General features: G+C 29.1%; 5 protein-coding genes across 5 annotated transcripts; 4 read left to right on the forward strand and 1 right to left on the reverse strand.

Annotated features, from left to right (window-relative positions):
- Positions 1-6,402: 6,402 nt before the first annotated feature.
- On the forward strand, positions 6,403-7,391 carry LOC113385162 (LDLR chaperone boca-like). The gene is made up of 3 exons (XM_026622983.1): positions 6,403-6,629; positions 6,924-7,159; positions 7,228-7,391. The coding sequence occupies exons 1-3, from the start codon at positions 6,474-6,476 to the stop codon at positions 7,385-7,387; spliced, it is 552 nt and encodes a 183-aa protein (XP_026478768.1). The 5' UTR covers positions 6,403-6,473; the 3' UTR covers positions 7,388-7,391.
- Positions 7,392-28,298: 20,907 nt separating this feature from the next.
- Positions 28,299-35,866, forward strand: LOC113386616 (phospholipase A1-like). Its single transcript, XM_026624385.1, has 6 exons — positions 28,299-28,374; positions 33,487-33,780; positions 33,841-34,089; positions 34,563-34,745; positions 34,962-35,133; positions 35,692-35,866. Exons 1-6 carry the CDS (start codon positions 28,299-28,301, stop codon positions 35,864-35,866), a joined length of 1,149 nt encoding a protein of 382 aa, XP_026480170.1.
- A 5,370-nt stretch (positions 35,867-41,236) lies between these two features.
- LOC113386617 lies at positions 41,237-51,734 on the forward strand. The gene is made up of 12 exons (XM_026624386.1): positions 41,237-41,354; positions 43,051-43,147; positions 43,211-43,474; positions 44,804-44,989; positions 45,333-45,504; positions 45,829-45,881; positions 49,384-49,701; positions 49,758-50,000; positions 50,235-50,423; positions 50,955-51,091; positions 51,152-51,308; positions 51,427-51,734. The coding sequence occupies exons 2-12, from the start codon at positions 43,081-43,083 to the stop codon at positions 51,732-51,734; spliced, it is 2,094 nt and encodes a 697-aa protein (XP_026480171.1). The 5' UTR covers positions 41,237-41,354; positions 43,051-43,080.
- A 382-nt stretch (positions 51,735-52,116) lies between these two features.
- LOC113385166 (pterin-4-alpha-carbinolamine dehydratase) lies at positions 52,117-53,543 on the reverse strand. The gene is made up of 3 exons (XM_026622987.1): positions 53,149-53,543; positions 52,524-52,640; positions 52,117-52,467 (listed from the first exon to the last, which is right to left on the reverse strand). The coding sequence occupies exons 1-3, from the start codon at positions 53,278-53,280 to the stop codon at positions 52,288-52,290; spliced, it is 429 nt and encodes a 142-aa protein (XP_026478772.1). The 5' UTR covers positions 53,281-53,543; the 3' UTR covers positions 52,117-52,287.
- A 12,699-nt stretch (positions 53,544-66,242) lies between these two features.
- On the forward strand, positions 66,243-101,440 carry LOC113386619 (tolloid-like protein 1). Its single transcript, XM_026624387.1, has 21 exons — positions 66,243-66,504; positions 84,687-84,919; positions 85,102-85,447; positions 85,565-85,748; positions 87,338-87,744; positions 87,819-88,134; positions 91,519-91,697; positions 92,121-92,357; positions 94,190-94,394; positions 94,650-94,798; positions 94,877-94,998; positions 95,076-95,215; positions 95,639-95,741; positions 95,846-95,948; positions 97,135-97,307; positions 98,066-98,249; positions 98,317-98,488; positions 98,661-98,775; positions 98,964-99,144; positions 100,713-100,966; positions 101,087-101,440. Exons 1-21 carry the CDS (start codon positions 66,243-66,245, stop codon positions 101,438-101,440), a joined length of 4,419 nt encoding a protein of 1,472 aa, XP_026480172.1.
- Positions 101,441-105,993: the final 4,553 nt, after the last annotated feature.

Raw genomic sequence — 105,993 nt, forward strand, 5'->3', positions numbered from 1 at the left:
AAAAAATTTTGGCCTAAAAAATTTTGGTCAAAAAAATTTTGGCCCTAAAAAATTTTGACCCAAAAAATTTTGACCCAAAAAATTTTGGTCAAAAAAATTTTGACCTAAAAAATTTTGGCCTAAAAAATTTTGGCCTAAAAAATTTTGGTCAAAAAAAATTTTGACCCAAAAAAATCTTGGTCAAAAAAATTTTGGTCAAAAAAATTTTGACCCAAAAAAATTTTGGTCAAAAAAATTTTGACCCAAAAAAATCTTGGTCAAAAAAATTTTGGTCAAAAAAATTTTGGCCCAAAAAAATCTTGGTCAAAAAAATTTTGGTCAAAAAAATTTTGACCCAAAAAATTTTTTTGACCAAAAATTTTTGAAAAAAAAATTATGGAAAAAAAAATTTTGGTCAAAAAAATTTTGGGAAAAAAAAATTTGGTCAAAAAAATTTTTGGACAAAAAAATTTTGGGGAAAAAATTTTGGGGAAAAAATTTTGGTCAAAAAAATTTTTGGACAAAAAAATTTTGGGGAAAAAAAATTTTGGTCAAAAAAATTTTGACCCAAAAAATTTTGGTCAAAAAAATTTTGACCAAAAAAATCTTGATCAAAAAATTTTGGTCAAAAAATTTTGGCCCAAAAAATTTTGACCCAAAAAAATCTTGGTCAAAAAAATTTTGACCCAAAAAAATCTTGGTCAAAAAAATTTTGGTCAAAAAAATTTTGGTCAAAAAAATTTTGGCCCAAAAAAATCTTGGTCAAAAAAATTTTGGTCAAAAAAATTTTGACCCAAAAAATTTTTTGACCAAAAATTTTTGAAAAAAAAATTATGGAAAAAAAAATTTTGGTCAAAAAAATTTTGGGAAAAAAAAATTTGGTCAAAAAAATTTTTGGACAAAAAAATTTTGGGGAAAAAATTTTGGGGAAAAAATTTTGGTCAAAAAATTTTTGGACAAAAAAATTTTGGGGAAAAAAAATTTTGGTCAAAAAAATTTTGACCCAAAAAAATTTTGGTCAAAAAAATTTTGACTCAAAAAAATCTTGATCAAAAAAATTTTGGTCAAAAAAATTTTGGCCCAAAAAAATTTTGACCCAAAAAAATCTTGGTCAAAAAAATTTTGACCCAAAAATATTTTGACCCAAAAAAATTTTGGTCAAAAAAATTCTGACCCAAAAAAATTTTGGTCAAAAAAACTTTGCTCAAAAAATTTTAGTCAAAAAAATTTTTGGAAAAAAATTTTTGGTCAAAAAAATTTTGGAAAAAATTTTTGGCCAAAAAAATATTGTCAAAAAATTTTGGTAAAAAAAATTTTTGGTCAAAAAAATTTTGGAAAAATAATTTTGGTCAAAAAAATTTTTGGTCAAAAAATTTTTTGGAAAAAAATTTTTGGTCAAAAAAATTTTTGGAAAAAAATTTTTGGTCAAAAATTTTTGGTCAAAAATTTTTGGAAAAAAAATTTTGGTCAAAAAAATTTTTGGAAAAAAGTTTTTGGTCAAACAAATTTTTGGAAAAAAATTTTTGGCCGAAAAAATTTTGGAAAAAAAAATTTGGTCAAAAAAATTTTTGGTCAAAAAATTTTGGGCCCAAAAAATTTTGATCAAAAAATTTTTCAATTCTTCTTTCAATCTTTCAATTTTCATTTTGGGAAATAAAAATTTTGGTCAAAAAATTTTTGGGCCAAAAAAATTTAGGTCAAAAAAATTTGGTCAAAAAAATTTTGACCCAAAAAAATTTTGGTCAAAAAAATTTTGACTCAAAAAAATCTTGATCAAAAAAATTTTGGTCAAAAAAATTTTGGCCCAAAAAAATTTTGATCAAAAAATTTTTCAATTCTTCTTTCAATCTTTCAATTTTCATTTTGGGAAATAAAAATTTTGGTCAAAAAATTTTTGGGCCAAAAAAATTTAGGTCAAAAAAATTTGGTCAAAAAAATTTTGACCCAAAAAAATTTTGGTCAAAAAAATTTTGACTCAAAAAAATCTTGATCAAAAAAATTTTGGTCAAAAAAATTTTGGCCCAAAAAAATTTTGACCCAAAAAAATCTTGGTCAAAAAAATTTTGACCCAAAAATATTTTGACCCAAAAAATTTTGGTCAAAAAAATTCTGACCCAAAAAAATTTTGGTCAAAAAAACTTTGCTCAAAAAAATTTTAGTCAAAAAAATTTTTGGTCAAAAAAATTTTGGAAAAAATTTTTGGCCAAAAAAATATTGTCAAAAAATTTTGGAAAAAAAATTTTTGGTCAAAAAAATTTTGGTCAAAAAAATTTTGGTCAAAAAAATTTTTGGTCAAAAAATTTTTTGGAAAAAAATTTTGGTCAAAAAAATTTTTGGAAAAAAATTTTGGTCAAAAATTTTTGGTCAAAAAATTTTTGGAAAAAAATTTTGGTCAAAAAAATTTTTGGAAAAAAGTTTTTGGTCAAACAAATTTTTGGAAAAAAATTTTTGGCCGAAAAAATTTTGGAAAAAAAAATTTGGTCAAAAAAATTTTTGGTCAAAAAATTTTGGGCCCAAAAAATTTTGATCAAAAAATTTTTCAATTCTCCTTTCAATCTTTCAATTTTCATTTTGGGAAATAAAAATTTTGGTCAAAAAATTTTTGGGCCAAAAAAATTTAGGTCAAAAAAATTTGGTCAAGAAATTTTTGGCCCAAAAAATTTTGGTACAAAAAATTTTGATCAAAAAAATTTTGGGAAAAAATTTTGGTACAAAAAATTTTTGGAAAAAAAATTTTGATCAAAAAATTTTTGGCCCAAAAAATTTTGGTCCAAAAAAATTTGGGAAAAAAAATTTTGGTCAAACAATTTTTTGGAAGAAAATTTTTGGTCAGAAAAATTTTGGGAAACAAATTTGGTCAAAAAAATTATGGCCCAAAAAATTTTGGTCAAAAAAATTTTGGCCCAAAAAAAGTTTGGTCAAAAAAATTTTTGGAAAATAATTTGGGAGAAAAAATGTTTGGGACATCTGTGGCATATTTAGTAAACTTTAGAAAATAAGATGCAGTTTCGACATTTTCACTTATACTGTGCTTAGCTTGGCAGCATTTTCACATTTTTCAATAGTTTTCACAAAATTGGAAAATCGCTCCAGTACATAAACAGTCTAAACGCAGAAAGTTCTTTGAATCATTTAAATCGGGCGCTTAGTTCTCTCAAAAATTGCCATTTTTTTCAACATTTAGCTCTATCTCCGAAACCGCTGGGCCTACCTTTGCCAAAAACTAATAACCACTTTTCCCTGTCATTGCGAACTGAGTGTTTTTTGGATCATACAAATCGGATGATCCGTTCTCTCAAAAACTCGATTTCTATTTTCTGCACTCTTTGATTCATATCTCTATAACGGCTGGACCTGCCTTTGCCAAAAACTAATCAGCACATCTCCCTATCAATAGGAATCGAATGTTTTTTTTAACCATTCAAATGGGTTGATCCGTGCGCCCGAAAACGTGTACGAAAAAATGCGGACATACAAAACACACACACATCCATTTTTTCTGAGGTATGCCAGTAAAAAGTTCAGAAACTTTCAAAAGGACGAGAAATGCAAAAATTTTCATTTTCGATTTTCGGCCCATTACTATAACTACCCTACGGGAAGTTAACAAATAAAGAAAGTGTTTGAAGAAAGAAATCAACTGAGCATGATTCTGAAAAGAAAAGGAAACTGGATTGGACTCATTCTGCAAAATGAATGCCTTCTACTACACGACGTCGTCGAGGGTAAAATAAGACTGAAAGGTTTGGGAAGAAGAAGAATGCACATAATTGACGTCTTAGGCATGAAGAAAAAATGCAGGAAAAAAATGTGCAAATAAAAAAAATATGGAGCCGCCTTCGGGCAGACTACCATTTATTATCACTATAATAATTGTTGAAATTGCATTATCATATACATGTATTATAATAACAATTTTATTTAAGAAAGTGATTAATTTATAACATATATAATAATATAGTATAGGCAGCTTACAGGCAACGTGTTCTACGACTCTAGTTATTATTGCTCTTGTAGCCTGTGAACAAAAACATGAAGCTAGTGAGGATCAGGATTATTTCAATACATTATAATATATCAACTCACTTGATCTAGCAGCTTATTCCAAATAAGTATTCGCCCTCGAAAGAACAAGTGATCGATTTTTTTTAGGATTTTCAAAAATATCACAACTAGCTGTAAGTGGAATTCTATCTTAAGGCAATTAAGGCATCGTGCCTTAAAGCAAATTGCTGGAACTTCCCGTACCAAAAAATATTATTTTTTTAAAAACGATTAACATTTTGGAAAAAAATTTACTTCGAAAAAATAAGATTTTTGAGAAACTATAAATTGTACAAAAAATTACTTTTTTTTGAAAAAAAAAATTTTTTTTTAAATTTTTTTTTTGAAAAATAATTTTTTTTAAAAATTTTTTTTTGACATATTTTGGAAGATCTGAACTTTTTTTCAAAGCAATCGTACTGCTTTAACTGCATAGAGACAAAGTATAAAGCGCGTAAGCGCCGCGTAGCTGTCTAACGGATAAACATTGATACGGAACCCATAGGAATGTAAACAAAATTTATACTTATTGTTAAAATCTCTATAAAATATCTGATAATTTGATGTGCATATGTCTGATGATCATTTTTGACCGCCAAATGCCGTTTTTTTTAGTTTTTTCGTTAGATCTCCGAAACCGCTAGACCTGCCCTTATAAAAATTTGATTAATTCTTCATCTTGTCAATACAAGTATAATGTTTTTTGAATTATTAAAATCGGACGCTCCGTTCTCTTAAAAACTGAGGTACCGTTTTTGGCACTTTTTGCCCCATATCTTTGAAACGGCTAGACCTGCTTTTGCCAAAAACTAATCAGCACGTCTCCTTATCAATACAATTCGAATGTTTTTTGAATTATTCAAATCGCTTCATCCGTGTTCCCGAAATCGTCGACAAAAATTTATATCCGCACACGCACACATACACACACACACATACATCAATTTTTTCTAAGGTATGCCAAAATGTTCAAAAGGTTTTGAAACGTGAAGATATAAAACTTTTCATTTTCGATTTTTTTGCTATTACTATAACTTGCCCTACGAGAAGTTAAAAATGCCATTTGGCGGTCAAAAATGTTCATTAGACATAAGTTCCGTACCAACATTTTTAATTTTAAAATATACGTAGATGGTTCAAGCAAATGCCCTCATGATTCGGGTCGTACTCGATCACGAGGCGTTTTTGCAAAAGGCAATTTTGCCGTTTCAGAGGTATGGAGCGGTCAAAAAATTTTGGTCAAAAAATTTTTGGCCCAAAAAATTTAGGTCAAATAAATTTTGGTCAAAAAAATTTTTGGTCAAAAAAAATTTTTGGTCAAAAAAATTTAGTCAAAAAAATTCGGGAAAAAAAATTTGGTCCAAAAATTTTTGGTCCAAAAAATTTTGGTCCAAAAAATTTGTGGCCCAAAAATTTTGATCCAAAAAATTTGGAAAAAAAAATTTGGTCAAAAAAATTTTGGCCAAAAAATTTTCGAAAAAAAATTTTAGGAAAAAAAATTTTGGTCAAAAAATTTGGGAAAAAAAATTTTAGTCAAAAAAATGTTTGTCAATAAAATTTTGGTCAAAAAAATTTTGGTCAAAAAAATTTTGGCCCAAAAGATTTTGGTCAAAAAAATTTTGGGAATAAAAATTTTGGTCAAAAAAATTTTTGGAAAAAAAATTTTGGTCAAAAAATTTTCGGCTCAAAAAATTTTGGGAATAAAAATTTTGGTCAAAAAATATTTGGTCAAAAAAATTTTTGGAGAAAAATTTTGGGAAAAAAATTTTGGATCGCGAGGCGTTTTTGCAAAAGGCAATTTTGCCGTTTCAGAGGTATGGAGCGCAAAGGGTGTAAAAATGGTTATGCAGTTTTTGAGAGAACGGATAATCCGATTAGATTAATTCAAGAAACCTTTTGCTTGAGAAGACGGTGTGCAAAAAATGCTTTTACAGAAAATTTGAAAATTTTTTTAAAAAAATTCAAAGTGTTTCAAATATTAAAATTTTCGAAATTTTTCATTTCCAAAAAAAACTAAATTTTCAAAAAGTATCTAAGTTATCAAAAAAAAATTGAATTAAAATGAACAAATTTCTTATAAACATACACAAAGTTGTTTGTTAAATACGCTCGTCCTCTAATTTTAAAAGCACATATAAATTTGCAGTATGTTTTTATAATAAATAATCTATTTGAAATTATTCAAAACAATTATTGATTACTTTCATTTCTCGAATGTTTAATTACGGTACGGAAAGTTCCAGCAATTTATCTTTAGGTACGATGCCCAACTAGTTATTATTAATATTTATGAGAATACATTTGAGTACTCTATGGAGGCCATGGCGAAAACACGCCAGGTTGCGCATCTATACAAAAAACATTCTGTGGTCTGTGGCCGGTATAATGTCAAACACAACTCACGAACAGTTCTAACCTATTTGACATTTGAAATTAAACTTACAGTTATCATGCATTTGTACAAGGTATTATTAATTTATGGATTATTAATTCTGTGTGGAGTACACAGTAAAAAATCGAAAGAAGGCGAAAAACCAAAATGGGCACAGAAGGATATTCGGGATTTTAGTGATGCCGACATGGAGAGGTTACTGGATCAATGGGAAGTAAGGATAATAGATTTGTTTTTAGTAATGTATTATTTTTGCTCAGTTTATAATAAGCAAACCATTGAGAGCACAATGTAGTAAGAATACATTGAAATTTCCTTACAATGGCTCATTGAACCCAAAAGATACCTCACTTGATATTAGTCGATTAAGTCTGTACATTTTATTGGACAAAAAGTCTAGGCTTGCCCAAACAGTTAGTCATAGTTCTCAAATGAAGATTCTACAAATAAAAGAAGCACTTTTTTTCTTACATTAATTTCTGTTATCATAAGTCTACTTCCCCTTTAGGAAGATGAAGAACCCCTTCCAGAAGACGAATTGCCCGAACATCTCAGACCTGATCCAAAGATCGACATAAGCAACATCGATATGAGCAACCCCGAAAACATACTAAAGGCTTCCAAAAAAGGCAAGACTTTGATGGCATTCGTACAAGTCAGTGGAAATCCAACACAAGAAGAAGCCGAAACCATCACTAAATTGTGGCAGGGCAGTCTATGGAATAGTCATATACAAGCAGAAAGGTGAAAATAATAATTGAAAATTATTATTGAGATAGTTAATAATACAAATTCTTTTTCTTTTGTTGCAGATATATGGTTAGCGATGACAGGGCTATATTTATGTTTAAAGATGGTTCTCAAGCTTGGCCTGCAAAAGACTTTTTAGTGGAACAAGAAAGATGTAAAGATGTTACAATTGAAAATAAAGTATATCCTGGTAAATATTCTTCAGCTAAAGAAGAATTATAATATAATATATTATAATTATAATCTATAAAATGGATTTGAAATTCTATCTTTATGATCTATTATGTATGATATTAATTTATTAAAAATAATGTTTTTTCAAGTATCTCAGAGATTAGTTGATTTTTTACTTTTATAGAACCATTTATTTGTAGATATACTTCTTTATAAGAAAATAGAAATGATGTATTTATTTATAATGAAAAAAATTTGCTATTTTTATATATATATATCTTTATCTTGAATGAAAACAGATTTGCATTTAATATAATATGTAAATAAAATAGTTTTCTTAATTTCTGTTTCTTATTTACTTCCCAAAGTTTGCTTTCCTCCAAAAAATTCAATTTGATAATTTTAAGTTTTCTCGACGTTTGAAGCCATTCTGAGCCAAAACTCACCAAATTTGGAGAAATTATGTGTGAACCAATTTTTGACCTTTTTACCAATTTAAAAACCATTTTTTTATCTGAGTCGTTTTTCTAAAATAAACTAGTCGTGCCTTAAGGCAAATTGCTAGAACTTTCCGTACCGAAAACTTAATTATTAAAAAAAAAAACTTTGCAAAACCTTGAAAAAATCAAATTTCTAAGAAATTTTTGAAAAAATTTGACTTTTCTGAAAATTTTGAACTTTTTTAAGCAATCGCTGCATAGCTGATTTGGAGTCGAATTATCAAAGCGCGTAAGCGCCGCGTAGTCGTCTAAAACGTGTAAACATTGGTACGGAACCCATATAAATGTACACATTTGTACTTATTATTATAATCTTTATAAAATACCTGATAATACCATATACATATGTCTACTGCTCATTTTTGACCACCAAATGACATTATTTTTCACTTTTTTTCATTGGATCTCCGGAAACGCTGGACCTACCTTTACAAAAATTTTACCAGTTGTTCATTTCGTCAATACAAGTAAAATGTTTTTTGAATCATTCTAATCGAATGCTCCGATCTCTCAAAAACTGAAATGCCATTTTTGGCACTTTCTGCCCCGTATCTCCGAAAGGGCTAGACCTGTCTTTGTCAAAAACTAATCAGCATGTCTCCTTATCAGTAGGAATCGAATGTTTTTTGAATTACTCAAATTGGTTAATCCGTGTTGACAAAATCGTCGACGAAAATTTGTAACACACACACACATATACACATACATACATCAATTTTTTTTAAGGTATGCTAAAATGTTCAGAAACTTCTAAAACGTAAAGATATATAAACAATTTCATTTTCGATTTTTTGGCCATTACTAAATAAGAAACCGCTTTTTAGCAAAAAATTCTAAATCTATTTTATAAATTAGTTTCGAACCAGGATCGGCCAACCCGTTTGAAAAGAAAACCCCCCAAGAAAATATTTTAGGTCCTTATAATTATTATAGAAAAGTGATTCCGTTATGAAACATGAAAGCACAAACAAAAAAATAACAACTATAAACATGAATATATATTTTGTATACAGAAAAACTGTTTTAAAAAATTAAAAACAATGATTGTTAAAAAGTCTTCAACTCGGATTGTTGTTACTCTCAGTTACGTCTTTTATTCTCAATTGATACTTGAGATGATTTATTTCTCTTCGCTGAAAAATATTGAGTATCAGCCCTTACACTTTATATTATATAATAATTATCAAAGGGTAAGGATGCTTAGGAGGCGTCCATTAATCACGTGATCGATTTTTTAAGGATTTTGGGACTCCCGCCCCCTGCTTTCCCTTGGTGATACGTAGTGATATTTAAAATTAGCCCCCCTCCCCTTTTTAGCCATAAAAAATTTTTCGTAAAAAATTTTCGAATTCACGAAAAAATCGGAAAATTTTTGATTTTTTTTAGAAAAATCAGGTAAAAAATAAAAACACCTAATATCCTCTTACTAGATCCCCCCTTCCCACGTGATATTTTGTGATTTTTTGTCAACTCCCCCTGCCCCTAAAAATCTCATGTGATTAATGGGCGCCTCCTTAAGTCGTACTATTAGATAGGGCCTAGGACGGCAGTAAGCTTAATCCGCCACTGGACATGAAAAATTGACCATTTCCTTATTAAATTGAAATGTTTGAAACAAACAAAATATATAAGAAGCAATGACTAGATACAATGAGTAGTTGTAAGTAGAATTATTACCTGAAGGCAAGTTGCATGAACATTTTATACTATTTATTTTGTAAATAGTTTGCTTTTTATTAAACACTTTTTCGAATATCAACAAGGTTGAGTGGAATATTCAGATGTATAAAATTTTATTGAATTCAATCCGTTTTTAGTTATCAACCTATTACAAAAAAGTAAAATGTAGTAATAACATTTTTCAATATTGTAAAATAAACCCATGCCTTACCAGTGCAAACTACCCTATGCTTGACGAATATATTCATCATGACCTCTATTCGGATATCACAAATTTAACATTTAACATGTACATTTATCTGGTTAAATCGATTTCTTTACACAACTGAATAGTTTCATTTAATGGGACTAAATATATCTGAGGTACGACTTAAGCAACCACCTTACCCCTGATCTTAGACTACGCATATAAAAAATTTCCAAATAATTTCTAACCTGTTGTTCGATTTCTTCTTCCGATTGAACTCTCAACTCCTGCAAAAATTGACGATATTTATCTTGCAACTCTTTTGTGATTCGTTCAATTTCTGACTGGTGAGCAGCTTTTAGTTCAAATACAATTTCGGCCTACGAAAATATTAAACCGAATATAAAAATCAACTAGGTGTAAGAGAAATATTTCCCTAAAGGGAATAAAATATATAGACTCAATGGGTATTAACTTGTTAAAGAACTAGTGGTGCATGGCAATCATGGCATCGTGCCTTAAGTCAAATTGCTGCTGACACTTCCCGTACTAACTTTTTTCTTAAAACATTAAAAAAAATTTAAACTTTGAAAAAATTCCATTTTTGAAAAATTTTAAATTTTTGAAAAAAAGACTTTGAAAAAATAAAGATTTGATTTTTATATTTTGAATTATTTTGGAGATTTTTTACATTTTTTACTGTATCTCCAGAACCGCTAGATCTGCCTTGCCAAAACTTGAACAGTTCTTCATCTTGTCAATACAAGTAAACTGTTTTCTAAATTATTAAAATCGGTTGCTCCGGTTTCTTAAAAACTGAGTTACCGCTTTTGGCACTTTTTGCCCCGTATCTTCGAAACTGTTGGACCTGTCTTTGCCAAAAACTAATGAGCACGTCTTCTTATCAATAGAAATCGAATGTTTTTTTAATCATTGAAATCGGTTGAACCGTGTTTCCGAAAACGTCGACGAAAATTTGTATCTGAACACACACACACACATACATCCATATTTTCTTAATGTTCAGAAACCTCTAAAACATAAAGTTTTATTTTTTTGGTGACTACTATAACTTACCCTACGCAAAGTTAAAGTTTGCTAAAAAAAATTCGTCTTGTTAATTTTGTGTTTTCTCGACGTTTTAAGTCATTCTGGATCTTATGAGACTTAAATAATCTAGTATAAATTTAATAGCAATCTATCTTGTAACAATCCAATATGAATCTAACAATTATTCAGTTCAAATCTGATAAAAGCCTAGTCATCAACTGAATTATATTTATAAGTTAGACCATTTGTCGACGTTTCCTCAAAAATGGCTGAACCGATTTTAAAAATTTAAGAGCCATCAAGTATCAAGATCAGGAATAGCATCGGTTAATTTTGCACGATTATCAGGGAAGCCGGTTTCTTAAGATTAACAGAAAAGTATAAAAAATGAAATGTAAACAAATCAAGACATCAATTGGAAATACCATTGATTATTTTTTAGTAAAGCAAAAATTTTATTTTCGAAATGGACAGATAAACACTTTTCCTAATTGGCTAAATATCTTATTGATTAACGTATCGCAAAGTTCATGCAACTTGCCTTAATGCAGAATGCCACTTACAACTAGTATGTATTATATTTTTAAAATTGACTCACCCGTTGCATTGTCAAATGCACATCAATGGCGTGACTTTTGGCCTGCAATTGTTCCATAAGACGAGAAATTCTCCTTTCACTTTTCCTTGAATTCCGCTCTCTTGTCCTCTCCATTTCCTAAAAAAATAATAATATTCATTATTAATAGTAATATAAATATTAAATTAGCTATATTAGGAGTACCTTCACGTATGACTGCAAGCTTAATAATTTCTCTGTTAGTTCTGTACTGATGTTCTCTGAAAAGATAAAAGTATAATCAAAGATTATATATACTAGATGACCCGACAGACGTTGTCCTGTACCCATGACTACATTTTTTTAATATAATATACTAATATTTACCGTTTACCTAAAAATAATAATTATTGTTTTTTAAATTATTCTTCACGCGAAAATGCATATACATTTATAATATGAGTAAACTCTATTGGAAATAGAAGTCTTTTAAACGGTATAACACAACCATAACCAGAACATAACACTGGTACTTCATGTTGGATCAAATTAATTTAATTTTTTATTATTTAAGATATCCAAAATTGCATCTTAAACTTCTCCTAATCGATATCGTGAGGGCCGAATTGTATGTATTCATCTCTATTTTCCCATTTGTTGTTCTAAGTAAACTTTTTATGAATTTTAAAAATATTGTGGAAAGATTAGTAAAAGATGCAAAGAAATTATATATTGAAAAAAAAAACTATATAGAAAATTTAATATCCGAATCTTGTGTTGGCGCCCCCTAAGGCACGCGCTCGCATTTTTCGTATGCATCGCATTAAAGGTAGGCTGATTAATACTAAATTTCATATTTTAAGTGAATTAATTTGCCATATTTGTTCATATGTGTATAATTCAATCTGCCATACATATACTGTATTTTGTATTATTTTAATTTTTGGCACATCTCAGCTGCTTTTCGGCAATAATAATGTAGACATTTTTCATATTCAGAATCATAAAGTTATCATACATATTCTAATATTCTCTAGGTTCATAAGTAAATTGAAATTTTTGGCAGATGATAGTTTACATTTATTTTCAATGCAAACACTGACATGTCGTTTTTTGCAATTTTTTCCATTTATTTCTACAATATTGCACATACATTCCAGTACTTTATAATCACATACATCCTAAAAAATTTCCATAAACTTCAGAAAGATTCATCAATCGTTTAATATCAATATTAAAATAATCGTTTAGAAGGAGTATACAGTGAGTGCTTGTAATTTAATATGAACTTCAATAACAATAAAGCTCAAATTGAAAGTTTTAGTTAGAAAACGTTTTTATGAGAAGAAGAAAAGGGCTGTTTTTAGGATTTTTTCTCGCCGTAAGAACCATCCTTGGACTTCAATGAACATTTTAAAAAAAGAATTGGCCAAATTGGTCCAGGCGTTGTTGCGTTATGCGCTTACCAACACATTTTGCGATTCATTTTTAAATTATAGATTAAGGCAATACTATATTGTATGTTAATAATTATTAATGGGTTACCATTTTCCTTCTCCTGTTTTGTCATTTCGTCAGCTGATCGTACCAAAGCTGCATTATCACCAGCTGCACCACCTTCACCATCTTCTACAGTTAACCCTTGGGTGTCTCTTGTTTCTGTACTTTGACTTGGTTGAACTATTTGACTTTGCTGACTTAGTTGACTTGGTCCACTGGTTTGGCTCTGCTGACTTTTTGATTCAGTCTCTTGCAGTGGACCCAAACCAAACGCTATGCGGGTTTGCTGAAGGCATTCTATCAAACTGTCGCAACGGTTTCGAATTAAGCTAATGTCCTCCTCCTTGTTATCCATTACTTTCCTAAAATAGATAAAGTGATATAATAACAAACTAGTTGGTATTGGTATTTTGCCTTGAGGCAAGTTACATGGACTTCCCGATATGTGTAAATAATCGACTTTATCAATAAAATATAAATCAATTTATGAGTGATTAAAAGTATTTCGAGTGGATTTACAATATTACACATAATTGAAAACGAACGAACATGTTAACTCGGAGTATTTTCTGAAAGCAAATTTTCAAAATTCAATATTTTTTTTAATTGAACCAGTTGCCGTAGGATTTTAATGGTTTAGTATCGTTAAACCAAGTAAATCGTCTACTTTTAATTTTAACAAACGTCAAAAAAACTACTCATTTTCTCAAAGTTTGATGTATTTTTAAAATTAAACTACATGTCGTAAGGCCGTAATATTTCAATAATTTGTATAAGACCATGATATATATCATCAAAAAAAGTTTCATAAAAATCGGCTCAATTTTTTTTCAATAACGAATTACAAAAAAACGGCTCGGTAGATTTTCACCTAAAACTGATCAGTATCATTCCCAACTAATATCTTTCGAAAAGTTTTTGATTTTTTAAAATCGGTTCAGTAGTATGAGCTTAAATGTGGACGAAAAGTTTAACACTTTTTTCCAAATTTCAAAGAAACGGCTCGGCCGATTGTCGCACAAAACTGACAAGCGATAGTCCTCATTAAGACACATCAAATGGTTTTTAAATTCCTGAAATCGGTTCAGGCGTTTTTGAGCATTCGTCGATAAAAGGTCTAGTTTTGTCAAATGCCAAAAAACGATACTAATTTTTGCAAACTTTGACGAATTTTTAAAGCTAAACGAGTCGTCGTAGGGCTGTAATATTTTAGTATGATCTGGAAGACTATGATATCTACTGTCAAAAAAATAATAATAAAAATCGTGGAATTTTTTTAAACACTTTATTACAAGAAAACGGCCCGGCCGATCTCTACCAAAAACTCATCAGCACGATTCCCAATTAATATCTTTCGAACGGTTTTTAAATTTTCAAAATCGATTCAGAACTGCGGGCTAAAACGTGGACGAAATTTTTTTCACTTTTCTGCTATTTACAAAAAAAAAACGACTTGGCTGATAGTCGCGCAAAATTGATAAACGCTAGTCCTCATCGTGATACATTGAATGGCTTTCAAATTTTTGAAATAGGCCAAGCCGTTTTTGAGAAATCGTCGATTTACGGCAAAAAATCTGTTCACATACACGCACACACACACATACACACACACACACATACTTTTTCCAAATTTGGTCTCATTCGATTCAGAATGGCTTGAAACGTCGAGAAAACATAAAATTAGCGAATCGGATTTTTGATGAAAACAAACTTCTCCTTCGGGAAGTTAATAAATAATGGCTGAGAATAGTACTATTTATTATTATTACTTGTAAGCCTCCATCGTCCTGCCCATTCTGTCCTCGAATGTCCTTCCCATCATCCTCAAATCATTGCCCAATCGCTTGAAATCCTCCAAAATGGCTCGAATTCTTCTAATGTCCCTCTCCTTCATGACGTCTTCCCTTACAGCTCTTTCCATAATTGCACTTCTTCCAACTGAACGTGGATTTGTGGCTGCTGCAGCAGCAGAACTCAGGCGGACTGGTTCATCTTCCGAAGTTTCATCTTGATGATATTTATACGAGACGGAGCGGGTGCATGCCTAAAGAAGACAATTATAGAAAAAATAGATAAAAGTCAGTATTTACTAGGGTTTATACAAAAACCGACATTCCAGAAAACCGGTTTTCGAATTTTGATTTTACTAAAAAACCGGTCTTAGTCGGTTTTCGAATTTTATATAGTAAATAAATTTTTGCTCGAATATTCTGTAATTTATCCGCAAATTTATTGTGATTTAGAGCAGTATTTGACTGAATTTATTTATTATTCAAGTTTAAGGATAGTAAACAAAATTATTTTAATTTTAATTAGTAGAACTAAAAATAATAGTTTATTTTGATAAATAATTTTGAAAATAATTATTCGTTATTTATGCATCATTTTCACACATAAGAATGAAAATATTTTTATGATAGTGAAAGGGAAGTTTTCGAATAGATGAAAATATTACATTTTTAAATAAAAAACATTCATTAAGGGGGTATTCTAGTGTAGAGCGATGAATTTTAGGTCATTTTTAAAGTGTCGTAAAAGAAAACAATGAATGTTTTTACTATCCATTTTTTTACCATTTTTTTACCACTTGTTTATTAATATTATTAAAATACAAAACAAAAATTAATTGGCACCTCAGTCTTGACATGATTTCAGCCCTCCTAGCCATCGAAAATGCAAAAAATAAAAAGATTATTAATCTACAATGTTGTCGCAATCGGCTGAACTAGCGATGAGTAAAAAAAAATTTTTTTCACAAATTGGCGACTGTTTGAAAAAAAAAGGTTTTTTTTTAGTTTTTTTGAGTTTCTCGAATTTTTTAAAAATAGTAAAAATAGGAATTTCGGGATGATTCTAGTTCAGACTATAGATAGATCTATAAACAAGACTCTCTGAAAATTTCAAATAAATTGGTCGAGTAGAACTCCAAAAATCGTGACAAGAGTACTGAAAAAGTAAGTTCTGAGAAAAACGCATTTAAAATTTTGCGTGAAGCCAAACCAGTATGGAGACCAAGTCAGTAAAATGCCTATATCTCCGAAAATAATTCAAATTTTCAAAAACCTTCTCGTACCCATATTCTTAGATAGTTGAACTTTGAAAATATGAAAAAAAAATCGATTTTTTTGAATTTCTACACTAGAATACCCCCTTAACTTAAAAAAAATTAAAAAATATTAGATTCATGTTTACTTACAAAATTTCCTGAAATAGAAAATACTCTCATACTTGCGACCAAATTATGCTTAATTGTTTTCAAAGCCTGATATAATAATTCTAAGTTTTTTGTTCTTTTACTTATGGCTTCTAGGGTTTAAAGCTCTGTTTTTAAGTTTGAGTAGAGGAAGTTACTTCTTCAAGAAGAAGTCACACTGGTTCAAATTAATATATACGCTGGTACAAAAACTTAAATTAATATATACAAAGCCTTTCTGGGAACCATTGCAGACTGATAAGATTCCAAATGCTAATGAACCGATATGATTTCAAGAATCAAAACGCTTTCATCTATCTTTTATATTTGGCTATATTTATTTTCCTTTATACAGTGAAAACCGTTTTTTGAAACGGTTTTTGAATTCCATAATTTTCGCCAAAAAAACGGTTTTTGAAAACCGACAAACCCTAGTATTTACCCCTAGTGATTGAAATTGACAAACCCTAGTGGATTGAAATCTTTGTAATCCTAGTAATAAAAATATATCAAGTATATAGTACGTGTCACGATGTTGGTCCTTAATGCACTCCTAAACTGCTGAATCAATTTCAAATTTTTTTAGCTCACACTATGTACTTTTATCCACCTTAGATTATAAGCAACATTAAAAATCTCAGCTTATATTTAAAATATTAAAGTTTTAAAATTTTCAATATATTTTAACAGGTATGAATTTTATTGAAGTTTTTATTGAAGTTTTAAAATTTTCAATATATTTTAACAGGTATGAATTTTATATATATACATTACCTCTCTCCTATTGGACATCTCTATTCTGGTAACCAGATCGATCATACTGTGCACTAATCGTGATCCTTCACGCTGTATAACTTCCAGTTTTTCAACAATTTGGTGCAGAGAAAATGTCCATTGACTGGCGATTTCCGAGTGACAACGCTGTTATATGAAAAAATGCAACTAGTAGGAAATTGTTGGAACTTCTAGTACCGCAATTGAATATTCGAGCTATACATACCAGCAAAGAGTCTTTCAAAATCATCACACCCTCTGTTAGTTGATCCATGTTTTGTCCGGTTTCGGTTACTTTTCTCAACACATCATCATTGGTTGTCTTCAACTCACATCTGTGAAAAATTAAATTAATGTGATAGTCCTAATTTGGCATACACAAATTTTATTTATAACTAGTGGTGTATGGCATCGTGCCTTAAGGCAAATTGCTGCAACTTCCCGTACCGTAATGAAATATTCGAGATATTTTAAACGTTTTCAAATATATTATTACAAATACTGTAACTTTCATTATTTTTGTTATCTTGTTATATCTGAGCGAAACAAATGTAAATCATAAATCAATTTATCCCCAGAACATCAACAATCGTCATTGCATTTCGAATTCAATTTCAAAAAAATAGTTGCCTAATTTACACAAAATTTAAAAAGTGCTCCCGTATAGTCACAGTCTAAACATGCATTTGCAAATAATTCTGTGCGACATTTTCACTTATACTGTGCTTAGCTTGGCGGCATTTTTACATTTTTCAATGGTTTTTTCACAAAATTGGAAAATTAAAACAGTCTAAACGCACTTGGGTAAACATTTGCACCAGAGTGGCGCTTAGACTCTGCTTAGCCTGGGTAATTTTTTGAATTTTTAATCCAAAATTACAAAAATATTTTATGGAAAATAAAAATAAATTTAATAATTTTTTATCCTCAAAAGCAATTGTTTTGTCAATACAAGCAGAAAGTTTTTAGATCATTCAAATCGGACGCTTAGTTCACTCGAAAACTGCCATTTTTTGCACATCTAGCTCTGTATCTTCGAAATGACGAGACCTGTCTTTGCCAAAAACTAATCACCTCTTCTCCCAATCATTACAAATTGAATGTTTTATAGATCATTCAGATCCGATACTCTGTTCTCTCAAAAACTCGATTTATATTTTCTGCACTCTTTGCTCCGTATCTCCTTAATGGCTGGACCTGCCTTTGCCAAGAACTAATCAGCCCTATCAATAGGGATCGAATGTTTTGTAAACCATTCAAGTCGGTTGATCCATGCGCCCGAAAACGTGGCCAAAAAAATGCGGACACACAAAACACACACCACACACACATTAATTTTTTCTGGGGTATGCCAAAATGTTTAGAAACCTTCAAAATGCCGAGAAATGCAAAAATTTTCATTTTTCATTTTCGGCCCATTACTATAACTACCTTAAGTGAAGTTAAAAAGATACACAGTTTACTGAAATAGCAACTGAAAAAAATACTACTGCTTACCGTAGTTCACTATTTTCGGCGGTCAATCTTGCGACTTCTTGCTTCAGGTGAATCATACGTTTTTCATATTGCTCCTGCAGCAGAGAGCAGGTATCACAGACTCCTCCTCCTCCTGCCTAGATAAAAAAATACATTTAAATAATCACACGTTCAGAAATTTTTGTTACGAAAAACAAACTTTGGTAGAAACAAGAAGGTAAAGGTTTCAGAAAGATGACTTGAATGAACCAGTAACTACAAATGTGAAGCAATTCTTAATTGATTTTTGAAGTAGAACTTTTTAAGCTCGGGAGTAACTGGGTAACTTGGGTAACTCTACGATATGAAATTGATAATAGGAAAGAAGGTTATTACGTCTGACTTTCTTACATTCTGATTCCCCATTGGCTGATGATAATATTTGAATAGAGTTGGAGCAATTGATCGTACAAGAAAATCGATATTTTTTATTTTTTTGAATAGCAAAAAATTTTACTTCAGTCACTTGTGCTGTTTTTTGTGTAGAAAAATATTCGAGATAAAGAGTAAATTCAAAAGCAAACTTTGAAAGAATCTAAAAACTGTTTTTGAAAGAATCAGTTTACAAAAAACAAATTTTGGGAAAAACCAGAAGGTAAAAGTTTTAAACACTTGAATGAACCAGTGACTACCAGCTTGAAGCAATTCTGAAACGAACTGGAAGTTAACTCTGGTCTTGATTTTTTAAGTAGAACTTCTTTAGGCTTGACCAGAGGGTTACTCTACGATATGAAACTGACAATAGAAATGAATTTGGTTACGTCTGACTTACTTAAATTCTAATTCATCAGGAAAAACTGTATTTATTTTTCTTTTGAATAGCAAAAAAGTTCTACTTCAATCTCTTGTGAACCTTATGAACACTCTTTTATGTGTAAGAAAAGATTTAGATTTGAGATAAGGAGCAAATTCAAAAGCAAACTTTGGATAAATCTAGACTGTTTTTGAAAAATACTAGTTTCAAAAAAAAGCTTTTTTAAAAAAAACGGGGACAACAAGCTCGAAGTGGTCTGAAGCAAGTTAGGGGTTAGCTCTGGTCTAGAACATTTTTTTGTATAAACAAAGTCTGACAATTGTAGATTTTGGTAAATTGTACTAGCAGAAAAAAGCAAAATTAATGATATTACAATTAAAAATATTTTACCAGTCTACTTTGACGATAACAAAATCGTTCTTGATCATTTATCGCAGGAAAACAGCTATTGCTGCGCACGTGAGAAGAACTCGTGTAAACTTCATCTTTGGGCTAACAAAACAAAAAATGAAATTACAAATTTGAAAAAAGTTAAATTATTAATACTACTTACTTTTACTGGTGCCGAAGTTCTAGATTTTTTAGATGATCTGGTTCCCTTGGGAACCAATATCGGTATCACCTCATTGGAAGAAAATGATAGATCGTCACCGTCTACACTAACATCGGACCAAGAACTTGTTTGCTGAAAAAAATAATGTGAGTATCTCCTAAACGGCTGGACCTGCCTTTGGTAAAAAGTAATTGACATGTATTCCTAACTAGAGACATTGATCATTAAAATCCGATTGGTCCGAAATACGTAAAGAAACGCAAAAAATTCATTTTTGATTTTTGGAGGATTGTTGTAACTTACCCCATGAAACGCTAAAAAAATATGAATACCATAAGTTTTAAAATTAAGAAATTTAACATACCCCTTTCATAAACAGTATTTCTGTTCGTTTTGACATGTCATAATAGTTGTGAATTTATTAAAGTCGAAAAAAGTACCGAACAATTTTTATTTATATTTTTTAGAATTTTGAATTTGTGTTATTTTAACGTAATTGATTCGTTAAACAAAACTTACCAAGAAACACAAGGCTACTAGTTTAAACAAAATTTTTGTTAAAAAAATAATGAATTCTTACTTCTATCTCTATAATATGCAGCGTTCTACTCATGATTTGTAATTTTAAATACTAGTATTAAATTAAAGTAAACTTGGTAATAAATTAAAATAAAATAATTAAAATAATATTAACAATATTCATTTGTAAATGTCAATTCTCTTGTTTTGGTTGACGTTTGAAAATGACAAAAATTTTCCAACCAAAAATTGCAAAGAATTTTTGAAAATTTGGTTATAAAATTGCACACACACACACACGTTTTCCAAATTTGGTCGCATGACATAAAACGTCGAGAAAACATAAAATTAGCGAATGGAATTTTCCCTCGAAAACAAACTTCTCCTAAAAATTATCTATTGAATTAAATAGAAAATTGTTTAGTACAACTTTTGCGTCATGAGTGTTCTTTCATCAATTCCTCAATTTTCTCTTGGAATTAAATTTTATATAAATGCATTTGCTTCATTTCCACATCAATGCCTTTTAGGTTTTAATATCACCATAGGCCTTTGTTGATGACACGTGCAATGCCTTAGGTCCGTTATAAGTTTATTAAACAGTTAACGGATCATCATAAAATCCAATCACGTTTCTATACATAATCGTAAAATAATTCTTAGGAATAATAATAAGTCACTAGCCCATTTAACGGTATGAATGTATGGCACTAATGCTTGAATAAAAGAATTTTTGTTTAAGACAAGATGCCTGTTGCGCCTAATAATTTAAAGATAAATCGTCCACTTTCATGATTCGAAAGCACCAATACTTTTATGAGCAATTTTCGAAATATATATTCATGGAACGTGAGAATGTTGCAAAAAAATTTTTAACTTCCCGAAGGAGAAGTTGGTTTTCCTCGACGTTTCAAGTCAAGTCTCAAGTTTTCAAGAGATCAAATTTGAAAGAAAGATATGTATAAGTATGTGGGGACTGATTTTTTCTATCTTTCGTTGACGTTTATTTTTTCAAACTAGTTGAAAGTGGCATCTAGGCTTAAGTCAAGTTTCTTCCCAAAATGTATAAGAATTGACTTAATCAATCGAATTTAAAATTCAGATATTTCGTAAACATTTTCAACTATTTATTTCAAAAATAAAGTTATCGCTTTCAATTAAACATTGCGATTTATAATAGAATTTTCTCAAACACATTTAAATTAACTGAAATTATATTGGTTATATTGCACAGACACTAGTGCTTGCATGCCCTAAGATTGTAGCTTATTATTTTAAATTTTAATGAATTGAAAATGTTTGTCTCATCACATCACATAAGCAACTTGATACAAATTTTGACTATATTTTCTCAAACTTTGATTAATTTTTAACATTAAACTATTTGTCGTAGGGCCTTATTATTTTAGTATGTTATATAAGACCATGATATCTATTGTCAAAAAATGTTCATAAGATTGGCAAATATTTTCTTTCAACAGTTAATTTCAAGAAAACGGCTCGGAACATTTTAACCTAAAACTAATCAGTATCATTCCCAACCGTTGCAAGCAGTTTTTAATTTTTTTAAATCAGTTCAGAGTTGAGAGCTAAAACTTTTGTGCTTTTATGCTATTTACAAAGAAACGGCTTAGCCGAAATAAAAATACATCGATTGGCTTTTAAACTTTTGAAATTTGAAAGTTTTAATTTTGACAAACGCCAAAAAAACGATACTAATTTTTGCAAACTTTGACGAATTTTTAAAATTAAACGACTTGTGGTAGAGCCGTAATATTTTAGTATGATCTATAAGACTAAGGCATCTACCGTCAAACAAATATTCATGAAAATCGTCGAAATACATTTTTTTAACATTTTATTACAAGAAACGGCTCGGCCGATCTTTACCAAAAGCTAATCAGGTCGATTCCCAACCTGTGTCTTTCGAACGGTTTTAGAATTTTCAAAATCGATTCAGAATTGCGGGCTAAAACGTGGACTAAAAATGTTCCACTTTTCTGCGATTGACAAAGAAACGGCTTGGCTGATCGTCGCGCAAAACTGACAAACGATAGTCCTCATCGAGATACATCGAATGGCTTTTAAATTTTTGAAATAGGTCTGGCGGTTTTTTTGAGCCGTAATCTTTGTCATTAGCAGAAAAGTGAACATTTTATCATTTACATTTGAGTGATTTGTCAACAAGTGCGATACCGTGCATCAGTTACACGTGAATCACATTTCAACTTAAGCTTTCACTTCTTTACTTTGCACATCACATATCACAAACGAACAAAGAAAACTGCAATCCGACAACAACATCTTGGTATGTGCAGATGATGACAAAATTGCCCACTGTGAACGATAAATGATAAATATGATCTTGACATTATTTAGAGACTCATGAGACTTCATTGGTTTATTTGGACAAGACTGATGGTTGAAAAGTGAATATTCTAGAATCGCAGCATCCGATTTGAATGATTCAAAAGCATTTCACTTGTATTAACAAAATGAAAAATTGATAAAATATTTGGTAAAACAAGTCTATAGCTGTTTTAAAGATGTAATGAAAAAACTAAAAAAAAGTGCCATTTTACGGTCAAAAATTATCATTGAACATCAAATTATCAAATATTTTATTACATCTCTATGGGTTTCATGCCAAGATTTATAATGTTTAATTGCTAGATTGCGACGCAGCGCTCACGAACTTCCATATTTAAATTTGTCTTTAAAATAGCTACGGAGTGCGATTGCTTAAAAAAAAACAAGTGGTGTATGGCATCGTGCCTTAAGGCAAATTGCTGGAACTTCCCGTACCGTAATGAAATGTTCGAGGAATATTAAATGTTTTCAAATAGATTATTATAAATACTGTGACATTGCCTATTATTTATAAGAATTGTATAAACTGATTTGCAAGGCTTTAGAATTTTAGCGTAAATTTAAATTATAATCTGAATTATTTTCGATATACAAAAAGAATTTTTTTTTTGAAAAATAAAATTGAGATATTTTTTTTCAAAACCAATTGTTTGTCAACACCAGCAGAAAGTTTTTTAAATCATTCAGATCGGATGCTTAATTCTCTCAAAAACTGCCATTTTTGTACATTTAGCTCTGTAACTTCGAAATGGCTAAACGTGCCACTGCCAAAAAATAATCACCTCTTTTCCCAATCATTACGAATTGAATGATTGAATGTTTTTTGAACCATCCAATCGATTGATCCTTGCGCCAAAAAACGTGTACAAAAAAAAAAACACACACACGCATCCATTTTTTCTAAGGTATGCCAAAATGTTCAAAAATCTCTGAAACGTTAAGATATGCAAAAATGTTCATTTTCGATTTTCGGCCCTTTACTATAATTTACCCTACGGAAAGTTAAGAAAATCAACATTTTCAAGGAAGTTCAAAACATACAAAAAAATCAAATTTTTTAAAAGAGAATTTTTCTCAAATAATTAAAAATTCTATTTTTTCAATTTTCAAAAAATTTAAAGCTTTTAAAAATTTTACTAATTTTACTACTAAATTTTATTTCTTTAAACTTAAGGCACGATACCATGCACCACTAATTTATATTATCTCTTATAAACTTTTTTGTACTTTTGTCTAATGAAAAAAGTCAAAATGGGACTCGAAACGCGAGGAAATCAATAACACATATTCTTAGAAACATAATTTCCTCTTTCCACTAATTTGCATCACTAATTTATATTATTTCTTATAATTTTCTTTATGATTTTGTTCTCTGAAACAGGCAAATTACATTATTTTTAGAAACTTAATTTCGTTTTCATTCTATTATCATTATCAAGTGGCACCCCGACTTATGAGTCACCTGACCTACGAGTGTTTCGAGATGCAAACCACTTCGACATATGAGCAAAATTTAAAACACAAGGTTTTTCTCGAAAAATGTTATTGGCAAAATGAAAAAATAAAAAAAATCGTCAGCTGTAACAATGCTTTTCCTATCATAGAAATAATTTGGCTATATAATAATAGTGAATTGTTTTATTTGTTAGTTATCTCAATTATATATCATTATTAATTTTATAGTAACGATGTACTGTGTTTAAACAAAAGGAGTTGAAAAATGGTTTAAGATCCTTGCAATAATTTTTAAGCCTTCTAAGCTCTAAAAGTTTGTGAATACAAATCTTCACGAAAAAGTTGCAACAAAACGAGCATCGGAGTTGTTCAGCAAAACATGTCTAACTTTGCTCCACAATATCACCAAGGCTCAGGAACGAATTAAATTAATAAATAATAAATTTTTTATTAATATCCAAAAAAAACTTAACAAAAACCACAGTGCTAGAACGAACTAATGGCATTTCAATGTATAGGGTAAAAATTGTTTCAACATACGAGCAATTCGACAAATTAAACTCGTATCTTCGGAAAGTCAATAAAATTTACAACTCCCAGTCGACCACCTATTACCAGCAAGTTTTCCTTTCCGCAGTTCCGTACTACTGTACCCTTTCACCCAGCCAATATATTAGACAACAATGTTATTCCGTTCTAAATGTAGGAAATTCACACAAACATATCTAACCACACAAACTAACACTTTACTCTACTGAGTCGGTAGCACTTTTTCCGTTCATTCATTCTTTGGAATATTATTAGCCGCCGATTTATTAACAGACAACATGCCTACACTTCAGTGTTCGTTTGAAAGTCGATACGAAATGGTTGAATATCTAACTATTTCGAATATTAGTTTATTTATTTGCACTTGTTAGATCGAAAAGTTTTTGTTGTGATGTGATCTATGATGACCAGGATTTTGTAATCTGATTGGATTAACATTATTAAAAATATTCCTGAGTATTGCATTTTTATATTTTATTTTTATGATTAAAAATTATAGTTATTGATATCATTTTCAGTTTTTTTTTACTCATAAACATTATCAGTAGCGCAGTGTTAGTTAAAATATTGTATCATAAACCGTATTTTGCAAAAATTTAAATGATTTATTTAAATAATTAAATTTCACACTCCTACTTTATTTGAAAAACGAAAAAACTTATTTTTTTAAATTTTTTCTTCATTCTGCAATCTATAAAAATAATTACATTTAGCAGAGAATGCTGACAAATTGTTTACAATTGATTGTTTAATGTTAAATGTTTTAAATTTTTAGTTCATGATAAATGTAATGAACGTAAGTTAAAATGCATTTCATAATTAATTCATAAAAATCATCAATTTAATTTTTGTTATTTACTTTTTAAAAAATTACTTATTTAATTAAAAATAGTAAATGTTACTGGCACTAGTAAATACGATGTGGGCAATTCGTAGTAAAATCAATTGTCTCTAAAAATTAAATGAAAAAACATTAATATTTATTTATTTATTTCAATTAGCTGTAATATATCTCCCCAAACTGAATAAAATAAATTATATTCGAAATTAAAATAAATAATTTTTTCATGTATTATTTTGTCATATAATTTTTTCATGTATTTTTTTCAGAAATAATTATCACTTTAAAAGGTCCACCGTGTATAACATTACCAGTAACAATTTATTAAGTACATCAATTTTATTAGTATTATTAGTGCTATTAACTCATTATTATATCTATTTATATATGCAATCAAGTATTTTTATTGAGCAAACGCAAATAAATTTTTTTTATTGAGAAAGATGTGCTGACTATTAAGTAGCCAATAAAAATTTATTGAGTGTAACATTTCATTTTGGTTATGTATATTATGATTTTATAATACCCGTTGGAAATACTATAAAAATTCAAAAGAACATTTGTCCACCTATAACAATTCATTTTTAATTTCTATACTATCTTTAAAAATCCTATTTTCCTTCTTTTTTGATTTTACAACTGATTTCTTCATTCGTCATCATTCATTCATCTTTTTCGTTTAAATCTAAAAAATCTAAATCTTCTACAATTCTAATCAGGCTTTTGTTCTTACTTCCATTTTTTAAATTTAAATTCAAATTCAACTCAACAAATCAAATCATATTTAATTTCAAATTAATAATTTTTTAAATTCAACTTCTTACTTATATTTCTATGCAATTTCCAATCAACAATTCAAATTCTATTTAATTTTAACTCAGCATTTCAAATTCTATGTCATTGCCAGGAATCGAACCGAGGATCGCTGGCTTGCAAATCGGGCACGCTACTGACTGAGATAATTGACACAAAAATCAGATTTTTTTTAACACGTTCGCGGATGTGAATGCTATAGCATTCATTTTCATTAAGATGCAAAATGTCATGTATGCAATAGCATTTAAGTCCATTATTTTGAATTTAATTTTATATAACCTAATCACCGATTCTTTAAGTACTTTCCCGTAGTCACTAATTACCATGGGCGTAAAATAGTAGAGTAATACTTGACGTGGATGATATAGCATTCATCTAGTATATAACGATTAAAATATGATAATAGTATTTTCGTATTATCTTATCCTTTCCCGTAGTCAGTAATTACCTTGGCCTTTCGTAAAATAGAAGCGTAATACTCGATGTGGATGCTATAGCATTCATCTAGTATATAACGATTAAAATATGATAATAGTATTTTCGTATCATCTTATCTTTTTCCGTAGACACTTATTATTTTGGACAAACAAATTGCGTAAAATAGAACTTCAATACTTGACGTGGATGCTATAGCATTCATCTAGTATATGACGATTAAAATATAATTTGACTACCCTTATAAACGGTGATTAATCAAATTTCGGATATAACAAACAATTTTGCCTTTGCTGGAACTACCCGTAGCGTAATTTAAAACTTGCAAAAGTTCAGAAAAGTAAACTAGATTTTTTTGAGAATTTTTAATGTAATTATTTTTATAGATTGCAGAATAAAAATAAAATTAAAAAAAATTTGAAAGTTGTGAAAACATTTGAAAAATTTGAAAATAGAGAAAAAATGACTTCTCTGAAAATACTAACTTAAAAAAATACCACTTTGAAAACCAAAGTTTTTAAAAAATTTTAAAAACTGAATTTTTAAAAAAAATTTTATTCAATTTTTAAATTTATTTTTTGATATCTATTTTGATATTAATAGGTTCAAATTACAAAATAACCCATCTTTGCAAAAATATGATTATTTCTTTAATTTTATATAACCTTAACTGATTCTGTAGGAATTTTTGTATTATCTTTTCCCGTATCTTTGGCTAGCGCGTAAAATAGAAGCGTAAAACTTGACGTGGATGCTATAGCATTCATAACAATTAAAATATGATAATAGTATTTTCGTACTATCTTATCTTTTCCCGTAGTCACTAATTACCTTGTTCAAGCACATTGCGTAAAATACAAGCGTAATATTTGACGTGGATGCTATAGCATTAATAACGATTAAAATATGATAATAGTATTTTCGTATTATCTTATCTATTACCATAGTTACCTTGGGTAAGCACATTGCGTTAAATAGTAGAGTAATACTTGACGTGTATGCTATAGCATTCATCTATAACGATTAATATAGTAATGATAATAGTATTTTTGTACTATGTTATCTTTTGCCGTAGTCACTAATTACCTTGGTCAATAACGTTGCGTAAAATAGTAGAGTAAAACTTGACGTGGATGCTATAGCATTCATCTAGTATATAACGATTAAAATATGATAATAGTATTTTTGTACTATTTTATCTTTTCCCGTAGTCACTAATTACCTTGGGTAAGCGCATTGCGAAAATAGAAGCGTAAAACTTGACGTGTATGCTATAGCATCCATCTAGTATATAACGAATAAAATATGATAATAGTATTTTTGTATTCTCTTATCTTTTCCCGTAGTCACTAATTATCTTGGGCAATCACATTGCGTAAAATAGAAGCGTAAAACTTGACGTGGATGCTATAGCATTCATCCAGTATGTAACAATTAAAATATGATAATCCGACTAACCTTATAAACGGTGTAACTGGGTTAATTTTGGGGTGTAGGAATTTTCCAATACAATTTCTCAATGCTTGATCGCTAATTGTTCCATAACACTTTGTTTCAACAGGTTTCACACAGCATCAAGTAAACGCAAGTGCAACATTGAATGAAACCAATCGACTTGTTTCGTTCATATCTTATTATTATTATTATTAAAGACTATTTCTAAATAGTTTTCCTAATGTTTTATAATAATTAATTATCAAATCAAGTGCAAAATGAATTCAGTGAGAGCCCGTCCCCATTATGTGTTCTTATTGGTGCTGGTGCTCCATAGCTGTCACGTTGCGAAAGGTTAGTGAAGTGATATAACGTACTAGTAGTATAGTAATAAGAAGTAGTCGAAGCGCTTGGGAATTCTTTTTTCAAATTCACTTCGAATTCTCGTTACCGGTTTAAAACATTTTTATTGATTGGGAAATACATACTGGCTTCCTGTTTATAGACAAACAAATTATGTAACTAGTGGTGGGTTAAGAAGATAGGTTTGTACTTTCCTGCATGACATCGTGCCTGAACGCAAATTGCTGGAAATTCCCGGAAATTAATATTTTTGAAAAAGCTTTGAAGTTTTTTGTGAACTGAAAAAATTAGATTTGAGAACTTTGAACTTATGAAGATTTTTGAAATTTTTGAAAAAATTGTCTTTTTTGTATTTGTCGAAAAAAATAGTTTTTTTGTAATTTGGATTTTTTTTTAGAAAATTTGGAACTTTTTTTCAAAATAATCTCGCTGCGTAGCTGTTTTAGAGACAAAATAGCAAAGCGCGTAGGCGCTATGTCGCAGTCTAACAAATAAACATCGGTATGAAATAAACAAAATTTGTTATTATTAAGATATCTATAAAATCTCTGATAATTTGATGTGCTTTTGTCTAATAATCAATTTTGACCGCCAAATGTCATTTTTTAACTTCCCGTAAGGTAAGTTATTGCTGTAATCGTCGCAAAATCGGATATAACTTTGTTTATATATCTTCACGTTTCTAAGGTTTCTGAATATTTTGGCATACTTTACAAAAAATGGATATGTGTGTGTATGTGCGGATACAATTACAACCGATTTAAATTACTCAAAAAAACATTCGTTTAGTATTGATGGGGAGACGTGCTGATTAGTTTTTGGCAAAGGCAGATCCAGCCGTTTCAAAGATACGGGGCAAAAAGTGTCCAAAGATAGTAATTCCGTTTTTGAGATAACGGATCGTCCGATTTGAACAATTCAAAACACATTTTATTTGTATTGACAAAATGAAGTACTATTTGTGAAGGCAATTCTAATGATTTTGGAGATCGAGTAGAAAAAGTAATAAAAATGACATTTGGCGGTCAAAAATCATCATTAAACATATATGTACACGAAATTATCAAATATTTATAGAGATTTTAATAATACGTACAATTTTTGTTTACATTTCTTGCTGATTCAATATTTCGTCACTAAAACAGCTACGCAGTATGATCGCTTTGAAAAAAATGTCAAAATTAAAAAAAAAATTAAAAATTCAATTTTTTAGTATGATTTTTAGACCACGATCTCTATCATCATAAAAAGTATGATAAAACTCCATTACTGCAAATGTTTTGTTAGAATGAATCTAGTAAGACTTCGTTCTTCGTTTATTAAACCAATGACATTTTTGAAAAATATTAGACTTTCCATCAGAAAGGTGATAATTTTATAAGATTATATAAAGAACTAATTTTAAAACACAAAACGGTGATTTTTAGCGCTTTTCTGGCGTAACTGAGAAAGACCAGCCTTTACTAAAGACCAAAAACTATGCACATTGTCAATACGAAGCGAATGTTTTTTGATCAAGCCATCAAAATTGGGTCAGCCGTCCTTCCGTAAACTTAAAAAAGTACTAACATACGAACACACAATTTACACCCACATGTGAACAAACGTATATTTTTTCTAGCATATGTCAAAATAAATCAAAGATCCTAGAACGTAATGAAAAGTTTCGATTTTCCAGATCAAATAAAATATGGATAATTTAAAAAAAATGACATGATATACGAGCAAAAATTTAATCATGTAGTTGCTTGATAAACTTCCGGAAGTTTAAATACAATAATTTTAACGTTATAACAATGAATTATATGCATTCCCCACATTTTTTACAAGACTGATTAGTACATTTCACTTTTACTTTTTTCATTCATTTCATTAACTTTTGACCTTACATCATAAACAACAATAGAAATAAATAGGAATAACAATTGTTAAAAAATTAAAAAATCGCAATTTCTTACTTAATTGAAATATTATTTCTAAAGTGTAAAGTCTCTAAAAAAACGTATTTCCATACTAAGAAAGTCAAATACACATAAGGTAATAAGTTATCGTATTTGCAAAAAAAATCGAAAATGAAATTTGTTACATATTTTTACGCTTCAAACGTTTCTGAACATTTTGGCATACATTAGAAAGAATGGATGTATATGTATGTGTACGGATACAAATATTCAATGATTTCGGGAACACGGATTAAACGATTTGAGTAATTCAAAAAACATTGATGGGGAAACGTACTGATTAGTTTTAGGCAAAAAAATTCTCCACAAAATCTAATTATACAAAAATTTTAAAAAAAAATTAAATTTATAACCAATTTAAATCACAGACTAGTTATATCAAAATTTAAAAAAAAATAAGTTTTTAAATTAATGGAAAATGGAAAACAAATTTAAATTAAAAAATGGGAATTTCTAGCAATTTGCCTCAATGTACAATGCCATACACCACTAGTTATGATTTCAAATTTAAAAATGACTAATGGGTTTGATTATTGCATGCGAATTCAGGGAAAATTTCTCAACTCCTAATGATAATCGACTTCTAATACGCGAAATATTTTCAAAGAATCTCTTATTATTAATTTTATTGTTTTGTAACGAGAGAGAAGAAATCTTAAAGATCGCTCGTGTTGTATTACATAAGAGCAGTCGTGGGTCCATTCGGCGGAATCGTTTTGTAACTTGTGAGTGTGATATAATGAGAGAGCTCGAATATTATTGAAACATAAAAAATTTGTTAAAATTTGGTAAGTCCTTAATACTTGATTTCAATCTCCGTTGGTACAAAATTTTCAAAATTATGATTCCTTTATCATCGTAATGTATGTACCTGCATGTGTTCCCGCGTTATTTCAAGTGAAAGTTCTTTGGGAACACTATCTATTTACCTACAACTGCATATACGATGATGGTTCAACAAAATTTGCATTATATATAAATATAAACCAGAAACAATATAGTAAGATAATTAATAACAAAATTAAAGAAACGCGGAAGTGAGTCCCCATGCTAAAATAGCGACAAGTTTCCAAACATCTAAACCCAAAAATTAGAACATGGTAATAGTCAAAATATGCTGTAACGATATAAAAAGTTGTTTATGAAGTATAAATCTAAACCAATATATTATATCTAAGTGTCGTTGTCGACAAGAAAAAATGCAAAATTATGTTTTAATTTCAAAAATTTGATCAACAGGTGACGTTTTCCAAAGAATTAAGAATTTGAGAAGACTTGGCTTTGAAGGTATTTATAAAATTTATAGATCACTCTTAATGAAATTTTACAGGCATTTTGGCAAGTATGGTAAGATAAGTCTACAAGAATGGCCCAGCAGATGTAAATGTAAAATTACAGGAATAAATATAAGATGTAGGATCCAATTTTTGGATAAAATAATTTTTTTTATTAAAATTTTATGTTTTGGGTGTATATTCTTATGAATCGGTACTAAAAAACTGTCAAAAAGCTACGATTTGCTGCGCTATCAGGCGTTTTACACATAGAACCTAACTTAATGCATGTGTTATCGATGTGACGTCAGAAAGATGCACTTATAATAAAATTGTTATTTGATGTTTGTACGTTTTGTAGGTTAGGTTCTACGTGCAAAAAACTTGATCGCACAGCAAATACATAACTTTTTGACATGATACGAATATAGACCCGTAACATAGCATTGGCATAACATTTCTATTTTATTGGAAAGTTGGCTCCGCAATTATATTATTTGAATAAGATAGGATATTCTGAAGCTCAAATGCAAATTGTTTTTACCCTCAAAAGCCTCCCAAGCATTTGTTATACATCATATTTTAAAATTTTCCTATCATTATTGATAAGAATGTATTTAAAAATTAAAAATTACACTCCTAAAGAACTAAAAATCATATAATAATCATATCATTTTAAGTCAGAATAAAAAATCTTGAAACAAAAGTAAACAAAATTCATGTCGACTAAAGGCGACACTCGTACACACAGGCTTCTAAACAAATGTCGACTATGGACGACGATTGTGGCAAAAAATAGAATTCAATTATTTAACTCTTTTACTACGCGTGTCGCTTATAGTCGACACCTGCTTGGCGACCTATGTGTACTAATGTCGCCTTTAGACGGCATAATATGTGCTTTGATATTTATCACTCTTAATATGTGGTAGTTTTAATAATTTAATTCAGAGTGAAAAATCCTGAAACAAAGCTCAACACACTGCATGTCGACTAAAGACGACGATTGTAGCAAAAATGGAATAAAATACATTATTGAACTTTTTCACTACGCTAGTGAAAGACCTCTTGACCGTAAAAGTGTCGTCTATAGACGACAAAGTGTGCTTCAATATTTATCACTCTTATTATTACGTAGCAAATTAGAATTGTTAATAATTTAACTCAGAGTAAAAAATAGACTACATTCGCTTAACGACCTGTGTGTACGAGTGTCGCCCGTACACGGCATAAAGTCTGCTTTAATATTTATCACTCTTTCCATACGTAGTAACAAATTAGAATTGTTAATAATTTAATTAAGAGTAATGTTGAATATATGGGTGACACTCGTACACACAGGTTTGTTATAAAGAATATTCAGATAAATATTATTGCAATTGATAAATTGAATTTAACGCCTAGAACTTAATTTTTATTGAGATAGTTCATACTTTATTTCACATTCAAAAAAATTATAAATTCTTGTAAATTCATTGACTGAAATCATATATTTGACGACCTGTGTGTACAAGTATGACTAAAACTTTATTTTATTGAGATACTACTTCAAGTAACATTAAAAAAAAATACGAATTTCTGAAAATATTTGATTTAACTCACTCACCACGAGCGTCGCCTATAGTCGACACCTGCTTGACGACCTGTTTGTACGAGTTTCGCATATAGACGACATGAAGTGTGCTTCAATATTTATCACTCTGAGTTAAATTATTGAGCAAACCAATTTTTTGTTTGAGAAGGGTAATTTTTAAATACATATGATTCGAAAATCTTGAAATATTTTGTGTAACAAATACTTGAACGGCTTGAAAAGTTGATAATGTCTAATTACATCAATATTATTACCAAATTCATATTCCTCTTAGGAAATCAAATTGGGCCCATCAAAGAAGCTTTATTCCTCGGAACAGATATTGGAAACGCAACCCAGAAAGATTGCATCTACAGGAGAGGATCCGACAGAGATTCTTGTCCAGATCCTGATGTCAAATTAATCATGTACACCAAACACGAGGACGTTATTAAAAAATCCACAGTGGACATTTTCCGTTCCGATTGGTTGAGGACAAGTTCTTGGAATTCCTCCAAATCTAACGTGGTTCTCATCCACGGATACGCTGGGGGAGATGATACTTTACCAATAGTAGTACTTCGGGATGGTAAAAAAAATTATAAAAAACACCTATAATTACTTTAATCAATATTTTCATTATTTTCAGCGTATATTATGACTGATCGTTACAACGTGTTCATGGTAGATTGGGGAGCCCTTTGCAAGCCCCCATGTTATGTAGCCGCAGTACACAATGTACGACCAGTTGCCAAATGTTTGGCAGAAGCCCTGTCTTCATTAAGGGATGCTGGTTTGCCAGTTGACACTGACCTGGATTGTGTGGGACATTCTTTAGGAGCTCACATTTGTGGGGTCATGTCTAACTTTTTGCTGTTTAGGTTGCACAGAATCATAGGTAATAATAGATGTAAAAATTTATTTCCACCCATGTGAAAAAATCGTTTCTTTTTTTTAAAAAAAAACTATGGGGCCAATTCTCCGAGGTGGTATATTTTATTGAAACCACATATAAGGTACTCTAGAGATTGAATAAGAAAAGAACTGTTGAATCTAACTTAGAAATAGTAATACATCTTACAAAAAATAAATAACGAATAGATAAAAATGATATTCAGGTATAGTAAACTAAATAACAAAGCTCAAAACCAAAACAACTAACAACGACAAAAATACCTTCGTTAAAAAATTAACAATGTGGCCTTTTATCTCGTGATAGCGCCGTCGCCCGATTTTTGGCGATGACACATCTTTTGCCCTCTACTTTAAAATAGTAACTTTAGTTTTTTTGTTGTTCTTGAGATAACCAAATCAAAAAATTAAAACTTTCCTCGTCTATTTATTGCCGACTAATGGTTCAAACATGTCTAGGTTTGGACCCTGCAAGACCCCTAATAAAATCAGGAAACGCCCATCGTCTCGATGCTGGTGATGCCAGATCGGTGCAGGTTGTGCATACAAATGCAGGAAAATATGGAGAAACTGGACGAGTTGGTCATGTAGACTTTTGTGTTAATGGAGGAAGAACACAACCTTATTGCTCAAATGCCACAAGTAAGGAGAAAATAACAATTTATACATCCAAAACCATATAACAACCAGAGTAACATCTATGTAGATAATATTTGAGATTTTTAGTAAATGACGCCTAGTTTCATGCAGCAATGACTTCAGTCATTTGCTGCAATATCAAATTATTTGCGTACAACGAGGCGTAATAATGGACATATACGAGTACTTGATTGCAATGAATTTGTATATTTTTTCCAGATGAAGATTTATGCAGTCATATATGGTCCTTGTGCTACATGGCACAAAGTTTGTACCACGAAGGGCCTGATTATCAAGCTGAACCTTGTTCAAGAAGATGTCCTGCAGGCTTAAGGCCTTCAGACCCAATTATGGGACCACCGATTTCTATGGGAGAAAAAACTCCTTTGGAGTAAGTAAAAGGAAATTCTATCCTTGATTAAATTGGGAAAATCGATACCAAATTAAATTGATATTCTCGATTTTTGAAAAATAGTTAAATTGGGAATTTGTAAATGAGAGTAGTTATTACTGAACAGGCTTGAGGCCTTTAGACCCAATTGTGGGATCACCAATTTCTATGGGAGAAAAAACTCCGTTGGAGTAAGTAAGGGAAATTGTATTTTTAATTAAATTAGAAAAATCCATTTTTATCTAAATTGATATTTTTGAATTTTTAAGAAAAGCTTAAATCAGAATTCGATTATGAGAGAGCAGTTCGTACTGATGAAGAGACTATATACAAAAGTTTCATGTAAATCGGTTCAGGAGGGCCATGGTGATCAAACAGCTATATTTGTGAAAATAATTTAAATATTGCAAAATCGTCTTGTACACAATTTCTTGAATAGTTAAACTTCGAAAATATCCAAAAACTATTTTTTTATTTTTACCCCTATAAGTTCTGATTCCTATCGATGAGAAAAAAAGATTGTTATGTCTATCAATTATCATTTTTCTCCTTTTCCAGTGCTTATGGTTCATATTGTCTAAAAGACCAACTGCAACCATTTTGCCCCACGGAAACAGGGGCGCACGGAGACCTCCGATGTTGCATAAAACCGAAAAAACAAAATTCGAAACAGAGACCCCAAAGACGAAGACTTATGAGGAGCGGAGTAGGGATATTTGACCTTTTAAATTAATTTAATGTTACTTAATTTAAATTTAATTGTATTGTTACTTATAAAAATATTTAGATAGGATGTATTAAAATGATATAATAAAGTATTTAAATAGTAATTGGTGGTATCATTTCATATGAAATTCAGAAACCAAGTGCAACATTCTGACAAAAACGCACCTACTGTAAACTTCAAAAATAGATAAAATATAAAACTTCTACTTCTGTTATATAATAATCAATTATAATTTCAATTATCTTCCATTTGGCGCAGACTTTTTCAAATGAATAAAATTCCTTAAATGTTATATGTAAATAACGAAATTTGTGTTACGACAGATAAGCCCATGTTCAAATTGATTTAAAAAAAATATTTACATATCGTAAGTGTGAATTTACCATTGATATTTGTGTCTATAAAAAATCCCGCATAGCATGTGAATTTCAAAGGCATTTCATTGCATTGAAATGAATTACTCTGTAATTTTGAATATTTGCATTGCATTGCACTAAAAAAATCAACTGAATGGTTCCAAAAATACAAATGATAGTACAAAAATTAGGAATTTTATAATTAAAATTATTCAACTAAATGGAAAGTTTTTAGATTTTTTACAATTACAATAAATATGATTCACTATTACATTTATATGCGTAAGCCTTGATGAATTTATGTCATCTTCTCTACGTGATGCAATTACAAATCTTTCAATGATAATTGATATTTACATAAAAAAGAAAATTATAATTTACTAAGTGATGTAGATACAGTAATATGTAGATATTACTTTTTAATTACATTTTTTATATTTTCAAATTTAGTCACGAAATTATTTGAATGTGCTTCGTTTATTATTTTCAAGATTTTCATTAACATCCTAAAAACTTAAAATTATTGAATTATAAGAATTCATTAAATTTTGTAATAACTAAAAAGTCCAAGAAAATATAATGAAAATTTTTGCATATCTTAAGGTTTTTGAACATTTTGACATACCTTAGAAAAATTGAGGTATAATTGTGTGTATGTATGGATACAATTTTTTGCCCACGATTACCAGCGATCAACCGATTTAAATTATTCAAAAACATTCGATTTTTAATATAAGTTTTGGAACCTGTAGCAGAATTATACGATTAATAAAGCAACCTTGATTAAAAACGTGTCTAATATTAACGTGTAAATTTAATTATAGCAAATGGATCATTTATTTAAATACTATAATAATGTTACACTTTGACAACAAATAGACTATTATTATATGAATAAATACATAGAGATTTAAGAACAAAATAATTGAAAATAATCCAAAAACAACCAAAGCGATAAGCAAACTTTAACAGCTTATATAAAAAAAATTTGGTTAATAATGTTGGTTAACTTTCCGTAGAAGTTTGTTTTCATTAAAAAATCCGATTCGCTAATTTTATGTTTTCTCGACGTTTCAAGCCATTCTGAATCGAATGAGACCAAATTTGGAAAAAGTATGTGTGTGTGTGAACAGATTTTTTGCCGTAAATCAACGATTTCTCAAAAACGGCTAGACCGATTTAAAAAAAATTAAAGGCATTCGATGTTTATTTATAAATAGCAGTTGTTTTATATATAGCAGAAAATTTATGATTTTTTTGACGGTAGATACCATAGCCTTATAGATCATACTAAAATATTACGACCCTACAATATGCCGTTTAATTTTAAAAATTCTTCAAAGTTTGCAAAAATTAGTATCGTATTTTTGGCATTTGTCAAAATTAGACCTTTCATCTCAATATGGTTAAACACATTTGATTTATAAATTATGTCAAACTAATTCAAAAAATAATCTTCGATTTAGACTAAATACTTCACTAAATTCTTTAAAAATATATGTGTACATTAAAAAAATATATCATCAGTATAATTCGGATAAATACATTTAATTTTTTCCTTATCTCATTTAAAATAAAACAAAATTATTTAAAACAAGTTGTTAATAGCTTTGTGCCTTGAGGCAAGTTTCTTGAACCAGATATGTGTAAATAATTGAGATAATTAATGAGATTTATAATTGTGACGATAATATTTTGAAATTTAGACATGACACATTATTTCAAACTAAATTAAAATGGAATTTAAAATTCGAAATTAAATGAATTTTTATAATTCAACCGCGTATCGTAGGCCTATAATATTTTAGATTGTTATTTCAGACTGCAAAATCTATCATTATACAAATTTTAATCAAAATCGTCAAGAAAAAAAAATCAAACAAAGAAACGTCTCGGCAGAACTTTACCAAAAACTATTCAGCAACAGAATCCGAACCAATATCTTTCGAAATTCAGTTAAGATTGTGAGCTAAGATGTGCACGAAAATTTTTACACTTTTTTGCTAATTCGAAAGAAACGGCTAGGTCGATCGCAAAATTAATAAGCTAGTCCTTAACGAGTTAAATCGAATTGCTTTTAATTTTTTTAAATCGATCCACCTATTGAGAAAATATCGACGAAAGATTAAAAATTGGCTCCACATACATTTTTTCTGCGAATTTGGTCTCATCCGATTCAGAACGACTTGAAACTTCGAGATAACATAAAATCAGCAAATCAGATTTTTTTTCTTTCGGGAAGTGTTGAAATTCCCAGTGCCAATTTAAAAGTCCTTTTAGAAACGACCATGATTAGCAGATACATTTTTCGAGTCCTTGCCGATAAAGTACGAGGACATCAAAACCTTAACCATTGTTGTCTAAAATAACAAACATCGATTTATATATATATATATATATATATATATATATATATATATATATATATATAATTTACATATATTCCGAGCAGTGTTTTCGCGCTTCATCAGTTATACAATAGCTTTGCAACGGAGTCGCGATTTTTTTTAAATTTTAAAGTGATAATAAGAAGACCAAAGTTTGTTGATATAACTATATATATTGTAAATTCTAAGAAAGTGTTACTTTCGTTCGTCTGTGCCAACAATAATTTGACAATACTAATCTCTTCGGTTACAGCATACGAGTAATATTTCATAATAATGATAAAATATTCAATTATTTTGTAATAATAGAGCTAAACATAATAAAACGGGATGTAAATATTTGATGGAGATAAAATACTAAAATATTAGAATAACCATGAAGTAATCGAGATTTTATAAAAAATTGTCTCTAAATTTTTTTAGTACAAAAAATTATTAACTGATATCAAATTTGAAGTGTGCGGTATGTAAGTGAAGGTGGCAGTTAACACAAATTGAATGAGTGGTTTACCCACTGCAATGCCTCATATTTATATTCCTGGAACATATTATTAGTCATTGCAAGGGCAAGCCTTATCTGAAACTATTTAAAGAATTGATTCATTTAAAAATTCAATGTTTTAATATACTAATACTGCGATTTTCAAACTTAATATTTTTTTTAATTACGAAGCAAAATCCAAATATTTATGAATTACGTTGTGGCATGCTTAGGGAATCAAGTAAAATTTGCTATAGATTTGTATGGTACCAAGTTTTCTCTCATTTATTATATTCTGATTTGAATATTTTTGCTTTTTCTGCAAGCCATTCGTGAACTATTTCTAAGGTATGCCAAAATATTCAGAAACCTCTGAAACGTGAAAATATATAAAAAAAATCATTTTAGATTTTTATGCGATATCTATAACTTTAACTTATCCTATGGGAATTTATGTAGAAACATAAGAAAATTTTCTTCATATAAGGACTGAACTTTAAGTCTTCATTTATATGTATATATATATATATATATATATATATATATATATATATTGTCGATTTGTTATATTGACAATCGGAGTGCCTACTTTGAATATTTTGGGCGAGAGAAATTTTCACTTATTTAAACGGCAGACATAAGGCAAACAGTCAAAATTAACAAACGGATTTTTTTGGACACATTTACAAATTGTTAAATAATTCGTTGAATAACAAACATTAACAAATTATTAATTAAGTATTAATCTATCAAACTATTTTTTATTTTTAAGTAGTGCAAATTGATATACTGTTAAATATGAATGATAATATATGTGTGTAATATGGTGTACATAAAAAATCGTTCGAGTGAAATGTGATAATATAATTTGATTAAAAAATAGTGCCAAAATATTAATGGATATCTGGTATTAAGTTAAAATTAAAGCAATATTAAAACAATCGTGTTGAGTGTTCGTGCGAATGTAAATTATAATTTTGATGTAAACGTTTTGTGAAAAAGAAGTTTTCTTAAATTTTAGTACACGTGAAAAAATTGATAAGTTCAAAATTGGTAGAAGCAGTATTTTTGAATTAAACTATAATATCAACACTAGAATAATAAATTAGTAACACTTTTTTTTAAAATAAAGTTGTTAGTCGCATTTGACTGCTCTTTTTAAAAATTAAAAAAAAAAATTAGTTTAGTTCTATTTGAATATTTAAATAGAGTAGGTCGAAAATTGATCTGCGATTTTACCGCTCTTCTAGAATTAAAAAAAAGTTTAAAAGTTTTTTTCTAGTTGAATACTTATATAGCATAGGATCTAAAACTATTCAACTATTTTGATTGTTCCTTTCTAAAAAATTGAAAAAAAGAAAACACTAAGAATACTTATATAGCATAGTTCAAAATTTGTAAAAGGCTTTAACTAAAATTTTTTTTTTTTGTTGAATACTTATAAATCTCTTCAACAATTGTTTAGCGACTTCAATTGTTTTTCCTCTGCTATTTAAAAAAAAATAGTTTTTCCTGGTAAGACTTATAAATATTAATTAAAAAAATTGTGGAATTGTTGCTTTTTGTGTCCTTCCTCTAAAATTTACAAAAAAAAATTAGCTCTTTCTTCTGGTTGAACACTTATAGAGTATAATTAAAAATTGTTCAACTGTTAATTTTGACCGTTCTCCCTCTAGAATTTGAAAAAAATGTTTTTTATCTGATTGTATATTTAAAAAATGTTCAATTGTTGACTTTTAGTGTTCTACCTCAAAAATTAAAAAAAAAACTGTTTTTTTTTGGTTGAACACTTATAGAGCATAATTAAAAATAAACTGCTGACTTGACTGTTCTTTCTCTAAAATTTAAAAAACCTGCGTTTTCCAGTTATAGAGCACAATATAAGTACAACTGCTTGAAATTGTAAAGGACTAAAAAAAATTAAATAAGACAAAAAAAGTGTCTCAAGAGCAACGAATATCACCTTACCTAAATCTTAAAATTATTTAAGTATAAAATATTAAAAAACTGCAACCAGCAAACATTTTAGTGAACAACTTTTTTACAAAATGTGGTTAAAAAGTGATTCAAATACAAAAAACATACTTGTGCAAAAAGTAGTGTTGGTGTTATTAATTTTAACAACAATTTCTGTTAATTGTGTAATGTTTTCAATTGGACCTTGTGTTTTTAATGCCTTTGAATCTTGCGAGGCAAATGATATTCATTATTTTCTGTATAGCAGTGATCAACCGAAACTTCCTTATAGATTGGATAATGCAAATATAGAGGTAAGGAAAATAAAAGTTATAAAAAAATATTTTATGAATATAAATCTACCATGATATAATTTAGAGCAAATTGCTGTATATATTTGCTCTGTGAATAAAAATCAGGTTAATAAAACTATTACCCAACTTAAAATTGCGGAACTAGGGACGTCTATACTTCAGAAGAAGTATTATAGCAAATAGGGCTAATTTAGAGTAATAGAATAAATTTCTATATCAAATTAACAATCTCTGGTCTTATTTCTTTCTACCTACTAGTAAAGAAAGTGTTAAAAGACGTCGCATAGAATATCAATAAACTTCCATCTATCTAATTTGTATTTGGAGTCTTCATTTAGAAGTCTACGCCTCTATTTCGTACATTGTTAGTTAAAAATGGACAGAATTAGCGCGTTGTGGAGCATTGTCAAATATTTTAGTAGGTACGTGCTGGCATTTGTCAATAATGTGTCAATTAGATGTTTGAAATAAAATTATATACCGTATAGTTGAAACTGTTAGAGCTCAACTCAAATTTTTGAGTGTGGAGTTCCTTAAAAACGAAACCAATTTTTTTTGTCCAATATCCAATAATAATTTAATCTACTTGGGGGGCGTCCATTATTCACGTGAGGCTTTGAGGGGAATGCAGGGATTTGACAAAAAAAATAATAAAATATCATGTGGAGATGAGAGGGGTATAGTAAGATATCAGGTGTATTTATTTTTTACCTGAGTTTTCAAAAAAATTCAAAAATTTTACGATTTTTGCATGAATAAAACTGCACGTGATGTTTGTAGAGGGTAGGGGGTGGAATTTAAATATTACCAAGGGGGAGGAGAGTCTCAAAATCCCAAATGGACGACCCCTTAATTGAACACTTCTGCATTTCTCCAAGTATGCATAAACAAGTGTTATCAGAAAAAATTAAATATCAAATTACATCGATGCCAAATATTTGTGGAGAAAATTTGCTCCAAGTTAGATTAAGTATGCCATAATTTTATAAAAAAAAAAGTGTACAAAAAATATCGACATAAAATCATCGTAGAATTACAAAGTATTGAGTTTTAATTATTTATGGAAATTGTCACCAATTTGTTATGGAATGCATTTTAGGGAAGGTATATAACTTCGGGTAATGTGAGGTGACAAGAAAATTTTTTATACATTGAACTGTTATTGAGCATGAGACTACTGAAATCCAAACCTTATTTATTATTTTATGCAAAATTTGATGGAAAACTGTTTCACATAATTGATACCAGCTTTATTTATGCAAAGCATGTGTAAAGAATCCAACAATATTTTCGTAAAAACCTGACAATATTTTGAGGTAAAATTATCGCAGTGAAAATTATATAAAAATCTAGCAAAAATCTTATGAGAATCTTGTATGTACTTTTAGGGGGCGTCCATTAATCACGTGACCGATTTTTTAATGATTTTAGAATCCCCCTCCCCATTGGTGATATTCAAAATTACCCCCTCTACCACGCTCTCCAAAAATCACTTGTATTTCTAGTTACAAGAAAAAAATGTAAATTTTTCTACCTCTGGGGGTGTCCATTATTCACGTGACCGATTTTTTAAGATCTTTTGGATCTCAAAGCAACATTGCCACTTACACCTAAGTTTGTGGTGTATTTTTTACACTGATGCTGAGTTAAATCACAACTTATATTATTTAATCAAATACTAAAATTTTGTTATCAGATACCAAATCGGTTCAATCTATCATGGCCAATGAAAGTCATCCTGCACGGTTATGCTGGCAGTTTAGACTACAATGCAACTGCAGACATCAGAAGAGGTAACACATTTCCAATCACAAATAAATTTAAAATCATTTATAAAATTTCAATTTTTATCCCAGCGTACATGAGAATACCCAACGTCAACGTCCTTGCCGTCGATTGGGGCGAATTGGCCACTTTGCCGTGTTATCCAGCAGCTGCTTTCAACACTGTGCAAGTTGGCCATTGTACTGCCAATATGCTTCTGGCCCTGTCTATCTTGGACGAACGTTTTAAACCAGAAGATGCTCATTTGATAGGGTTTAGTTTGGGCGCTCATGCTGCAGCATATGCTGCTAATTATCTTAAGAAATTGACGGGGGCTTTGCAGAAACGAATCACAGGTAATAATGGTCACAGGCGATAATAGTCATATGTGATAATGGTCACAGGTAATAATAGTCATAGGTAATAATAGTCACAGGTAATTAACAAATATTGATGAACTTAACACTTTGGGGACGGCTGTCCACCTCAGTGGACAAACATACTCTGTGAGACACTGACTATTTGATAAACAATGACTCAGTTTGCATCAAAACGTTGAATAAATTACATATAGCAGTGATAAACAGTACTGTATTTTGAAAATAATTTTAAGTTATATTAGTAGAATATTTAGCTTTTTTCTTTGCTATATAGTCTTTTTTTAAATATTAAAAATGACCGAGCGCTTTTAAATATGCCAAAACGACTGGTAAATTTTGTGAATTAAGCAGTAGTGAAGATGAGTTTCAAATAGACATTCTTACAGACAAATTACTATTCGCACCGAAGATAGTGATGAATGTGATGATGATATTATTCAACCAACAAAAAGAAGAAGAAGTTCGACAAATTAAATGAAGATTGGTAAGACATTAGCGAATGTGCCGATTCTCTTTCAATAATCGAGTTTGACATACATCAACAAACACCGCGACTACAAATACCAAGCAATATAAGATATCCAATAGATTATTTTACTTTATATTTTACAAATGAATTATTAGACAATATGATAGAAAAAACAAACTATTATGGCAACAAAATGAACAAATATACTGACTAATCAGTATATTCTAAATGCAAGAGAAAAAAAGGGGATTGTATTGTCTGTTCTGACAGAAAAGTACCAGGAGGAAGGCGACGAACAACATTATAAAACATGTCAAAATCAAATTGAAATGGAAATTGTTTAGAACGTCATAATTCTTTATAAAATGATCAAAAATAAATTAATATTATAAATGTATGTCCTTCAATGACCACAAATTTTTATCAAACAAATTGCATAGCATACACAATGAAATCAAGTTTACAGCCGGTACAGTAGATTGTTTTGAAATCGGTGCCGTCCCGTATGGGTTAAAATACTCATGAACTTAATTGTGCAATAGTTAAAGCTCGCGGTCTTGTTTGGACGGGGTCATGAGTTCGAGCCCTGATCTGGACAACCTGACATCGCAGCATTGGTGGCAGACATTATATTGGTTGATTGCAACTGCACTGGCCAAAAATATCATCACAATGACATAAATCGTCTATACCCACTGATTTCTTGAAGTTACTATTTATTCGACTAAAATTATCCTAGCAATATTATAAACATCTGATATCAAGCTTTTGCCATAAATCAATGGTTCCCAAAATTTCTATTTCCCATGTTGAACCAATGTTATTCTTCTTCACAGGTTTAGATCCTGCACTGCCATTTTTTTCAACTCCTCAATTGTCCTGGAAATTGGACTCCACAGATGCCCATTACGTAGACATCATCCATACTGATGCTGGTTATTTAGGAAAAGCCGAAGCCTTGGGTCATGCTGATTTTTACGTCAATGGTGGATCCAAACAGCCAATTTGTAAAGGAGAAGAATGTAAAAATAAATTCCATCAATATTATTTATAACATTCAAAATAGTTAATAATGTAGATTTTGTTGGTTTTGTCTAGAAACCAAATTAGGCCATACTAAAGAAGAAAGTAGGTATATATGTATGAGCATGAATTTTCTCATGTAGAATTTTCTGGTTCTTAAGACCCCAAAGACTAAATAGATTTCATGAACTTCTAATAATTTTAACAGTATTTTGGAATCTACTAATTTTACCTGCATTTAATGGAACTCTGAGAAGTTTTATAACATAATCCTTACTTCAGTGACAATGACCTTATCTTCCGCAAAAAATGCAAATTTCATGATTCATTTAAACTTTTCAGATGAGCATTTGTGCAGTCACAATGCAGCGCCCGCATATTTTGCAGAAAGCATAATTTCCAAGGTAGGGTTCTATGGTTCCAAATGTTCATCTTACATCGAACATATTTTGCGATGGTGCCCGGCCGATAATAAGGACACCAGAGAGATTATGGGAGAACCTTCAAAACCAGGGTAAAAAAAATAATAAATATACAGAAAACTAATTATTCATAAAAGATAGCTTAGGTAGAAGATGTCTTTAGACAAAATTAGATGATAAACAGTATCTTAAATTTTTATTGTGTTTTAACTTATGCTGTTATTTAATTAAGTTAAATATTATCGCCAACACCATATCTATAATAATTTGGAATTGGTTTTTAAAGCCCCGAGAGATATGATTTCAGTAAAAAAATCAGATTTATTTTATTCATAAAATTTTTTTTTTGTTTTTTAGGTAACAGTTAAGTTTAACTTTTATCTTTATTTAAATTGAATGTTACATTTTATTTCCAGAACCGTTGGTGTCTTCTACGTGCAGACAAATGAAAAACAACCTTTTGCCAAAGGTTAAATACCAGAAATAAACCAAAAATACTATATATAAGATTTAAGATTTATTGTTTTTTTTTACATATTATGCATATTTAAATTATACGACGATTTTATATATTAAATACAATTTTATTATATAAAAAAACGAATTTTTATTTGGCAAATCTAAAGAGGCCTAAAAGTAGTTCGATCAAGGTATCCACATATGTATCTATATGTAATAAAGTATTTAAAAAAAAAACTAGGTGATGAAGTTTAACACGTTCGTGGACGTAAATGCTATAGCATTAATATTTTCATTATGATGCAGAATGACATGAATGCAATAGCATCCAAATTTCAAAGTCAATTACATTTTAAATTTAATTGTCAATTCATGTTACGACTTGGCTTGAGAATCACAAAATTTCTTACTCACAAAATCTTCATTTTTTGCATAAAGTGTTCAAAAACAATGCCTACTTACATGTTTACGAAATCCCAATTAAGGAATTGATTTTACAAATTATAAATTCCGAGCACGTCTGTTTACGGTACTGAGGTTTGGCCGATTCTCACCCGTTGTCACATACGTGTGTGAAATACACTTAAGAAATCGATTTTTACAACAAAAAAAATTGAAATTTTAAAAAATATAATTCAGGACTACTTAACAAGGACAGTAACAATTTTAGCAAAGTATAAAAATTGGCAGTCACTTTATTTTTAAATTTGTTGTGATGTAAAAAAACTGTTTGAAAACCGTTTATGGGGGCAGTCAGTTTATAATATATTAATCGTTATATACCAGATGAACGCTATAGCATCCATGTCAAGTATAGTGCTTCTATTTTACGCAATTTGCTTGTCCAAGGTAATTAGTGACTACGGACAAAGATAAGACTAGTGAGAAAAAAACATCGTGCCTTAAGACAAATTGCTGGAGTTTCCCGTACCAAAAATTAAAATTATTAAAAAGCCTTAAAAATTTTTTAAAACTTAGAGAAAAACGAGATTTTTGAGAATCTTTGAAAAAAAATTGAACTTTTTCAAAAACTTTTTTTACATTTTGAATTTTTTTTATAATTTGAATTTTTCTGAAAATTTTAATTTTTTTTTTCAAAGTTATCGCGCTGCGTGGATGTTTTTTGAATTATTTAAATCAGTTGATCCGTGTTCCCGAAATCGTCGACAAAAATTTGTATCCGCACACACACATACATCTATTTTTTCTAAAGAATGCCAAAATGTTCAGAAACCTCTGAAACATAAAGCTATATAAGTAATGATATAAAACAATAATATATCCTTGGACCTGAGTTAAACTCCAACACGATTCAGGGAAAAATAGTGTAAGAGATTTTCCATTGCCAATTGGAAACATATTTTTGATCTATTACTCAATAATTATTAAAAATTAATGCGATTTGAATTGAAATTTACTTCTTATGTGGAATGTCAAATCAGTTTGATCAAAAATCCTAAACTAATGGTGCATAGTGCTATGCCTCAAGGCAAATTGCTGGAACTTCGCTTATAAAAATAAAAATTCTCAAATAAATCATTATAAATAGTATAAATTTTATGATTCATATTTGAAAGATCTAATAGAATATAAGTGCTTATATTATGGCTACAATCTGTTTACAAAAAGAAAAAAAAAAATATCTATTCGAAATGCATACTCTGAATGCTTCCTAGAACCTTATCTCATATTTCTTATTCTTATTATACTCAGAGTGCGCAAAGTAAAAATATTTATTATAACTATAGAACAAAAAATTTTGAAATTTTTTGAAAATTCTGAAAAATTAAAAAAAAATTTAATATTTGAATTTGTTTGGATATTTTGATATTTTTCGATATTTTGCAATCGCCAAACCTGCTTTGCAAAAAACTAATCGGCACGTCTCCCAATCAATAGGAATCGAATGTTTTTTGAATCGTTCAAATCGTGGACAAAAAGTTGTATCCGCAACCACATACACACATCAAATTTTCTACGGTATGCCAAAATGTTCAGAAACCTTTCAAACGTAAAGAAATGCAAAAATTTTCATTTCTCATTTTGGAATATTAAGAAACCTGATATTGTTATCCTACTTCAGCCACTGTTTCTTCTACTTTTACCGTTTTATTCCGATTCAGCACATGTTGTTGTCCACTTAACTTACCATCGGGCCAGTAAGCCATCGCGATCGCAAATGTGGTGTTGAATTATAAACGTGATCGGCAATCAATCAAACTACTAAAATCAAAAGAAGAAATGAAGTACGACACGCACTTTGGAGGTGTCCGACATCGACCATTATCAACGGCGACGACAGTTATTTGTTAATGTGTCAATTTAATTTCATTTTAATGTGCACTTAATGATACGTATAATATTATTATATTGTTGTCATTATGTTCTGTGATAATCGTGTGTGCACTTTAAAAAAATGTGCAGTTGGTGAAGTGAATTTGTTAAGGAATTCTGTGCTCGTTCTGGCAGTTTTAGGTAAGTACCACAATAATTCAATCAAATCCACCCCATAATTTTTGAAGTAAAACTTCTTTAGACGCGACTAGGGTGTAAATCCGTACAAATGCAACGGAAGTGCGTTACGGCGGATAAGATAAGAGTCGAGTGCCAAAGATTCGTCATTCGCTCTCAATGATATGATTTCTATACGGGTCGATTGTGATTAGTTGTCGCGTATGTGAATAGAGATCTGTCGTTGTATGCGTACCGTATCAACAAGGAAATCGGCATAGATAAATAAACATTTTAAAGTTACATCGTGGTACAAATCTTGATTTAATAAAAAAATGCCTGAATCGGTATTTTATCCTATTCCCCGTAAATATTTATAATGAAAATAATAAAACAAATGCAACATTTGCGCCGTGTACTAATCGTATGTTTATTGATTAGAAATAATTTCTATATTATTTGTAGTTTCTATAAATCTTTGAAGTTATTGAAATGGAAAATATTTTTTAGGCAAAACAGATATTACAGCTGTTCAAAGAATGAGATTATACCGCCAGCGAAAGAGTAAAAAAAATATCTTCAATCAATGAATGTATGTTAATTTTAGTTACATGAAGTTCTTTAAACACAATTATTATAATATATGATGAGTGAAGTTGCGAAAACAATATTTGTTTAGGCATTGTTTAACATAATCCACTATGTGAACGAATATTATAGAAGTTATTAATCAGCAATAACTTCATTTCTCTAATGAAGGTTCATTTCTAAATGCTAATTACAATGACAAACCGATCATATCATATTTGAAGTATGACTTTAATTACATTATTGTTTTTAAATATTATACATATTTTTAATGCTATTATAATAAATATATAACTAATAATTTATCATTATATAAATGTGTATAATGGTTGACACTAATGTGTGCATCACGAGTTTAACCATATTACTAATAAACATAATTCGAAATTGTTATACGATGTATTATATATTATTTTTACTTAAATGCCATCTTGTACAGTAGCAAATAACGCGGACTCTTTTTTTGTTTCTAGTATTTTTTGCCCAAGCAACACCTATCAAAAGCAACAAATTCCTTATACTAAGAAACGCAACTGAACCACCAAACAGACGAGATGTGACAATTGGATCATGCGTCCTGGTTTTGGCCAGGACTTGCCCGGATCCTGATGTGAGATTTTATTTGTTCACCAGACGAAACCCGACTGTGAGACAATACGTTATATTCGGACGAACTGTTGAAGAATCGAATATCACGAAATCGAATTTCGATCCTAAATTGCCTACAAAAGTCATCATACATGGTTACAATTCGGATATGTATCTTGGACCACTTATAGACATGAGAGCAGGTAATAAAAAAATACAACAACAATGGTAATTATTATTACTATGTTTTTTCCTCTAGAATATCTCCAACGTGATAGATACAACATATTTGCCTTAGATTGGTCACCTTTGGCACCATCACCATGTTATCCGACAGCGGTGCACAACACTAGGCACGCGGGCGAATGTTTGGCACAAATGTTAACAACCCTTCGTAAAATTGGAGCAAAAAACGTGCACGTCATAGGATTTAGTCTTGGGGCTCATGTGCCTAATTTTGCTGCAGTCGCTATGAGACCACATGTGATAGAACGAGTAACTGGTAGGAAACTGATTTACTTATTTTCTGACCAACAATCAGGATTTCTATGAACTGTTATTATGATTGATAGTTTTATAAGGTAACCCATTGGTTGGTTTGGGTTCTGTATGTGACACATATAAACAATATATCACTACTGCTTGATATCGGGTTGTCCATAACTCGTAATTAAAAATCTCACAAACTAAATTCGAGCCACAAAGTTTTAGAAAAAAAATAATTTTTGTTTTTCAGGATTGGATCCAGCAATGCCCCTGTTTGCAACAGCAGAACCTGATGACAGATTGGACGAAAGTGATGCACTATTTGTCGATGTTATACATACAAATGCTTTAGTGCAGGGACAAATAATATCTTCTGGACATGTAGACTTTTATATGAATGGAGGTGTTACACAGCCAGGATGTTGGCAAGGACCAGAAAGTAAGAAATTTAAACCAATATCATCATATTTTTGATATTTACATCCAAATCTTGTTTTATTTGAGAATGTTTGCAGAGGTAGCACTCCACAAAGAAACGAGAATTTCAATAAGCAATTGACAAAAATAATATTTTAGTTTAAACAAATTATTAATACTAAGCTAACCAAAACTATATACACTCTTAACACAATCAACAAAAAAAAAAAAACAATTTAATTATAAAAATCAACTTTAGCATAGAACCAAACCCAAAGTTCAACAATTGGTAACCCCGAACGTTTTTGATAACCGTTTATAACAAAATTTTATATATCTTCATAGAAATTTTTTTTGATCAAGTAAACTTCAAATATTTACACAACTCCCTATTTCCTACTTTAATTTACACAACCATCTAAATAGTCAAGTACTAAAACCTTTATATTTTTTCAATTAAAATATCTACACTTCAGATATCTATTTTTATATTTTAGTAACAATTCCACCCTTCATCATTTTTAAAATATTATCCACAACATTTTTTATTTAGATCCTTTTGCCTGTAGTCACCATCGAGCACCTGATTATTTCTGTGAATCCATCAACAGTCGCAAAGGATTTTGGGGTTGGTCTTGTCCAAGTTTTTTGTATTATTTACTCGGATTGTGTCCTCCAAGAAGTAATCAGGTATAAAATTTTACATAATAAACTTGTCAAACGTAATTGCAATAAGAAACTGGTTTACAGATTCAAGCTGGAGAAGATTGTGCACCCAATTCCAAAGGATTTCACTTAGTCGAAACAAGATCTGATATGCCTTTTGCTTTGGGCAAAATAACTGAGTTATCAGAATCGAATGGACAAGATACACGAGATGTATTTAACCAACTACAAAGACTTACTTGTAAGTACTTGAAAATGCCTATTGTAATACCACTCATTATTTTTATTAAGAAAAAAAACAATTTTACGAAATAAATACTTGGTGTTTATCAAATTAAACTTGCTACTTATTTTTTTAGTATATCCAACAAAACCTCAACAATCAACAATGAACCGAGACGATTGGGGAAAACTGGAAGGAGGCTTCAACAATATACAAGGGGCAATTTATGTGCCAAGAAATTTGAAAACAACACAAGATGAAGATTGGGATTTGTCACATATTCCTGTATTTCAAACGAATAATTTAGCCAAGAGATCTCATAACAAAAACTCAAATTCCAAAATAACAATAGAAAATGAAATAAATGATGAAAATCTCAGAATGTTGATGGATGATTTTTGTGGTTTAAAATGTGATAGTAATAAAAGGTTTGATGATGAATGAATTATTTCTTTAACATAGTTTTTTTTTATTAAGGTATAGTTGACCAAAAAAAAATATAGAAAATGATAAACTATAGTATTATCGTTGCAAGTATTCCAAGTTTTTGACAAAATAAAACATACTGACTATCTTGCGTAATAAACCAGAATTTTTGGTTGAAGAAGTATTTATAAAAAAAAACTCAATACTTGACCAAAAGTTTTTAAATCACTTCAAATAACTCAGATTTACATTTTTAACTGCGAAGAAATTCGGTTTTATAATAAAATAAGACTTTGTCTAAAAATCTATTCATTTTCACAGGATTTACTATTTCTGCTCCTAATGATATATCCAACCCAGTATAACTGAAACCATAGTCTTTAAACAATAATAAATAAAATTCTTTTATAACATTTAAGTACATTTACTCTTCAAATAAAATATTAACAAATATAGAAGCTTAGACACATAATATCATTTTGGGCCCCAACTTACTGTCTAAGTTTATCCATTACACATATATTTTGGCAACATTGGCCTTCGGCCAGCATATATCCATCATAACCATTTTTTATACTTTTGGTTGCACAGCATTATCCATAAACGAAGCCAATTTAACATCTCGACCACTCAATCCATTAACATCATGAGACGACAAAGTCACTTGGACTTTATTGTAAACATTGAACCATTCTGGATGGTGATCCATTTTTTCGGCTTGCATGGCTACACGGGACATGAACCCAAAAGCCTGGTAAAGGAGAATCAGCATTATATGCCTCCAAGAATAAATAAGAATAATCTCACCTCGTTAAAGTTTTTGAACATGAATTCCTTGTATATAGCATCTCGAGCATTGACCATACTCCAGCCGGAGTTTAGGAGAGGCTGGAGGAGGGTTGATCTTTCTTGTTCTGATAGAGCCTATGTAAAAAGGATATGTATGTTGATGGGGTAAATAGTAACAGGTGTGAAATCACCTAATGCTCGTAGCACTTGATATGGTATTCATTTGTTCGATGTTTGCAGTATAAATAGAAAACTGCTCATACTATAAAGTTCTAGTCATACGATATGTAAACTTTCATAATATAATAGTAAGAGTACCTTTTGTCACTTACTTTCTTGGTAATGAGATATAAGTTTTACAAAAAAGTAGCAAAATTTTGAAATAAATAAAGTATTTTACACTTAAACAACATATTTGCATTCTGGCATAATCAATTTTACTATAACTATAATCAATGGAGTATTTAATTAGGTATTAACTCCAAACAGAGAATATGTCAAATTATCCTTTGCAAAATTTGAAGGTTAAAATGTCATACAAAATGTTTTACAACAAATTGCACAGAACAAACATCTGTATCATAAGAATATTAATTTATAAGTATGTAGTTTATAACTATTTTTACAATTGTATTTCTCTTACCATTTTTAATTTACTTTTAGTGTCGGTTTTAATGTGCCTCCAACTTGTTGAAGTGTTCACCACGAATGATTTTCCAGAGCATTTGTAAATGTTGTAAAGGCTATCAATGGCACTGTAACGGGTCACGATCATAATCACAAAACTAGTTTGCAACTTTCAATTGAAATTCTTGCATGAAAAAAACCTTGCACAAGTGACAGTTAAATAATACAAGATATTTAATGCACCTGAGTTATATGTCGCACTTTTAACTTTGTGGTTAGGTTTAACGTACCGCGGCGTAATTTGTTGAAATTGTTAAAAAATGGTATAGGAGTTTTGTTGGTATATCCACGGCACCATATGATTTAATTAATTTGAGTTTTTTTTAATAAATCTGTGTATATGCACTAACACTAAACAAAATCTCTTAATTCAAAAACCACTGGACTTTTATTTTTGATTAACAAAGCCCTAACAAAGCCTTCAATTAATTGTTGATAACTGGTCTGAAGATAGGTTGAAATACACCTATCTTCACACCTTTCAAAATAAGAACGTCCATTTTGGCGCTCAATTTGAATATAAAATTGAATTTTCTAAAGTTTTTCCAAGTTATTTTGAATCGTTTGATAATCAAAAGAAGTAAAATTTGAAATGCATGAGTAATTTTTGACTTCTTGTCGATGTTTTCTCAAAAACGGATGAACCGATTTCAAAAATTTAAAAGCCGTTCGATGTAACTTAAAAAGTATTCGTGTTAGGATTAGTTTTGCGCAACGATCAGCCAAGCCGTTTCTTTATAATTAGCAGAAAAGTGCATAATTTTTTGACCACGTTCTAGCCTAAAATCCTGAACCGATTTTAAAAACTTGAAAACTATCTGAAAGATTTTAGTTGAAAATTTTGGTGAGAAGGGGTTTTGGTGTCGATGGGCCGGATTTTCTTCCAAGAATCAAGAACTTTTTACCCAGGAAACTTTCTTGAATACATACCAATTATTATAAAATATAAAAATTGAAATATATAAGCACTGCCTTTGCAATATTTTGTTCTTGCGACAACTGCTGAATCAAAAAGTATATATATAAGTCCAAATTCTACCAGAATTAATTGCCCAATTATTATTTTTTATACAGACCCCGCCATCTAGTTTTTTGTAATTTTGATCTAAGAATATTTAATTTTATTTAATATAAGGATTGTACTTTAAAAAATCTGAGAAAATATTCAATAGTTTTCTTCTATAGCATTTTCAAAAAAAAAGGTTGTTGGGCAAATCTGTCACTACAGGACACAAGGTGCAAAATTTGCAAAGTTGTCCTTAAGAATTAATAAACTTTTTTTTTAAATATCTAAATAATATCAGACTATTACTTGTGATGCCGATACTAACACAAATTTTAATATAAATTACAGAAAAAAAGCAGAATTACCTCTGAACTAGTTTATAGATAAAATTCTCATTGCTAAATATCCTGGATTATGCAATTGATTAAATTTAATTTCGTAAATAAATTCGATTATAGATTTAATTCAATGCAATATAATAATATGTTATAATCCTTGTATTATTTTAATTCACTATTCGCCTAGTGTAATAACAGTAAATAAGCTGCAAAATTCATATCATATGCAAATATTATGTATAACCAAATCGCTAAAGCTTTTGCATATAATATGCATTTTTTAGCACATTAAAATGTATTATGGCTCGAATAGTTAAATATTTCGTTATTTTTTACCAAACTTGTTCGTGGCTTAGTGGTAAAAGCTTTGGTCTAGTAATAATCTTATCAGAAACAAGAATAGACAACCATTGGGTAGCTTTCTAATATTTCTGGGATATAAAGAATTACATCAATAAAACTTATAGAACACGAACAATAATTATCAACTGTTCAAAAAAAAATGGAGTATTTTTTCATATTCTACGATTTAGAAGATTCAGCATCTTATATTCATTAATTATAAAAGTTCATCAAGAAATTATATATAATTGTATCTGAATCATACGAGCAGGAATAATTGCAGCTTAGCAAGAACTTTTTTCCAACTTTAGTATATTTTTTTATACATTTATAACACAATTTTCTGATTCGCCAAATCGGAACAAAAGCAATTAAACCTACATCATGTGTTATCTAACAATTTATAATTCGATAATTGTCGATAAAATTAGGCCAAAATTAGCAATTTAATCTGATCCCTAGAAATACTTTCACTTATCATTAATTAATACGTATTGCTATATATACAATTTATATAAAAAATAGATGTCTGCAATTGTTTATTCATGTAACTATTATTGTCAGATCTGATCATTGCTCACCGATGAATGAATTCTGATAAGAATAAATATGATATTAATCATATAAACATATTGAGAAATCGGAAGCCATGAAGTAAATTTATTTCAAAATGAAAGTGTCGAAATTTTGAAATCCGTCACGGTAAGTTCTTTTTACTTTGTGATATGATTTTTGGGTTTGATTAGAATCGGTATTGGTGTTTTTCCTAGCTTTTAATGTATTCATTTAAATATTGTTATTGTTTTTAAAATTTAGAAGTTGTTTTTATAAATTTCTAGATGAGTATCAGAGGTGTTGCTAAATATACTCAAAAAAAACTAAATTTATTAGCATTTTAAAAACTCGCCTGAATCAGAAGAATATTTTACACTCTCCGCCGTAAATAATTATAATGAAAATAATAAAACAAATGAAACATTTATGCCGTGTACGAAACGTAAGTTTATTGAAATAATTTCTAAATTATTCGTAGTTTCTATAAATTTTTGAAGTTATTAAAATGGAAAATGTTTTTTAGGCAAGACAGTTTTGCTTCAATCGCCTGTGAACCTTACGCACACTGTTTTTTGTTGATAGATTTTCTAGTTTTGAGCACTGTTCTTTAGTTTATAATACCTGAATATAATTTTTCACGATACGTAATTTAATTGTTTTATATTTGCTTGAACAGTCATCATGAAATTTAGTTATCCATCCACCTTTGAAAATACCCATTTTAAATCTTACATAATATCCACTAACAAATTCACACTCGTGCTCGACAAGGAAATATAATTTTCTGACAATTTCGCAACAACTAAAACTTTTCCTGTTCTTTCTCTGATGAATTCTTAATGTAATTTTCGCAAAAGTGAACGAAAATGAAAAAGCAGTCAGGACTTTTATTATGGAATTACTTTTTAATCAACATACACAACAACAAGTGGCAAAGTTTCAAGGTTGAAAGGAAATAATATATTTGGTCATATCCGTCATCATAAGATAAGGAAGAAATATTTTTAGTCAGTTCAAAATTTAGGAAAAGAGAGAAAAATTCTGCTTAATAAGAATTAGAACATTGTCTTGAATGGACTTAACCACTGAACTGATTTTAAACTTAATTTGCTCGATGAATCTTAATTTATAGTCGAAATATTTTATTACTGGTCGTCAATGTTAGTCACTATTTAAAAAAAATCAAACTATAGCAAAATTTGTCAAGGTCAAAAATTGAACATAAACACAATATCTGATCATTGAAACCTGCAACTTTGCGATTTAAGCAACATTTAACAAATGACTTTACTACTTATTTTGTATTGAGAATAATACATGTAGAAAAATTAATGTTGTATTTTTATGAAAATTAAAAACCTAACCACACTCAATAATATTCCACTGATACTGATAATATGTATTTTAAAAATGAATAGAAGTGACACGATTTAATTTAAATCTTCATCCGTCTCATATCTTCAAAAAATAAATAACGCAACAAAAATGATTTCGAAGAAGGTCATTTGACTTTTTAATCTGTAAAATACTGGAAAAATCTTAGTTGTTTGACACCAGCCTGGTAACAACAAAAATTAGAGTTAATTGTGTATGCAATTATGCCCTTTCCACAAAACTATTAGAGATTTTTTTTTGCTTTTATTTGGAATTAATGGAAAATCTTTATTGAGTTCTGCAATTATTTTGGATCAAAAATCTTGACACAAATTCCTTCTTTAAGAAAATAGAAAAAAAATTATATGTCTTTTATCATTTTTGGTGAAAATATTCAAAAATCTACAAAAATTATGAATATCGAAATAAAATTACAGGTTCTTTCCCGAAATTTCAAACACTTGAGAAAATCCCAAATGTAAATATTATAAAAGTATCCAACTGTGTCCACTTGAGAATAACAATAAGTCTAGAATAGTTCGCGGTAATATCTTAAGTTATTATTATTACCTCACCCCTCCAACAGGTATTTTATAATAGGGAAGGGAGATCGGGGTAATTTGACTGAAGATACAAATTAAAACCAACTGGACTTAAATTTGGGTCATGATCTAGAAAAAACTTGTATAATAATAATAAAAATATGTAATTGAATCAAATAGCATTAAATTCGGTACTCGGATCGAATCCTGGCCGAGTACCGTAAATATTTTTGTGAAAAAATTTGTCAAAAAAAAATTATGCTTAAAAAGATAATATAATACAGAGAAGAAAAAATATGAGAGGCTAGTTTGCAAAGGCAATAATAACAAAAAAAATTTTTTCTCATTTTCTTCCACGTCATTTCTTTACAGATTTTAATTATGACATAAACTAAGTCTCAAATATAACAAAAAAAATTCTAATATATCTATATTATCAATTACCAAAATATATGAAAGTCGATCCTAATATTAAATTTTTGTTCCACTGCTCCACTATGACTTCGTAAGGATTTATACCTGTTACCCTTGCCTCTATATAATAAATACATATCACCTGTCCCTTTTCGCAACAACCCTTCTGTGACAACAATTCAAATTCAAATAGTAATTTCAATTCGTTTTTGAATAGAGGTAAAAAATAGAGGATGGAAGGGCAGTGCGCGCGCCTTTGGATAAATAGATAACGGGCGGTTAGGCTGGGGACACATGGTAAAAGATACTGGGGGTAAAAGATAAAAGTTAATATTTGATAGTTTGGTAAATTATAGAGGGTAATTATTATTTTAGTTTGTAAATTTTATATTTAGATGCATGTTGAAATTTGATTTATATATGCAATTGGATGTCTAAAAATTCAGAGGCAGACACTTCAGAAGCATTATTGAGTTGACGACATTGTTTTATTAGAGTTGAGTTTTATTAGAGTTATTACTAAACTTAATTATTTAAATTGAATTTAATATTATTAAATAAATTTTCTAATTAACATATGTAAACATTATTATGATGGTAGATTGTTCATGTATATAGACAAAAAAAATAATAGTGAATCAAAAACTGAAAATTTGGCCAATTAATATACACAGCAGCACGAGCTTTGGCCTTTCATCCCTGAAACCACATTGAGCAGCCTGATATCAAGCAGCAGTAATAACCGTTTTCACTTATTGTTAAAAACATAGATCTATATTATTTTTCAGATTAAGAATAGTCATTCCCCGAAATTACTACATCAAATTGGAAATGTATCGTCGGTGAAAGTTCTATAACAAAAATATATCAAATTGTCGGTAAATTTAATGAATTGTATTAAATTATATATACTTTGTAATTGTATTTATATATCATTAATATATCATTATTATATACTAGCTGACCCGGCTAGTAGCTGACGTTGTTTTGCTAAGTAAACAATTTCTAAAGAGTCAAAAAAATTAATACTTTATTTTAAGTGTGTAAAGATATGTTGTTTAAATGTTATGGACAGTGAGGAAATAGAAAAACAATAAACCAATATCTACTCGTTCAATATATTAACAATATTCGTTTCAATACTGATTACGTTTGCAATTTTTCGGATATATTTATATACGTATATATTAAAATATTTCATAAATTATTAAATTAATACATTTCATTCTTTATTTTTTATGGTAATTTATATTTACGTTCAACTTAGTAATTGAATTTATAAAAAAGTTACTTTTAGTTTAGAAGAAAGAAAAGAGAAGAGGGAGAAATTTCTAGAATTTAAAGTACTCAAAGAAAATTTCTAGAACTTCTCGTACCGCAATTTAAAATTGTTAAAAGTTTCCAACTTTTCTGAAAAACTTTGCAAAAATTAGATTTGAAAAATTTTAAAATTCTGAAATTTTTTATCCAACTGTCTAACGGATAGACTTTGGTACAGAACCCATAGAAATGTAAACAAAATTTGTACTTGTTATAAAAATCTCTATAAAATGTCTGATAATTTGATGTGTATGTATCTAAGAATTTTTTACCGCTAAATGGCATTTTCAACTTTTTTTTTATTAAGTCCTCGAAACCGCTAGACCTGCCTTTTAAAAAATTTGATCAGTTCTTTATTTCATCAATACAAATAAAATATATTTTAAATCATTCAAATCGGATGCTCCGTTCTCTCAAAAAATCAATTACTATTTTTAGCACTTTTTGCTCCGTATCTCCGAAACGGCTGGACCTGCCTTTGCCAAAAACTAATCTGCACATCTCCCTATCAATACAAATCAAATATTTAAATCGGTTGATATATGTTTTCGAAATAGGTGACATAACATTGTATTCGCACGCATTCATACATTATACAAAGACAAACATTTCAGAAACCCATTTTTCAAATTAAATAACTTAACAAAAAATTTAAAATGATTAAACAAGTTTTTGACTCGAATTCTTTATTGTTTAATTTTATTGCTAGTAATTTTTTATTCAAATTATTAGAACAGAAAAATTATAGTTAATAGACCAGGATTAAAAAAGTTTAGAAATATTTATTAGTTGTTAATGCGTAATTTTCACATTTAATGATGCAAATTATTTTATGATATCGAAACGAGTTATTGAGCAGAGTGTTCAAATAAAAATATAATACAATTTCAAAATTGAAAAAACAAATTAATAGAAACCAAAGATGCATTTATTAGATACCTAGTGATAAACACTTTTAGTAATAAAAACTATTAAGCAATAAGCCGAATATTTTCTATTCCGAACAATTTAAAAACAAGTTACAATATTTAATGGATTTTTATGTCTGCGGCATGATTTTTTATATTGATTGTAAACAATAAAAAGCAGTTATTAAACTGATGAAATATCTAAATCAGTTAATACAATATGCAACGTTTCTTGGAATTTGAAAGGATTGATGTATTTCCAAATCTTGTAGAACTTATATGATTCCGAGAACTAAAGCACTTGCATCCATCAGAATCCTTTTATTAAAGGATATATTAAAAACCGTTTTTTTTTTCATAAAGAGCCGGTTTTCGAATTTCATAATTTTCGTAAAAAATCTGTTTTTGAAAACTGACAAACTCATTTGAATACAATCGATAGATTGGAAACAAATATGTTAAAATATGAGACATGGTGGTCCTCTGCTCTGATGGACAATAAGATACGGTATACAGTTCTTTATTCTAACTCGGCTTGACTAAATTTTGTTTATTCACTTTTCATGCAAACATATATAAACGTCGTTGTCCAATACATAAGCTCTTATATTTCGTCTATAAAATACAAATAATAAAAGTTACAGTATTCATCATAATTTATTTAAAAACATATAAAATTTCTAGTTTACTTTATTACGGTACGAAAGGTTCCAGCAATTTGCTTCAAGGCACGATGCCATACACCACTAGTTTATCAACTGAATTTTATAATGCTGGCAGTGTGGTCCCAGCCTAACACCGTTTATACCTACACATCGAAATGGGCATCGTGGCTATCTTGTCAAAAGAACATAGTTCAGCGTTCAGTGCGATTCTGTTAACCCCGGGGACAAGATCACTCTGATCTTCTTCCAAAAAAATAAAATAAATAATAAATTTATAAAATTATCGTTAATAAATTATTGATCCAAATTGGTGAAAAAATCTTCGATATATGTGGACTCAACTTAGTTTGACTAAAAATTAATTGGACTTGGTTTTAAAAAAAAAAGTTACTGGTACAAATTGTTGTGTATGTGTTTGTGTTGTGCTAAAATATATTGTTAATTAAAAACAATCATCTTAATTACATTAATTAAATTTACTAAGTGTTACATTTTTCTTTATGTTATTAAATCCATGTGCTTCAGTACAAAATTTTATATCTATTAACAATGTCAATAGTGATTATTGCAAATGCAGAATGTGTCTAAATTATTAATTTTTCATAATTAATTGTAAGTTACAATGATTTGATTAAAAATGGATCTAATTATGAGTTTGAACTTAAAAGTATGCAGTTAAAATATTACAAAGTAACACGTGACGTTTTGAAAATATTCTGAAAAAGTTTCAGTTGGTTTAAATAATTTTGTTCAGTGAGCTTTTGTGTGAAAATGTGAATTAGACAAAAACTTTTGTTTGAAAAAAACGAAGAGAACAATAATGTAAGTAAAATAATCTTAGTAAAAAGAAATAATATGTTTTTATGTGATTTGACGTTAAAACCGTTACAAAAAATTTCAAAGATATAGTAATATTGGTCCAAATATTGGAACATCGAGCTTGATATTTATGTATCATTTAAAAACTTATGCTTATGTTAAATTTAATTTCTAATTTACAACAGAAGAAACATAGTTCTTGTTTATATCTACAAATGCTTTATTTTTGCTTTAGTATCATTATGAAAAAATATAGAGATTCATTAATAATAGGCCAAGAATTCTGAGCTTTCAAAAATCCTATTTATTAATTATTTTAAATAAAAAAATTGATATCAAATTTTAAATAAATTTGTTTAAGCTTTTGTGTGAAAATTTAAATGTATTAAAAAAATAAAATAATTTAATAAAAAGGCATAGTACAATAATGTGAGTAAAATAAACTAAAATAATTTTATACTGACATTTTTCTTACATTAGAGTTTTTACTCACAATCAGACTTAATTTTAGGGAAAATGGTTTTTCATAGCAAGCAAAAAACTTTTAATTTAATTTGATTTTAAATTGAAATATAATTTTTCTAATATTATGCTAACATTTTATATGAGCTTTTATATGAAGAACTATAATAAAATTTTTAGGAAATTGTTATTCATAGTACGCAAAAAACTTTTAATTTAGTTTAATCTTATTGAAATACAATTTTTCTAATTTTATGCCAATTTTGTAAACGAGCTTTTATACGAAGACCTATGATACTAATTTTAGGAAATTATTTTTCGTAGTATGCAAAAAAAACTTTTAATTTGATGAAATCTTAAATCAAAATACAACTTGCATGAACTAACAATTTATACAAGTTTTTACGAATACCTATGATACTAGTTTTAGAAAATTATTTTTCACTTTTAATTTATGGCAATTTCGAATTAAAATACTTTTTTCCCAATTTTATACTAACATTTTTATTTAACTTTTTAGGTAGACTTATGATAATTTAAGGAAAATTGATTTTGTTTTTATTAAAATCCTAAAAAAATACAACCTAACTTTATACTAAAATTGTTATACGAGCTTTTACGAAAACTTTTAATAATAATTGCAGAAAAAGGGGTTTTCATAAATTGAAGTGCCTTTTCTTCTTAAAATTCGTAATAATTTTTTTAGCATTTACTATATTTAATACCTACTTTATATACTTTCTTTCCATCAAATCAAATCAAACTATTTTAATGAATTAATTGGAAACACCATTTTTGATTTATTTGATGTATTAATTTTAGAAGTAGAGTCCTAAATTAATTTTATTTTGTATACACGTGTATATATTTTTATACAAGTGACCATCATTTAATTAACGATTTTTTCAATTAAATATATACTCATATATTTATTTTCTAATAAAATACAAAAATTTGAATCTACAAACGTTCAGTAAAATAAATGTATCGAAAGTTCTTAACCACTTTTATATGCAAATTTATTTGCCAATTGTTCAGGATTAAGCTATAAAATCAGTATTTTACTTTATTTCATGAATATCAATATAATATTCTATTATTGATCTATAAATAATCAGAAATTAATAATAATTATCAATATCCCCTAGTACTAAAATGTGTACATAAAGACTCGATTTTCCATAAAATTCAGTAGTTTGTGTTCAAATAAAATTAAAAAAGCTATACACTTTCAAATGGAAAATATTTCCTTTGATATTATTAAAAATTCCGAAACTTTCATAATGTTTATGACTTTAATATCATAACATGGCACGAGTAAAATTCTGCTGAAATATATCACTTTGAAGTTATCTCATTAGTTTTGGTAAAAATGTAAAATGTGGCAAAGGTAGAATATGAGGTTACATATATTTTCCAAAAAATACAAATCAGTATGTTGAAAATTAAATTTCATAACTTACTGCATTATAAAAAAATTAGTATAAGGATCAAAATAAAAGTATGTTTAAAGTTTGGAGCAATAGTTCTTAACATGTTATTTATTAAATAAATATTAGGACACATCTATAAAAAATACTCCATTAAATTATCAAAATACGATATTAATTTTTCCAGATTACCAGTTTGATCTTGACATTTCAAACTAGATAAATACGTACAATGTTGCTCTAAAAGTCTATATTTTAAACACAATTTTTTTGTATAGAGACACAGTATATTTCCTTTATCTGAACGGATTTCTTGGAAAAGAGAGTAATTATTCTAATGATGTCACCATAACAACAAGATAATACTCAAAATACGATACGATTGTAGAGTTCATTGAAATATTGTACTATGGATGCTGCAAAAACAAGGATAATGGAATCTGTAGATTAATTCGAGATTTACGATAAAACATTTATAATTGTACTCATTTTTCTCCTTTTGTCAAGGAAAAGAGCTGAGGGCTCTTTTGTTTTGAGAAGGATTATATGAGAGCATTTATTTGCTAAAACTTCAAAAAATTGGGTATAAGCTTGAACTGTATGAGCTAATTTTGTTTTACTTATATAATTGCTATAATTGAATACATAGATTAATTCACGTATTTACGTATTCACTACTCCTTGTCATAGAAGAGCATTTAAAATCATACTCATTTCTTTTATTCAGAAAAAAGCTTTTTAAGAAAAATTCATCTTGTTAAGTTCAAAAACTCAAAAGCTTGGCTTAATTTTAATTAACTTTTAATTTGTAATTTTTTATATAATTGTAGCAGATTATGAATTTACGGGGTAACCAATTATAGACTGTTACGTTATTCATATAAATCAATAAAAATAAAATACCTTGATTCAGTATTTAAATATTACTTATTTAAAAACACATCAAAAAATTTAGTTTTAATTTTTGTAATAATATTTGTGGGAACCCTTTTTTGTTTGCAGAAGCAATGTTTTCAGGAACTTAAGTTTTGTTTATTTGTTTTTCTCCGAAAAAAAATTATTTCATTGATTGTTGTTTAATTGAATTATTTATAATTTTTTATAATTTTTAAAATTAATTTTGTAGAGTACCCACACTCTTTTTACACAGAATCTTTGACAGCTTTGGTTTTAACTTCATTAAATTGTTATTTGACAAGCTAATTGTAAATATATAATGCACAAATTAAATTAAATCCGTTTATAACATTGTCATGACAAAATTTAATTTAAACCACACCTCTGTTTCCAATTCAATTACTTTGCCATACAATTTACGTTTAACCGACATTACGTTTATTTTTATCATACATTTTACGTTTATATCAACAAAGTAACATCGAATGATTTAAATAGTCAAATTAATTAATCCAAATCGTAAAATATTATTAAACTGTTCTATAGAAAATAAACCTAATCAGAAAGTATTAAGAAAGTCTAGTCGTAATAAAAAATGATTAAGGCATTCTACTAATCATAATTAGAATATATCATTGAAGTATTCTAATAATCTTTTTATGCTTTTCATGGTTTTCTTTTCATTTTATTTCTAATAAAATAGTTTCTATTAATCGGCATTCTATTAAAACAAATCAAAGGTATTCTATTATTCCTAATCAATGTCTTATATATCAAGATAATTATATTCTACAAAAATACACCCAGAAATATGATAATTTTCCTATTATAAAATATTGTTCGTAAATTATACAGGACGCACAGTTTGTACTACCATGTTGTAATTTTAACATTTCATACTTAAATGCAACTGCTAAAACACCAAATACTAGAATTGATAAATTTATTTTTACATTTAAAGATAAAAATTATTTAAAAAACACATACAAAAACGCTCCTCTAACGCGTATTGTTGCAGTAAATAATTTTGTCATCAATAAAATAATTTTGATGTAGGTAGGAATTTGATAGTGGGTAGTGTACACGTTTTTTTTTCAAATTATTGCACCAATGTCTTCCAAATTCAAAGTCAAAGACTAAAATTTTTATATTTATATTTCAAATTTTAAATAAAAATTATTTTCTAAAAAAAAACACGCACAAAAACTTTCTCCTAACGCGCATTATTGCAATAAATATTTATAAATCTATATTTATAAATATTTATATAAATCTTATTTAGAATCATACCTAGGGGTAAATTTACAAGCTATGGTTAGTAGCGCCTCTATGAAGTGGGGAAGCAATTTAAAATAAAGTAATGGCAAAATGGCCACGTTTGCGATTTATTTATGTTTTTATGTAAGACTAAAGAGCAGTGTACACATTTTTTTAAATTATTATTGTACCTAAAAGTATTTCGAGTGGATTTATTACACATAATTGAAAGCGAATGAATACGTTAACTCTGAGTATTTTTTAAAAGCAAATTTTCAAATATCAATAATTTTCATAATTGAACCAGTTTCCGTAGGATTTTAATGGTTTAGTATGTTCATTAAGACCAAGTACTCTATCGTTAAACCAAGTGAATCATCTAATTTTAAGTTTAACAAACGTCAAAAAAATGTCTTCTAATTTGAAAGTCATTGATATCTATTTTTAGTTATGTCTAATGCACTTGTAAATTTATTTATCTGTATAATTAATAAATTATTTCTTTTCACAGATTTTCAACAAATGCTGCCAGCCAAACTCGCATAGTGAATATCAAATTCATAGCACAGTGAATATCAAAAATCTTCCAAACTAGTTCATAAAAACTTGAAACAGTTAATATGAAGAAGGTGTACAATAGTGCCCAAAAACAATAGTGAAACCCAACAATATTCAACTATCATAGTTCAATCAATTTCCAAAGTAATTTAAGTCCGTTACAATGAAGTTATCTCGTACTTGTTCTTATTTGTTGTGGTGGTGTTGGTGCCCTTTGCTTTTGACATTTGTTCTCGACGTCAAAGTGAGTTCCGGAGCGAGAAGTAATGACGACTTCCCCCGGAAACAGGACAAAGACAGACCGGAAAGCGGCGGCGATCGGAGAATCGTGAAACGGAGTTTCAAATTCACCGCCGAGGAGTTGCTCAACACGGAGTTTCCGAAGAAGATCAGCAACGATATCGATGTCGATCCTTGCAAAGCAGGTAATAAAAGATCGATGGTATTTTTTTATCAACTTCCCGAAGGAGAAGTTTATGTTTTCATAAAAAAATTCGATTTGCTAATTTTATGTTTTCTCTATAAATAAAAGAAGTATATATTTCTCGGCGTTTCAAGCCATTCTGAATCGAATCAGACCAAGTATAAGGGAAAAGTATGTTTTTTTTAACTTCTCGAAGGAGAAGTTTATGTTTTCATAAAAAAATACGATTTGCTAATTTTATGATTTCTCTATAAATAAAAGAAGTATATATTTCTCGGCGTTTCAAGCCATTCTGAATCGAATCAGACCAAATATAAGGGAAAAGTATGTTTTTTTTTAACTTCTCGAAGGAGAAGTTTATGTTTTCATAAAAAATACGATTTGCTAATTTTATGTTTTCTCTATAAATAAAAGAAGTATATATTTCTCGGCGTTTCAAGCCATTCTGAATCGAATCAGACCAAATATAAGGGAAAAGTATGTTTTTTTTTTAACTTCTCGAAGGAGAAGTTTATGTTTTCATAAAAAAAATACGATTTGCTAATTTTATGTTTTCTCTATAAATAAAAGAAGTATATATTTCTCGGCGTTTCAAACCATTCTGAATCGAATCAGACCAAATATAAGGGCAAAGTATGTTTTTTTTTAACTTCTCGAAGGAGAAGTTTATGTTTTAGTAAAAAAATCCGATTTGCTAATTTTATGTTTTCTCGACGTTTCAAGCCATTCTGAATCGAATGAGACCAAATTTGGAAAAAGTTTGTGTGTGTAAACAGATTTTTTGCCGTAAATCAACGTTCTCTCAAAAGCGGCTGGACCGATCCCAAAATTTTAACAGCCTTTCGATGTTTTGCGATGAGAACTAGCGTTTCTCAGTTTTGTGCGGCGATCGGCCGAGCTGTTTTTTTGTAAATCGCAGAAAAGTGAAAAAATTTTCGTCCACGTTTTAGCCTGCAATTCTGAATCGATTTTGAAAATTCAAAAACCGTTCGTAAGATATTGGTTGGGAATCGTGCTGATTAGTTTTTGGTAAAGATCGGCCGGGCCGTTTTCTTGTAATAAAGTGTTAAAAAATATTTTTCGACGACTATGATTTTTTTGACGGTAGTTACCATAGTCTTATAGATCATACTAAAATATTACGGCCCTACAACAAGTCGTTTAATTTTAGAAATTCTTCAAAGTTTGCAAAAATTAGTATCATTTTTTTGGCATATGTCAAAATTAGACTTTTCATCGACGTTTGCTCAAAAACGCCTGAACCGATTTCTAAAACTTAAAAGCCATTTGATGTATCTCAATGAGGACTATCGTTTGTCAGTTTTGTACGACGATCTGCCAAGCCGTTTCTTTGTAATTTGGGAAAAAGTGTTAAAATTTCATTACATTTAAGCTCATACTACCGAATCGATTTGATAAAATCAAAAACTGTTCGAAAGATATTAGTTGGGAATGATACTGATTAGTTTTAGGTGAAAATCTACCGAGTCGTTTTCTTGTAATTAACTGTTAAAAAAAAAATTAAGCCGGTTTTTATGGAACTTTTTTTGGCGATATACTCGTATATCATGGTCTTATAAAACGTACTGAAATATTACAACCTTAAGACAAGTAGTTTAATTTTAAAAATTCATCAAAGTTTGAGAAAATGAGTAGTCTTTTTGACGTTTGTTAAATTTAAAATTAGACGATTTACTTGGTATAACGATAGAGTACTTGGTCTTAATGAACATACTAAACCATTAACATCCTACGGAAACTGGTTCAATTATAAAAATTGTTGATTTTTTGAAAATTTGCTTTTAGAAAATACTCCGAGTTAATGTGTTCGTTCGTTTTCAATCATGTGTAATGAATCCACTCGGAATACTTTTAATCATTCATAAATTAAGTTATTTTTTATTGATTAAGTCGTTTATTTACACATATCTGAAAGTTCATGTAACTTGCCTCAAGGCAAAATACCAATACCAACTAGTTAAATAAAGCTAAATAAAGATTTAGGGAACAAATCTCGGATAAAATTAGTGTGTTATGGTTACGGGTCAAAAAGTTATGTATTTGCTGTGCAATCAGGTCCCAGGAGAATTGACCCCATAATAAGCAAAAATTAACTTTCTCAAAAACTAGCCCGTGCTAGATTGCTAATCCTACTTCTGGTCTATCGTGACCCTTTGCATATAACTCCTCCGATTTGTGTCAAAAAAGAATTTTCCCAATGCATTATAAATACATTCTCTACAGGTTTCGTACTAGAACACCATGTATGTATGAAAGTATTCTATGTATGATAATGTGTATATAAACTTGCAACTTTACAGCCATATAAAGTCAATTAACTCGACTATAATAGTAAACAAAAGTTATAGCGCATGCGGGAGAGTGTTGTCTCGAGATTCGAATCTCAAAACTCGACTTTGTTTCATAAATAAAGGATTATAGGGGAGAACGGGGCTTAACGTTGATATGCCTGTCTGAAACAGTGACGTGTGGTTTGTGCTGATACTATCATACTTCCCTTTGTGCTAAACTATTCGTTTTATATTAAATGAAATTATTTCTGGGCATGTTAGCTGGAAATTAATAAAAAGACAAAAACTGGATACATAGGACTATTTTTATTTGAAATAATTACAGTACTAAAATCTAATTTAAACATTTTTATTTTACGAATACACCTTTTTCGTTCGGCGTTCTGCTATTGACAAGGGTCTCACGCAACATATGCGTGCGCAGCAGGAAAAGTCTTAAAGATGTATTTTTATATGGTCCCATTGGATGTCATATATAAAATATTTACATAATGAATTTGTTATTAATTAATTTCAATTTCTGTAATACTGAAGATTCTTTTTTAATGACAATGACGAATAAGCGCTATTTTTAACTGTCTAATAATCACGTGATCGATTTCTAAACATTTTTGGAAACCTCCCATCCCACCCAGCATCACGTATCTAGTTATCATCGTAAAACTTTTGAAAATTTTCAGATTTTTTTAAAATTCAGTTATAAAATAAACACATGATATCTTAATAGCACTCCCCTTTTCCCTCGTGATTTTTTGTGATATTTTGTAATCCGCCACCCTTAATCGTAAAAAAATCAAAAATGAGTATTTTGCCTATCTTTATGTTACAAGGGTTTCAGAACATTTTGGCATACCACCTTACAGTTAAAAAAAATTGATGTATGTGTGTTTATATATGGATGTACAAAAAAAAAACAAAATGATATTTAAGGTCTAAAATGACATATGTTCATCAAATTCAGATATTTTATATAGGGTTTAATAATAAATACAAATTTTGTTTTCATATTTTGGGTTCCATACCAAGATTTGTAATGTTCATGTAGCTTATATAGTTCAAACAAATTTTCTCGACATTTTCGACATTATGGTTCAACTTGAATGAGATAGATATCAAGATTTTCAAGAAACGTACGATTTTCTTAACAAGTAATTTTTTTTCAAAAGTTTCAAAATTTTCAAAAAAAAAAAACTAAAATTTGCAAAAAGTCTAATTTCTGAAAAATTTCAAAATTCTCAAAATAGTACCTTCGTTACTTTTTAAAACATATTGCCATCAATATTTTCAAATGAAAACTGATGTCATACTGCTTGATATCAAAATTTTCAAGAAACGTACACATTTTTTATTAAATAGAATTTTTTCAAAAGTATCAACATTTTCTAAAAAAATCTAAACTTTGCAAAAAGTTTAATTTCTCAAAAATTTCAAAATTCTCAAAAATGGCACCTACTATACTTTTTAAAACATATTGCCATTAATATTTCCAAGCAAAAACCGACGTCATACTGCTTGATATCAAAATTTTTAAGAAACGTTTAAATTTTTTAATAATTAGAATTTATTCAAAAGTTTCAAAATTTTCCAGAAAAATCTAAAATTTTCAAAAAAACTAATTTCTCAAAAATTTCAGAATGCTCAAAAATGGCACCTACTATACTTTTAAAAAAATATTGTCATCAATATTTCCAAGCGAAAACCGACGTCATACTGCTTGATATCAAAATTTTTAAGAAACGTTTAATTTTTTTAATAAGTAGAATTTTTTCCAAAATTTCAAAATTTTCCAAAAAAATCTTAAATTTTCAAAAAGTCTAATTTCTCAAAAATTTGAAAATTGTCAAAAATGGCGCCTACTATACTTTTAAAATATATCGCCATCAATATTTCCAAATAAAAACGGGCATCATACCGCTTGATATCAAAATTTTCAAGAAACGTACAAATTTTTTAGTAAGTAGAATTTGTTCAAAAGTTTCAAAATTTTCCAAAAAATCTAAAATTTTCAAAAAGTCTAATTTCTCATAAGTTTCAAATTTAAAACATAATGCCATTAATATTTCCAAGTGAAAACCGATGTCATACAGCTTGATATCAAAATTTTCAAGAAACGTACGAATTTTTCAATAAGTAGATTTTTTTCAAAAGTTACGAATTTTTCAATAAGTAGATTTTTTTCAAAAGTTACGAATTTTCCAAAAAAATCTAAAGTTTTCAAAAAATCTAAATTCTCAAAATTTTCAAAATTATCAAAAATGACACCTACTATACTTTTTAAAACATATTGTCATCAAGATTTCCAAGTGCAAACCGACGTCATACTGCTTGACATCAGGCTGACCGAAACGAGTATCGAACTTGGCACTTCTGATTATATGTCCACGGAAAATCCGATTTTTCGTTTTATTCGTCATAAAGTGAAATTTTCCCCGGTTTTCCTCTACTTTCGGTGCATGTCCCGTAATAAATCCGTGATTAATGGCGAATTGCGTGCGATAGCAGCGATACTGGCGAGAGAATATGAGAATATGAAAATAAGAGAATTTATTCTCATCTCGGAGTTGACTTCTAAACTTTGCCCATATATTCATTCGGATTTATTCAGCTGTGCAAGGATTGACATAGATAGGAAAACGTCTGTTTTATGTTTTATGCTTTTATATCGCGGAAACTACTATGTACTTTTGTACGAAAAGTTTTGAATTTTGAAATGTTTAAAATCGCTCGCAGGCGAATCTTCTTCGGTTCTTCCCATTGTATCATATTTAAATGAGATATGAATACAGAGTACGCGGTCTAAAATAATATTGGGAAACTTTTATTCTTGTCCTCGTCGAGAGGATTCATACAAAGGAAATTAGTGACAAATGATTGCAAAATAAAAAGAATTGTCTTGGGAAAATTTAATTTGGAAATATTAACATTGACTAACTAGTTTATGGAATATTTCTGAACAACAAGAGTTCTATAGCCAAAATTTTATTTTATATCTTATTACTTTGTCGGAGCAAAATTCGGGTGATCAACTACGATCTCCTGTGATCTGTCGTTGGGTTTATGATTCATAAAGCTCTTAAATTTTACTGTCGCAATCCTTGAAAGGAGCACCTGTAACATAATCCCTTGTAAACACAACTCCGTTGGGAACAATTCATGCAAAGGGATAAGGGACACAACAGGGTCACCCTGGAGAAGATACGACAATGTTGTAATATATTGTTGGTTTTGAGATGTATGATTGTAATATATATTTGTTTATGAATTTTGTGAAAAAGAAGAAGTTTATATGGCTAAAAATTCTGTGTTAATTATAGAGAGTCGAAACGTCTAATTATGAAACGATGAACTTGATAAAAATCAGTATTGGTCATACATAAAATTTAAAAGTATCAAAAGTTGTCAAATAATTCGATATTGTAGGTAAATTCAAGTTTATTACATTTTTTTCCAAACATATTAATAGCTTAAAGATCAAAAATTTAGGAACTTTCCAAAACATTATTAATCCAAATTTAACCTTCGATCTAGCATATATTTTAATAAATGCTTGTTCTTTATTTTCTAGCAAAAATGATCTTGTCCATCCAAAATTGCAATTGGCAATTCCCAATTTTTCTTAAAATAATTTTCAATATTTAATAAAAATCTTTTTTTGCTAAACAACCAACATTTATCTTATTTGTGTATCTTTGAAAAATTTTCCACTCGTTTTTAATTAGAACAAATTTAACCCTTATATCTACTATATACTTTATTAACCGCTTTATGATTTTCAAACAAAAATATTTTTTCTATCCATTATTGCAATTGGCAATTCCCAAATTTTTTTCTGCAAATTAAAGTGTCCATTACACCTGCTACTGGATGTATTTTTATCTTTACCTTTTACAAAATTTTGAAGAGATTTGAACAGGTACCAAATAACGGATAATTTGCAATAAGTATTATAACCAAGAAGATAAAAGTATTAGAAAACAATATTGGGGCAACCGCAATATATTCATAAAGGTGTAATAGAAGTACCCAAACCACTTGAAAAATAATAAAAGAACTTTTACTACACAATTCAAAAAACATTTTACTTGAAGAACTGATAAAATTTTTGGGAAGACAGGTCCAGCGGTTATGGACTCTTAATAAAAATAAGTTGAAAAAATGTCATCTGGCGGTCAAAAATGTTTATTGGACATATGTACAACAAGTTATCAGATATGTTATAGAGATTTTAAGAATGTGTACACATTTTGTGTAAATTTTTTTGGTTTCCGTACCAAGATTTTTAATTACGGTACGGGTTTTTCCAGCAATTTGCCTTAAGGCTCGATGCCATGCTTCCCACTAGTTTATTTTAAAACTTCAGGTGTCTCAAATAATTGACAATTTTAAATTCTTACCCTTATAATTAGTACCATTATCACTCCTACCTTCAACATCATTTACCTAGTCCTATCTGGTTAATTCAAAACTTCTAACCTAATAATTCCGGCTACTGTACGACCCCCCAAGAAAGTTATCGCGTACCGCCCCTGACACTGGTTCAGCAGATAGCCGAAGTAAGTACTTGAAGTTCCGAATTATCTACCTGGGGGCTAGTTAGTGAACAAGGTGTTATCATCCCTTATATTACGAAGTAAGGTGCCACAGTTTACCTTAGAGCACATATTACTATGACCCACCCTCTACCCGTTCAGATCGTTTCCATGAAATTTATAACGATGGCTTTGGAATAGACAACTTGGTAATAGAACAAGTGGGATGTAATAAATTGAAAAAACTATATGTGAAATTTTAACGCATTATATTATTTCAATGTTTTTAAACGTCTAGCCAATGACAAAAATCGTCTTTTTTCCTACAAGTCTGGTCTTTTATCTCGAGGAGAACTTTTCAATCAATGTCACCGTCAGTGATCTCTTTATTGTCTTCTCGTCTTTTGTGTTAAATATTTAATGCGCGGCCGAAACCCGAATCGGTGGTGCTTCGACTTCAACCCTTAATATAGGGCTAAGTTTGATAAGAGACCAAATTGGATTATTTATCGCGGAATCCATCTTACTTAATCGCCGTGTCACGATTTGGGAACATTTTATGGGCCGAATGAATTATATGACTAGTCGTAAAAGGAATCAAGTCGAGAAATTTCAAGTATGAAAATAGGTAAATTAACTAAAATTAAAAATCAAAAGCAAACTTTATTAACTTTCCGTATGGTAAATTATAGTAATCGCAAAAGAATAAAAAATGATATTTTTTGCATATCTTTACGTTACAAACCATTCTGAACATTATGGCATGCCTTAGAGAAAATAGATGTATGTGTGTGTATGTTCGGATACAAATTTTCATCTAGGATTTGAATGCACTAGTGGTGCATGGTATCGTGCTTGAAGACAAACTGCTGGAACTTCCTGTACCAAAAATAAAATTTTTAAAATAATTTCAATTTTTTTAGAACTTTGAAAAAAATCGATTTTCAAGATTTTTAAAATTTTTGAACAAAATTGACCATTTTGATTTTTTTTTTATACTTTGCGATAGGTTAGCTACGTAGAAATGAAATATCCAAGCGCGTGAGCGCCGCGTTGCAGTATAATGAATAAAAATTGGTACGGAACCCATAGAAATATAAACAAAATTTGTTCTTATTATTAAAATATTTATAAAACATGTGATAATTTGATGTGCATATCTAGTGATCATTTTTGTCGCCAAATGACATTTTTTCACTTTTTCCTCTGCATCTCCGAAACCGCTAGACCTGCCTTCCCAAAAAATTTCTCAATTCTTCACTTCGTCAATACAAATTTTTATGAAGGCAGGTCTAGCGGTTTTGGAGATACATATAGGGAAAAAAATGCTATTTGGTGGTTAAAAATGATCATTAGGCATATAAACATCTAACTATCAGATATTATATAGAGATTTTAATAATAAGTACAAATTTTGTTTAATTCCTTTGAGTTCCGTACCAAGATTTATAATGTTCATCCGTAAGAGTGCGGCACGGTGCTTACGCGCTTTCGATTCTAGAATAGAAACGCAGAACATTCTTAATTAAAAAAAAAACTTAAAAAATCAAGTTATATAAAAAAGTTCAATTTAAAATAAAATCTAGATTTTCAAAAATTCTCAAAATTTTCAGAAAAGTCGAAATCTTTAAAAAATGCTAAAATATGACATATTTTCAGAATAGGAAACAAAAAATCAAAAGAGACCTATTTTTCACAATTATTATAAAAAAAAACAAAAACGTTTAATAAAATTCAAAATTTCCAAAAAATGGAACTTCAAAGTGGTTCAATAAATTTTAATATAAAAAGTTCAATTACGATACGGAAGTTCCAGCAATTTGCTTTAAAATTAATTACGAAGAAAATTTTCGACCAGTCAATCCCCCATTTTTTTTTGCGCAATTTTAATTTGAGTCCCATATCTGGAAATAAATTGTAATGATAAAATACTTAGGGTAGAAAAATGTTGAAATATTTTGGAATAAAAATGAGAAAAAGTATGGAAAAAGAAAAAATAATTATAACTGTTGGAAAAAAAGTATTAGATATTAGTAAAGTGAAAGTATCAGTAGGCATTTCATTATCAAAATATTGTTTAATATCGAAATTGGCAAATTCAGTGAATTCATTTGAAGTTGACGCCTAACATTATTCACTAAATATTCCAAAATGTTACTATTTACCCCCGTCTCCTCTATCCATTAGTTACTTGATCTTTCTCTAAAATGTTGGCTCGTTTATTTCCCTTTGTCGAACCATCAACGTATTGTTATAATGATGTTTCTTTATCGAAGCGCGATGAATTTTAATTAAAATATAATTGCAATATCTTTACACCTTGAAAATAGAGCAAAATTAAACATCAAAAGTGGCATTTTCCATCTTCACATAACAACATCAAACGAAGAAATTCGAGAGAAATTATTTTGTAGAACGAACTGGCGTAAGAATTCACCCACAATTATAATAATAATATGATATTATATATATATATATATATATATATATATACATGTGTGTATATATATATATATTATATATAGGGTCCGCCAACTAGCCTTTTCTTAAAAAATTCCTTAAAAAAATTCACTGAATATTTTACCAATTTTCTTTTTGTTTGAAAATTCTATTAAAAAACCACTAAATATTTTCACTTTTTTATTTGAAAGTGAAATGTAAAGAGTGCAGAGTACACAGTAGGGATGCTTAAGTCGTACCCCCTAAAATACGGCGGACCCTATATATAATTGCAAAAAGTTTCAAGTATTTTGAAATTAAACTGGGAGTGATGATAGATGATAGATGGCTTCTTGTTGCAATTTTGTTACTAATTGCTGATTGTTGGTTTTATTTATCTTCGAATCAAAGTTGTAATATATAAATGAATTAAAATACTGTCTGAATTTGTTTTAGACCTACTCATCCTATATGTATATATTTTGAAATATTAACTTCACCAATGAGAAATATTTTTTTTCGACAGAAAATCCGGCTTGCTAATTTGCGAAAAGTATTACTATTTTATTATTTTTTTTTGTTACTATTTGCCCCAGTCTCTCGTTTGAAAATTAATTATAATATCGTGTCGTATCGTTGAAGTCGAGTATCCAAATCCAATATCGGATACATCCACTTCAGAAGTCGACGTGAACCTCACCTAAACCACTCCAAAAGCACTTCATTCGATATTAACGCGGACAGGTGAAAATTACCGATGGCACTTCATATAATGAAAATCGCTTTAATCGAATTTGCAAACAAATTAATAATATAATGTTATAAAGTGTTATAAATAATATGAATAATAAAATTTAGTGGTGTATGCGAAGTAACTCATTTAGTTGATTACATATTATATGACAAATCGCTCATCATATAGATCAATATATAACAAGATGTTCTACTTGGATATTTCATATAAATAAAAGTGCTTAAAATTGAAACAGGTTAAATAAATAAAAATTAAGTGCAACACATTTGAATATTTTCAAATATTGGTTTATTTTTAGTTACCTCATTTAGGGAGCGTGCATCAATCACCTGATTGATTTTGAAGGATTTTTGAATCCCTCTTTTCTCTTGGTCGTATTTACAATTAAAACTCCTCCCCCGCACAAAATCAACTAGAAACTAGTGGTGAATGGCATCGTGCCTCAAGGCAAATTGATGGAACTTCCCGTACCGTAATTAAATATTCAAGGAATATTAAATGTTTTTAAATAGATTATTTTTTTAAATACAGTACCATATATATGTTTACATAAAATTAAATAAACAAAACTTAATCAATCGAATTTAGGATGATGGACATTGTCTAATATTTATAAGAATTATATGATCTGAATTGCAAGGTTAAAATTAATTATTTTGAATATATTAGTAAGCTGTAGAATTTTAGCTAGAAAAACATTAAGATTGATTTTCTATATGCAAAAAAAAATGTTTTGCCAAAAACTGATCAGCACATCTCGCCATGAATAGGAATCCATTTTTTCTGAAGTATGCCAAAATGTTCAGAAATCTTCAAAACGTGAAAAAATGTAAAAATTTTCAATTTCGATTTTTGGACGATTACAATAACTTGCCCTACGGGAAGCTAATAATCGTAATTTTTTTTGAAAAATTTTAGATTTATTTACAATTCAGTTAAAAAATAAAAACAAGTGATATCTTACTAGACTCCCTTTCAACACTCACGTGATTAATGGACGTCTCCTTAAAAATGAATTACATTTAACCCTTTCCACTCGCGAATTCCGAGATTTATATGAATTTTGCCACCGGAGCGACGGCATCCGAGTGGAAAGGATTAATTTCTAGTACTGTAAAAACAGTAAAATTTTAATTTTAAAGTATAAACAAGGTATAAAAACGCAAAAATCCGAGTCTATAATTAACTATTCATCACGTACGTTTCGAGACGGTATGTCATCATTCAGCACGTTAACAAATTTTGAAAAATATTATGTTATTTTAGATAAAATTTCAAAATTTTTCAAATGATGCATTTCTGTTCTACTGTCCAGATTGGAAACTTCCTTTGAAAGTTTATGAATCTTTATAAAATATGTATATAGATATATATAGATATATATAAAATCCAACATGCAATAGAAAAAAAAAGAAAATAATTGATTTTTTTCATTCTCGATTGTTAATAAACACTGCCCCTGTCACTAGTACAACAAATCAATATTATTCGAATATAAAAATAATTTTTGTTATTCAAATATACGCTTGTTTTAGTATATTTTAACATCGTTTACGATTCACAAATAGAAAATTTGCATATCAGTTAAAAATGTTTGAAAAATAAAATTTTTGCCAGAATACTTTTAAAATATCACATAAATCCTTCATTTTTTTTCCTCGTAGTATCCGCCACTTTTATTCAAGTAGTTTAACCGTTTTGAAATTAACTTCAAAATTCATATTAAATTTATATTATCTAATTATTTTGACAATAATCACACGTTTTATCAATTATTTATCTGTTTTGTTTATAACAAACATCAAAGAGACAAACAATATTAAACATAAAACAAAGTCAAATGGTACCTAAAAAGTTAATGAATGAATAATGAATCATAAAGCTAATGAATATTGAAAAACCACAAAAATGATAGTTGGATAGATCATTTTGATTAATCACGTACTGATACTAATTATTAAAATGGTGATTAAAATATTGCTAACCAAATCAACCCATGGATTTTTATAATACTTATGTAAAATATTCGTATAAACCTACATTTTCATCCTCTTTTTTTCCTTCCGACGTTCAAAAAAACGAAAAGACAACAAATTAAATTGCTTGCATATTATTAATACTATATCCTCCCAAAATATCAAGCAATATATCAAATTTTCAATATAACATGAAGTGTTTACAATGAAAAGTCAAATATTAATAAAAAAATAGTCACCATTAGGAAAAGAAGAGGTTTGCCTTCCAAAAGCAGCACACCTGTTCAAAATGACATAATAATTACTATAATTTTGAAATTATGAAATTAAAAAAATTATTGTGGCAATTGACCACATCTCATTTGTTGACATATAAAATAAATAATATACAAATTAAATAACCGAATGCATAATTAGATCATCCCAGCGACGACCACTAATGCAATTATTGATAATCAATCATTTTTACTATATGAAATTTCTATATTATCTCTTTTTCTATTCGAGTATAATTTTCATGGCTGAATGAAACAATGGAATAAATGTTATTCCGTAATAATGTCGATGAAATATATATGAAATAAACTGGAAACCGGATTTGGTGTCAAATGATAACAATGAGATAAAAATTATCAACGTTCGTTGGATGCTGCACCAGAACAATAATAGTTCTATGATATGATGATAGAAAATTTATCCGTAGGGCTATTGGCATTACGAATTAGTTCTTATTGAGTTTCATCAGATGATTTTAATTTTTGAAATTTGATCGACCAAAAATATTCAATGAACAACTGTATCATCCGATGGTTTCAAATTTCAAGACGCGGTTTTAATTATAATTTAATTCCTTTGATATTTGATACCCCATTAAGTTTTTTTGATAAAAAGTGCAAGTTTAATTCTGATGACAGGCGCAGTAATTAGAAACACATTTTAGTTAATCATTAATTTTAAATGATTGTTGAATACTAAATTGTGATTATTAAAGTTTTGAGTTAGTATAAAATGCTGACGATATTGAATTTTTTGCAAGTATTTAGAGTAATATTTATTTCATGGGTTGATTTTTTTTTACCTTAATTTAAATTTTGTTCTTCTATTACGTACGTTACGTTCTATTACGGTTTCAAAAATCGGTTTTTAGGAGAATATGATGGAAATGGAAAACCGGTTTTTAGTAGAATAACACTTATAAAATTAAAAATGATAAATGTAGCTAAATATACCAGATTACTATCGTCCTTCGTTTCACTATTATCAAAATATTTCATAATATGTACAAATTATTAATTGTTTTTAAAGTTATCTAATTAAACATGGTCAATTTTTTTTGGTTTTACTAAATAATTCTCAAAAAAAATTACAATAAATAAATAAAGTCAAAAACTGCTTTTAATCACTTCTCAATTCTCTGTGAAAATTTTTAGTTCGAATTATTCGAGCAAATAGTTTTTTTTATAAAAAATCGAAACCGGTTTTCGAAAAAATACTTTTCGATAACCGGTTTTCTGAAAAATCGGTTTTGAAAGAAAGGGATAGATAGAGAGAAGCGGATATAAACAAAAGGAGAAAGAAAGGGACAGAGATACGTGGATAAGGTGAAAGGGCGATGAAATAAAAATATAGAAAAATGTAAACATTATGTATTGAAAGGTGTTAAAAAAAATTAAAAAGAGACTCCACCGTCTAAAACGCTCGAAAATTACATAAACAAAAATATCGTATTCCAATATTCCAATATTCTATTACCATTTTAAACCCGTAAATCTATTTATTATCGCTAATGAATTAATATAAAATTACAAACATTCTATCCTATTAACTCGGCGGAAACAAAAGCGCGTGTCGTATTCAATGACCGGAATCATTTGCATTATCATCGTAGTATTTATATCGATATATATCTCAATTCGATAGTAATATCGAACCACCACCAGAACAGGGGTGGTAAACTGGTATTTCAATTTTGTAATGGTACGGGAAGGACATAGTCATTTGCACCCGCTGGCCAACCGCCGAGTACAATAGATGGCGGATTATTGGAATGGTACTTTTGGTGTAATCACAACTCATCGGAAAATAGGAATATATATATATATATATATATATATATATATATTTGTATTATAAATTTATATATCTATACCGAAATATTTATATCGGATTACAGAAATGTTAAGCCACGCGGTTATGATAGTGTGATGTGGTATCGATTTACATGCAACAGATATGGACTAGTAATTTTTCAGTCCTCTACTCAATTTTAACTTTTCAATCTTTTTCATATATCTTTACTATTTAAAGGTTATTGAACACTTTGGCCTTAGAAATACATTAGAGAAAGTGAATGTAAGTGTGTGTGTATGTGTATGTGTATATGTGTGTGTGTGCGGATACATTTAAACACTGCATATTGTATCTTCATTTGTCTTAAATTAATTAAGTAGAAACTGTCCATTTGTACCAAAAAATAATTAGCACGATTTTCTACCAATATCTATTAAACAGTTGATGAATTTTGAAAATTGTTTTAAGATTTACATCAGATTTCAGAAGATTCAGAAATAAAGAACAAAAATTTTGCATTTTTTCACTAATTTTAAAGAAACGGTTCTAATGATTGTCTCACAAAAATAATCAACGTAAATCCTTTCATCAAATGATTTTAAATGTTTGAAATCGGTTTAGCCGTTTTTGAGGAAACGTGGACGAAAGGTCAAAAATCGGCTCACATATACACACACACACTTTTTTTCAAATTTGGACTCAGACAAACAGAAGAGAAAATAAAATTAGCAATTCGGATTTTTGTGCAAAAACAAATTTATTTCTTCAAGTAAAAATTAAGATTTTTATCAATCTAATGCACTTTTCATATTTTAACTCAAATTAAACGTCTTATAGCCAGAATTCGACAAAAATAACCAAATAAAAATTTATTTATTGAAATGAGTCAATTTTGGACTCGAAACACTTATATACTGAATTTATAAAACCTAATTCAAATAAAAAAATAGTAAAAATAAATATAAATGGATGGAAGAAATACAAACTCATATTTCTGAAGTCTAAAATCTACAGAAAATTCTCAAATTTTTAGGCAAATATTATATTTTGTCATTTATTATAATTTTTACGTAAGTCTCAGCCAAATAGTCAAAATAGCCAAATATTACTTGATCGAGATATCAAGTGCAAAATAAAAATCTATTATGTAAGATTCATATCTTACAACCACAAATATTTGTTTCTTTTTATGAAACACGGGTCTATAAATTTAACAATATCTTTGTCATCTATAAATATATAAAAGAAGTATAAATGGATCGGAAACACAGCCACTTTGTCATTATATCAATTTTAATTGTTTTCGCTCTCAATAGAGGCGCCACCAATCGTAGCACGATTTACCCTTAGGTGTAATTCTAGATAAATTTATAATATTGCAAAGATAATCCTAATTCATTTGAATAAACGAAATGAGTTACAAAATTAATTCAAATATATTTTGAACTGCTTCACATATATGTTATCACAAAAATGAATATTAAAAAAAAATTAAACATTAAAAACACCTACGTGTATTATAGTAAGAGTATCAGTTCTTTAAAAAGTGTGATGAATTTGGGCACAATGAAGACCCTGAATGCAGAAATCACTAAAACTAGGTAAAGCACATTTGTTCTAAGTTTACCCCTATGTTATCAAATCAATTGTCAGTTCTATTAAAATAATCCAATGCCCCTCTGTCCACCGAATGGTGTGATTCAGCTGCCGGGATTGAATTCATTCGAGAGGTATCACGATTTTGGGGCCATCCGCCAACCAAGCCAGTGGATGATATCATTTTCATTTGGAGGGTTGGTGTGAGTACTTACAGGAATGAGATTTTGATGACTGCATCACCAAGAGTTGGGGGCGCGCGTATTTGGAAATGGGGGCCACCGGAGTTCGTGTTGATTTGATTCGGGATCATTACAGTGCAATGGAGCACCTTTAGGACACCCCATTTAACACGATCAAACATTAATCTATATTTGAAAAGCGACTATGGTCAAATAATCATATCCCCCCCCATCAACTCATCAGTAATGAATAATGGGAAATACATAAGGTTGATGGATCGAAATATTTATCATTTTGAGTAGAATTTTTAGTATTATTATAAATTATCAATTGATTTTAGTATTAACAATGAATGCAATCATTTACTAAAAAGTGTCTACTATCCAAATAAATCATTCCTCCCCTTATCGACGTTTATGTTCCCAGTACAAAAAATCCAACTACAAATTCAGGTAATTGCAAACTCTGAAAGTTCAGCATCGAATCATTATGAAAGTTTAATTAGAAAATGAGTTGCAAAATAAACTCAACTTTATAATAAATAATTGTGTGTGTAGTAGGATAGATACGGGCAATGATTTATCAAGTTTGGACTTTTTCCTGTCAACATAGGAGTTGATAAATATGTTATATAGTGGTTCCATTGTGTCTGCTGATGAAGTTTTGTAATAGTTCTGATGTGTCGAATCGATAATAAAATAAAATTGGGAAGAAGAAAATTGTAATAGAAATATTCGGTTTGGAAATGCGGAAGCTCGAGCTCTTAAAGGATAATAAATATTTACTTAGGTGTATATAATGGATAGCAAAAATCCATATTGAGATGATGATACAAATCTAATTATGAACTAAAAATTATAAAGATTTTTTTTTTGCATGTAGTCAGTACGGGCTATTTCTAGGAGTCATTTTTTTAACTCAAACTTGACGTCTATAAGTTTAGCATTTCTGCGGACCAATTTTGTCTTTAATTTTACATTTTGTATTCATCACGTTAATTTAATTTTTAAATAAGTATAAAATCCCAGATTATCTATTATTTTATGTAAACATTAAACCGATAAAGTGTCAATTTATGATTCAACGTTCGAAATGTCCTTGTCCAACGCGCGTGGACATTTGACCTATGACTTGATAGAAATAGATGCCAAATTAAAGGAAAAGTATAAGATTTAGGTATATGTAAAAAAGAATTGTAATTTTAAGAAGTAGTAAAACGGATAATATAAATATATATTCCATTATAAGACGTTTATTACAAGGGTTTTCCCAAACGCATCAACATCTGAACTGTGACCTAATAGAGTTAGATCGTATATTATAAGAAAAAGTATAACATTTAATAATATTAAAAAAATAATACTGGTAATTCCGAAAATAATTTAGCTAAAGAGTAAACTTAGTTGGTAAATGGTTTTTAAATTTTTGAAAACGGTGCATCCGTTTTTGAAAAAACGTCGTCAAAAGGTAAAATTTTGGCTTTACTCCAAATTTCGCGTTAAAGGATTCAGAATGATTTGAAACTTCGAGAAATCTGATGAATGGCGAACTTATCTTTCTATTACATTATTTCCCTCGTATTTATTTTTGCCCATCACCCAGTAATTAACTAAAGTTACATCCTTTTACATTACTTACAAACCGATTTGTTTATTTCTCATTAAGAAACGCAAATAGATCAGGAACCGAAATTAAACATCCAGATGGAGTTTTAGATTCATTGTTGGCGGCCAACAAACGAATTAAGTTCGAATTGTTTTATTTATGTTTTAATTGAGAAATTGCAACTTTGCAACTTGCTATTTGTAATGCTCTTTTACAGCAATTGCGAATCAGGAATAAAATTATTTGGTAACAAATCTCGGTTGTATGAAGGTGAACTTAGTGTAAATTCTCAGATAAAATAGAAATATAGGGTCCGTTAGTTAACTTTTTTATTTTGAAAATGCTATATATAAACTACTAAATGTTTTCTCAATCTAAATCTTTTCTATTTGAAAGTGCAATCCATCTGGTTAATACTCGAAAATAATTTCATTGAAATGGCTGTCTAACTTTTAAATGACTGTCAAAAAATTCTAAATTGCTACCAATAAAAAAAATCATATTGCGGACCCTTTATTATGGTAACACTGTGTTACGGGTCTATGTACATATAAATTGGTAGTCAAAACTGTCAAAAAGCTATGTATTTGCTGTGCGATCAGGCGTTTTGTAAATAAAACCTAACTTCTCGCATATGTTATATAGGAGACATAAAAGAGAGACTTCTGATAAAATTGCCATTTGACAACCAAGTAATAAATATCTATTTTTTATTACAGGTGGTTTTCTCGGTGACATAGCCTTACCAGATGTAAAGTACGAGACAGAACTGAACGCCAAAAAAATAAACGAAACTTTGCAGAGAGAATTGGAAAGATTGAAGCAAGAAGTCTTCCATGAAGGTCTACAAGTTGAGGAAGAAGGTCTTCCTGAATTATTCAGAAAAAGGGCTAAGCAACCTGGTTCGGTAGGACCATCTAGGAAGATCAATGATCCTGCCTTGACATCAAGGGTAAGAGAAAAAAACTTAGTTTCGGTTATATTACTTTAATAAAATTATTTTATTTCCAATGTATTATATTTAGGGAATATGATAAAAATTACCAGGCTCTGTTGTAAAGCCAATTTAATTAACAAACAATTATTTTGACTACAAATCCAAACTCATTTTACCTTTGTCCTTTATCTTTTCAGGAATCTAAGGCAATTAACATCCGTCCTTACAAAACAATTCACGGATTCAACAATGCAGAAATCTACGTTGCCAATTCGTACACAACTTCCTCTAAAAATAATCGACTGACGTCTTCCACAAAATCAACAAATCAGCAGTCATCAACTAAACCTCCTTCAGAAATCGAGGGCAAAACTATAAATGATTCCAGTGCTCTTGAACAAAATGGTGTTCTGGCAATTAACATGAGCAAGGCTAATCTTTTGAAGTTGCAAAATTTGGATCTGATTGTTGGAACCAGGGGACGAGATGTGGAACCTGCCGAAAAAATTGGGAAAGTTCAGAGTAATAGTAGAGAAATTACTGGTAAGTAGAGTAAAAAATCATTTCCTCGTTGTTTTTTCAATTAAGGAGCATATGAATGTTCTGTAATTGTCTTTATTCAGTTTAAAGCAAATGTATGAATTAATTTATCCATTCCAGGTGATGCCAATGGAAATCTTCAACAAAAACGTGAAATCATCATCCAACCTACGACAGAAACTATTCCTAGAACAACTGAACCAAGAAGGTTTAGTGACACAGGACCTTTAGAAAGACCTGGTGTATTGACAGCTTCTTCAAATGAAAATCAACCTAGGAAAAGACGTCATGGTACGAGAAGAAGGTTAGACAAATTTTTTCGTCTCAGTAATCTAGTAGGTGGAATAAAATTAAATATCTTGATATAATTTGATGATGTATAAGCTAAGGAATCAAATATTGGATAAAAAAGAAATGTTATGTTATGGGTCTATCTTCGTATGAGTTGGTAGTAACAAACTATAAAAAAGCATCTTAAGTTATCATTATTGCATCTTTCTGATGTGCATTGAAAACACATACGTTATAAAGTAAGGCCTACATTATATTATTTTTTTCACGTAGAATAAGGGTAAAAATTATTATTTAAGTCGTACCACTGCCTAAATCGTACCAAAGTTATATTTTATTTCATAATTTTAAGTTGCAACAAATGGTACCTTTAATTTTATTTGAGTAGATTTAGAAATAATTCGAAAGTTCTTATTAGTAATTTTAACTGAGCTGTAAGCCTATTAGGACAAGAATGTAACATTTTTTCTCACTAATGTTTATTTTTATTACTTTGTTATTATATTATTGGACAATCGCTTAAGTATATTCAAATGGTAGTTCAGGTCATGTCAGTAATTTTGATCAACCATCAAGAATCTTGTACCTTAATTCGTACCTGCGCAAAATTTCTTACTAGTATCGATTTAATAAATTTTAAGACTTCTTTACTGCTATTTTATGAATAGTCCTATCTCCAATCTTAACACCCAAAAATTTTATTTTGAGTACATTTGTTACGTTTAAAATTATTATATTATTTTTTGTATTATTTTGATAATTATATTTGACTTGGTAACAAGTAACTGAGGGGGCGTCTATTAATCACGTGATCGATTTTTTGAGGATTTTTGTACCCCGCCTCTGCATGGATGATACATGGCACTATTTAAAATTACCCCTCCTCCCCCATCAAATATTACGTGTATTTTTAGTTACTAGAATGATTGTAAATATTATGATTTTTTTGAAAATGCTTGGATTTTTTTAAAACAATTCAGGTAAAAAATAAATACACGTGATATTTTACTGTACCCCTCTCGCCCCCATGTGATATTTTGTGATTTTTTGTCAAACCCCCCCTTCCCCTAAAAACCTCATGTGATTAATGGACCTAAACCTGATCAAAGCAACTAGGCGTCTTAACAATACCGAAAGCACATTTTTGACTTAAAAACCCTATTTCAATAATAATGTTTCATTGTCAGAAATTCTTAATTTTAAGCCAACTAAATGAAGATTCAATATACGCTAAAAAAATCTTTGAATTTATTTACATTTATTTAAATATAAAAGCATTTTATTTGGTGGTATGACTTAACAACCAGCAACCTGAATATAATTTTAACATTACATTCTTCTACTAAGTATATGAATAACATCAAACCGAAGCTACAAAACGCACACACGCCCAATAACAATTTTATCACAAGTGCATCTCTCAGATGTGTTATTGATAACACAAACGTGAAGTTAGGTTTTATGTGTAAAACGCCTGATGGTACAGCAAATACATAGCTTTTTTGACAATCTCATACAATTCTAGACCCGTAACAGATCGTTTCTATTTTATCCCAGATTTGGACTCTAAATACACAAATAAAAAATTAATCTTCTTTTTAGTGACCGCAAACCAAAAAAAGAAGAATCAGCCACCGAACCACTTATCATAGAAGGCGACATCGTAATTTCAGAAACCAGACCAATTCCAAGACGCAAAAATTTGCGAAAAAATCATAAAAACCACTCCAAAAAATTAGGGGTGACACCATCATATAAACAGGAACTTAAAACATCCAAAGGCAAAAAACATAAGAACGAGGACCCACTTTTAGGTGAAGATTACGTAATATCGGTGAAGACAAAAGTTGGTAAGAGGAAGAAGAATAAAAATAGGAAAATTGTGCCAAAGTCTGAAGATTTGCAGAAGAAAGTTGAAGATTTGGGAACTGAGAATAAACAAAAAGTTCAGAAGCAACTGGAGGATGAAATTTTGTTTCAGGATCAACCGTTTTATCAAAACACTAAAGGTATGTAAAATATTAACGTAATTAGCGTAACAATATTATTGTGCATTTTCAGTAATGGCAAAATATTTTTTAAGATTCCGGATCTTCCCAACGTTCCTCCCGAAACCACTTCTTAGAAGACGAAATACTCTTCGAGGAGCAACCCACTGGTCACCACCAAGACTATCAACAAGAGCACAGAAGGGCCACAAGGGCTGCAACTGCCCGAAAGGAAAGAGTTTGGGACAATGGTGTAATTCCCTATGAAATCGATGGAAATTTTAGTGGTCAACACAAGGCGTTATTTAAACAGGCCATGAGACATTGGGAAAATTTTACTTGCGTTAAATTCGTGGAGAGAAATCCTGTGGAGCATCCTAATTTTATTTTGTTCACTGAACGACCATGCGGGTAAGTAAATTATATTGTATATTAGTATATTTCAATTTTGTTTACAATTCGGCTATTTGCCACGATGACATGGAAAATTCATCCAGTTTAGTTTGAATATAAACTAAACACAAAAATAAAATAATCACGATAAACCCCATATATATCCCTTGACAATCTACTAATTCTACAAACCAAGTAGCATAACAAATTAATCTGACACACGTGTCATAATTTCTCCGTTCAATTCCAGTGGCGTGCGCACTATCCTACCCATAAATGCTAACTAAATCAGTTTGCATGTATATTCCCCATTGCAAATGTGCAATGTGCAATGTGCAATGTGAAATATCTGTCCGTACATGATGCATTTGGATTAATTGATATGGAAATCTAAATGAATGAGCTGTCAGAATATCTGTACACTGATTATACTGGAATCGACGTTGATGGAAAATGAGATATGGGATATTCGGGATAAATATGAAAAATTGAGTTATAAATTGCCATTGGCATATTTGCAAAATAAATCGTAAAATAATACTAGGAAATTATTTTTTGCCATAATAAATACGAACATGGTATAAATACTTTTATAACTAGTGATGCATGGCTTTGTCCATATGAAAAATTAAAATTAAAAAAAAAACCTTAAAATTATTTGAAAATTTTGTGATTTTCAAATTTGAAAAAAAAAAACGAATTTTTTTTACATCTTGAAATTTTTGGAAAATTTTGAACTCAATTTTGCAGCAATCGCGCTGCATGATTGCTTTAGTATTGAATTATCGAAGCGCGTAAGCGCCGAGTTGAGTTCTAACGGATAAACAGGGAAACCATAGATATGTGAATAAAGTTTGTACTTATTATTAACATCTCTATAAAATATCTGATCAATTGATGTGCATATGTTTAATAATCATTATTTGACCGGCAAATGGTTTTTTCTCCAGATCTCCGAAACTGCTGGGACTGCTTTCCATAAGGTTCAATCAATTTTTCATTCCATCAATACAAGTAAAATGATTTTTGAATTATTCAAATCGGATTATCCGTTCTCTCAAAAACTGAATTGCGATTTTGTCACGTTTTTCGAAACGGTTGGACCTACCTTTGCAAAAAAAACTATAAAGCACGTTTTTTCGTCAATAGGTAACGAATGCTTTTTAAATTGTGCTCTCAAAATCGTAGACGATATTTTGTATCCGCATATACATACATACATACATACATACATACACAAACAAATTCATTTTTCTGAGTGATGCCAAAATGTTTAGAAAACTTTGAACCTTAAAGATATGCAAAGATTTTCATTTTCGATTTTTTTGCGTTTACTATAACTTACCCTAAGGAAATTAATAAATAAATCTCAATGATGTCGAGATGTTCATTAAGACAAAATATGTAACTTCCACGAAGTTAAACTTTATCATCAAAATTTTAATTAGCTCTTCAGTGTTTTGAAAAAAAAACCTCTCGACGTTTCTTTATTTTCTATATCATTCGAAATTCTCGAAAAATTATATACGTCTAATATATTTTTCAAAATACGAAAATGATCATGAAAAAAGTCATGAACCATAAGGACATAAATTAACTCATTTTCGATTTCAATAACTTGTGCTATATAGTAAGGTGACTATACGTCCCGGGTTTTTATAAATGTAATATTTCTCTCTTATTTAGATCTTTAGTCCCGGATTGCTGACTTAAATCGAATTTAAATAAAAATTTGATTCATTTATAAAAAAATGATTTTTATTGCAGTCTTAGTAGTCCAGTCATTTAAGCTTATATTAGGTAAGAATCTCGGAATTAAAGATACCCAGCTGTATTGATACCCTAAAGTTGTCCCAAAACCTACATATGGTAGGGTGTCAATACCATATATAGGTTTTGAGATAACTTTAGGGTGTCAATATACAAGTATTTAGAGACTTACAACTGGGTATCTCGAATTCCGAGGTGAACTTACTATAATAACTGGCCTATAAATAGTATTTGTTATTTTAAAACTATTAAGTTTTATTGCATCAAACTCCCCCCCCCCTTGACTCGTCTCGGATTTCCATAGCTAAAAATTACCGCCCCGGTATAGATTTTAAAAAAATATGATCACCTTAAATATAGAGCGAAGGATTGGATTATAATAAATACAAGGTTTCCATATATTTAAGAAACAAAACACTCGTATAAAACGCTTTTCCCTCGTTCATGGAAATCAAATAACAACATGTCACAGTCGCGTATGAAATACGGGGCCATACATCAACCCCATAGAACACATATACCGGCGAGTCATTCAGGAAATTGGTTGCCTCTGAGACGATTGACCTATAAACGTGTCGGAGCGATTTCTAGGTAAACAAAAAGTTGAAAACTACGCCAACTCCCAACTCCCAACTTCCAACTCTCTTACTCTCCTCCTTCATAGTCATATCGGAAAGCACATAGTTTAGTTTTGCCATGAGGATAAGCGAAGATAAATGTATTTTCGAAGCTTAAAATAGATATAGAGCAGGGATGGTGGACAACATTAATAGATAGATAGATATAGATACATTTTTAACTAAATTACATAATAAAGTCACCATGGCCCATGTGAAGTATATGTGGGTGTGTGTGTATCAAAGGTTTTCAAAAACGACTTGAACGATTTAAAAAATTTAAAGAGCATTCGATGTAATTCGATAAGAAATCACGTTTATCAATTTTTCATGGCCTATTCGTTTCTAAGAACTAGCAGGAATCTCAGAAAATATTTCGTCCAAGTTTTGACTAAAAATCCTGAACGGATTACGAAGTTCTTTTTTCAACAATTTTTAATGCACCTAGTGATATAATTTATGGAATAAACGAACATCCTAACATTTTATAGTTCTACGAACTGTCGTTGAATTAATTTTTTTTTAAAAAAAATGGGATAATAGGATGTGTTTTTAGGACATGTTTGTGCACTATGATTAATATAATTACATTCATATATGAGAGTTTGATTTATTTTTAGTAAAAGCGAAAACTTTATCTTAGGAATCAGCAGTTGAAAATTTAATCTCAATAGCTAATTCTTAATTTTTATTGATTAGGTCTATTATGTAACGTCTTAAGGCAAATTGCCATTTACACCTAGTTATAAATCAATTGAAATTTACAATTTTACTATGTATTCTATAATCTTTGGCCACATCTGTTATATATGTTGTTATGATAGTTCGTTCACATCGAGAAAAATGATTGATTTTTATGATGTTTTCGAGAACACAAAACTTTTATTCTATGAAGTCGATCGCGAAAATATTTGCATAATTGTAATAATAAATCACTATACTTCTCTCTAACTACATACTCCATCAAAAACAAAAGTAATAAAAACATTATATCTATATTCCTCATTTTTTGCAGATGTTGTTCCTTCGTGGGAAAACGCGGAAATGGACCACAAGCTATTTCCATTGGTAAAAATTGCGACAAATTTGGTATAGTTGTCCATGAATTGGGCCATGTTGTTGGATTTTGGCACGAACACACCAGGCCTGATAGAGAAAATCATGTCCAGATCGTCAGAGAAAATATCATGTCAGGTAAATAAAATTGAAATATTTGAAAAAAATCCTGATTGGTAATACAGCAATTTAACTCTTAAAATCTGAACAACTAAATCATTTATAGATTTGAAAAATTTTGGAGAAATCTTGGTTTAAATATGTTAATCCTAGACTTAGATATCAATCTCAAACGTGCTTTTAAAATTATGAAGCAATTATTATGATTTGGTTTTCCTGTTCAAAACGTGTCGGCACCCTTTCTCATAGGATTAAGTACAATATCAGTTTCCTAAATATACACTACAAAGGGCATACCAGTTTTTAGTGCCTATATCATTACCTTTGTTATTTAAATTTCAACAACGCATTCTTTATCTAGTCTTAAAAAAATATCGACCCCAAAATAAATAGGCAGTTTATTAGTATACCTCTCAATGTAATCTGATTTTTCCTTTCTAGGTCAAGAATACAACTTCAACAAACTGACAGACGAAGAAGTGAATTCTCTAGGTCTTCCCTACGATTATGATTCCATAATGCACTATGCCAGAAATACATTTTCTAAAGGAACTTATTTGGACACTATTTTGCCTATTGAATCTGCTTTGAATAATAGGAAGAAACCAGAAATTGGACAAAGATTGAGACTCAGCGAAGGAGATATTGCACAGACTAATTTGCTTTATAAATGTCCAAGTAAGTATGATAAAAGATACAGAAATAAAGTTAGGAAACTTTACAGATCAGAACTTATGAAATTATCTAGGAATCTAAATATGTATATATTATATAAAGGGAGGGCCGGTTTGACAAAAAATCACAAAATATCACATGGGGAAGGGAGAGGTCTAGTAAGATATCACGTGTATCTATTTTTTACCTGAATTTTCTTCTAAAAATCCAAACATTTTCAAAAAAAAATCAACAATTTTACTTTTTTTTCGTAACTGAAAATGCACGTGATGTTTGGTAGAAAAGAGGGGGGGTGGCGTAATTTTTAATATCACCACGTGGATGGGAGGGTCCAAAAATTCTCAAAAATCGATCACGTGATTAACTTTTTTTCATTATAATTTATTTTTGTTAATCAATCACGTGATAAATGGACGCAATTCTATAATTTGATAATTTTTATAATTCAACTGCTCAATATAGGCCTATAATATTTTAGTATGTTATTTTGGACTACAAAACGCATCGTAACACAAAGTTTCATCAAAGAATTTATTTTCAATATTTAATTACGAAGAAACGTCCCGACCAATTTTCACCAAAAACTAATCAGCACGAATCCCAACCAATATCTTGCGAACAGTTTTTGAATTTTTGAAATCGATTCAAAATTGTGGCTTAAAACGCAGAGGAAAATTTTCACATTCAATTTGCTGATCACAAAAAACGGCTTAACTGATCGCCGCCCGAAGCTGATCAACGATGATCTATGTCGAGATACAGCAAATGGCCTTTAAATTTATGAAATCGGTACAGCCGTTTTTGAGAAAAATGTCGGCAAAAAGTCAAAAATCGATTCAAAATAGTGAAAATTTTTACATTATTTTACTGATCACAAAAAACGGCTTAACCGATCGTCGCACAGAACTGACCAACAATAGTCTTCATCAAGATACATCAAACGGTATTTAAATTTATGAAATCGGTACAGCTGTTTTTGAAAAAACGTCAATAAAAAGTCAAAAATCTCTTTCCATCCCCTTGTCTCTATGTATCTCTATCTCCTTCTCTACCCTTGTGAAGTCTCTTTATATAACTATCTCTTTCTCGCTTTCTACCATTCTCTATTTATCTCTTTCTCGCCTAATCCTTTTCTCAATCTCTCTTTCTCGCTTGCTCTCTTTCTTTATCTATATCTTTCTCGCTTACTCTCTTTCTTTATCTATATCTTTTTCGCTTGCTCTCTCTATCTTTCTCACTCTTTTTCACACACATACTTTTTCCAAATTTGGTCGCATTCAGATTCAGAATGACTGAAAACGTCGAGAATACAGGAAAAACAAAGTTAGTAAATCCAATATTTGCGAGAAAACAAACTGTTCTTATCGCGAAGTTAAAAACAAAACAAAAACCCTTTTAACCCTTTCCACTCGGGCATTTCAAAATTTGTATGCATTTTGTCGCCGGAACGGCGGCATCCGAGTGAAAATGGTTAATACTTTTGACCTTCAAAATCTTGTCTATCCCAATTTATATAACAAAGAAATATGTATATCCTTGTCCAAGTTTTGTTATACTTGAAAATTCGTATTGTGCCAATGGAAATTTGTCTTGTTCCAATTTTATATTCTTGGTTTTGGGAGAGATTCTATTCCAAAAATTGATATCACTGATATTAAGAGTTTCTACATTCGACTGAACCGATTACATATCTTATTTTCCATGTGCGTCCAAAAATTCAACGTCTAACTCCATTTCAACTTCCTCACATTAAATATTAATCATTAATTGCTTTCTACAGAACCTTATTTTATCTCGACTCTTTCTCATATTATTATTTTTTTTTTAATTTCCAGGTTGTGGTCAGACTTTGCAAGAAAACACTGCAGCTTTCACTTCACCTTCTTATCCAATTCACCTGAACCCACCAGGAGTTGACCAGCAACGCTGCGAGTGGCGGATTACTGCAACTCATGGGGAAAGAATTGTGCTGAATGTTACTGATTTGGATGTATTCAAATCTGATAATTGCAGAACTGATTATTTGGAAATACGAGACGGGTAAGTAAATAATAGTAAAGGACATTTGTGGTAAGAATCATCAATAATAAGTTGGCCCTGCATTGTAAAGTTTCGGAATTAATAGATTCAATTTTACTTTAAAATAGTATAAATAAGATATTTCATTTGCTTCTTTCGAGATAATAATGATGATCATTTTACTCCCAAAACGTGTTCTACTTACTCTAGATTCCACATACAAACACGTTTATCAATTAATATTGAGATTTTGATTGAGATTTTCCTTTTATTCAGTTACTATTACAAGTCACCACCTTTGGGAAGATTTTGTGGGAGTGGAAGAATTACAGATGCAGTTGTGTCAACTGGAAGCAGAATGCTGGTGACTTATGTAACATCACAAAAACAGAATGGACATCGAGGATTCAGTGCCAGTTATGAAGGTAAAATATTCATAAAATAAAAATTTTAAACTCTTGCAAAAAAATTGATGGATTTATATTTCTATTATCTTTATCCAGCTTTATGTGGTGGAGAACTAGACCTAGATGCCGGTGGTCATTTGGAATCTCCAAATTACCCAGAAGATTATCAGCCAAGTAAGGAATGCGTTTGGAGACTTACAGTTCCTGAAGACTATCAAGTAAGTAGTAATTTTAGGAAAAATTAATTTTCTCCCAATTTTTGATCCAATATTAATTATATTGATGTGATTTTCAGGTTGCTCTCAAATTCCAGTCATTTGAAGTAGAAAATCATGACAATTGTGTATACGATTATGTAGAAGTTCGTGATGGACATGCTTTGGATAGTAGACTTATTGGAGTTTTTTGTGGGTATCGTGTACCACCAGATATTAGGTAAATAATGAAAAGAAATATATCACTGCTGAAAGATTTATATAGAATAAAACATATTAGAATATCATAAATTAATCACCACAATTAACAAATATCTTATTAAATTCAGAAGAAGAAACATAGACAAATGATCTAAATTTTAACATTTTACTCATTATTATGGAGAAACCATGACAAATGTTTGGTTTTTAGTTGCTTGATAGTAAATTATTTGATTTATAAAAATTAGTAGTGGTAAAAATAACTGTTTGATAATAATGTGATAAGTAGTTATAGGTATATTTTGTAAAAAGAGTTGACTTAGTAAATTTTGAAACTTCTACGGTAGAAGTGTTTCGACATTTTTCATTAATATAAACAACTTAATTGGAATTATATAAGATGTGAGTCGGATTAAATAATAAAATTTTCAATTACTTTCAGGTCAACTTCTAATAAACTGTTGGTGAAATTCGTTTCGGACAGTTCAGTACAAAAAGCAGGATTTTCAGCTATTTTCATGAAGGAGTACGATGAATGTGAACAGGTAAATAAAATCAAAAAGTTTTACTTCAAAAAAATATGATTGAAATTATTTCAATAAACTAATCAATATTAATTTTAAATAAATTTACTAAATTTTTTTTCTAGGTCGACCATGGCTGTCAACATGAATGTATAAATACTTTAGGATCATATGAATGTTCCTGCAATATTGGCTTTGAATTGCATTCTGATGGTAAAACTTGTGAAGGTAATTATAAAATTATTTAAAAAAAATCTGAGTTGGAATATAATATTTGAGTTCATATTTTCATCAAATTTAGAATAATTACTAAGGTTTGAAAATAAAATATTTAGAAGAAATATATTAATAGATCTGTAAAACAAACTAATATAATTCAATAACACCAAATAAAGAACTTGATTATTATATTAAAAAATTGCTTATAATTGATTTAACTATTTAAGAGCTTGTAGAATATACTACTCGTTATATGACAAATTTGTTTTTAATATTTTTTTTTATAAATTGGGGAACTTTCCATCAAAAATCAAGTTTATTTTATGAGGATTTATTTTATTATAAATGTTATAAATGCTCCAACAAATATTTCATTAAAATCATTTTAATGAATGTGTATGAATTTTAAATGCAAAGTGCGTTCGTAATGAATTTCTTGCGTTGAATTTCTTCGGATTAATTATATTTTTTTTATAATTAAATTAGAGGCTGTTACTGTGCAATTGACCCATATAATGTTTTTAATTAATCAGACCTTCTTTGAGAGCGTTAAATTAGTATCAAGGAAAATTAAAATTGCGAAGTAAAAATATAAATAAGAATATATATATATATATATATATATATATATATATATATACATATTAACAATCTTTTATAATTGCAATTGCAATTTCGCAAAATAAACTCTACATATTTAATAATTTTTTTTAGAACAATTTAGAGTTGATACAATTAGATTTAAAAGATAAGAAAATGAGTTAAGAAGTTAATTAAGAAAAAATTACTTAGAGTTCCAAGATAATAATAATTAATGAAGGTTTAGAATTAATACAATTAGATTTAAAAAGGCTAATAAGATGAGTATGTTTTAAAAAATAACACAATTAATACTCGAGAATTCGAGAGTAATTTTATATTTTCAACAGAACCACGATGGAAAATATGACACTTTGATTCACTTTAATAAGTATGTCACGTTAATATGTAAATTTAAATGTGTTATACCTAAATTTAAAAAGATTCATATTTTAAGCACATAAATTGTGTCGGTTTTTGTCCACAAAATTAATGGAACAAAATTTTTTAATAGTGTATTAGACAACTCACATACAGATTATCGAAATTCTCAATGCACATAAAATACATTCATGATAATAATTAGTATCAAATTAAATATTATTATTTATTTCAGATGCTTGTGGCGGAATTTTCGATTCGGCAAATGGCACCATAACGTCACCATCTTTCCCTGAAATGTATCCATCGAGCAAAAGTTGTGCCTGGGAAATTTTAGCACCACCTCAATATAGGATTACCTTGAATTTCACGCATTTTGATTTGGAAGGAAATAATGTATACCAGCAGGTAAATAATAAAAAAAATAACATATAATATTACATTTATTGCCCATTTATACTAATAAACTTTGTAAAAAAAAATATTACTGGGAGGAACAACTAGAAGTAAGTTCCTGAGTAAAATAATCAGCTTACCATTAGTATGCATTGCAGCCAACGATTTGTATTCATTGATATAGTTAAACGAATTTAGAATAGTTTTTTTAAATATATATTTTATCCCAATTTTCTTTCGTTTTTATCTTGATCCAAATTTTTGATCACCTTCTACCATTTTGACTTAACCCATTGGCTTTTCTACAAATCACTGGCACACTGGCCTGAGGTTCAAATTTATTTTATTTTATAAACAAGATTTTTCAAATTACGTAAATTTTCCAAAAAAAAATATCGCAGAATTGCTTTAAATTCCATTTGTCCATGTGAGAAATTTTGTCGATTTTTTCCCGTAGTTTACTGAGCTCTTTGACTTCCAGTTCTACTTAACGTATATATATTTCCACAAACAGTTTATGTAAGAATTTCTTTCAAAAAATTTTCTCTCCAATTTCATTTCTCATTACAAAATAAATACATCTTCAACTAATAAGCAGTATATAAATTGGACATATGATTATTATTTTGCCTCAATCGATTTTATATTTTCTATATCTAAACCAGATGAAAATGTCTAGTAGGAAAGATCATACAAATAAAGTTAATGGGAAAGTTTCCAAGTGGTCTTTCATTAAAGTTCCAGTTATATTTTTATTTATTTTTTACCAGGAATGCGAATACGACAGTTTGACTGTACATAGCAAAATGGGTGAAGACATCTACAAAAAACATGGAATTTTCTGCGGATCTCGGATGCCTCCAATGGTGACATCAGAAAAAAATGCAATGAGAATCGAATTCACATCTGACAATAGTGTGCAGAAATCAGGATTTGCTGCTGTCTTCTTCACAGGTAAGATAATAAATGACTAAATACATTTTACCTTGAGTTTTTATTATATTAAATTTTTTTTAATTAGATAAAGATGAGTGTGCGACCAACAATGGAGGATGTCAGCACGAATGTAGAAATACAGTAGGATCTTATGTTTGCTCCTGTCATAATGGATTTACTCTTCATGATAATAGACATGATTGCAAAGAAGGAGGTTGTAAATATGAAATTACTGCACCAACAGGCAACATTTATAGGTGAGGAAAAAATATGGAAACCAATGTAATTGATATTTGTCTACCAGGCAGTAAAAGAAAAAAATGTAATGCAACAATTATTATTTGATCTGGCGAAAGCAATCGTTTTGACTAATTCCGTGCAATTGATTATTATATTTTGAACAAATTATAACAATATTTTCGATTTCAGTCCAAATTATCCAGACTTGTACCCAGCTCGAAAAGATTGTGTATGGCATTTCACAACTACACCAGGACATCGTATCAGATTGCTGTTCAATCGATTCGAATTGGAACCTCATCAGGTAACACTAATTCATTTCTTCAGACTTATTTTATGAATTTTTAACCATTTGGATAATAAAGTTATTGACCACCCATAATTTTGTTATCCTAAAGACAAAATTCAAGTACTCGTCTACTCGATCTAGAATAATAAAGAGTAATAGAGTCTAACTATTTGTTTTTTTTTTACAAATTTGATTATTTCTAGGAATGTGCATACGATCACGTCGCCATCTATGATGGTCCAGGACCTGATAGTACAACCTTAGGAAGATTTTGTGGATCCAAATTACCACATGCTGTGTTAGCAAATTCAAACCAAATGTACATGGTGTTTAAATCGGATCAGTCTGTTCAAAGGGTTGGATTCTCTGCTACGCATTCTACAGGTAATTATTTTATTTAGACTAGTAGTAAGTGGCATTTTGCCTTGAAGCAAGTTGCATGAACTTGTGTAAATAATCGACTTAATCGGTAAGAAATCAATATAATTATTAATTTATAACTACTATACAGCGAGTTGCTGTAGAGCATTATAATGTAAGGAACTGTCAAAGAAAACTATTCAATTTTGAACAAAAGAAGTTATTACACATTATTGAAAATCAAACACGTTCCAAATGCATACAGTAAGTATTTTGTAAAAGCGCGGCCGAATATTTCAAATTTAAATCAATTTTTATAATTAAACCACTTTTCGTAGAACTATAATATTTTAGTACGTTCATAAAGATCAAGTACTCCATCCCCATACAAAGATTCATTAAAATCGTCAATATATTCTTTTTAATAACCAACAATTTTTTGCAAAACTAATGAGCACGACAGAGCACGATTTCCCAGTAATATATTTCAACTTTGCAAAATCGATTCATATTTTTGGCTATAACGCGGACGAGAAATTTTACGATTTTCTGATAATTTGAAAAAACGGCTCAGCCGATCGTATCATAAAACTAACCAACGCAAGTTCTTTTAAAGTTTCATCGAATAGTTTTTAAATTTTTGATATTGCAAAATTGATAAACGCTAGTCCTCATCGAGATACATCGAATGGCTTTTAAATTTCTTAAATCGGTCCAGCCGTTTTTGAGAAAACGGCGATCCACGGCAAAAAATCTGTTCACACACACACATACACACACACATATACACACACACAAACACAAACACACACATACTTTATCCAAATTTGGTCTCATTCGATTCAGAATTACTTGAAACGTCGAAAAAAACTTAAAATTAGCAGAACGCATTCTTTGGCAAAAACAAACTTCTCTCAAAATTAATTTCAAAAACAGTTGACTTCAAAATTTGAATGCTATAGCATTCATGTCATTTTTATTACAATAAAAATGAATGAACTTTTTCCAAATTTGGTCTCAATCGATTCAGTATGACTTGAAACGTCGAGAAAACAAAATTAGCAAATCGATTTTTTTGCAGAAAACAAACTTCTCTCAAATTTAAATACAAAATAGTTGGCTTCAAAACTGAATGCTATAGCATTCATGTCATTCTTTATTAAAATAAAATTGAATGAACTTTTTTCAAATTTGGTCTCAATCGATTAAGAATCACTTGAAACAAAATTTGCGAATAGAATTTTTTGATGAAAACATAAACTTCTCCTTCGGGAAGTTAAAAAAATTTAAAATTTGTTGTAAGTCTTTAATATTTTAGTATGTTCTAGAAGACCATGATATATATCGTCAATAAAGTTTCCTAAATATCGTCAAAAAAATTCAACAGTTAAATACAAGAAAAAGGGCAGCCCCACCTTCCCCAAAAACTAATCATTGCAATTCCCAATCTTTCAAACAGTTTTTGAATTTTTAAAATCGGTTCAATATTATGCTTAAAACGTGGACGAAAATTTTTACATTTTTCTGCTAATTACAAAAAAAACGGCTTTTTTCGCTTCTAAAAATTAATAATAAAAAAATTATATTTCCAGCTTGCGGCGGCCATTTACAAGTGACATCTGAAGTAAAACATCTTTACTCTCACGCCAAATACGGTGACCACGACTACGCAAATAGAGCAGATTGCGAATGGACTCTAGAAGCACCTATCGGCAAAAGTGTGCAACTAAATTTCCTACGTTTCGATTTGGAAGACGAACGCCAATGTGCTTATGACTTTGTTGAAGTCTTTAATGGATTGGACGATAATGCTGCATCATCATTTGGAAAATTCTGCGGCAAAACGGTAAGCGATGATAAATGAAAGTTTAACACAATATAAGCGGGGCGGGTAAAAATACCCGTTGGAATGTTCAAATAACTTCAAATTTTCATTTCATATTTTCCTATTTTTTTTTTTTTACAGACTCCATCAGAAATAATTTCAGGAAACGAAGCCCTCCTAATTCGTTTCCATACAGACGACACAATGGTTCTCAAAGGTTTCTCAGCATCCTACGTTGCAGTTGAACCGGTCGGTGGAATTTTCACCGACGAATATGCAACATCAAGAAGTTACAATGAAAATATCAACGTTAACAACAATCATCATACAATCAATATTGAAGAACCAGATGATACATCTGAATCTGAAGACGAGGATGAAGATGAAACTAACGAAGATTTAGATGGATTAGACTCAAAGTGGCCCCCTATTTCGTTACCTTTGATGGATCATAGAAAGGACTTGAGGAAAAATAGTGCTGGTATTCATAAGTAGATAGGTAGAAATAGTATGGTATAATTTTAATATATTAAGAAATGATTTAGACAGGTTTCTAGATCGCAAACACAGGTGCTTTGCCGAAACAACCATTTTAATTGCTTCCGCTCTCTATAGAGGGCACCACGAAAATTAACTCCTAGGTTTGATTCCAAGATAAGCAAATATATAACATAGCAAAAATAAAATTAATTAATTTGAATAAATGAAATGAGAATATAAATATTCATATTGTAATTAGAGAATCAGTTTTTTGGAAAAGGCGATGAATTTAGGTACATAGGCCCTCTGTCGAGTGCGGAAAACACTAAATCAGGGTAAAAGCACATTTCCTCTGTGTTTCCAACCCCCAAAGCCCAACAATTTTTATTTCAATAGAAAACTTGTAATTCTATTAGGCATAATAAATAAAAAAATTATATTAATTGTATAGGGCCATATCTCACAGTCATTTAGTTAGGTCATCCACAATTTTTTTATCACCATAAAATTTTATCAAGCCATATTGAGTATAAATTTATATACATATAATATTAATCTTAGTAGAAAATAATATAGTTATAAATAAACGTTATAAGTAATTTAATTTAAATTAATTTTTACAAAATTATGTACACCAATAATAATAGAGAAGCTAATTCTCCTAATAAAAATGTTATGTCGTGGGTCTATGTTCATATGAGTTGATAGAATCAAACTGTTAAAAAGCTATGTATCAGGCGTTTTACACATAAAACCTAACTTCAACCATGTGTTATCAATGGGGCTTCAGCAAGTTGCACTTATGACTACCAATTTTTTACTACCAATTCATACGAAGATAGACCCGTAAAAGTTTATTTTATCGCAGAATTGGCCTCTCATTGTCAGTTTCTAACATCAAGTGCAATTATTGCAAAATACTTTGAATATTTGTTAAAGAAAAATTATTTTTTAAACAAAAATTTCAAATTTGTATCGTCATCATTGTTTTCACTATCAGTTTTGAACGTTTTCCAAAAGCTGATTAGTTGATTAGCAAAAAGTGCAGTAAATTGCATTTTTATTTAATTATTGAATTGTTAATTTTCCAAAAAAACAGTAAAGGCTAACTATAAGGTTTTTTTTGGAATTGATATAAGGTCCACCAAATAACTTTTTTTGTTGAAAATGCTTTACAAACTACTGAATATTTTTTCGATTTTTTCCTTACGTTTTATTTGAGAGTAAAATCCTGTAATAGTAAAAATAAAAAAAGGAAACGTTAGTCATACCCTTTATAAATTTTAGCAATAAGTTAATTAGACATTAGTTGGATTATTTTGGATAATTGTTATTTTTTAAACGTGAGTAAGGTGATGAAAATTTCTGTTATTTAATAAAAATTGGCTTCGACAAGAGTCTAAAAACTTGTGCCACAAATTCATTAAATAACCACAATTATATACAATTATTATCAAAAAAATGTTTGAACCTTGTTACATATTTTACCACAATTACGAATTTAAATGTTTGTTTAAACAAATATTTAATTTTGTGACTCATAATTTTTATTATTTTGTTAGTTTTGTTTTATTTTTATTAGTGTGTGATTTTATAAACAATTAATAAACAAACGAAATGAATGTATGTATAGAAAAGTATAAATAATCTTTTATCATTTTAAACGTTTTTAGATGTACAGTAATAACCGATATCATAACAAATCTCCTAGTTAGTAATATAATTGTAATATAAATTTTTATAATTTAATAATATGTGCCAAATATGTTTTAAATGTATATTTTAGTCTATTTTTAATTATTTATAGTTTATTATAATTTTGAAGTATTTTTATAGGTATATATATACGTATTGTGATCTATTCCAGTGCACGTTTTTGTGTAATCATTAGTTTTTACATTTATATAAATATAATATTATTATGATCATTTAATAAAATATAATTACCAAGTAATAAATGATTTTTACTGTTCTGTGTAAAATTTAAAAAATAGCACGAATGGTAATTTTGGATAAGTGCAAATTGAAATTAAGATTTAGTTTGGTTATTATTTGGGTTTGAGAAGTTGTTTCAGAAATAAATATTGGATAAGCGTAAAAAATATCTTGCTGTATAAATATATAAAATAAATACGACAATTAACACTATTTTTAAACAACTAAAACTACTTTCAATATAAAATGAGTTAGGAATCTGATGTATCAAATTAATTGCTCAGATTGTGATTCAGTATATATTGGTAAAACTAAACAAAATTTAATAAAACGCTTTCAACGTTTATTCCAAATTTTCCAAAAAATAATTTCAAAAATTCTAGAACACAAATTGATTATTTTAACCCAACTGTCCTTGTTTTAGAGGAAAAATAATTATTTATAACTAAAAGTACTTTCAATAACGAACCCCTTAGGAATCTGATCTATAAAATTAATTGCTTAAATTGTGCTTAAGTGTATATCGGTAAAATTAGTCAAAATTTTACACAACGTTTTTAAGAACAATTTTAAATATCCTAGAACACACATATACTATTTTATAACCCAACTGTGCTTTATTTTGAAGAAAAAAATTATTATTTATAACTAAAAGTACTTTCAATGTCGAACGCCTTAAGAATCTGATATGTAAAATTAATTGCTTAGATTGTGATTTAGTGTATATTGGTACAATTAGCCAAAATTCAACAAAACGTCTTCAAAAACAGTTCAAAAATTCTTAAATTTTGCAAAAAAAAAATTCAAAAGGAGTTTGAAACGACAACAAAGCAATAAACAAACGCAATGACATCTTATATTGTTGTGAAATAAATATTTAATCAATTTAACAAAAATATCCGGTGACCAAAAAATTAGAATCGAAAGTATTGTTATTTTAGAAAAATATTCAAATTGACCATGATAAAATTTTGCGTGAAAAATATTGATAACTTCTTTCATTATAATATAGAATATGATCATAAATATTATAGATCTTATCTTAAGTTAATTATACATTAAAACATAATTTCAGACAAAATTATGTAATTGATCGATGTCGCCCGATACGAAAGTAATTTTTAAACAGATCTTGATATAAAAATATTACGTATATATACATACAAGGCTATTACAGGTGATCGATTATAATAAAACAGAATCATTTTTGCTATGTGAACTATATCATAACTAATGCAAATGCAAATTTTGTCAGGGAGATTGAAAACAAGGAAGGAACTTCCCGTAGGGTAAGTTACAAAAATCGCAAAAAATATCGAAAATAAAAATTCATGTATGCCATGCCGATTAGTTTTTAGCAAAGGTAGGTCCAGCCATTTCGGAGCAAAAGTGAAAAAGTCAGTTTTTGAGAAAACGCAGTGTCCCATTGGAATGATTTAATAAAAAATTGATTACAATTTTGGTAAGGCCATGTCAGGGTTTTCGAAGATCTAGGAAAATAGTTTCAAAAATGTCATTTGTCAGTCAAAAAACTGATCACTGGAAGTATACAATATTTACCAAACTTCACAATTTTTCCATTAACTACCTTCCTGATCCAATATTTGTCAGTGGTGACCTTGTATGATTTACCTGTAAAAGCCCTCCGTGTGTGTTTACGGTCAGGGATGAATTTGTCCCCGACAAGATAGACACCACGATACAAATCGATTTATCATTACCACGAATTCAACCGTCCAAGTAATTTGTAATAGAAATAAATTTATCGAAATAATAATAAATTATAGTAGCATGAGATTAAGAGAGAAAATTGGAGGAAGAAACAGAACAAATGTGCTTTACCCTGTTTTAGTGTTTTGTGCACTCAACAGATGGAATAATGTGCTCGAATTCATTACACTTTTAGCAACTGATTTTTCTTTTTATTATACACGTACTTTGAACCTTGAATATTTTTTTCATTATTTTGTAAAAACTTATTTGTTATTTCTGTTGTATTTTTCTGATTTTCAAAATAAATAAATAAATAAAATATATTTGTAATTTAGTTGAAAATAGATTTTATACGCGTATATTTCATTCTCATCAAATCAAACAGCTTTTCTTATTAATACTTCTAGAATCGTCTCTCATTTATTAATGTGTTCAATGTTCGACACTGTTTTTAATGATTTAATGATTCTTTATCTTTTCTATATTGTATATTAGAATAAATCTTATCTAGAATTAAACCTAATGGTGAATTTACGTGCTACAGTTGGTGGCGCCCCTAGGAAGTGCGGAAACAATTAAAAATGAGGTTTTTTTCTATTATTATTTTTTAACGTGTATTTCATACAAAAGTAAAAAAATATATATAAGAGTCCGTCTAATACTTTAATGTATTTTTTTCGTATTATTAATACTTTTAGGACCTCCTTTCATTTATTAATGTGTCCAATGTTCGATAATGATATTTCTAGTAAATATGTGAGCATTAACATGTACATGCGTACATTCATATTAGTGGATGATGGCATGTATGAAATACTTATATGACAATTTATTTCATACGAACATTAGTCGAATGGCGAACGTTTGATTGCGCATGCAATAATAATTTTGATAAAAAACGATTTAATTTTAATTTAATA

Source organism: Ctenocephalides felis, unplaced genomic scaffold (genome assembly GCF_003426905.1).
Source record: "Ctenocephalides felis isolate EL2017-DRISC unplaced genomic scaffold, ASM342690v1 CF-g0.4_SCAFFOLD_03571, whole genome shotgun sequence".
In the NCBI taxonomy this organism is placed as follows: Eukaryota; Metazoa; Arthropoda; class Insecta; order Siphonaptera; family Pulicidae; genus Ctenocephalides; species Ctenocephalides felis.

Excerpts from the sequence above, each read along its gene's own strand:
- LOC113385162 (XM_026622983.1), top strand. The coding sequence starts at position 6,474 with ATGCATTTGTACAAGGTATTATTAATTTATGGATTATTAATTCTGTGT. Across the intron at positions 6,630-6,923 it reads GGTTACTGGATCAATGGGAA|GAAGATGAAGAACCCCTTCC; the intron begins GTAAGGATAATA and ends CTTCCCCTTTAG. Across the intron at positions 7,160-7,227 it reads AGTCATATACAAGCAGAAAG|ATATATGGTTAGCGATGACA; the intron begins GTGAAAATAATA and ends CTTTTGTTGCAG.
- LOC113386616 (XM_026624385.1), top strand. The coding sequence starts at position 28,299 with ATGAATTCAGTGAGAGCCCGTCCCCATTATGTGTTCTTATTGGTGCTG. Across the intron at positions 33,781-33,840 it reads AATAGTAGTACTTCGGGATG|CGTATATTATGACTGATCGT; the intron begins GTAAAAAAAATT and ends CATTATTTTCAG. Across the intron at positions 34,090-34,562 it reads TAGGTTGCACAGAATCATAG|GTTTGGACCCTGCAAGACCC; the intron begins GTAATAATAGAT and ends AAACATGTCTAG.
- LOC113386617 (XM_026624386.1), top strand. The coding sequence starts at position 43,081 with ATGAAAGTCATCCTGCACGGTTATGCTGGCAGTTTAGACTACAATGCA. Across the intron at positions 51,092-51,151 it reads GTCCTCCAAGAAGTAATCAG|ATTCAAGCTGGAGAAGATTG; the intron begins GTATAAAATTTT and ends ACTGGTTTACAG. Across the intron at positions 51,309-51,426 it reads CCAACTACAAAGACTTACTT|TATATCCAACAAAACCTCAA; the intron begins GTAAGTACTTGA and ends TTATTTTTTTAG.
- LOC113385166 (XM_026622987.1), bottom strand. The coding sequence starts at position 53,280 with ATGATCGTGACCCGTTACAGTGCCATTGATAGCCTTTACAACATTTAC. Across the intron at positions 52,641-53,148 it reads CTAAAAGTAAATTAAAAATG|GCTCTATCAGAACAAGAAAG; the intron begins GTAAGAGAAATA and ends CTTTTTACATAG. Across the intron at positions 52,468-52,523 it reads TGTTCAAAAACTTTAACGAG|GCTTTTGGGTTCATGTCCCG; the intron begins GTGAGATTATTC and ends CTCCTTTACCAG.
- LOC113386619 (XM_026624387.1), top strand. The coding sequence starts at position 66,243 with ATGAAGTTATCTCGTACTTGTTCTTATTTGTTGTGGTGGTGTTGGTGC. Across the intron at positions 95,949-97,134 it reads TGATGGTAAAACTTGTGAAG|ATGCTTGTGGCGGAATTTTC; the intron begins GTAATTATAAAA and ends TATTTATTTCAG. Across the intron at positions 100,967-101,086 it reads GAAAATTCTGCGGCAAAACG|ACTCCATCAGAAATAATTTC; the intron begins GTAAGCGATGAT and ends TTTTTTTTACAG.